At 53.9% G+C, this 142,319-nt stretch overlaps 1 protein-coding gene across 4 annotated transcripts; it reads right to left on the reverse strand.

Annotated features, from left to right (window-relative positions):
* Positions 1–19,413: 19,413 nt before the first annotated feature.
* MID2 (midline 2) lies at positions 19,414–96,712 on the reverse strand. 4 transcript variants are annotated; one of them, XM_032702217.1, is made up of 10 exons: positions 96,640–96,712; positions 77,697–78,418; positions 41,747–41,842; positions 37,654–37,761; positions 35,483–35,631; positions 34,883–35,010; positions 33,702–33,845; positions 30,016–30,177; positions 23,201–23,408; positions 19,414–22,883 (listed from the first exon to the last, which is right to left on the reverse strand). In XM_032702217.1, the coding sequence occupies exons 2-10, from the start codon at positions 78,360–78,362 to the stop codon at positions 22,481–22,483; spliced, it is 2,064 nt and encodes a 687-aa protein (XP_032558108.1). In that variant the 5' UTR covers positions 78,363–78,418; positions 96,640–96,712; the 3' UTR covers positions 19,414–22,480. The 4 variants fall into 4 exon arrangements, with proteins under 4 accessions (XP_032558108.1, XP_032558109.1, XP_032558111.1 ...); XM_032702218.1 differs by lacking the exon at positions 96,640–96,712 and adding an exon at positions 96,572–96,590; XM_032702220.1 differs by lacking the exon at positions 96,640–96,712 and adding an exon at positions 94,735–94,752.
* Between the last annotated feature and the right edge of the window lie 45,607 nt (positions 96,713–142,319).

The raw sequence follows: 142,319 nt of genomic DNA on the forward strand, positions 1-142,319 counted from the left end.
GACAACAAGAGCAAACCTCAAGGCATTTACAGGGCTGGGTGACTTCTCTGAGGGGGTTTGATCCTTTTCCAGGTAGGACCCAGTGTCCCAGCAAAAACCTTATTTCTTTCAAATGCTGTGTGTTCCCTTTCCCACTGTGTGTCCCCTTTCCCACTGCACAACAGACCAAGATAACCTGGCCCATCACATTGTATCTTCCCAGGGTAGAACCATCCAAGGGCTCCTAGAAATCACGGAATCACATGGTTTAGGCTGGAAGGGACCATCCAGTTTCATCTCCCCTGCCATGGGCAGGGACACCTTCCGTAGACCAGGCTGCTCCAAGTCCCATCCAACCTGACCTTGAACACTTTCAGGGATGTGGAAATCCTGCATAGCTGCCTCCACCCCAGGTATCCACCTGTGCTGGTACCCAGGCGATGGTGGCTGTTGGCTCTGGCCAGTGCTGGCTCCTTCCTGACGGGTGATTTACTGCCCTGGTGTTTATTGCCTGGGGAAATTATCCAGATTAATCACAGCCACTACAACAAAGATGTGTAATAAAAACCTAACTGAAATAGAAGTCGGTCAAGTGATTCATTGATGGAAATCCCTCCCCTGCTCCCAATGAAAGTGCGTGCTGTAATCTCTGTCACGTTGTTACCTTCAGTTTCCTGCCTTTAACCCAAAAAACACTGTTACTGTTTAGAGATATCTTGCAGGTTGGGAGAACTGGGAAAGGGATAATTCCTGCCAGAGAAATGGAGGGCTGGAGCACTTCTGTTCTGGAGACAGGCTGGGAGAGATGGGGTTGTTTAGCCTGGAGAAGAGAAGGCTCTGGGGAGACCTGAGAGCCCCTTGCAGTACCTAAGGGCACTCCAAGAGAGCTGGAGAGGGACTTTGGACAAGGGCCTGGAGTCACAGGACAAAGGGGAATGGTTTCCCACTGACAGAGGGCAAGGTTAGATGCAACATTGGGAAGAAATTCTTCCCTGTGTGGGTGCATCCCCTCCCTCAGCCCTCAGACCCATGGTGCTGAAAGCAGGATCCCATCCTGCAGCTGGACCCAGGGCCGGCACAGGAAAGGGAGATGGCAGCACAGCAGACCCAGAAGCTTTGATATGCAGGGTGAGAGTTGCACTTGGGTCCTTCCGAGGGTGGCAGAGCAGAAGGTCGGATCCATGGAATGCAGCCTCTGGAAGCATCTGCCTGAGGTAGGCTTAACTTGCTTCCTGAGGTGCTCCTGCAGCTTGTTTGATGGGAATTTGGAAGTACTTGTAAGTGGCCTGGTAAAGTTTGGAAGGGACTTCAAAGATCATCTAGTTCCAATCCCCCTGCCATGGGCAGGGATGCTGAGATGCCCACTGGATTTTTCTGGGCTATCCAGTAGCCTGTCCTAAGGACCCTGGAGATATTGCTGAACACACGCAGCCTTCGGAAAAACACCCACATTCCCTAAAACAGAGTTTCCCAGCCAAAGCTGAAATGTTCTTTAATTAGCCTTGAGTTTGGATAAGGCTGCTTTAAGCAGATCCTTGTTTTTGCTGAGTTATACAGGGCTCTGAATGAACAAGATTCCAAGTTTCTACCAGGAATAAGTATATGTTTGCACAGATGGGAAGGTTACCTGGCTCCCTCCATCTGCGATGGGTTATTTACCATTACCATGTTTGCACTGGAGTTGTGAAATGAAGGCATGTTTACTGAAAACCTTGGAGCAGCTGTTGTCTCGGCATCTCCCAGGAAACTGTCACTGCTGGCTTTTCTTCCTGTGGAAGTGACAGTGCAGATCAGTCTGGGGAATGAGTGTTGTGCCAAGGAGGGATTTGTGTTGTGCTGCCAGGGGAATAGCAAATTCCTCTTTGATGCATTAAGCAACGTGTAAAAATTTAATCAAAACTGCATTTATTATACATGACAGTGGGGGAAAAAACCAAGTAAGGGCTTCTGCTCCTCATTAACTGCCTTAAAAATGGCTCAAGAGGAGAGGGAAAGTGCCTTGACTTAGCAGAAAGGCTTTAAAATAAGAGTGTTGCCATTAGCTTTGCTGAGGTGGCCCAAAAACTACTTGGTGTGGGAGCACTTGAACTCCCCCCGGATAAAGTGCAGTGCCTGAGCCAGCAGCCAGGAACAACCCAAGGTGCTGTGTTGTACTGGGATCTTCATCTCCTGGGGTCTGTCTTTCCTGTGAGCAGTCACCTGTCTATGGGACCCCTGTGTGGCATTAGCTGGAGCTGGTGCTGGAGCACTAGGGGCTCCTTCTGTCTCTGTGATTGGATTCTTCCCTTGTGGATGCAGTGGATGTGACTTTGCAGGTGGTTTCTGCTCCAGGAAAGGCAGAGAGTGTCCGCACGGTGCATCAGGTGTGGGCTGATCTCTTGCCTGTGTTCCAGGACAGTGGGATTCAGGACGATGTTCCTTGGCTGGTGGCACAGAGAGCAGCACATGTGTCTGGTGTGGGTGACGCTCCAGCCCTGCCACCAGCTCCTGTGGGTCCTCTGATGGTACCCTTGCTGCTGCCAGGCCTGGGGTGTGCCTTGAGGGGGTCAGCAATAAAGCCTGTGCTGCAGTACAGAGATTCCACATGATCCTTTCATGGACTGGTTTGGATATGGAGATTCCACATGATACCATCCTGGTTTGGTTTGGTTGTACAGGGCTGCACTGGCCCTGGCTCAGCAGCAGGTCTGAGGGTGCCACAGGGTGGAGAGTCTCCAGGACCCCTGCAGCTCCTGGCCAGGAGGGCACCCAGCTGGCACCCCCTGCCATGGTCTCTCCTCTATGTCTAGTGGGCACTACTTGTCCCACTGCAGATGGGGAAGCTTCCACAGTGTTCCACTTTTTATTTTCATTTCACTTATTTTCCATTTTCCACAGCCTGTCTCAGCCATTGCTCACTACTCTGGGCACTCCTGGTCCCAAGAGGGGAGGTGGGTGGTGGTGGGGGTGTATCTGGCTGATGGGTGATCTCAGATGGATGACTGGGGTCTGCTACTGCAGCAGATGGGAGCTCTCAGCCCCCCTGGCTGGCAGTGGATGGACTTGGCTGCTCCTCTGCTCCGTTTAAGCAGAGGTTTGGTAAAGGGTCTCTGAAACTGTGGTCAGTAACTGTGAAAACAACACAAACCCAGGAAGGTAAACAACTGTTATTTCCAAGGTTACACCTGCATGGGGACACAACAGCATCCTTTACTGACGGAAGAGAAACTCAACAATGAAGAGGCTCCTGGGCTGACTCAAAGCAGGAGGAGCTGAAGTAGAATGAAGGGAAGGAGCTGGAGCCTGGTGAAGGATTAAAAACTGTGTTAAACTGCAGAGTGAATGGGAATCTTGGTGCCCAGGTGCCCTGGGTTGGGTGCTTTGGCACCAGTGTCCTGGTGCTGGTAGGAGCATGGCCCAGCACTGGGCATGTCCGTGGGAGCCACAGATCTCAGAGGAGCAGGTGGGGATGTTGCGAGGAGCACTGTGAGAATTCCAGGCTGGAGATGAGGGAGTGGAGATGCAGCTGAAGAGCTCATGCTGTGATTTATTATTTGTTCACTTGAAGCACGATGGTGCTGCCTAAAGAGCCTCTTGGAGCTGGAGGAGGGGGTAGGAGAATAAGGAATCTCTGGGAGAGGTGCTCACAGGCAAAGCCACCAGAGATGTCAGGAGTGGCTGTAAATCCCTTTTTTTCTGCTCTGCTTCCAGAGTTTGTGGGAGGAGATGGGGCAGCCGTGACACTCCTGTCCTGCATCCCAATAATGAGGGGTGACAGAGCCCTTTCATGTTATGGGAAAGTGTCCCCTCACCTTAAACAACCCCCTTTGCATTCCCTCCTCTGCCTCCTCTGTGGCTGCAGCCCTGGGGCAGGGAGAGAAAGGTTGGAGTTGTCAGTGCTGAGAAATCAGATATTCTTTGGGAAAAGGCAAGGAAGGTAAATAGAATTTTTATTTATTTTTTTTCCCCAGCAGTTAAAATTACATGGCAAAAAAAAAAAAAAAAAGAAAGAAATGAAAAGAGAAAAAAGCTGGTGGGAGGAAAATGGATCTGGAAATCGGGTCTCTCGTAGTAAGGGGGAAATTGTTTTCAGAGAGAAAATTGTTGCAAAATACTGCATGAATAGGATCTTACCCTGTCAGACAGAAAATACAGCTGAGGGAAAGGCCGGGCTGGTGACTGTGGTAATTGGTTCTGACTGTAATTTCAACAAGGCAAGAGCTGCTGGAGCAGGGCCTGGCAGAGACAGGATTCTCCTGCTTGTAAGAGGAGCTGGGTGGCATGCAGCAAGAAAACAACTTATCCCTTGAAAAACGGATTTTGGGTGAAGTGATTCACAGATCCAAGGTAAACTGAAAAGTGTAGTTGTTTAGGGGGAAGTTGAAATGTTTAATTCTAAGATTTTTTTTTAAAGAAAAAAAGCTTATTTCTCTTTCCAAATTAATGATCTGAAATGTAATGTGGGTTTGGGGGTTTTTTTACATTAAAATGAAACAACTCCCCTCAAAATGAAATAGTTCAACAAGAAAACGGTAACATTTTCATTTTGGAGCAATCCAGAGCAGTTTTATTTATTTCCTTGTTTTAATGTTGGACTGAACAACAAATGCTTTGCCCCTGCCATGGTGTGTGTATGTGGGGGTGGAGGGGTCAGCTGGGGCTGCTGCAGAATCCGGGAGCCCTTTCTGTACTGAGGGGAGAAAATGTTGCTGAAATGTTGAAAACACGTGTCAAGAACATGACGGGGTTTTTTGTCTCTGGCTGTTGCAGGCACTGCCCAGATCATTGGGTTTTCATTGGAAAATCAATAATAATTGTGTCTCCTGCAGATCCGTGGGGATGAACTGGTCATTCAAGTCATCTTGATCTAAACCCTTGGAAGCTTTGGGGAAAAGGGAAAACTCATGTAAGGTCAACAAAAATGTTAAAATGTGGTTATTTCTGCCGAGTTTTTCCTGGAGAGCTACGCTGGGACCACCATGCTTGGTCTGGGTGTCTGGTCAGAATTTGTCACTCCTGACTCTTTTGAGCCAAATCAGCTCATGGACAGGGGTGCCCAGGGAGAGCATCTGTCCAGGGTGGAAAGAGCACCGAAGTGTCTGTCTGGGGTCCTATTTTGCAACTTGTGCATCCAACCACACCTCACAGACATCTTGGATGTGGCACCTCAATCCTCGCTGGAGCACGTGGGGGGTGAGCCACACTGGGCTTTGTGTGCCTAGGTGACAGTATCTTGTCTAAAGATTGGCAAAACATGCAGCTTAAATCATTATGGGGCAGTCAGAGAATGTTCAGACCTTCACAGAAAATGTCACATGGCTCGTGGGCATGGCCCAACATGTTGGAGTTTGCCCTGGCCATGCAATGGTGCCTGCAATGGGTGTGTTAGTGAGGATCTTAGAGGACCTTTCCAGAACCCACCACTGGCCACAGACATCCAGAGTGAGAGCTGGGTATCAGAATGTAGAGATTTGATGTTGTTTGACATGATCTGGAGTGTCTTCATTGACATTCACTGTCTTTCCAGAAGCATTTGGGTCTCCCACAGAGCCCATGGAAATGGAGAGGTTATAAGGCTTCCACAATGGCATGGGACACCTGCACCCAATGTTTTCTTGGAGGTGAGGTGGCCTCTAGGGCCCCACAGGATTTATTTGGGGGTGCTGGCTCATTTAAGACTTACCACACAACCTGGTACTGGTGTCGAGCGGATGTGTTCTGGGAGTGGATTCAACATCTGCTGCTGAATGACATTTTTCAGTCGCTCTGATTTTCATCTTCCAGGTGCCAGACGTGTTCAGAGTCAGCTTAGGCTTTGCTCTGTGAGGCAGGTTTAATACCTGCACTTGCTCTGTATTTCATAAAGGGAAGCCGTTCAAGCATGAACATTCTGCCCTGCAGGGGATAATCCACCACCACAGCTTTTCCACTTGGCAATAATCCCAGCACCAGCCCTGGCTTAACAGCATCACTTCCGTTGCCCTGTCAGGCTCTCCATCACGGCACAAGCTGCTGAACACAGTGAGTGTTTCGGGTGATTTGGTAAGCTGCTGTCTCGCTGAGCACCGCTGATGTGGAGTGCTGTTGGTCACAGCGCAATCCTTCAAGGTCCGGTGGACTGAAAAAGATCAAAGAATCACAGAATAGTTTGGGTTGGAAGGGACCTTTAAAGGTCACCTCACCCAAGCCCCAAAGATACTGTGTTTGTGCTGGGAAATGTGTGATAAGACATTGCTGTTGGCCTCGAAGATGAAGGTAATGCTATAAACTGCTGGTAAATCCAGGACACGACCTGGTCTGAAGCCCAGGGCATTACTGTGCTGAGTGAGGAGCTGGTGGTGCACGAGTGGGAAGGGTTTGCGGATTTTGGCAAAGTGATGATCCTGTCTGCAATGAACAGGCATCACTACAAGGGCACTGACCTTGCTGAATCACGCAACTGTGCCCAGGCATTTCAAAAAATAACCAAAACCCAGCTAAAATTTACAAGTCTAGTAGGGATCCGTCCATTTGCACACAGAGGCACCTGCATATCCGTGAAATGATCCCAGACACAGGGCTGAGATGGAGTTATCAGGGAGCTGAAGCCTTCCCACTGTCAGTCATAGTGTTGTTTGTGCCTGACAGACTGGCTGCCCCTGAGGAATTACATCATCAGCCTCAATGCCAGGCAGTGACACGTCCCTCCCACTGCATTACCCTTCACTCTGTTTCACGGTGGATTTTGGCAAAGGAGAAGAGGGGGAACACCCTCCCATGAGCTGTGGTGGTGACAGCTGGTGCTGCCATGGTGTGGGGACACTCCTGACAAGGCTCCCAGCCACTCCCAGGACCCAGACAGACTCCGTGCCAGGAGCCAGCCCTTCCCACTGCAGTGCTCTGCCAAGGGTCCCATTGGTGACAGCAGGGTGGGACACAGGTCACCGCCATCCCATCCCACTCAGCACTGCCACCACACATTTTAGAGCTGGACAGGAGGTGAGTGTTCCTTAATACTTCGGGATTTCTCGTAGCAAGCATCTTTTTTTAACTTGTGTCAGATGTATCAAGTCCTGATCTCTTTCCCAGGCAGTGCAGGGGCTTGTAGGCTCTCCTCCAGACCTTCCTGATCATTCCTTTGAAAGGAAACAACCAACCCTTTCAGATGCTCCACAACATAATGTTTATGAAATTTATCTTCATAGTTTTTTCCTCAGAGACCCTTTTCATTGGGAGGTGTCCCCTCTGGGTCACACACAGCATTTTTTTGAGCCTGACTTCTTGGTCAGGAAAAGGCTTTTGCTTTCCCAAGGATTCTGCTGGGTCTGAAGGGGTGAATTCCCTCTCCATCCAAAGGGATTAAGTAAGAGGTGTGTCAGAGCCACAGACCAGGTGTACTGGAGACCCCAGGACTGGGAAGGATGCAGGAGAAGGGAAGCCCATCACCTCACCAAAGCTCATCACCCCAGCCTGACCCTTCCCAATGCCATGGCCACATCTCAGCCAACTCTGTCACTGGCAGCCCCTCAGGGAGCCCTGGATTAAGCTTTTCTCCCTTTTTTTTTTTTTTTAATTTAAAAATCCATCTACCTGCAGATACATGTGCAGCCTCGGTGACTCCTCGATCTGAAAAGCTGCTGAGTGGATAAGTGGTTTGAAATGGTTGATGCAGAAACTGGGTCTTGGCATTTCCAGAAGGAGGAGTTCCCGTGTCTTTTCATTTTACAAAGTGCTTGGAAATGAGTTAAAAGATCAGCTGAAATGGAAGCGAAATTGTTTGAAGTTCTCTAAATATGTGTATATGGATACAAACACAAGGGAAAAAAGGAAGAAAGGGGGAATTCTGGTTTCAACTGTTTTCTTTTTGCCTTAGGTATATTCATTTTATTTCAGCTTTTCATCTGGTTTTGTAATAAAGCTCTTACTTTTTATTTTTAACTTTCTTGAGGATGTTCCTGGCGTCAGGATACAGGGTTCTCTGCTCATCAGCAGCCAGAGGAGCAGGGAAGGAGACCAGCACAAAACCTTGAAGTGCCCTAAAGTTGGCGATGACAGAAAGAACCAGTGCTAGATACTAGGGAGGAGAGGAAATCCTTTGTGCAACCTGAGTGTATCCACACTAAAGGGTTACACAACATCCAAACTACAGGGTTACACAGCATCCAAACTACAGGGTTACACGGTAGAGGTGTGTGTATGTGGCTCATGCAGTTTCCACTGGCAGAGAGGTGTCTTCCAGCACTGATGTGATTTCCTTCGTCCCTAATTCCTTGAGCCACTAATCTGAACAGACTTTTATCATCCCCTTGCTGCCCTCCTGTGCATGCAGGGTGATAAATGATCCATGGGTGACTCTGGGTTGTTGTGTTGTTATTTACTGCGCGGTGTTAGCTCCTGGGCTGAGCTGAGCTCTCTGTGCTGCCTGCGACCACCGGGCCTGGGTTGGGCTGTTTCAGGGGTTGTTCCCTCTCTCAGGGCAGGGAACCACCACCCTGTGTTTGGGGACTGGAGGGGAACTTTATTATATGGGCAGGTAGCAGTTTCTGCTAATTTTTCAAGACTTTGTTCTATATGAGCATCTTTGGAAGCACCATAACAGTGTTCTGCAGCACTGGCAGATCTGGATCTAAGATCCCACTAAGCTTGGAATGTTATGTAGGGAAAAAAGCAGCTGCTCCTGCTCATCCTTTCCATGGCTCCTCCATGTTCCCAACACTCTGGTTTCTTTCCCTGTGCTGTGTACCATGTGGCTCATGCTTCCCTGTGCTGGGGGATGCCGTGGGAATGCCACAAGGATGTCGTGGGGATGCCTCCCCACCCTGTCAGCATCACTTCCACGTCACACTGTTGCTTGCTTAGGTCGAGCACCTTTGGTGATGGAGACGATTTAAGTCTTACATTTTATGGTGAGCTAAAGGTGGAAATGGGCCCTTTTGTTTCTTCTCCCAGAAAAAACCACTGTGGTGGTGTGTGTCTGTTTAAATCTCATTTCTTCCCCAGCAGCCAGCATGGCAAGCTGCTGAAATCTCATATCGGGTTTGGAAATGGAAAGGATAAAAACGTAATGGGGACATTTCCCTGGCTCCTCCATTTGCACTCCTGCTCTATTTACTGGCCCAATGCTGTGCTGAGCTATTTTATTACTCTCTGTTTACTTCTGCAGAATTTCATTTGAATTCCCTGCCCCTGGATGCTGTGGGTGTACTGGACATCCCTTCAACTCTCACTGCCCCTGAGAGCCCTCCTCTCCCTCACTCCGTGGGACAGGGCCGGCCTGTGCTCCTTCCTCCTCCCTGCTGCGAGGGAGACAATGGCTGATCACACATTCCAAGCGCCTCGTTCCTCTTCAGGACTCATTTTCTAGCACGGGAATGTTCCCTCTCCGGAATGGATGCTGCATACCAAACGGTGCTCCCGATGCGTTCGGTTCAAGGTCATTTCTCTCACAGCCTCGGGTTTACCTTCTCAAAATCATTCCAAAGATCCCGCTGATGACTTGGAAGGAACGAGGGATGTGCTTGGCGGCGTTATCGTGGATGTGAATCTTAATTGCAACCTGTGAGGTGGGTCTGAGCGAGGAGCGAGGGCTCCTGAACACACCCCTCGGTGTCTGTCACCGTGTACCATTAGTCCTGTGCGTACACGGAGATTAAAAAGAGAACAGTCTAATTAAAACCAGTATAAATCTGGACTTCCCAAAGTTGGACTGATTAATAATGTATCAGGCTGCAGCAACACTGAGCTGTGAATTAGCCTGGCTGTGCCTGGCCCCGGCGTGCCGCGTGCCACGGCGAGGGCTGCCAGAGCGCCGGGCTGTGAATCACGTCTGCTCGAGGTCGTCTCCAACAGACTAGAAAGGCTTAATTCCATGAGTTCAATAAATAATGTGTCTGCCTTAAACACAGCCAGTAATTCATGGCCTCTGTGTAACAGCAGCTCAAAGATCTTCATTGAAAGCTCTTTAGGAGGACGATGCTCTCATGTGCTGGGGACGGTTATGGAGTCTCTCATTTTCAAATTACTGGGTAGAACCGAGCCCCGTTTTAATCTGGTCATTAATTAGAGGGAGTAATTGTCACTCCGTGCCTCTCCAGTCTCTCTAATGTGAACAGGAGCAGTCATTTAGTGTGGTGCTGGTGGACAGACGCCCCCGGCACTCGGCTCTAATTGGGTCCCAGCCCTGGAGAGGACGGGACTGAGCGGAGCCGGAGCCTTCGGGCTGCCTCGCTCATCCCTCGGGTTGTGATGGATTGATGAATCCACCGTCTGACCCAGGGCCGGGGTGATGCAATTCCCACTAATGAGAGCTGGGGTTTGCCTGGCGTCAATTAGCGCTGCTGGGAAGGAAGAGGAGAGGGTTGGGGGGTGATGTCCTGCCTCTGCCACCCTGGGAATTGGCCCTGGAGAGCCCCTTGTGCCTACAGTGAGGTGGGAAATGGGCACATCGGTGCCGGGGAAGTGCCTGACATGTACCACACCTCTGCACTTCATCCTGCGCTTGGACCATGACAAGGGACTGTTTGGGTCCATGTAGGAGCTGTGAGGGAAGAGAAATGGAAAGGGAGATGGAGCAGAGAGAGCGTATGGCAACTCCCAGGCAAAGGGTGCCTGAGCCATGGGCATCAGGGAGAGGGCATGGGAGCAGGGAGAAGAAAAGGGAGCAGGGAGAGGGACAGGGAGCAGGAAGGAGAGAGAGGAATTTCAAGCAGGGAGTGGGTGAGGGTACAAGAGGCAATGGAGAAGAGTCCACCCCATGAAGCAACAGGATCAAGGACGCTCTGAACACCAGAGGCACCATTTGCCTTTTCTCACCCTATGTCCTGCTGGTGATTTGTCAGAGCAAGGGCTCCCTGGGTCCAGAGCCTGGGGTCCAAGCCCAGTTACCCTTCTCCAAAAGGAGACATCCGAGATGAGGCAGACAAACCCACCCCATACATTCCCGTCTCTGTCCCTACTGGTGTTTTTGTCCGTGATTCCTGTGCCTCTTTCCCCATGCTGCGGTGAGCTCTGTTGAGCTGGCAGGATTTACTTGGGATGGGGGGGGGAAGGGTGATGGAGCTCTAACAGACAACCACAAAAGGTAACTTCAGGTGTTTTTCTTCCTCAGCCAATGTTTCAGAGCTGTGGATCCCTGCACCCACATCCTCCCTGCAACAGGGAGGGGGCAGTGGGAGAGGAGGGGGGTTTTTGTTATGGGAAATGAATTTGGCAGCTGTGGTGGGGCAGATATTTATTGAATCCATTTTCACCAGTACATATAAAAATGCCTTTCATCCTGATCAGGCTGCTGTTGCCTTCCTCTCCTGCCACATGCTCCTGCTGCCACTCCTCCAGTGAGGCATCTGCTGCTTGGAGAAGTGTTTCCTTGGAGAACCCAAGTTTCCATGGGTGTCTTTGGTAGAGACAGGTGGGGGCTGATGGGGGCTGTTTTCTGGGATTTGGGGCTGCAGCTGCTGAAGGGAACAGTTTAGACAGGGACCAGCATCACCACCAGCACCCCAGAAGGTGGCTAAGAGTGAAACAGGGTCATTTGCTAGTGGAGGGGAGAGGACACTGCCTGGGCATGGGTTCTGTGGATGTGGCACTTGGGGATGTGGGTTAGTGCTGGGCTTGGCACTATGGGGGGAATGGTTGGGCTCAATGGTCCCAGAGGCCTTTACCAGCCTATACAATTCCATGTTTCTATGTGCTGCAGGTTTTGCAGGGGGAGAAGCAGGCTCAGAATTCAGGATAATCTCCACGTGCTGAAGAAAAAGCCCAAAATCAATGATAGAAAATTCAATAATAACAAGTGCAAAGCACTGCACTTCAGCAAGGGGGAAAAAAAATCAGTGCAAGGAGATGAAAGGAGGAATAATTGGCTCTGCAGTGGATTCCCTATTTAATTATTTATTTATTTACTGACAGCTTTTTATTAAAGCAGCTTCTCAGGGAAGCAGGTAGCAGGGTCAGAGGCAGGTTTGGATACATGGGGAGCCCAGAGGGAAAGCAGAGGGGCTGAAACATCCCCTGGGTGTCTCCTCCTCCTCCTGCCAGAACCCCTGACCCAGAACCTGAGAAATGAACAATTCCACAGCCCGACTATGACTACAGGCAGCCCTCACCCTCCAGCGCCAGCTCGAGCGTTTGGGATAAAACCATCTCCAGGCTGAGAGGGATCCTGGCATCATCTCAAACGGATCCCTGTCAAGGCAGAGCCAGCCTGGAGCTGCAGCACCTCATCATCCCTGAGCAGTGGAGTGACTGCAGGGCTGGGAGCTCCGGGCTGCAGGGACATGAGCACTGGAGTTAATGGATGGGGAGCGGGATTTGATGTGCTTTAGTGTCTGTTTGAAGAGTCAGGAAACACTTGGGGTTATTTAATTGAAAATAACTGTGCAAAACCCGGAATTAATTCTTATTAAACATCCACAGTGACATTTTCTTAAGTGGAAATTAAACAGGGATCGAGGTGAAGCCTTCTAAAACTATTCCTGTTGTGACCAGGAATATTTTAAGGCACCAGAGTATGTTAAATTTGAAGAAATGAGCTGATCTGGATGCACTCCAGTTGTCTGTGTGGCTGCTCAGGCAAGAAGGGGGAGCTGGAAGTAGAATCAGAGAATCATGGAATTGTTGAATGGTTTGGTTTGGAAGGGACCTTAAAAATCATTCTGTTCCAAGCCCCTGCCATGGGCAGGGACACCTTCCACTAGACCAGATTGCTCAGAGCCCCATCCAACCTGGCCTTGAACGCTCCCAGGGATGGGGTAGCCACAGCTTCTCTGGACAACCTGTGCCAATGGGAAACCCCATCTGAGCTATCGGTGTGTTTGAGGAAGGAGAAGGGAGGACTGGTGGAGGGAAGGCTGGAATGAAGAGAGGACTGGCAAGTGGGGATGGAATGTCAGGGAAAGGAGCTGAATGGGACACTTTGAAGCCCTCATCCCTGTTTGGGGATGAGCCCTGGTCACTGGAGGCAGTAAGGGCCACCTGGGAAGCAGGAGCAAGACAGAGGGAACCATCGGGAGACTTACCAGCTAAAAGGTAAAAACTTGGCTGGACATTAGCAGTTAGTTCTTGCCCATCAGGGCAGGAGAGTTCCTGTGGGAGTAATGTGGACAGAGACCTGTGTTTTATGATTATTAGGTTCCTGACAGAGGCTGCGTGACACCATGGCAGAGCTGTAAGGAGATGACTGCTGCCCACCAGCTCCATTCAGCACAGGACTCCCAGTTTCCAGGTCTGGCCATCTCCTGATCCAGTGTGCTATTCAATTAATTAAATATTCTCTCCTCCAGATTGCTGGCTGTGGGTGACACTCGCTTAATGAACAGCTGCAGGTCCCTAATCACATTGGCAATTAGGAATGTAATTAGAGCACTTGCAAATGGTTTTCATGCTGATAAAACATGACAGAATGGAGCGTTTTCACTCACTGTCAGCTGCCAGACAATCTGTTACCCATCTAATGGCAATTTAATTACAAATTCCTCCACTACCCTTGTTTCTGGTTGCTCGGCCGAGGCTTGACAGGTAGTTCCACTGTGCAGCCACCCGGCAGCACTGGGCTGGAGCTGGGCATGGAGAAGATGGATTTTGGGAAAGGAGGTCCGGGAAGTTGTTTCCTCCCACGTGGCTGCTGCTGAGCCAGGTAAGAGCCTACCTAGAGGGGCAGGAACTTGTCACACTGATGCTTCTCAAGGGGCTGAACTCAAAAAATCCCACGGGAGCTGCCTTTGGAGGAGGTCACAGCTGGTGGGGGTGTGAGCAAAGTGGGGGCAGGGCTGGAGCACGGGGTGACCCCCTGACACCTGAGATGATGCAGGTGAAAACGTGATGCTGAGGAACATCCCACTGGGACCTTTCAGAGATACCATTTAGTGAACTTGCTTGTAGGCACATCACGAGATCTGGCTCAAAAACCTTCCTAGTGGTGAAGGCTCCTAATTTCTGCTTCATTTCAAAGAGTTTTCTGATGTCTTTGTGCCATATTGAGACTTGACCCTGAACCTCTCATGCTGTGCCATGGCCCTGACTGAGAGCTGGCCAGAACCCCCCTCCTCCCTTCCCCCAGCCCCCAGGGACTCAATTTTTCCTGTGACCCCATTTTTAGATCCCAAACACCCTTTACTCACCTGAGTTTTGCTCTGAAGCACCAACCTGCTTGCTGTGAGCTGGCATACCTACAGAACAGCCCTTTTCTTCCCAGACCAACTCTGGCTGAGCTGAGCTGGCGTTGGGAGGTCACAGAGCTCCCAGGCCAGCACACAGACAGTTCCCTGAGCTCTCCATCCCATTGGATGTGACAACCCTGAGTTGTGCTCAGCCCTGGGACCACAGTGATAAACTGTCCCCCCAGCTGACCCAGCCCCATTAGTACCTTGGCACCTTCTTCAGAAAAAACAGCACCTTTTTTCCCCCTCAAAGTCTTTCTGGAAGCAGCAGCTCCTGTTTGACTGGCAGCCAGTGAAAGAGAACACCAGACCAGTGAGGACAGGAGGGGCTCATTTTAAGGTCCCCCCTTGTGTATCTCCATCTGAGGGAATGGCTGGAGCTGTGTCAGGGGAGGTTTAGGTTGAATATTAGGAAAAGGTTCTTCCCCCAGAGGGTTGTTGGGCACCGAACAGGCTGCCCAGGGCAGTGGTCATGGCCTCAAACCTGACAGAGCTCAAGAAGTGTTTGGACAACCTTCTCAGGCACATGGAGGGATTCTTGGGGTGTCCTGTGCAGGGCCAGGAGTTGGAGTGGATGATCCTTATGGGCTACTTCCAACTCAAGATGTTCATGATTCTATGATTCTAAGGGGATTAAGGCTAAACACAGCAGTGGGACAGTCACAGATACATGTAGGCTGTGTAGAGGGCATGGGGGGGGGCAGATCCCAGAGCCCATGGAACCATATGTGGTAAGATTCGTTTACATTACCTTCACCAACCAGGGGGCAAATCCCACCTGGCTCAGGAGCCTTGAGGATGTGGGTGTCCCCTACAATGATGTAAGCAGCACCTGATGTGCCCCTGTTGTCAGGGATAAAGGCTCCCATCCCATTAACCAGCCCCAAATTGCTCCAGTGCTGCCTCCCCTGGGAAGATGAGGAATGCAGTGACACAGAACAGCGTCACAACTCGACCTGTCCACCTTCCCCCTCGTCCACCTTCCCAGGCCATGCAGGGCTGTGGCCACCTCCACACTGGCCAGCTTGGACCTTTGTGGTAGTGACTGGATTGGGAAGAGCTGTGGCTGTGAGGTGGGTCAGGGTGTGTGGGTGTGCAGGGAAGGGGCTCAGGCTCTATCACGGCACGAGGATGAAGGTGCTCAGAGGATGCTGCTATTCGTGCAGTCACTGTAATAATATAACACTGTAATTTTGTCATCAACAGCACTTCCCTCTGTCTTCCAGGTGATGTGTGAATGTTAAGAGCGTGTTTAATTCATTATCAGGTGGAGCAGGATTAAAAAGCCCATTTTATAAATGAAGGCACCACTCCAGAGAAGTTATTCACATCAGGGTGACACACTGGGAACAAAACAGAGGGATTTTAATGACAAATGAAAGCCAAAGGTCTGCCAAATGGCAGCCCCATTTTGGTACATGAAAGCTCAGAGCCCAGGTATCAATTAAAACATCAGATCAGCTGAAGGTGGTGACAGTTCTTTGTGACCATCAGTGACCATGGTGGCTGAATTCATGGCTCTGACTGGCCTTGGGGAAAATCTGCAGGTCATTTCCTCATTGTTCTCAAAACCTGCAGCTGCTGTTTAACTTCACAGAGTCATAGAATCGTGGAATGGTTTCGAAGGGCCCCTTAAGGATCACCCAGTCCCAACCTCCAGTTCCAGCCAGTTCCTCCTGCTGCACTCTGCAGGCCCCTCAAACCACCTCACCCATCGCTGCTGCCCCGACAGCTCAGCATTGTTCCTGTCACTCAGGTAATTATTGAAGGGCTGTCCTGGCAGAGGCACCTCTGTGTTGGCAGCAGGATAATGATGGAGCCTCCACCACGAGGCTTCCGAGCGCAGAGCAAAGGCAGTGGCCACGTCGCTCAGATCCAAGCTCGATCCAAGCATCCAGCTGATCAAAGGCAGTGTGCCAAGCACAGCTCCTGCCAGCAAGGAGCTGTAATGAGGGTTTTCACGAGGACGGCCTCTGCACAGAGAATTCTGGTGACGGATCTCAGCCTGCTCACCTGTGTAAATAGACAGGGGTAAATTAGAGCTAGGGAGGCAGGAGAGCAAGAGCCGTGTGGAGAGAAGACTCTTGGCTCGGAGCAGTGGGAAATAGAGGGAAGGGCACATTTCTAGGCACACTTGCTGACTGGAGGCATGGAGGGCTGTGTGTGCCTTGGGGACCACAAGGGGCCCCTGCCCTGTGCAGCCCTGGGTCTGCTGTCACACACAGAATTACCCACAGGAACCTTCTCGTGCCCTCTCTCCCTGCACAGGGCTGGGACCCCCCTGTGCCAAGTGCCAAGTGGTGATGGGAGCCCTCACGCAGGTCTGGGGGCCCCAGGGTCCCCTCAACAACTCCCCCCCCCCCCTTTCTTTCTGGCTGGTGTTTACTTTTAAAACTCCTGGGAGTGCTCAGCTGCTCGCATCCTGCACTGACCCAGTTCTTGTTTGTTGCCATGGAGAACTGGACCCAATTCCATTAACAGCTCCTGACCGGCTCTGGGGCAGGGAGGATGCTGTGGTGAGGCTGGATAGGTGTTCCCAGGAGAGGGGCTAGATGAGATTTACAAGTCCCAGTGAAGGGCTAGAGTTCCTGGCTGCCTGCTTCAGGTGTGTCAGGATGGTTCCTGCTCAGGAACCATTCCTGTCACTCAGGATGGGTTCCGGCACCTCAGGATGGGCTCCTGAAGCTCAGGCTGGGTTCCTACAGCTCAGGGAAGTTCCTGCAGCTCAGGACAGTTCCTGCAGCTCAGGATGGGTTCATGAGGTTCCCCCAGCAGCCATTTTTAGTCTGAGACACAAGCACTGATGTCCTCACTACCTTACTGCCTGCATGCCTTAAATCCACAAATTCTTCAGTGAAGGCTTCTGGTCTCATTCCAGGTGTTGTCCATCACAGCCAGACCAAGAATATTCCTACAAGATATTTAATGATGCTTTGATGTGTCTAATGGTCAGGAACAGTCAGTTTTAAGGGCTGGTGCTTCAGATGAGTATTTAAAATCTCAATTAAAGTTCTATTAAGGATTAATTTGGGCCAGCTCACTCTATAACTCGTTTGCCCTGTGCGGTCTGTGAGCAGCTCAGAGTGTAATTTTCTGTTCTGTCATTTTATTAAACTATTGGGTTTTTTTTAACCTGGAGTGAAATCACCAGTTAAAGGAATTTCTATTCCTGGATGGAGGGGCTGTGGTGTGTCTTCTTGGCAAGGATTATCCCATCCCAGTGCAAGCCATTGCTGCTGCAGACAGGGACAGATGAGGCATTTTTTGATGTCACTTGCTATATAAACCCAGTAATTTCTCCTGTCTTTTCACCTTGCAGCTCCCCAGAGCAGGGGCAAAGCCCCAGGGCTTCCAGGCAGTGGGTTTTTAAACTCTGACAGTTTTATTTCCTATTTCATGAACTCCCGAGGAAATGAAAAATAAAAAGCCAAAACCAAACCCTCAGCCCCACAAAACCTGCCATTAGCCCTCCCAAGCCATGCCACATGCTGTTTTTTCCCCCCTCCTGGCTGACTTGAAGAATCCATTTCTGGTTTGATTTGCGGCATTTGTGACACTGAAGCCTCTCATGTTTAAAGCACATTCCTGGAAAGCAGCAGCAAAGCTCATTCCATCATCTCAGTACAGCCTTTCCCTTTCCATGAAGCAACCTGCCACATCAGTGATGATTTAAAATTGGCTTTCACAACAAGCGATGCTGTTTCCTAGAAACCTGAGGTTGATAGTGAAAGGCACCAGATAAAGCAGTAAGAGGGAGGGAAAAGCTCCTTCCTGGGCTCTTGCCCACACCAGCTGCTTCAGGAAAATAGGTGACGAGGGATTACATCCTTTTCACAGGGTAAAGCTTCCCCTGGTTTCCAGGGACTGTGACAGAGACCTGGACCACTCCCAGCATTCGTGAGGGCTGGAGTAGCTGGTTGTGCCTGGCACTGGATGGAGGGGAAAGTGGGAGAAGGGGGAGTCCAATGGTGGTGGTGGCTCCCAGGGGGTTTGGGCATGGCCAGAAGACATGGAGGTGACACTGCCACGTTTCTGCCCCAGCACCAACCCAGTACGGGCTGAGCCTTTGCCACCTGCTCTCCACTTGCCCAGTATCCCCCAGTCATGCCTGTACCCTCAGCTGGCACCGAGTGCTGTCCCAGTGCCCGGTGCTCCTCATCCCAATGGATGCCTTGGGCTGTGGTTTTTTCTGGAGATGGGTTTCAGGGTCGGGATAATGAAGCACAGCTATGGAAAGGAAAACGCACCCCTCCCTCCCACGACTCATTTTCCCGTTTAACACCGACAATGAAGCAATCTCTGGAGTGACAGTGGGGAGCTTCCCCTCATTCCACTGAGGTGGAGGGATGAGGGATGGGAGGGGGTGATTCCCAGCACCCTGGGACTCTGCTTTCCCACGGCGTGCCTTTTCCAGCAACTCCCAGCCTCACCAGCTCTCCAAGCACTGGGGTAACATCCATCCTGGTGATTCACAGCAACACCCACTCGCAGCCTGAGCCACCGAGGCCGGAATCCTGCCAGCAGCATGACAGGAGCAGCATCAGGCACATCCATGCACATAGGATCCCTGTCCTTCTGCCACCACAGGGTCCTGTTGTGAGAGTCGGGGTGAGTGAAAGGGGCTGGGGGATTTGGGAGCCCAAGGCTGGGGCTGAGAGAGGGCAATCCCTGTGTTCCTCCTTGCTGGCTGCCAGTCTCTGTGCATGGCAGGGGCTCTGCGGAGGGCGGGATGTCACAGCTGGTGCTCGGCCCCACCACCAGCTCAGCCCCACACTGCTGGGAAGGACAGGTCAGGCTCCATTCCTGCCCTCCCACAGCTCCAGGGCACTGGGGAGGACCTGGGCTTGAGGGCAACAGGGTCAGGCTCCATCCCTGCCCTCCCACAGCTCTGAGTCACTGGGGGGGCGAGTGGGAGCTGCGGTCCAGAAAGACCTGACTGGCACTCAAAGATGTCCAGGCCATCCAAGGCTGGGGAAAGGCAGGCTGAGGCACTTGGTGTCCCGATAAACAGGACAATGTGACATCTTCCAAGGGCTGGCAGCAGGGTGAACAATATTGATGCATACGGATGTTTTCGGATGGAGCTTTAGCAGCCTGGGTGCCCAGCCACCCCGCAGGCTCTCCAGGCTGGGCTGAGCCCAGCACAAGGAAAGCTGCTGTTGGATGGTACCACATATCCCCTCTGCTCCTGTGGATGCATGGCCACATGTGTGTCTTGGCAAGTTTGGAGAACGCCGTGATGGCCAAAGAGAAGATCCCAGGGCTGTCTGTCCCCATCTCATGACCTCCCCCCACACAGACATACCCAGTAACATATATATATTATATTATATTTTATATATATATATATATACACATTAACAAAGAAGTTGCCCAAAAACAAAAAGGGGAAAAAAAACAACAGAAAGAGCAACCCTCCCCCCAGTTAAAACCGAAGCAGGAATGTTACATGTGGAGGGAGAGGCTGAGGGGAGCCAGGAGCTCACACATCCCAAATCTGTACAACTGTGCCACCAGAAGAGGAGCTGGCAGCAGCACCCCGGACCACCCCCATGTCCTGCCCCTGAATCACATCCTGAGCAGGGCCCAGGGATGGAGCTGCTGCTCTCCAGTTCCTGGTGACACTTGGATAGGCTCTGCTTCCAGCACCGGGAGAGGACCATGTGTGTGACTGGGGAAGGCCCCCAGCCCTGGAGCTGCCTGCTTGGGGTGCAGGGCTCCTCCAGCTCCCCCCGCCACCCTCCTACCTGGCTGGGTCTGAGACGCCTGTGGGGGGTCCCTGTAATTAGTGCAATTTCATCAGGTGCAAACATCACGTTAAGGGCTCGTGGTCTCCGAGTTGAAGATGTGCTGAGTCCTCCACGAGCCCGTCCCAGTGGTGCTGGCAGGGAGCTCGACACCCAGATTGCCAGTGCCAACATCCATCTCCAGTGCTTGGCATCCATCTGAGTGACACAGTATGAGCAGCCCCAGATGGGACCAGAACATGGGGAAGCGACTTCCATGAGTTTCCCATGAAAAACAGCCAACTGAAAAGGGTGACAACCTCCCAGAATGAACCAGGGTTGTGTGCCAGGCTGTGAGGACAGCAGATGCACTCCCACTGCAACCCCACCTGTGCCCTGGAGCTGGGAGAAGCAAACAGAGCTGCTCCGTCTGCTCAGGAGGGAGGGATGTATCCCCCGCACTGGCCCTGCCAGGCACCCTTGGAAAGCAGCCTGGATCAGAGAGAAACCTCTCTTGGATCAGCAGGGCAGGCAGCAGATCCTTCCCTGAGGTGCTGCCTGCCTCCCTTTCCCAAAAACTGCAGCCTGGAGACACAGAGGGATGCCATGCTGCTCTCCAGCCTCTCATTCCCCAGTTTATACACACAACCAGGGTTGCCCTGCCCCAGGAGCAGAATCCAGCACTTGCCCTTGTTAAACTGCATATGGTTGGTGATTGCCCATCTCTCTGATTTGTTGAGGTCTCTTCCCTCGAGGGAGTCAATAGCTCCTCCCAATTTAGTGTCATCAGCAAACTTACTTAGTATTCCTTTGAGTCCTGCATCCAAGTTGTTAATTAATATGTTGAAGAGAACGAGGCCGAGGATGGAGCCCTGCAGAACCCCACTAGTGACTGATGCCAGCCTGATGTCACCTCGGTCACTGTCTTTGTGCCCTCTGTGTCTGACCCATGAGCCAGTTGCTCACCCACTGTTTAACAGTTATTCAGCTGTGGGCTGGACAGTTTGTCCAGAAGGGTCCTGGGAGAGACAGTATCAAAAGCTTTGCTTTTAGATTCCATCTACTGGCTTTCCTAGATCAACTAGGGGAGGGTCACCCTGTCATGGAAGGAAATCAGGTTTGGCAAGCAGGGGCAAACTTACCTATCAGCAAGCTCCAAAGGAAGGGAACAGCTGGCAGATCTGGGAGGTCCCAGCTCAGTGGTCCCCAGTCCCACTGAGGCACCACATCCAGAAAAGGAAAAGGGGTTTCAAATCCCATGGAGCAAAGCTCAAGCACCAGCCACCTTGGGTCACACCACAATGCCTGACCTTGTCCCCCTCCGACGTTCTGGCCACCCTCCCACTCACCGGACCCAAAGTGTGCCACAGACCCCTCCTGTGACACACGGACTGTGTGCTGGCCCAGCTCCTCCTGGCCTCTTAACTAAATCTAGAAAATGGAGCTTGGCCAGGGGACTTGATGTTTGGGGTTACTGGGTGCACTGGCAGCAGCCAAAGAGCTCCCAGTAACCAGAGTCTGGAGCCCTTGGGGCTCCAGTCCTTTGCCACAGAGTAAACAGGATGGCTTTGTGCTCCCACTGCCACAGAATCATGGAATAGTTTGGGCTGAAAGGGACCTTTAAAATTCACCCAGTCCAATCCCCTGGCATGGTGGAGAACAAACCAGGAGCCAAGATCTGGGGTCATAAATTGAGATTTGGGTCATAAAGCATAGAGATGATCTTCAGGTAGGACTCTACTATGGGCTCAGAGCAGAAAGATGAGTTTGTTTCTGCTGGGACACCAGACAGGGCACTAATGGAGCAAGGGCACCGCCGTCCAGACCCCGCGTTGGGAAGGAGCAGCTGCCAAACCTCCGTGCCAGGGGCCGAAGCTCCTCAAGGATCCAGGCCTCCTTGGCTACTGGGGAGCTCTCAAAGGAGGAGACGTGGTGGGGTGGGGATCTGTGGCTCTCCACTGTGGGACTGTAAACCCAGAAAATGCTGTGGGAACAGGCCAGCTGCAGCACGGACAGGCAGTGGGACCATCCTCAGTGCTGCCTCTGCTCTCACAGACCATTAGCCACACTACCATCACCCCCCACCACATAACCACCATCCATCCACCACGTCAGTGCTCACCAAGCCCAAGGGCTCCACGCATTATTCACCCCACCAGGGAAGCTACTGAGCCTCAGCCACATGGAAAGATCTCCCTGAAAAGCACTGCTCAGTGGCTCCAGTTCCACAGACCAGCTGCCAGCAGGCTCCAGAACCCATCCCTCCTGTCCCAACCGGTGCCTCGCAGGACACACGAGCTGTCCCCTGACCACCACGGCACCTCAGGTCAGCCCAAAACCCACCCCAGCCTTTCCAGCCCCTGAAGGAAGACGGGTGACAATCCACTCGGGAAGGGATGGGAGCCACCGTCAAGGTGCTGCTGCGGCTGCTCTCGTGCACACTGGAGCTCACCACCAGCAGTTTATTTCCAGCTGCGGTTCGAGGTTCTTCCACTTTTCCCTTAAAACAAGACGGAGCTGGTTGTGGATGGCGCTCGGTTGCTGGGGTGGCACAGTGGCTCTCCAGCACGGCTGCCAGGGGGCTCCCAGCCGGCAGCTCCGACCACTGGCACCCACCGGCACGGCCAGTGCCGCCGCGGGGCACGGGCAGGCCTGGGCAGCCTAGTGACAGGCTTTCATTCCTGACACGTATGGGGACTCCTGGGGCCGGCAGTTACACTCCTGCTGCTCGGGGTAATCAATGAAATCCGGGGCAGGCAGCCCCGAGAGGATCATCAGGGATTTGTTCCAGATGGTGAAGGTGGGACACACTGGCAGGATGAAGGAGACTTCGAAGGTGTGGAGGTGGAGGGAGTTGGCCGGGTCGTAGAAGGAGAGCGCGTTGTTGTCATAGTCCAGGAGGACGCCGAGGCGCTTCATCTGCGGGTGCACCTCCACCAGCATCTCCTTGTTGTTGTGCCGCACCACAAAGTTGTTGTTGCAGCGGGAGAAAACCCAGGAAGAGGAGTTCTTCCCAATCCACTCGTTTTTGGGGGCCGACTTGTAAGCCACGCCGATGGCGTACCTGCAGGGGAGGAGAAGCTTTGCTCAGCACCCTCCAGCCCCCAGCGCAGGACCGAGCCCAGCTCTGATGGCTGCGGCACCCCGTGCTTTCAGAGCCCACCTGCCTGTGGAAGAGGCACCCCGTGCTTTCAGAGCCCACCTGCCTGTGGAAGAGGCACCCCGTGCTTTCAGAGCCCACCTGCCTGTGGAAGCAGCACTCTGTGCTTCCGGAGCCCAGCTGCCTGTGGAAGTGGCACAGTAACAGCTCCACATGCCCAAAACACCTCTGGCAGAGGCTGGACTGGGAAAGCACCCCCCGCACACATAGGTGGTGCCTACCAGGTGGAGGATCCCACCACGACCTCCCAGTAGTGGCAGCCGCTGTCGATGAAGACGTTGCCGGCTGCCCCATAGCAGCCCGTCCCACTGAACCTCTCCGGCGTGTGGCTCTTCTTCAGGGAGCTCTCATCCTTCTCCATCTGCAGCCCATCGTTGGAGATCTTCAGCTTCTTGTGAGCCATCTTGGGGTCCAGCTTGAACGGCTGACCTGTGGGGAGGGGACACATGGATTAGGATTTGTGTTGTTAGCATCACTGTGCAGGGAGAACATGGCAGAAAAGGTCTGTCATGGGCTCTTTGGCTATCTTCCAGGAGCTACAGGTTCCCCCACCAGCTGAGAACTCTGGATTACAGATATCCAGCAGGGACAAAAGCAGCACATTCACTCACCTTCCCAGGCCAAAGAGAGGGAAGGGAGGTGAAACTTGAAAATGCAAAGATATATGAGCTCCAGAGTGAGCTTTCTGCTCCTGGGGGAGGATCCTGACTGGAGAGCAGCCAGGATGAGCAGCATTGTTGGGAAGGGCTGCATTGTCCTGTCACAGGGACCCCCAAATGAGGGGCTGGGGATGTCCAAGGTCTCCTTATTGGGCATTACTCCCTTCCAGTGTTTATTTCCCCTTCAAGTTTCCTTCTGTCCTCCACTAACGATGCAAAATGTGGCAGAAACAAGGGTGTCCCCTGGTAATGGGAATGAAGATGCCATCAGGATGGATGCACTGCGAGCCAAACCTGGGCAGGGTGTGCAGCCTGAATTCCTGAATGGATCTATACACTATTAGCAGTCATAAGAGTGACATAAGCACAGGAAAGGGACAGACCAGTAAGTGCTGGGCTAAGTGCAGCCTGGTGGCACTGAGCCCGCCCCTGAATCCCATCAGCTGTTGGCACAGACTGCTCCTCACGGTGCTCAGGCTGCAGTTACGTGTTAGAGGGCACATAGCTGGCGTCTTGTCTGCTATGCATCCGTATTTCTCTGCTGCCAAACACAATCTCATTGCTCAGAGAGCACAGTCCAGGGTGTGGAAGCATGTCTAAGGCATTGGGTCCAGCCCGTGTCCAGCAGAGCTGGATGGGAGGTGAGAGCACCAGGCTGGCAATGAGTGCCCAGCCCGAGCTTCCTCCACAATTAACAGAACTGAGGTTGATGGATTCTGCAGATCCCTGATGCTGGCTTGAAACCCAACTGCATCTCCTCTGTAACACTACCAGCACACAAAGCCAAACTGCTTGCCAAAGGACACGTGCTGGCTGTGCTGCTTGCATGGATAACCCCACGCAGCCCTGCGAGCACCTGCCCTCCCTCATGCCAGTAAGTGCCATCGCTCTGGGCACCAGCTCCCCCACACATTCCACCATCAGGCACGGGTGGGGGTCAGGAAAACACCTGTGCACACAGACATCCTCAGCATGGAGGCTCGGGGGGTTGGTGCATCACTGCCCATGGGCAGCCCTGCCTGCACTGCCCAGCCCCTGACACTCCCCCTTCCCTGCCAGGGTGGCTCTGCTCAGCCAGGCTGAGCTTTTTTTCAGGGAGTAAAGGAAACTCCACAATCCCTTTTGCTTCAATGTTTTGTTTTTTTTTTTTCTCTCCTTTCATAACTTAGGGTCATTTGATGACCAGATGTGGAAAGGAGAAGCCAGAAGGTTGTGTTTTGAGAAGCCCAAACCAAAGCCCTCCATTATGGGGTGGTTAGGGGAGGGTTACCTGGGAAGCCTCACTGCTCCCTACTCCAGCATTCTCCCATCTCTCTCTTTGTTCTTGGATCAGGACAGACTTTTGCTTCCCTGTACAGCACTGTGATTTTAGCATGGCTAAAGGAGAGTGCCCAGCCCTGAGGATATTCTGGTCCACCCTTGCTTGGCTGCAGGCAGAGCTTGTGCCTCAGTTTACCCCTCTGTAAAACATGGGAGCATCTTTGGGTGCTGAGGGCTGGTGGCTGATTCTTCCTGGCTGCTGCTGTAAAAGAAAAGCTACTCTGGGAAACAGCTGCTCCATGCATGGCACACACCCCAAGGGAGCACTGGCTGGAGCCCACAAACCCACAGGGCTGGGCGGGAACGGGGCTGAGTGTGGGGTCCCACGAGAGCTGTGGGATTGCCTACGGGGTGTCTCAGCAGGGCTGGAAACCCCACACTGGCCCTTCTGTGGCAGTCTGTGTTAGTGACACTGGTGACAATGTGTGGCTGTGGGTGGCTGTGGTAGGAGCCACCATGCCCAGGGGGGACAGTGGGGAGAGGGTGCCACCACAGCCCCTTGCTGCTGGCACCTGCAGGGAGCAGGGGGGTGACCCAGGCTGCTGCAAAGTGCAGGAGTAGCAGGCACTACATTAAATTCCACATGAAACCCAATTCCAGTGCTTTTAACATCCCGTGCTCTCGGCTTTACACATTCAGTGGTCGTTTGCTGGGTGTTTTTCCCCAAAGCCAGACCACATCTGGGTGATGTCCCAGCACTCTTGGTTCAGAGCTTCATGTGACCACCTCGTTTTTCAATGATTTCCCTCTGGAAGCCCTCAGACTATCCCCGGATTTGCAAACAAAACCCCAAGACGTTGTGAAGAAGCAAATTGAGTTCTGGTGGGTTTTTCTGCTGTGTTTTCACATGAGATGCAGTAAAGAGCACACAGGCAGCAGAGACTATTTCCATAGGGATTCACCTTCCTCAGGACAAAGCAAATGGCAGCTGCAGAAAACACCTCAAATCCTGCAAACATCTTCACCCTCATACTTTGGTACCTGAGGGGTCCCTGACCTGGCTCTGGGAACAAAGAGCTGTTTCCTCCTGCATTCTCCCATTTTTGGCAATGGACATTGAGTCCCAGAAAGGAGAAACACCCACACCACTCATGACAGGGGCCCTGAGCCAGGTCTGGGAACCTCTGCAAACAGTTGGGCAAGGCTGGGGACCCCCAGAACCCCAGGAACCCCTGCAAACAGCTGCAACATCAGTAACACGAGGCTGGAGAGCTCTCAAGTGCAACTGCAGAACGAAGCTCCTCCGTGCCATGCTCTGATACCTGATGGTAGCTCGTGTTGGTTTTCCTCAGAGCCCAAATTGCTGGATAATTGAGCTGAGAGGCCTGAAACTAAAGCTGCAAATTGGGATTGACCTGCCCCCTCCTTCCTCTGGCTGCTCTGATCTTTCTGCCGTATCTTTTCCTGGCAGTAATGCAAAGAGACAAGCTCTGAGGAAGTGAGGTATAAAAATACTTGGCTCTGTCAGCAGAGAGACACTCACAGCCCTGTTCCCGAAGGCGACCCCTCGTTAAGGTCAGTGTGAAGAACTGGAGCCCAGCCCTTGTCACTGGTTTGTGCTGGCACGTCCTGGACCGGGCGCTGCAGCCGCATCCGCAGGCGGTGTCTGTGATGGGCGGGGTGGGAGGCAGCAGCACATGGGCTGGGATAGGTCAGAGGGTGTTTCAGAGGACACGGCCAGGCGCCTGCTCCCAATCAGCCCCCTTCCCAAAATATCTCCCTGGCACTGGGAAACCACAGGCTTCACAGAGTTGTGATGATCCCGACCTCAAATCCCCAGCATGGGAGCTGCCAAAGGGAGGGGAACTCCCACTACACGAGAGGGCAGAGCAGCCCTCGCTACCTGATCCCTGCCCAAAGCCACCCTCACCGTCCCCTGTGCCCCCAGGTCACTGCACCCCTCCAAGCCCCCCAACCCTGCCTGGCAGAGAGCTGGGGGTTGCAAAGATTGCTCTTGTCATTACCGTGTATGTCCTGGGCTGGTCACTCAGATAACCTTTATCCCATAAATTCAGCTTGCTGGGATATTCCTGATAGCCTTATGCTGGTCATCCCTGCAGGGGGTTTGGGAGCTGTGGGGAAACAGCCGGCTTCAGGGCTGGACACAGCTGGCTGCACCCCTGGGGCATTTATCAGCTGGATTATCCCTCTCTTCCCTGCAGTTGGAGTGTGGCAGTGTCCAAGTGGAGCAGAGGAAATCCTGTCTGGCAGCAGGCATGTGGGAGCAAAGAGGGGGCAATCAGGAACACGGTCAAGGTCATCGGTGGTGTGTGGGGATGAAGCCAGGCAGAGGGAGGTGTGTGCTGGCCCTGCTCCCCCTGACCCTGTTGGACCCCCAGCACCCACCCCACTGCCCTGGACCCTGCAGGGCTCCTACAGCCATAGCTGTGAGCAGGGGCTCACCGGCTTGGGATGCTCCTGTCCCTGTCTATAGGGACAGCCAGGACAGGCTGCCTGCTGCTTTACATAACAGCAATGGAAATAGCTGGAATGAGATCCCCAGGAGCAGGAGACAACCTCCCACACCCAGCCAAATCCAGGGAACAGGAGCCCACCCCACTGGGGGTGAGTGCAGGGGTGACACCAGTGCTACACCAGCCCGTGCCCCACAGAACAGAAGTTCCTGTGTACCCCACTCCTCCAGCTGTGAGGGGACAGGGATGGGGCAGAGTGGGGACGGTGGACAGCTAGTGACTGCATTTGGCTCAAGACATGTGTGGGTAGAAGGGAGGGATGGATATGCACTTCACTCCCAAGGAACCATTCCTGTCCTGGCTGCAGGTGTCCACCACATTCTGCCCAGGATGCAAACCAAGCTGCAGGAACACAGGGACACACATCCTGCTCCTTAAAAACATCTGCACTAACACAATCCAGTCTCTAACAGGTACTTCAGAGCCTGCTGCTCAGGCATCAGATCCACACCCGACACCTTGGATGGGATGAGGATGGAGCCATCCTGTACTACACTGAGGTTTTGCCAAGAGATGCAGAAATCGTGAAGAGAAAAATTGCAAGGGAGAATAAGATCAGGCTGCACTGGTCAAGGCAAAGACTGTAAAAACCACCTTCCCTGCACTTTATTTATTGCCAGAGCTGGGCCTGTCCCTGCATTCTGGCACTTTTATCCACTTTTGGACACTTGCTCCTAAATATGTCCTGCTCAGGTCCAGCCTCAGCAGAGGAAGGTCCCCCTGCCATTAAACCAAACCTGTTCTCCCAAGCTCTTCTGCTCGGGAACACAGATTTAGCACCAGCACTGACAGCGCCGACGCTGCGGAAATCAATGTGTCCTGACACTGACCTTCTGGCAATGGAGGGATCTCTCCAGACATCACTTTTGGAACAGAACAGGCTGTGAAATATGCTAATGGGCCGTCTCCGTGTTGAGCTGCTGACATTTGCACCAAGGTTACAGCAGTGGGAAAGCGTGGGTGTGATGTTGTCTGGATGTTGTACACAGGAAAAGGAGAAACCCTGGTCCCAAACACAGGCAGGGTGAACGGCCAGCGGGGCATGCTGAGGATGCAGCACGGGGTGGTGGCACCATCGGACACCCCAAAGGAGACCTTGTCCCCCAAAGCTGGCCACAGGAGAAAGTATATCAATTTATATTATATCCATATATGTGGCTAAATCAAACCTTCAGGAATTCAGAAGTTTCCACAAACACAGATGGCAAAGGAATGGCAGACCAGCGGCAAGGAGGGATGTGTGCCCATCAGTGCCACACGCCTCTCCTGCCCAGAGTGGGAAGAGAAGGATCAGTCCTTGTGGAAGGGGCTTTGGCACACACAAAAACACACTCACACAGAACCTGTGCAGTGCCTCAGGTGAGGCTGCTCGAGGTTTCGAACACGCAGGAAGCTGCTGCAGACACATCCCTGCAGCAAGAGGAGCTAAAAAACAGATGAGGCTCTTATCAAACTGAGTCTCTCTCTAAGCAGAAGCCCTCAGTGCCGTGCTGGCAGCTCTGGTGACTGACACTCAGCTAAAATCCCAGAAGGCAACCCCTGTCCACCGGGAGCTGCTGCCATGGCCAACCGCCCTCGCTCCTGGCTTCCCAAGCTGCCTATTCCTCATTCCCAGAAGGAGTGCTTTTCAAAGCTGGGCAAGTGCTGAAAAACAGCAGCCACAAGAGGGATAAATTTTTAATAAACAGGCAGATTGGATTGGAGTTTGCTTCCCAGCAGCTCCCTCAGCCCCACCACCTCAATGTCATTTTATTCAGTTTAACATCGTGCAAAGAAAAGGAGGAGGTGTAGGTGACAAACCATCACAAAAGCCTTGTCCAGGTAGAAGCCATTGTTGGGAAAAGGGACAGATGGGAAAAGGGAGAGCTGTGCTCACCAGGGCTGCACAGAGACATGGGAGCACCGGAGAGATGTGGGTACAGATCAGACAGTGAATAGGAGCCTGAAGAGCCAACTTATTCCCTCCTCCAAGACCATACATTGTCCCTCCCCCTGTGGCATCCCCCCAGGCTATGGGTCAGTGGGAAAAGGTTTTCCACCACAAACCCAGAAGCTCTGTCTCTGCCAGAACCACTGGTCTCCGAGTTTGGCTTTCCCTAAACGCATTTGGCACCCCTGGGGCATTGGAAAGTGCAACTTCTGCTTTGTGTGTGGCTGCAAAGTCCCATCCACCACCATGGAGACACTTTTCAACATCCTTATGGTTCCCTAAAATCACAACTCTCTGCGAGCAAAGGCACACACAAGAACACAGTTGCTCTGGGACTCTGTGCATTAGCCTCAAAAAGCCCAGGGATGTAAAGCCACCAGAATGATGGGCCTTTATGACCTCCTAAGACCCCAGGGACGGGTGCTGACAGGAGCACAGGGCACCACACGGGGTAGCAGGAGACTATCCCAAGGCAGGGAAGGAGCAGAGGCACCGAGAGGGGCACTTCAATAATTTAAACACCCCACAGTCTCCATCCTGTGCCAGCCGCTGCAGGTTCACCGGGAGCGCTCAGCCACACCCCTGGAGCCCCAACACCCATGAAATTCTCCCCTCCCCACCTGCCATGGCCAGGTGAGTGCCCGGGCACCTACTGTTGGTCTTGAGGCGGGCGGGCTCGCTGTTCCTGCTGCCTGCCTGGTTGATGGCCTTCACCAGGAAGATGTAGCGGGTGCCGCTCTGGAGCCCGTGCACCGTGTAGTGGTTCTGCTTGATGTTCGGGACGATCATCCAGCTGTCCATGGAGTTGTAGAGACCTGCAGTGCAGGAGAGGCAGGGAGAGATTTATTGCCAGGGAAGGACAGAATACAAAGTCCCCGTGCTGCTCAGGCAGAGCTCACGACCGCACGTCCCTCGGGAGGATTTACCCCCTGCCTGGGAGTTCGGAGCGCCTGCAGGGAAATTTCCAGAGATGATAAATCCCAGCAACTCAGAATCTCTTTCATTGTCACATCAAGGCGATGTTGGTGAGGCACAGCCAGGGCTGGCGTGCTGGCATCTTGGGATGCTGCCGTGGGAAGTGATGGGGAAGAGGTGCAGAGAAAGGAGAATTCAGCCGGTGGCACCTTTCAGCCAGGGCAGATGGCAGAGGTCACTGCTGGTGCCAAGGAGGGGGTGATGCTCACCATGATCTCACCATCATCATATCTTCACCCCACTATCATCCTCTCTCATGTCTCTGCTCCCACAGGACAGTCTCTCTCCTGCTCCTGGTCCACAATGAGCAATTCCAGAAGCAGAAAGGGATGTATTTGCAATCGAATCAATGTGTTTGCACCTGAATCCTGTCCCTGCCTGGTGCTCAGTGCTCCAGGGTGGGAAGTAATAAGGCCAAGGGATGCTGATGCTTCAGCTCCCTGGGCAGACTAGTCTGCAGAGCAGTTCAAAGAAAATGAGCTCTCAGTGAAGGGATCCAGATGCCTGGAAATCATTCAGGAGCCTGAACTCTTTCTGGAAATGGGAGGGAATAAAAAATCCAAGACTCTGGAAGTGCCAAGCCTGACTGCTGCAGTGGTTTGCAGTGTTGGAGCTGCAGGGTCTGGCATGTATGGAAATGTAATGTTGTACATGAGGTGAGACAGTGCTCCAGGAAAGGGGAAAAGCCACTGAGGCTGTTCCTGCCACCAGCATGGCTGGCATAAGGATCACCTGCAGCCAGCATGAGCACCTGAGCAGCCAGTGCTGGGGACAGGGATCTGGCAGGGTCTGGGGGGAACTGGGGGGCTGGGGCAGTGAGAGCCCAGGACCCACCATGGCAGCAGTGCTTGAGCTTCCTGAACACAGCTCTGGGGCAGCTATTGCAGCACAGGGCCAGGGCTTTGAGCCAAAAGAGGACTAAGGAGGAGGCTTGGAAGCAGTAGCAGGAGGCTTACTGGAACTGGTGAGAGGTGAGGAGTGGGTTGTGAATTCACGGTGACTGGGGGAGGGTTTTCAGCACATGCAGGGCTGGGGGCAGGAGCTGGGAACACTCCACACCTCCTCTGCAATGACTTCCGTGGGGTGTTCATTTATCTCCAGTGGCTGGCTCAGCCGCAGGACAAGGGCAGGTTGCAGCCCCTGTCAGCCTGGATTTGGTTTAGAACACACATGGGAATGGCCGAGGGGCGCAGAGCAATGTGATGCGAAGTAGAAAATAAAACAGATGTGATCCTGATTGCAGCCTACACAGAGAGCTGCTCTCGTCATAGTACACAGCTTCCAGCCTGGCACTGGTGGCTGTCACCTCCCTGCAGGAAGGACCAGCTGGGGATCCTCCATGAGGAAGAACAAAGTGGCTGAGAGACGACAGCAGGAAGGATTCGGCCTCCCAAGCAGGCTTATTTCCCAAAACAACCACAAAGAGCTTGGCCTTGAAGACTGAGGGCTCCTACCCTCGCCAAAGCATAAAAAAATCCTTTTTATTGCAGCATTTGTCATCCATAAAAACGTCCGGCTCTTGCTGAGCTCTTGGCTTTGATGGGAGCATGAAGGGGATGGGTTCCACAGGCCAACTGTGTGCTCCTTGGAAAGGTATTTCCTCTCCTGGTCAGCCTCCCGGACTCCTGCTCAGTGTTCCAGTGTCTCTTCATGCATGAGTTCAGCCAGGGCTCACCCGGACCTGGCTGTGCTATTCCAAGGGACAATACGTTATTCATTTTCTCCTCGGAGATTTAACTCGTGTTTTCTTCACTCTTCCTAGCAATAGCAACCCAAGCCGGCTCAGAAGGACACTCCTGCCATGTGCCCTCAGGGCTCTGCTCCAGCCCTGCCCTTGCTGCTCCTCATCCCCACAGTTGCCACAGCTGCCCCTTCCCAACGCCTGCGTCAGACCCCCAGACGTGGGCAGGTGACTCATTCCCAAGTCCCTCAATGGATGGGAGTCCAGGCCATGTGTCCAAAGCAGCGTTTGGGGAGAGGTGGGAGCCAGATCCTTCCCCAACATGGCCCCAGGGCAAGGGCACAAGCTGCAGCGGGGAAATCCTGGTTGGAAAAGGGCAAAATCCTTCTAGCTGGGGGTGGGGAAGCACTGGGTGTTCCATCCCTAGACAGTCCTTACTTCTCAAGGAGCAAGCCCTGAGCACCCTGTCAGCCCAGCTTCTGCAGAGCTGACTCAGGGACCTTCAGATGTCCCTCCCCACTGAAACCATTCAACGACATCAGCACTGTCCCTGTCTTGCCCTCGGCTGGAAGTCCAGGGGACATGGGGCTGGTGGTCATCCAAAAGCAGAGCCAGAGAGGTGGCCGAGCTCTCCAAGCTTCCAGAGAAGGAAAAAGTGCTGGAGATAACATGCTGTAGCTGAGAATGAGAGGAGAGCCAAGCAGGGCAGATCTGGCTGCAGCAGCACCGATACCATACAGCCTCTGACTGAGAGGAAACACATCATCTTGTTTCCCAAAACAAGGGCAAAGGCTGGGCTGGGGCTGGAGAGGTGACATCCAGCTTGGAAAGCCACAAGGAACTTTCTCTGGCAGCTTCCTACACATTCCAGAGTGCACTGAGCAGCCTTCCGGAGCCGTGACACCGTGCTCCCAGGGCCAGCCTCCTCCCAGCCAGTGGGACAGACTGACTGATGGCAACCCAAAACTCCTGTTCTGAGGCACCGTGTCAGCACTTTCCTCAGCAGCAAGTGCTGGTAGGGAAAACCAGGAATAACACTTTCCCACAAGCCACGGAACATCAGCGAGATCCCTCGTTGGTCCTCAAATCCCATTCCTGTCAGGCAAATTTGCGGTGGTGTGGAAAAACAATCAGGGTATGGCAGCGATTTGCACGAAAAATGACCTGGAGACTCAGTGTTGTTACAGAGGGTTTATAAACCATGTTAATTATCAGCCAGCGCTGCCTTGCCCATACGATCCCAGATGTACGGACCTGGGAGCTGTGAGATGGATGAGACCCTTCAATGCTCCCTGTGCTTCAACAAGCCAGGGCTGATGGCACCAAATGCAGGGCAGAGCAGCTCAGGGATGGACCCCCAGCACGGGGAGGTCTCCATAACTCTGATCGCAGCCCTTGGTGGATTCTTTGCTGCTGTTTCCTCCATGAATTCCCAGTCTTTAAACCACTGAGAACCTTTTCCTTACAGAATCACAGAATGGTTTGGGCTTGGAGAAACCTTAAAGATCATCTCGTTCCAATCCCTGCCATGGGCAGGGACACCTTCCACTAGCCCAGGTTGCTCCAATCCCCATCCAACCTGGCCTTGGACACTTGCAGGGATGGGGCAGCCGCAGCTTCTCTGGGCAGCCTGGGATTCCTTCCCGAAGGGAACCGCAGCCCCCGCAGCACGTGGTGACTTACTGATGAAGTTGGCCTGGCCGGTGAAGATGGTGTACTGGAGCTCGTAGGAGCTGACGCTGAACTCGTCCTCCGAGATCCAGTGCACGGTGATGGTGTCGTGCGAGGCCGTGCAGAGCTCCTCGCGGATCGACGGCGGGTTCGGTGCTGCGGGAGGGCACAGACCACAGACTTCAGTCAGTTTGGGCTTTCCTTCTTTAAAAACCCAGGGCTTTTCTGCTCCCATAAGGACAGAGGTGGGCTCGCGGCGGGAGCAGAGTCTCTGGACACCCAGAAATCCCTCATTTTATCTGTCACTGTGCTTCAAACTAAATTAAATTTTTTAGTTTAACGAAGCATCCAGGGGTCAGAGCACAGGGGTTTTGCTGCTGCTCCTTCAGGTCTGACACCCCCACTTTAAAACAGGCTGAGAACCCACTTCCAAATCCACCTATTTCCCAGGACTGGCTGTGGAATAAGTAGTTTATCCCATAACTGATCCGGACACATGTCTGTGTTAGTCTTTCAGTGAAAGCTGATCTGCTTTGTGATAATAAAATCGGATTTGGGTGAGTGAGGATGTCCTTGCCTCCCTGGAGCTTTCATCCCCTCAGTGCTCCAGCACAGGCCAGTCCAGCAGCTGTTGGTGCTCTCAGACCCCTGAGGGCAGTGTTCAGTCTGTGCTGCAGCACCGTGGGGCCCAGAAAGGTCCTGTCCAACAGGGTTCATAATTTAGGACCAAGAGACCCTCAAAAAGGGCAGGAAAAGGGAAATGTTAAAGCGCAGAGTGCATTAGAAGCATAATAATTGGTTAATTCACTGTTCCCTCCCTGTAATCCTTATGGATCCTTATGTAATCCTTATCCCTCTCGCATCCTTATGGGCATCAGACTCCTCCCCAGGTCACAGAGACCATAATTTTTGAGCTTTCTGGACTTTTCTATGGATCCTGCAGGAGCAGCAGAGTGAAATGGGAGGATGGGGACACGTCACTGTCTTGGGGACAGCACAGCCCCTGCTCTGCCACAGCTGACCCGGCTCTTTTTACAGGTTAAGTCTTAAAATGCGTCTGCCAGCCCCTAGAGGGGTGTAGGGGAAGGCACTAAGGGGAAGATGTGGGGCACAGGGGCAGGGGCTGAGGGGAAGACGTGGGGTTGCAGGGAGGACACGGGGTGCAGCGGAGGGGAATGTGCCCGTGCACTCACCCGTTAGATAATCCAGCCCCTCCAGCAGCTTCTTCTCTCTGGAAAAATCTAAAGCAAAGTTTTCAAAGGCATCATTAAAATTGATATCTGGTATCAGAACTTGCGAGGATGCAGTTGCCATGGCGACCCTGGAAGGAAAGAAGGGACCATCAGTACACGCCAGGGTGCACGTGTTTCCCAAAGCCTGGCCGTGGCGGGGGGGGCAGAGGAGTGCAGGCAGCCTCACTGTGATGTTCCTGCTGTCAGGAAACCAGCTTGCACCTACAAACCACTGCCCAGGGGAGCAGCCTAGCCTGGGAGAGTAGGGGGGCTTCATCCTTGGGGATCCCAGCTTTGACTGGCCCCCGGGCGTCCTGTGGATTGGCATTCCCACCACTTTCCCACCCCCGTATTCCACAGTGTTGTTCCACAGTGTTGTTAGGACCAGCCATGCAACACCTGTTCCTGTGAGGGATGGGAACCTGACCTCGGGATTTATTTGAGGGCAGCACGGTGGGAGGCTCCAGGGGGGATTGGGAATCTCTGAGGACAAAGTCATCTCTGGGCAGGAACCTGCGACTAGGGGACAACTGCAGCATCAGAGTCCTGAGCCCAGCTCACCTCTCAGCCACGTTCCTGGCAGTCTGCAGGAACCGTGCGTGGTCGTTCTCCTTCAGGATGTGCTCGGCCTGGTTGATGAGGACCGTGGAGCGCTCAAGGCACTGCCGGCAGTTGGCAACCTGCTGAGCCAGCTTCCGCAGCTTCATCACCTGCCAGAGGAGCAGAGGGAGCTCAGCAGCTTGAAAAGCAGAGGGAGCCCCATCCTGAGCCAGGGCCTGCTCATGGGGAGCGAGAAGCGTTGAAATGGCACAGGAATGTCCCAGTGGCTCTGGGGAGCTGTCTTTCAAGCTTTTTAAACTCTCCCATGTTTTTGGCTGGGGGTCCTGGGAAAGCTGCGTCCCCTTCTGACCTGGAAATTGCTGCTCAGGCGCTGGAAGCAAGGGGGGACCCTGCCCAGCCCCACCACAGACAGCACAGGGAGGGTACAGAGGTATCTGCAATGCTGCACACCTGCACCTTTCCATCCCTGGCCTCTTTTCACTGGCACAGATGCTTATTCCAGTTCCCAGGTAACTTTGGAAGCCAAACCCAGTATGGCCAGTACCAGTGTCCCCACACCCATCTCCCACTGGTGCAGTGCTGGGTTGGCAGCTCCTCAGCGCTGCCTCTGCGGAGAGTTTGGGCACTAATCCATGCCACTCACCTCTGCCCAGGTGTCAATTGTAGGAAAACAACAATTTGGAGCTTCCAGCTCCTCCCAAGCATGGCTTGAACTGGACAGCACAGCCTGGAGCCATCAGGGAAGAGAGTGGGAAGTGCAAGCAGACAGACAGATGGACCGGCAGACGGCACTGTTACATAAAATATGTTCCCTGGAGTGCTTGGGGTAGAAGCAGGATTTCAAAGCTCCCACTGATGCCAGGGTGTCCCAGAGTCATGCTGGTGGCTCTCCTGTGTACGCCTGCAGCGGAACCTGCTCCCAGTCTACACCTGGGAAACATCTGTATTTGGGGCTTGGCTGTGGGCATTGCGGTGGGACCCCAATGCACACCCAAACTCAGTGAGAACAACAAAGGGCTCAGGAGGTTCCCAGGGGCACCACCCAGAGCTACAGCCCAGCCCTCCAGCCTCTCCCTGTCGCATGTGTGGAGCCCAAGGGTTGCTGTGGCTGGAGAAGGGGCCCTTCAGAGGCAGGGTAGCACTTTTCTGGGACAAACATCCTTGTTCCGGCTCCTAAAGATAAGCACAACACAGCAGAGTAGGAGTGAGGTGGAGAAGTGGGTATGGCCTGTAGGGGAGATCAAGACCACCAAAGACACCTGAAGTCTCTGACCCGTTTCCAGAAAGGTCTGGAAAAATGGACTGCACATGAGAAGTAACTTGCACAGAAAGGGAGAAACTTCTCCCCAGGGGGGGAAAACTTATCTATAAAAAGGCCCCCACATGAAGCCCAGGCAGTGCCCCCTGACCCTGGACACCCTGTTGCTGGAACCAGGACTGGTGATCTCTCTTTCTTCCTCTCTCTCCGTCTTTAATCCATCTCCCTCTCTCTCTTCCTGTTCACCCTACCCCTTTATCCAAAACCCAGTGCTTATACTGGGAGATGAGGAACTAATCTATATAAATTTCCATGCCAAGTAAATTACTTGTAATTTACTAACAAAACTCTGTAAGCTTTTGCTGACCCTCTGACTTCTGCCAGTCCTTTCGACCATGAGCATCTACAAATCTTGAGTGCTGCCTTTCCCTTTGGGGTGGGACATCACACACAAAGAAACCACTGCAAAACACCTGGAACCGCTGGATGAAGGCTCCAAACACCCCTACAAAGAGAAAGGTGAGAAGCAGCTCCCCCCTCAGCTGTGCTGCAGTGCAGACTGTGCAGCCTCTGCTTTCTTTGCAGCGCTGGACTCCGGTCCTTCAGTATTAATTCCACATTATTCTGTTAGGACCGTGGTAGTTAAAAGCCCTGAGGAAGCTGTCTAGAGTGATCCAAGCCTCTGCACCAACTTGTCACGCTAACCCACAAACCGTTCCTCCTCCAGCCACATCCAGCACATGCCTTGTCCTTGGCGGAGGAGCCCTGGGGCAGCAGCAGTGAGGGACACTCAGATTTTGGACAGCAAGAAGATGAACCTGAGTGCACTGATGGCTGCCCAAAGCAAATCCTTCATGGCTGTGGCCCCTCTGCCCGTGGCTGGACCAGGGACACATGAGCCACCCCCCCTCACCTTTGTCTCCTTGATCTTGACAGCGATGACCTGCTTGCGCTGGCGGATGATCTCCATCAGCTCATCACACTCCTCCATCAGCTTGGCCTCATGCATGGCTGTGTTCACCTGGCCAGGAACAGCAACACACGGGTGTTAGGAGGGACACACAACATACAGGTGTTGGGGGGAGCACACACAATCCTATAGATGTTGGAGGACACACACAACATACAGGTGTTGGGGGGACACACAACATAAAGGTGTTGGGGGGACACACAACATACAGGTGCTGGGGCGACACACAACATACAGGTGTTGGGGGGACACACAACATACAGGTACTGGGGTGACACACAACACACCCTCATGGCTGTGTTCACCATGGTGTACACATACAGTGTGTGGGGGTGCAGGCAAAGCTTCCAGTCCTCTGCCTCCAGGAAGACCAGTATCCCTGGGGTGGTGGACAGGACAGGACAAGACAGGACAGGGGAGTGCACTTTATGGAAGGGGAATTGAGCCCTATCAATTAAGCACGCTAGAGGATGGAAATCAGTTTTCCTTATTTCTTACTCCCAAATCCCTGTGAAACACAGAGCAGTCCAAAGGCAGCCCTGAGTGCACCACATTTTTGCTACAGGATCTTTTTTTAAACCTGGCCAGCAGATTATGCAACACCGGAGTGGGAGACAGCTGATGGTCTGCAAAGAGAGCTCCACGGAGGAAAAACAGCGTAAAATTTTCCCAATCTGCTGCACGTAGCAGGAGGGGGGGGAATCAGCTCCAGGGTTTGGAGCCTGCAGAGAGCTGCTGTGGCAGTGCTGCTGTGCAGCCTGGCCGTGGAGAGCTGGCAGCACCCAAGTCCCTTGAGGCCATGTGTCCATGGAGATGGCTGTCACCCCAGCTTCCCAGGAGCACAAACTCTTGACTCCCACTCTCATTCAGGTGCTGGTTCACATGAAGGTAAGGGAAGATGAAGCAAGGCCTGTGCACGGCAAAGGGAGGGAAGGAGATGTTGGGCCAAAGGATAGGAGGGGAGGTTGGAGCACCTCAGGTCGGCCTTAGGTCCATCCCCCTAACCAGCTGCTGACCAACAGTGGTCCCAGGGCTCAGGCCTGGAGCACTCCCCCTCCAGGATGGCTACAGGACAACATAAATCTGTACCCATCCATAGCAAAAATGTGAAAATCTGCCCAGGGCAAGAAATCTGCCCTCAGGCATGCTCATGCTCTGGGAGGCTGAAGGCAGGTGAAGTCACAGAGGCCACACAGTCCCTTTCCCAGTTGCCTTCTGCCCAAAAAGGAGCATTTTTAAGGCCAGAGTCCTCCCAAAGGGCCAGCAGAGCATGGTGGGTGTACTGCAGACCAGCACTGCTCTGCTGGCAAATCCCTGGCTCAAGCACATCTGGACACTGGCCAAACCACTCTGTAGGGATGAATCAGTTCCCAGGTAAATGCTGGACTTGGGATGAAGACTTGGCAAGTGCTATGGGTATAGGAGCACTGGGCATGGGGGAGGCTTTTAGGTGTAAGAAAGGAGAGAAAAAATACTTCATTCTTCTCAGTCCTGAGGGGGAATGTGCTAGGGACAACACAGCCCTGGAATAAACTCAGCCCTGGGAAGAGCTCATCCCGCAGCTCATGGGGATGAGGAATAGCATCTCCGCCCACAGTATGACTCAGGCACAGGAAAACCTCCTCTTTCGTGCCTTGGTAGCTCAGGGATGGAGCAGAGAACCCCATCCCACCTCCAAAACCCTTGAGAGTTTTTTGGCCATGTAGCAACTGTGCTCTGGAGACACCACGAGCTCACACTGAGGTCAGCCCTGCAGCTGCCGTGGCACAGAGGCCACCGCCCCATGGTGCATGTGCAGCATCTCCTGCTGCCCCCCACAATGGGGACATCACGGTGGTACCATCTCTATTTTACAAACTCAGCTTCCCCACGAGATTGTTACCTGCCCTCCTTGGTCCACGTTTCCATCACTGTCACGGGACTTGGCCCTTTCACCCTCTCTCAGTGCAGCGCCCCAGGCACCAGAGTCACTTCGACAGGCAGCACGGGCTCAGTGGCCTGGGGACACTTGCAGTGCCCTTGTGAACCCCTGTCCCTCAGGGTGTTGGTGGCACCATTCCCTGGCCGTACCATGGGACTTACACTGAACGTGGCCGATGGGTAGAGTATGTCGGGATCGCGTGTGCCACGTCTACAAATAGCTCGAAAGCAAAATTCCCTGGAATCAGACTGACAGGGAAAACAGGGAGGCAGAGATATTTTCTGCTTCACACTTTACTGTGCTCTCTGTGAAGGTGCCTCCAAGGGCCCGGCTGTGCATTCAGCATGGCTGAGAAATGTTGTTTGAACTGTTATTTTAAGCAGAGCGTCTGACAAAGCTGAAAACTCCCAAACTCTGCCGAAAATGACAGCTTAGAGGTCTGAGACTCCCTGGATCAGACAGAAACACCAAATGGATTTCAGTTTATCATAGGTCAGGTCATCAGGATATTGGAGCTGGATTCAAAGGAGGAGGTTTGGAAGGACATCCAGCCTTGCTCCATCCCTAGTGGGTTCTCAGAGCTAAAGTGTGGGCCATTAGAGCAGCAAGGGCTGGTGACTGTCACCAGAGTTCTGCAAGGACATCCTGGCTCCTTCTCTCCCTGCCAGCCAGCCATTTGCTGTCTGTTTTCCCAGACTCACTCCAAGCCCTCTGAGCCCTGGGGAAGAGGGAGCCCAGGAGAGACAGCTCTGACAAAGCCATTCCTACTGCAGAGTGATGCATGGGCAGAGAGAAACAGGACAGTGTGAGTGACACGGAGTATCAGTGCAGAAGGCCAGCAGTGCTGCAGAGCCAAGTGGGACTTTTCTGCTCCTTATTTTGGCTGGAAGTTCAGAGCATCTCAGCCCTCTCCTCCTCCTCCTCCTCGCACACTGTGACAGTGGCTGCCAGCTGCTGGCGGCACACTCGGCCTTGCTGGCACTCACAGAAAGGGCTTCTACTCTCATTTCCTCTTGCCAGATCATCAGGACATTATTGAGGGAGCAAAGAACAAAGCGCTGACGCTGCCTGTAGGAACCACGGGGGTTTGGAAGCACCTTCCCAGCACCAGAGCTCCAGCTGCTCCGAGATGCAGGTGGTGAAGGACAAGCTGCAGCTCCATGGACAAATCCATTCCAGGTGCTTTGCTGAGGGCAAGCAGTTCCAGCCAGCACATGCAGCATCCCTCATCCTGCTGCAGCATGTCCACATCCATCCACAGCCTTGCATCCTGCCGCAGCATCCCCACGTTCCACCAAAGCATCCTTGCATCCTGTCATAGCATCCCACTGCAGCATCCCTGCATACTGCCACAGCATCCCTGCATCCCACCACAGCATTCCAACATGCTGCTGCAGAATCCCCACATCCTACCAGAGCATCCCACTGGCTGCTGGGCCCACGGGGTGGCTAAGGGGAGGTGTGGGGAAGGCCGGGGTGCCCAAGGATGAAGCAAAGAACTGTTGTGTTCACTCAGGCACCGGCAAATTCCCCCTGAATCCATAGCAGTAATCCCGGCAGCAGCCTAGGATTTTATCCTATGGGAAGGTGGTGGTTCAAGGAACAGCTGCATGCTCGGTGTCACCCAGTTGATGAGCCCTGCTGGCAGGATTAGTGTCACCCAGGCTATTGATGAGCCCTGTTTCCATGCTCGGTGTCATGAGTTCATGAGCCCTGTTACAGGCTCGGTGTCACCCAGCTGAGCCTGGTTTCCATGCTCAGTTTCACCCAGGCTTCCACCAAAAACACCTGCTGCCCCCAGTACAGAGAAGATGGCAGGTCCTCCTGCGTGGAGCCAGCCCAGCAGCCCATGTCTCTTCCCAGTGGCTCCCAGTCATGCCATGCTCCTTCAGACCCTATAGACCCTGGGAACGATCCTTGCATCTTCAATTGTTTGGGACTAAACTCCCCCAATCAATTCAGCTCCTCTGAGACCTCAGCAGTGCTTCCCCCCACACTCATCTCTGTTTCCAGGGTAGTCCCTAGGAAAGGACTCTGGGGTGATCCATGCATCCCATCCCTAGAGCAGCGAGATGCCCCGGGCACCTCCCCCAGCCCCCATTGGCCCTCACCCACCTCCACTTGCTGGCAGATCTGTATCAGCTTGGCCATCTGGTTTTCCAGTTCGCTGTTGCGTTTAACCAGGTTGGTGAGATTCGTCTCCAGGGTTTGCTGCAGGTCCAGAAATGGGAGAAAAAGAGGAAAAACATAGAGATTAGCAAAGCTGGAGTGTCCCCAGTCCCCTGCCAGCAACCAAGACCCTCCATCACCCACCACTGCCTGAGGGAGCAACACTGGAATAACTTTGGGAAAAGGCTCTGGGGCTCCTCGGCAGCTCCTGCCCTCTCTGGTGGGTTGGGCCATGGGGGAGCCACTGAACTCAGCTCTGTGGTGTCACCATCTTGTGGGGACAGTGTGGGGTGTTTGCTCTCTGGAGAGAAAATTTTGGCTTATTTCATCATCAGTTTTGTCCTGCACAGGGTGAGGGAGACAAACAAGAGCCTGATGAGCCACGGGAGAGAGACATCTGGTCTACCAACCACCTCAACCAGAGCACTGTGGGCACAGGCCAGGAGAGTGGAGCTGCCCAGCACTGTCCTCTCAGTCCCCAGCCATGCTGCCCTTTGCTTGCTGGAGCAGATCTCAACCAGCAGATCATGGTCAGCAGATCTCAGCCAGTGTATCCTGGCCAGTGGATCACAACCAGTGGATCTCAGCCAGTGGACCACGGTAAGCAGATCTCGGCCAGCAGATCCCCACCAGTAGATCTCATCCAGTGGATCTGGGCCAGCAGATTACGGGCAGTGGATCACGGCCAGCAGATCTCTGCCAGCAGATCACAACCCCAGCAGCACAGGGATCCCCGGGGCCTGCTCTGGTGCCCGCAGGCTGCAATACTCCGGGAGCAGAAGGGGATCCAGCAGAGCACAGAGAAAGAGCCCATTTAAGGGGACATTGATATCCGTGGCCATGTGGGGGACGCACGGTTTGTGGGTGTCAATTCCAGGGACACGGCATTGCCGGTTCCACGTGTTCCACTAACAGGAATGTTTTATAACAGAGCGCTCGCTACCTGTTGCAGTGCTTGTTGGGAAATGATATCCTATTAATATTTTAAACTCCAGGGCTGGAAGAAGATCCCTGAGGTGGTTCATTCATCCTCGGGTAGGAACTGCAGTCCAAGGCTTTGATCCAACTCCAGCAGACCCATAAACACAGCCCCCCTCTGTACACAGGGGTAATTGGGGGCTACTGAGCCAGGAGAACTTGAATCACAGGCACAGAGCACAGGCAGAGCACTCATTCCTGAAAAACCACTGGCTCCTAAAATACTCCAAGCTCGTTTGCAACCCTGCAAATTGCCAGGCAAGGGCGGGTGAGGCAGAACACAGGAACAGGCTGGAGAAATGGAATAAAACCCAAGGAGCTTTCGTTATGCAGGAAGGATTCGCAGAGCAGGGCTGTATGGATAATGGAAAAACCAGCTGCTCCCACCCTCCCCTCCTCACAGCCCAATATCATAACATCATTTCACTACAGCACTGAACATTTCACTTGCTAATTACTTCCCTCGTCACCACTTTGGCTGCGCTGAGGTCCCAGCTTTGAACTCGCACCAACCTGCTTTAATGTTCCAGGGTGTGATGGAAGGGGGGGGGGCTGAGGGTACAGCTTTGAAGCACACGAGCCCAAACCCCATTTGCAGCTTCCCGAGTTTTCTAGGGGATGGCATCACTCCTCCCATCCATAAACACACACAAATCCTGTGCCTAAGCACCGATCCCTTCATCACACGTCCGCTGTGGTGATGCTGAGGCAGTCAGTGGTGCTTTACTGGTGTCAGCAATGGTTGCACAGCCCCTTGTGCTGCTCCTCCAGCTCCTCACTGCTCCCCCACAGCCCCTTGCTGCTCCCCAGCCCTTCTCCACACCCACAGACCCTCACTGCCAACCCCTCTATATTCTAGGAAAACACAGATGGAATGTTTCCATCTGTTCGATGTGCTGAAACAAATAAAATGGGCTTGAAGCCTGGATCACACCAGCTGGTTATTTTGTAGGTGTATATAAATTACAGCAATTACAGGGGTTGGGCTTTAATTGCTTTATAAAACACTCGTCATTTCCCCAAACCTCCACCTTCTGGCCTGAAATAGGTGATTTCTCTACAACTGGGGAGAGAAGTGAGAAAAATTGACAAAAAGGGGAGCACCACCATGCCTTTGAGCAGGAGTCACTGTTGCTCCATGGGGCCAAGGGGCCGAGTCACCCAGGGACAATGGGACCAGAGAGGGGATTGCCCAGACACAGGCACTGTGGGACAGACACCCATCCCGAGTGTCAAAGATCTGCAGGATCAAACCCTCCTGGAGCTCCAACAGAGCAGCTCAGCAGCTGCACTCCTTTACCTGCCAGTGACCAGATGCACAGTAAATCCATTCACACCCAGCCAGAGGAGTGGAATCACACAGCACAGACCTGCAAGCACCAACACCCATATTTGTTCCGCAATGGGCATGATGGGCAACAACTCCGTTTTCCTTTTTCTCCAAATACCCAACAAGCAGTTGGACTAAACACAGATTTCTCTGTTTGAAGAAGGCATTAAGGCTGGGGGCTCAAGACAGCTTCAGGAACCATAAATACATGGTGTTCTCCTGGTCCCTGTGCTTTGTCAAACATGATCTTGCCTGCACCTGGCCAGAGCTGCATTCCATGGCTGGTCACCAGCCCATCCACCAGTCTGGAAACGCATCCACCAGCACTGGGAAACACTATCAGCCTTGTGGCTTTAACCACCTGGGAGACAGAGCAGAGCAGGCTCTGAGCCCCAGGCAGGGGGGCAGGGACAGGGTCTCTATATGTCACACAGACCCATCCTATGAGGGTGTCTGAGTGCCCAGGGGTTCAGGCCATGGGAGTCTCAGGTCTCCTCCACCAGCAGGAATCCCTGGGTGCAGGACAGGGGTACCTGGAGCTCCATGGAGCTAGAGAAGCCCTACGGATGGGAGTTGAGGGGCTGTGGGTGGCTGATGGTCAGTGCTGCTGTCCCTCAGCAGTGCTCTGAGGGGTGAGGGGCTCAGCCTGACATGGCAGCATGGAGGGTTTCCTTTGGCTCCACCTTATCACAGACAGATTTCCACATGTATCTTCACGGAAAGACAGCCAAAACTGGAGAGTGTTACTTCCAAGGCTTTTCTCATTGCCCCTATTCATCTATAATCACTTCCAGTAATGGAGGTAGATCCTTGCCCTGATCCCCCTGCACACTATAAACACAAATCACATGTGCATCCACAAACCCACGAGCAGGCACACTTGCACCAAGTCAAACCCCCTCCAGAATGCCCTCCACGTGCCAAAGTGGCAGGAAAACTGGTCCCCAGATGCCACCACCATTCACCAGCCTCACCTGGATGGGGCAGGGGACAGGCACCTGCAGTGGCTGGCTGGGATTGCTGCCAGGCTGAGGATGCACAGTTAGACCCTTCAGGCTGAAGATGTGCTGCCAGGTCCTGGCACAGGGCAGGATTGCTGCTGGGTGTCCTCTGACCCATTTGGAGCAGCACAAGGAAGCCAAATGTCACCAGGACATTGCCCAGGGCATCTGGAGTCTGCCACAGAGCTCCTAACGGAGCTGCTCTTATTTCAAAACCACAAAGTTGTTGGTTGCATCCTGTAGCTGCAATGACACTGGAGCCCTGGGAACCTCCACCCATGTCCCTGTTCCTGGTCAAAATGCTGCTTTGCACTAAACTCCCACCCCAGGCACTTGCTGGCTCTGTGGGGATGAGGGCACTGATGTGGTTCATTTCAGAAATGTTGGGGTGGCTTTCCTGGGAAGCAGCAGCAGGACAGGGTGAGATGCAGGTAGCTCCCACCAGGGTCAGTCCAGCCCCATCTGCTCTGAAGGGATTTTGGAGCAGGACAGTGATGGCAGGGTTGGTACAGCATCATCCCCTCCACTGACAGCTGCCTCCATGCTAACACATCACAGAATCCTAGAATGGTTTGGGTTTGAAGGGACCTTAAAGCTCATCTCATCCAACCCCTGCTGTGGGCAGGGACACCTTCCACTAGACCACGTTGCTCCAAGCCCCATCCAACCTGGCCTGGAACACTTCCAGGGAAATCCTGGGCGTTGGCAGCAATGCACAGCCCCGACCAGGCTCCTCTCCATGGTGGCACCACACAGATGAGGCTCTTCTCAGAGGCCCCCCAGCAGGTCCAGAGCCTGGCAATGCTCCTGTGCCACCAGATGCTCCCACTCCCACATCCTCTTCCCACAGGCTGGACAGAGGGCTGAACGTGGCACTAGCCACGACCAACCCTGGCACATCCCTCTAAAGTGATTCAAACTGAAAGAGGGGAAATTTAGGTTAGATATATGGAAGAAATTCTTGGCTGTGAGGGTGGGGAGGCCCTGGCACAGGTTGCCCAGAGAAGCTGTGGCTGCCCTATCCCTGAAAGCATTCAAGGTCAGGCTGGACGGGGCTTGGAGCAACCTGGGATAGTGGAAGGTGTCCCTGCCCATGGCAGGGGGTTGGAACAACATGAGCTTTAAGGTTTCTTCCAACACAAACCATTCTGTGATTCCACAATTCTATGTTTAGAATCAATTCCCAGCACCAAGAAAAAATCTTCGGGGAAAAATATGCAAAGCCAGTCAGCTGCTGGGCTTTGCTAAGGAGAATGTCCCCAGACAATGGGACAAGTGACAGAGAGACAGGACTGAGCTGCCATGTGTGACAGTAATGCATTTTAAGTCGCTTTGGAGCCAAACAGGCTGAGTAAGAGCTGAAATCTCTGCCAGTGTTCGGGGCTGCTATCGCCCCACTGGCAGAGCTGACCTAGAAACCGAGCAGCTCACAGTGGCACAGGACTGGTGGTGACTCTGATGGTGCTGAAGAGTCCAGAGCCAGAGCCTGAGCCAAGCAAAAGGGTGCTGGCAGTGACCCCTCAGCATGGAGGGGATGGGGAGTGAGGGGATGCACTCGATCAACACACAATGATGTACCTGAGGGTGCAGTGACATCCCCCCGTGTCTCCCACTCAGTCAGAGCAATTGAGAGCTTCTCCAAATCTGTTCATTAGGTTTAATCCCTGATGATGTGTCAGGTTGAAATCCTGGCTGGCTCTTTCTATGCTCACCTTTGCTTGGGAAACAGATCTGGAGGGAAGTTCCCCGGGGGAGTGGGGCTGGGGATGTAGGTGACATGGGGACGGGTGTGCCACAGCCAGGGCTCCCGGCTGTCACCTGTGCCACCCTGGCAAACGGCGCTATAGCAATGTCCCCAGCGCTCAGCCTGGGGTCCTGGGCATCCCCAGCCTGTCCCCTTCACCCCACGCACAGCAAGCACAGGGTTATCTCAGCCTGGCAAGACCTGGGGCTGGATCCTGCTCTCAGTGCGGCAAATCCACCGTTTCAGCGGCCATGCTTCAATTTGTAACGAGATGAAAGAAAAGAAGGAACCGTCAGGAACCTGGAGGAGCAGCTGGGCTGGGCTGAGCAGGGATGGGGGCAGAGGCAGGTGGGTGGGATCCGTGCTCCTCCAAGCAGCATTCCAGGGCGGGCTGCATCAGCACTTACTGTGTCTAGTGTCTCCTTGGGAATTTAAATTGAGGAGAGAAACATAAAAGCAGAAAACCCCGAGTAAACAGGGTGAGCTGACTGTGTGATTTGCAGCTCTTGCATGTGCCGCTGCCTAATCAGCACATCCTGGATTTGTGTCTTGTCGGTTCTTCTGGAGCATCTTCTCTTGGGCTGAGCCAACCAGCATTGCCTGAACCCTCCCGGTTTTGGGGAGCAAACCCCTTGTCTATCCCACCACATGGGCTAAGAGCACTGTCTGCAGTGCATAAGGTCTGTCATGCAGCCCCCTTATGCCAGCTGCGTGTCACTCATACCCCCACTCCCCTGGGACACCCCATTCCCAGCAGCTCCAGCACTTAATTACTGGATGATCCCCAAACCAGCCTGATGAGCAGAGGAAACTGGGCAGAAATCTGCTGAGCCTGTACCAGAGCAGGTGTGTCCCTGTGGTGGGCACGGGGCTGCAGGGACCTGGGGATAGTGACCCCGAAGTGTCACTGCTGCAGACACTGCTCCTGCTTCCCAGCCTGCTGCCCCTATCCCCTGCCCTGCAGTGGAGGGGGAGTCAAAGGCAGACCCCAGTGTGGTCCACATGTCCCAGGTCCCACCTCGTACCTTCACCAGGAGCCATCACATGCTCTGGGTGCCTCATTGACACAAGCCATTGACTGGATGTGACGTGAGGGGACCCAAGTGCATGTACACACAGACACCAAAGCCACAGGACAACTGCAGAGCACCAGCAGCAAATTGCTTTGTTAGGGCAGGAGATCTGATGCCAGAGCCACGGAGTTAATGATGCAGATGTGATGGCAGGAGCCAGTCCTTCCCTTGGATACACCAAGGGACCAGAGGAAGCAAGAGAAGTGGCCAGGGCCTCTTCCCGAGCTCTGCTCAGGTGTTCTGCTGCCCTGTCCCTAGTCCATGGCACTAACGGCACCTCAGTGGTGCGGGACTGCTGGGTCAGGGAGTGGGAAAGCTACCCTCACAGCAATGAGAACAGTTTGTTTATCCTCCTCAGGAAATTCCTCTCCTCCCGCCGCTTGGACAGGCTCTGGATTTGGGCAGGATGGGAGGGAGTATGGGAACAGTACTGGCACCGCTCGCAAGGAGAGTTACACAGAGGTGGTTCATCACCACTGAGGCACCACCACGCAGCAGCTCTGCCAGGGTCCCGCTCCTCCCGTTGCTGGTGACAGTTCTTGTCCACTAAAGAGGACAGCACGAGGGTCCAGTTGCACAGACACGTCTGTCTGAAGCTCAGCACATTCCTGGAGCTCAGCCCTCTGGACAGGGCACAGGGCCAGAGCTCTGCACTGTCACTGCCACCAGGTCCAGGACCATCCCCAGCATCACTCATCCCTCTGGAAAGGGCACATGGCCAGAGCTCTGCACAGCCATGCTGCTACCAGGTCTGGGATCATTCCCAGTACCCCCCCATCCCTGTGGCACAACCTCACACACCACAGAGACACAACCGGAGCACATCCTCAACCACAGGGGAGACCTCAGCTTCTCCTGACACAAACACAGAGCTCCTGCCTTCCTCAGGTACATCTTAACTAAAGAAGCGACAGGGACAGAAATGGCTGCAGGTAAAACTCACTGCCTGCCGACGGGAGCAACCCAGGGTCCCACTCACCTCCTCCTGATGCCTCACTTTTCAGCCTCTGGTCCGCAGGAATGTGACCAAATGCTCCTGCTCCTACAGACAACCTGAGGATCGGGGTGGGGAGTGCTGCTAATTCTCCTGTAAATCAAAGCTGTCCTGCACAGTTCCAAGGGGGAAAAAAATCACATGAACTAGTTTAATGCTGTCATTTCTCCAAAGCCGCTGATTAGTTGCAGACCCAGTCTGAGCATTGTTTTGGCAAGGTTTGTGTCTGGCTGCCTGATGCAGCTCCAGGGTGCACGTTCCCTGTTTGCTTCTGTCCCTGCACTACTTAACAGCAACAAGGGCTTTGCTTCCGAAAACATCCCCTCAGGCAAAACCCTGTAAGAGCCCAAACACCTGCAAGTCCTTGGCATGGGCCGTCCTCCTCACCGCAGGGAGAAGAGGAATGGCTGGCAGTGGTGGAGAACCTCTGCTGCTGGAGCTCGGCCACGCAAGTGTGTCTCCCACGGAACGAGCTGTTCCCTGGCAAGCCACACTGGGCTGTTTTCCTGGATAAGATGAGAAAAAGGACAGGAACAAGGGAGTTGACACCCTCCCTGTTACAGGGTGACCAGAACCTTCTCCTACATCACCACAAGAGTGCGGGTCTGTCAGTGAGTCAGCACGAGGGAGAAGCCCGTCAAAGTACAGAACATTTCTGCAGCTTCTGGGCTTGTCCTGGGAGCTGGAGGAGAAAACCAGGAGCTGCCCAAAGGCAAGTTCAGCTTCCACACTTCACCAAATACACAACCAGCAGAGGCTGGTTCCCTTCATTCCTGTGAAAGGGCACACCACAGCTGCATTTGGATGGTGTCTCTCCTGCATCCTTCATTGCCAACCAAGATATCTTGGCATAGATCCTGACACCCACCTCCAGGCCATGGAGAGACATGACATGTGGCAGCTCACCCTCTGGACCCCAACTCCTCTGGCTGTCAGAAGGCACACATGAGGCACATGGCTGTGGGAGCACCACAGCATCCCTTCCCAGCCCCACGGGTGGGATAACTCCTGCCACGTGGCAGCGGGTCTCACAGGACATCCAACAGCCTGAGGAGGACATTTTTATGCCACCTGCTTCCACAGCCAGCTCTGCACTACCTGCTGCCTCAGTGGGTACAACAGGCAGAGGGTGCCAGCAGCATTCAGCTACCCAAGGCATCTGTTTGCATCTGGGCTGGTCCCCCCCCATTCCCCCAACACCAGAACCAGTGAATCCCAGAACGGTTTGGTTTGGGAGGGACCTTAAAGCTCATTCAGCTCCACCCCTTGCCATGGGAGGGTCTACTAGACCAGGTTGCTCCAAGCCCCACCCACCCTGGCCTTGAACACTTCCAGGGATGGGGCAGCCACAGCTTCTCTGGGCATCAAAGTGGTTCACCATGGCAGAAATGCGTATGGCTGATTTAGGCCATTCACTCATTACATCCTTTAATCTTCCCAAAGCAATTCTTCTCCTCTTGGATATTATCCTGGTTTTCTGTAACATCACAGCAGTGTTGAAAATTGTTTAAATATTTTATTAAATTCGTCCTGACTGTGACAAGCCAGTTTTCATTCCTGAAGTCATCTAAGCATGATCCGCTTGTCTGAGCTGTCCTAGTTAAACACTCCGAGATTTTACTCCCCAGTTCAGGCCATGTGTTTTTCAGCTTAAAAGAATGTGATTTTCAGACATCTTATTAAATGTGCTACATTTGGTATTAAAAATTCCCAAACTACGGTGAGGCCTGAGGTTATTTGCAGATTTTCTACTATTTTTATTTATTCCTTTAGAAAGACAGAGCGGAAGGAAAAGATTTCCGCTGCTCCAAGCAATGCCTTTTCCAGGAATTTTCCTCTGGTGAGTAATCCCCAGTTCCTTCCAAACCAGGAGGTCTAGAGGGGTAATTTCCTGATGGGGTGGAAGGGCTGGGGAAAAACGTCCCCACCCTCCCACCTCTGAGCCCTCCATGGGATGGGTGATGGTGAGTGAAAGGAGTTGGTGCTGGAAGCAACCCCAGAGCCTCCTGGCCACTCTGGTCCCCCCATGCTGGCCCTAAAAATCCCCAGGGCTCATCTTGAGAGAAACCCTGGAAGCAGCTCTGTTGTCCTCATGGGAGCCAAGCATCACTGGCATCCCTGCTTCCCTGAGAAATCCCTTCTGTTGGAAAAGTAAGCAATAATAATGATCCTGTTTTATTCTGCCACAGTGATGAAACCATAAAAATTGAGGACAGAGAACAAAAAAAAAGAAAGAAGACAGTGCAAATGTCCACCTGCTTCTTCAGTCTCAGCCTTCCAGCCTTCCGTCCTCTTGGGTTTCCGTGTCTCCTGTACTGCAAAAGGGACTCAGTCATTGCCCTTTTGGGTCATTGTGGCCTCTCTGATGACACCCAAAGCCCTCTCTGCATGGAAGGATTGCTCTGTGGAAGCTGCAAGGGAACAAGCTCCTTCCACCTCTTGGGGATCCTCCTGCAGGTCCTGTATCAGAGCTGGAGGATCTGAGTGCTGGCAGCAGTGCAGATTCTTCCCCAAATCCTCAGTGTCCTAAAGACACCAGGTGAATGAATCCTCACTGCACACCCTGCCAGATCTGGGGGCTGCAAGACCCTCGTGGGTAGATGGCTCACACGGTCCCACGCCCAGAGAGCTCCCCCAGCAACCCCCACGGGAAAGAGGCCCAGCTGAGCCCCGGGGCAAGGTCAGGCAGGAGTCACCCACAGCCCTAGGAAGGCAGAGATTCCAAAGGATGAGCACAACTCACAGCCTCAAATGCAGAGCAACAATCTCAGACACGGGGAAGGATTAGAAACAGAACAGACTAAGCGCCTGGAGGAGCTGTGGGAAGGCAGAGGGATAACCAGAGGACAAAACAACAACAACACAGCTCGAGGAGAGATCAGACCATGAGGAAACATCCTGAGAGCTCCCCTGTTTCACAGCTGAGGATGGACCATCAGGCACGAGGCAGCACCACGGCTTTGAAGCCTAAGTGAACAAAATCCTTTCAAAGTATAAAAGATAGATAATGCTTCATTCCATAAATATGTATACCCTTGTGAAAGAGCTGACTAGTGGAAGGAAGATGCCTCTTTTGAAGGAGTCCTATGAATACACAGTAGGTAAAGAACACCATAAAAGTTATCCTCCACAGAGGGAAAGGGAAAAGGAAGGGGAAGGGAAGGAGATGACACCAACTCCAGTAAGCACAAGTCTCCACGGGCTCACTAATGACACTGCAATCATGTTAACTGCTCTTGCTGCAGGTAACTGTCTGGCTGTGAAGAGCCCTTTGGAATACTCCTATAGGTGTGTGAGAATCTCAGACAGAGATGGGATTTCCAGGGAAAAAAGCCTGACACATACTGATCTGAGGCACATGGGTACGTCAGAATAGCAGAAGAATCACTGTCACCAACAATTGCTAAAGGCAGAAGAGGACAAACTGAAAGAGCATCAACAAACACTTCTTCCATTAGAGTTTCCCAACCCTTTACTCCTCACCCTCTCAGGCTGCCCAAGTGATTCAAAACTAGGAAAGCTCCATTAGGCAAAACCTCGTGATGTGTGACGCGTCCCCAGGAGCCACAGGACCATCCTGTGAGCACCAGGGACACCTGACTCAGGGCATGGCTTGGATTCCACAGGATCCAACAGCCTTTCCGAGCAGCAATACCACCTCAGGAGCACAAACACCCATCTGAGGCTGCTAATCTAGGATGTGTCACGTCATTTACGCAAATTCCCGTTTGCACTTATTAAACAGCCAAGTGTCTGTGGCAGAAACGAAGAGATGGAATTCAAAGGGAACACACTGAACAAGGAGTTTAGTGCTAGAGAGAAACTCATGGAAGATTCATACATTCCCAAGGAACATCTGGTTCCATTCAACATCGAAAAAGCCGCTTTGTGATTTTCACCAGATAACAGGTGTATCAAAGATTCACTAATCACTTCATTCGATTCCTATCTCACCTCCCAAACCAAATTAGCAAAATTCAAGCAAAAAGTAAGGAAGAATCCCAGGGAAGGTACCTGTTCCCCCCCTCCTTGCTGCCTGAGCTGTACATCAGGATTGAGATCCGGTTGCTCCCAAACTGAATGGGAAACACAAAAAGTGGCTGCAAAGCAGAATTCATGCCTGAACACCAGGGAGAAATGGTTTGAATTACAAACACAAAATTAGCTAGAGAGTGAAGCTAAAGCTCCTGCATCTCAAATTATGGCAGGAAATGCATGGAATTCTGCAGAGATCAGTCAGACCTGGCACCAGAGGTCAGGAACAAGTGATGGGGTGATACCAAGCCAAGGGGAGCCTGACTCATGCTGTGAGCAGGACACAACATTCAATTTACTGAGCCAAAGCACTGTAGATATATATAATATATAATATAGAATATATAGAATATATATCTAAAATATTAATTGTCAATAAATGCATAAATTGTATCTGCAAATGGCTCGGCCTCCAGCCCACTTGTTTGTCCCAGCCCAGGGGTTTATTTGGTGTCTCATGCTCCTCAGTGCTTCTACTGCTTCTATTACCACCTCACTGCTACCTGCCACAGCACTGGCACCCACCTCCTGTCTCCATGGATTATTTCTGCCAGTTCCTCCATCTGGGAGCTGCAAACAGGCAGAGCTTGAAATCAGACAATCTGTGCTGGAAGGGCTCAGAGCTGGAGGCAGATGAGGTGTGAGGACTGAGGAGGAGGAAGAGATTGCACTGGGTGACAATGACCAAAGATAGGGAGAGCTTGGCCTACGGGAAGAGCTCAGTGAAAAACCCAGAGGGAAGGAAACCTCCCTGCCTGCACCCATCTCCGGGACTGTGACACCCATCTTGGGCTGTGACACCCATGTTCAGGGCTGTGACACCCATCTTTGGGGCTGCAATAACCATCTCCAGGTCTGTGATACCCATCCCACCTCTGTGGTGCATCAGAACCACCTGCCCAAGGGAGCCCCCTCTGAGCTCCCTCCCGGCAGGGCACAGGGCAGGTGAGTCATTGCCAACACTCCTGAAATATTCACTCCCACTGCCCCCCCTTTTTCATACCCTTCCACCCTCACACCCCCCGTCAGGGCCTCGTGCTGCAGAGGGGGCACCAAGCTGCCTGCCAACGACTGATAAGGGAATACAGAGCCCACACTCCGGTGCCTTCCCTCTCCCGGCGTACCCTGAAAACTCAGCTTCCAGCTCCGAGGATCAAACAAGCAGATCAAACACTCCAGCAGCTGGGTTTTAATTCCCTGTTGATCCAACTCCTGTGCACACTCAGGAGCCTTTTTTATTCCTTCCCCCATCTCTGCAGAAGCAGCTGGAGGAGCTGGAGCCACGGGACGCTGCACTGAGGCAGGAACAGCAGGTGGGAGAATGTCAGGAATCACAGACATCTCTTTACCTGTTCCATATTGAAGGATTTCTCTCAGTTTAAAACTTTTTCCAGGAGCTGGATGGGAGGGCAGCATGGATGGGCTGGCCCCAGGGTACAGGGTACATGGGAGTAAGCAGGGACCCTCACCAGAATCAGTCACTTGTATCCATCTTCCCTGTCCCCCTGTGGACATATTGGGCAGCAGGAGGTGGGTGGATGGTCTTTTCCCACAGCCTGGCTGTTGCAGCCATCAGCTCCTGGGCCAGCTGCTCATGGGAGAACAAGAAAACCTTGTTAGTGGGCAATGCTGCAGGATAAAAGACGGAAAAGCTCCCTTAAAGCCAACTTCTCTACACTTCAGCTACTTTTTTCCTCAAATTTTAAGTATTTAAGCTCTTGGCAGAGGAAGAAGAAGAGGCAGAAGACCAGAGAAGCTTCTGCAGATGCCAGAGCAAAGATCTACTTGCCTTATTTTTGGGGGCACGATCTTCCAAGGGTTCCCTTCCTTCCGAGGGAGAGCCTGACAGACAGGAGGCTCCCAAAATGGGGAAGATTTCCCAGAGAAACATCCCTAGGAAAGATGCACCACTTGGTGGCATCACTCTCAAAAGCCTGGGCACGTGGGGACATTTTGCTAATGAGGATCACAGCGATTAGGAACATCAAATTATCTTCCGAAGCACACAACAAACAATGCTAATGGTGGGATAATGTCAGGCAGAATCACACTGGATTGGAGCAGCGCTAATAGCACATGTTAAGCAGACATATAATTAGCACTGTGGCGTCTCAATAACATTAATAAAAGGCTGCTAATTAGGCTGATATAAATAGCGAGATTAATTGCCACAAAACGTCAGGGTTTGAAAGGCAGCCCCAAATCTCGCACTTTTTGTCAGCACTTGGGCACCAGGGGCAATAAGAGACAGCACCCAGCACCGATGGCATCCAGTGGCTCCTGGTGGCACCCGGTGGCACATGGCAGCAGCCAGCAGCTCCTGGTGGCACCCAGCAGCACCCGACCCTGATGCAGGGAGCTGTTGTGGGGCAGGCAGCAGTGGCAGGAAGGCACAGCCCAGCACTGAGTGATATGAAGCCCTCTCGATCCAGAAGATGCCTGAACACCAAGGACAGCTGGGATGATCCTGGAGAGTGTCCCCACACAGCCCTGGCAGCCTTGTTTGCTCTGGATTGACAACAGAACAGCCTGTCTGCAGGAAATAACAGCTACTTTCCCTCAATACCCTGAAGACAGATGAGAGCAGCGTTGGAAACCATTGAGGAAAACGTTCCTCCATCGGGGCTTTGCTATGTTCCTGCTCATGGGAGCAAGAAGTGCCTCCAAGGCTGGTTTAGAAACAAACATCCCAGTGCTGGCAAAGGCAAGACAGGGATGAATTGGGACAATTAAGCCCAATGTGCCCCTTGAGAGACCTCCTCTCTCCTGCCACAGGGCTGCTGCACTTGGCAAGGGGCTGGCGAGGAGCAGCACCAGGGACAGGCCAGAGGGCGACACCACAACCAGGGTCTCCCGTCCTCACCTCTCCTGGCAGGAGAACAAATTCGGATGGAAAAACTAGGAGGAGCTGGGCAGAAGGGGTGGGTCCTTTCCAACTCGGATATTCTGTGATCCTATGAAGCGTAAAGCCCACGGAGGCTGCTGCTGCCTGAATAACCTCCTCCTCCCAAACTCCTGCTTCCTGTGGGATGTGCCTGCGCTGAACCAACTTTTCCACCTTCCCAGCAGCAGCGTGTGAGAGCCGCCGGGGGCACGTTCACCTCCGCGCTCAGCTGGGCCATCCCACGCTTCTCGGGGAACCTGCCCTGAGTTTCTCCCTGGTCTGGCTCTGAGCCACACCGAGGCGAGAGGGAGATGCTTGGCTGGGCGAGCTCTGAGGGTGCTCCGGGCTCCCTGCTCCAGCACCTGGCTGCGGGGGCAGCAGGCAAGATCATGGGAACGCTGAAAGCCAAGCGCAGGGCGCGCTCCCGGCTCCCGCCCAGCCGGCCCAGCCATGCCCGTGCTGGCAGGTCACGGCGCGAGGGAGGACACAAACCCTCGGGTTTCTCTTGGAAGCACAATCAATGCGCCAACAACTGCCTGGGATGGGGCTTATTTTGGCTGATTTGTTGCTTATGTAAAGCCACGGTGAGACTGTTCAAACCAGCGCTGGAGACGTTGAGATAGATGCACACGGTACAAACTCAGCCTCGGGGTGAATGCGCTGACGCTGGAGAAGGCTTTAACTCCTTGTGCAGACACAAGCAGAGAGTCCCAATCCTTCTGCCTTTTTTCCCCTTTGTTGTTTTGCTGCTGGAAAAGCAAACAAAATGCCTAAACAGTCCAAAAAGTCACCAAAATCATCACCAAGCAACGGCACAAACGGCATTTTTGGAGTTTCTACTGTGGCCAGAGCCTTGGTGCTGCCTGGGGACCCCCTTTGCCCCTGGAACACGTGGGGTGATACAGGGGACTTTCCAGAGATGTGGAAGGGACAATGCACTTCCAAAGCCTTTGTATCCCAGAGTCCCACAACTGGCGCTGTGGCTGCTGCAGAGAAATCCTGGGCAAGCAAAGCCAACACACTTCCCTTGGCACAGCCAGGGCACCACTGGTGACTTCGACGGGTCAAGCCCCACAGCAGCACAGGGGTCTGAGCCCACAGCCTCCTCCAGCACATCCCAGCATGCTCCCAGGCTGCCCCAGCACAGCACCAACTTATCCAGCAGATCTCAGGCACCGGCCCATGGATTACACAAGCACCAGAGTCTTACGGGAACAGGCACGAGAGAAAATGCCTGAACAGGTTTTCCCTCCTGGAGCAAACATCCCTGCCCTCTGCGGCTGCCCTGGGGCCAGAGACACAGTGTGGAGCTGGCAGGTGCCCCAAAGTGCCTGAAGGCAGCGGGTTTGGGCAGTGAAGAGGGAGCCCATGTGCCCAGCAAGGCCTTCAGCCAGCCCTGCTGCCCTCCTCATCCCCTCAAACTCACGACCCTGTGCCAGCTGGAGTTGTGGAGCATCCCGGGAGCTCCCTACCCTGTGCTGTGCCGCTGGACGGGCACTGCCCAAGCCTCCCTGCAGACCACCTTGAGAAGTAAGGCCAGGAATCAACCCAAGGCAGGCTTTTCCAAAAGTTACAACATCTGGGAAGCGCAGAGGGGAGGGACTGTTGGAGCCTTCACGCCGAGCGCAGGGTAAGTGCTCATGCCAAAACCTGCTCCAGCTGCTTCAAACTTGGCTAAAGCTGCACCCAGTGAAGTGCAAAGCTCCCATCAGCCCTTTTTCGCTCCTCAAGAAAAAAACCCATCCATTCCTGGTATAAGGAAAAATTCTCTTCTCTCCTCTGCACTAGGAAGGAAAGCCTTAAATTTCTAGTTATTTCCCCAGAAAACTCAAAGGCTTGGTGGGCTCAGTCAGGGTTGAAGTTTGGGGGAAGGGTGAGCTGTTCTGGAAAAAACCCAAATGTACCAAAGTGACAAGCTGCTGTGAGGCCTTGGAGCATTCCCAGGGACTTCTTGTGAGCCACCCCAGAGCCCTCACCCCAAATACAGCAGCCCCACCCTGTGCCACTCCAGTACTACCCCAGTGCCACCGCCATCCTCCCCAGCCACTCTCAGCTTGCCCTTTTCTCCTTTCCAAAAAACCCCCAAACAACCCCAGGAATCCAAAAGCCCACAAAGAGTCACACAGAAGTGTTTAGGTTGGAAAAGCCCTCTAAGACCATTGAGCCCAGTCATTCCCTCAAGCACTGCCAAGGCCACTAAGCCATGTCCCCAAGTGCCACATCCACACAGCTGTTAAATCCCCACAGGGATGGGTACTCCACCCTGGGCAAAGCCCTTTTACACTAGAAAATGTCACCCTGAAGAGCTGGGATTTGGTGAAGTTACTGGCGACACCATGGACTAAAGGGACATGGCACAACTGGCCTGACAGCACTCACTGCTGCAGCCCCAGGGCATGTGGAGAGGGCAAATGCCTCTGTACTGGTGGCAAATGCCTCCTGCCCAACGTGCAGCCAGAGCAGAGCTGCAGGGCTACAATCCAGAGCTTTCCATAACTCTTCCGAAGCTCCATGACACAGAGAAGCATTAACTGAGGGGCAGGTGAGAGTCCAGAACAACCACAGAGCAAATTCTGGGCTTGGACCCGCAGCTGGGCTGACAGAACCTGGTAATGCAACAAACAGACCTTAAACTCCTCAATAAAAGCACATGGAAGCATCCCACAGCTACGTGCAGCTTTGGGAAGCACGAACCCCGGTCGGGTTCAGCCCCCTCTCTGCCTGCCAGCCCCTCACAGCCTGTGTCTGAGGGCTGAAATTGGATTAAGCCTCGTGTTCTCTCACCCACCCCACCCTGTACCCCAGCCCCTGCACTCAATCACCTGCAGCCCAGCGTCCCCTGGACTGTGAGGTTTACAGAAAACCATGAGATTTACAGAAAACCAGTGTTGGTGTTCTCTGCTTCTGGCCTTCTGAGTCACTAAAGGGCACAAAGCTGGTATTTAAGACCAAACTGAGCTCCTACAGTCCCAGGATTCCTGTGCCTGCTGAATTAAGGATAACAGATGCCCTGAAATGCGGGGAGCAGAGCGTGATCCAGCTGGTGGTGAACCCCCCACCAACTGCAGATTATGCCCAGTGCTGGTTTGGGTAACAGATACATTTCATGATGCCTGGCACCCCCGTTCTAGCACTATGGGCATGGCACCCACCAAAAAAGCCCAGCTGAGCCTGGACACTGCTGAAAACCCTGCACTGATCACAACCAGAGCAGCGTTTCAGGCACAGCTTCCCCCCTGAACACCTGGGGAGCCCCAAGGTGGGGCACACTCCGAATCTGCTGGGGCCAACTGCCAGCAGCCACAGTAATGGGGAGGGACCCTGCAGGGAGCAGATCTCTGCATTGTCACCAGTGGGAAAGGCCCTGGGATAAGGGAGCGTGGCCAACAGCTCTGCTCTTCCATTCACCTCCATCCCTGATCCAACACCAGTCACCCCATGCTGCACACCTTCCCTGCCTTATCTCCCAGCCAGGTATGATGCTCTCCAGCACCTGCTCCAGAGGGTTTCCCTTCAGTCCAGGCTTACCTTGACAAAATATGATTCTAAAATTGGCCTCTGAGTGCTCAGCAAAGCTCTGCCATCAGCACAGCCCTCACCTGCACACCTGCCAAAGCCCCTTGCAGGCAGCAGGTTCTTCACTGCCTGTCGCAGTCCGCAGTGCTGGGCTGGGTGAGCTCATCGCTTCCTTTTGAGCTCACCCCCCAAATCCAGCTGGATACTTCCAAGGCACAGGGAAGCAGAAAGGAAACGGATTTGCTCTATGGCCCAACTGGTAAAGGGGAGCCTGAAGCATCGTGGGCCACCCACAGACCCTCAGGCTGGCTGTCGAGGGGCAGTGTGGGCACCACTCCCTCCTTACACGTGCAGACCTTCTCCCCACGCACGAGGCTTCCCAGTGTGGACCGAGAGCATCCAGCTGCTTCCCTGAACGACACCGGGGCCAAACTGGAGTGGGCATTGCTGGGGTGCAGCAGCAAGGTGAGGCTCTCGAGGGGTGAGCAGCAGCCCCCAGGCAGACCCTGCCCCACAGCCCCCTGCCCGGCATCTCGCCTGCCCAGTGCAGGCATCAGTTCTGTCCTGGTGAGTCAGAGCCCGAGGGAGTCATGAGGCTGGCTGGAAAATCCCAAGAGTTCCAGAAAATAAACAAACACCTCGTGGGTTCACTTTGTTTGCCTCCTGCTTTTTTTTTTTTTTTTTTCCATGCTTTCGGAGTGAATTTGAGTCAGCGTTTGAGCTTCTCTCCAAAGTCTCAGCATAACACACATACCAGCTCTGGGATGTTTGATTTGATGTGACAGCTGAGGCTCTCACATCCCCTCTCCTCCCAAAGCAGGGGCTTCCCAACCCTCCCTGATAACTGGGATGGCACTTAAACCAGTGGCACCCTTCACCCCAGCTGCAGTCCCACTGGGACCTGGCTTGGTGGGCAGCTGATTGGCATCACCAGCACAGGGAGTGACTCAAGGCACTTCCATGGAGCATCCCGGATCCTGGGGTTCTGGGATGACTCCCAAAGCCAATGGGCAGGGAGAGACCATCTGGGAAGCCTGAAGAGTCCTGCAGCACCTCCCAGAGAAGTTCAGCAACACCTCAGGAGGACTATGCACATGAAAGGTACAACAGGAGTTCCCACATCCAGGAAAATCACAGCCGCACCTCTTCACACCCTTTGCCACTGCAGCAGGAGCTTGGCTGCATCAGGCAAGGCACCCAGGAGGCTTTCTGCAGCAGATCCTGAGTTCTTATGTAAGGCTGGCACAGGAGTCCTGCTCCCTGCCCCTTCCTCTGCCCACTCCTGATCACTCCCAGGCCCTTCCCTGCCTGTTCTCTCTGCCCACTCTCAGCCCCTTCCCTCTCCTTGCTCCCGGCCCCTTTCTTGCCTGCTTCCTGCCCTCTCCCAGCCCAATCCCCCTGCCCGCTCCTGGCCCCATCCCGCTCCAGCAGCCCCTTTCCTGCACATCCACCCATGGGTCAAAAGACTCTTTCAACACTGAGCAGTGTCAAGGCACAAGAATTACCTTCCCACACTGATCCTCCTGGCAGACCCCCACCCCGAGGGTCACTCACTGAACCTTGATCTAATTTGCTTTTCTTCCCTTTATTCCCCCCCTCAGTCCCCTCATCTTTCTTTAGAGCCAATCTTTGCCAACAGGAACTTTTTGTTCCCTCTGACGCCATGGATTTATGTGCTGGCAGGGCTGCTGTGAGCACACAGCTTCCGTGAGAGGCCTCAGCCTGGGCTCTGGAACAGTCCCATTAGCATTTCATTTCTATTTTCCGATCACAGTGTTTTACAACAGTTAAAAGGCAGATTTTGAGCACCAAATAACTTGCTGCTGATATTAGCAGAGGTGTAAGGGATGCCTTCACTTACCTAAGGTTACACAAAGCTCAGCTGTGTAACTTGAAAGTCCTCAGCAACTTGAAAGATAGACTCCCTGGCTGGGCATGACTCGGATTTAAATTATTCCAAAGCCGTCACGTTTATTACTCTCTATTCTCCTTAATTTTCCCCACTCTCCCTGTGCCTCAACCCAGCAGTGAATGGAGCTCAGTGCCGAGGCCGCCTCTCTGGAAGGACCCCCCAGGCACCCACAGTGTTCACAGTGTTCCACTCTGCTTGCACCAATTTTTGATGAAAGGGTGTGAAACCTCCCAGCTCAGCCTCTGCCACCCAACCTGGGGGCAGGTGAGGCTGGAGAATGCCCCCTCCTACCTTCCTGATGCCATGGAATGGGGGGAAGATAAGGGGAAGGGTTTGGTTCCCACATCAGCTTCCAACTCTCTTTCCCAAGGCTCTGGTCCTGTATAAAAGGAGCTTTGTTTGTGCTGCTGTATTAGCATCATGGAATGGTTTGGGTTGGAGGGGACCTTAAAGACCACCCAGTTCCAACCCCCTGCCATGGGCAGGGACATCTTCCGCTAGACCAGGTTGCTCCAAGCCACATCCAACCTGGCCTTGGACACTTCCAGGGAACTGTTCAGTTCCTTTGTGGAAACACTGTGAGCAGGGCCACAGCAGCAGAGCTGGTTCCAACGATAATTTACAAGTCAATCTTTTCCAACAATGTGCTTGAGGGTAGCACCTCGCCAGGGGCTGCCACTACCCACAGGCTGGGGGAGCTCCAGGACTCATTCCAGGGAAGAAACATGGAAAGCAGCAAGAGAGAGCAGGAAGGTGGCAGGAACAGGCTCCAATGTGCCAAGATGGGACATTTCATAGAATCATGGAATTGTTAAGGTTGGAAAAGACCTTTAAGATAATCAAGTCCAACCACCACCATGTTCACCACCAAACCATGTCTCCAAGTGCCATATCCACACATTTTTGGAACACCTCCAGCGATGGTGACTACACCATTGCCCTGGGCAGCCTGTGCCAGTGCTTTCTGTGACAAAATATTCCCTAATATCAAACCTAAACCTCCCCAGAGCAACTTGAGGCCATTTCCTCTCATCCTGTTGCTTGTTAACTGGGAGAAGAGGTCCCATCTGGGTCTCCTTTTCTGAACAACCCCAGTTATTTGTGCCTCTTGCTAAGAGGGGTTTCAGCTAGAGCATCTCTGTCATCCCAGGAGGGATTTGGTGGAGGACAGGAATGCTTGGCATTGGTGTGTCCTCACGTGGAATGTGAACCTTCCCCTGATGTCAGTGTGGGCCGGTGATGGTGCTGGGTTGACAGCTGGACTTGGTTATCTTTAAAGGTCTCCTCCAACCTTAACAAGTCTATGATTCCATGATTCTAGGACTAATTCAGGGTATCAAACCCTGCCCTCAGTTTTGACCCACCTCGTGCCCCCTCAGAGCAGAGCCACCACCCAGGAGTCGCTCATGTATCACATTAATTAATCCTGAGTGGAATACAAAATAACTCAGCATCGGTCTGAGGCACAACCTCCATCCTGCACGGCCTCTGACCAGAACTCAGATACAAAACAAGAGAGAATCAAAGAAAAAAAAAAAAAAGAAAAAAAAAAAGGAAGAGAAAAAAGGAGAAAATGGATTAAACTCCAGAGTTCAGCCAGTGGCATGTTTAATTGCTAATGTGGCTTTGGGATTATTCTTTTTTAAGACTTTTCTACCAGCCCAGTTGGTGTCATCCTCTAATACCCAGCAAGCAGAAAAGAGATTGCAGGAGACGCGTTGTGCTCTCATTGCGCTTTTTGCTAATAAATAAATAAATAGATAAATAAATAAATAAATAAATACAGATCAAAGAAGCAAAAAAAAAACCCTTCTAGTAGCTTTTCCCCCCCCCTCTGTTTCCCAACTGGTCCCAAACATATTTCCTGCTGGGACTGACAAGGAACACTGTGAAATTCAAAATCGCAGCTTTAAGAATCGAGCGGCATCAGACGAAATGGAAGGGCTGGGTTTGACACGAGGGATGATGCAGAAGAGGCTGAGTGAATGCTGTCCTGGGCAGAGTCACAGGCTTCCCAAGGCAGGGGCATTGCATGAGGGCAAAGGGGGCTCCTGCTGAGGATGAAGCCCTTGATTCCCTGCGACCTGTCCCAGGGCTGTGCCACCCTCCTCTCAGTCCTAAACTCTAATATGGATTTTTTCCCAGTGGCCACACCACCACCTCTGTGGGCTGGTGGGAAGGGAAACAAGGCATTTCCCTCCCATTTCACCAGGAATACCACAAAAACAAACCCATGGCAATAATTTCTCTTCTTCCAGGGGGTAACAACCACGCTACACCTGAGGTAGGTTGTGGGGTTCAGAGATGGCGATGAGGTGAAGGAGGAATAAGGATGCCCAAACAGTGAGTCCTGGCAGTGCTTGCCACCCCAAAACCGCCGGCACAGCCCAGCAGAGCCATGGGGACATGTGCTACTGGGAATGCTGTGGGGTGGGCTTCCCCTGAGGGGGCAGACCCTCTGTGAGCAGCGTGGGAGATGTGCCCAAGGAAAGCCAAAACGAGGTGAAGACCAAGCAGTAAATAACCAGCGCTTTGTCTGCAGCGGAAGCATCGGCCAACGGACCGACAGCGGATTCCTCTCCACGCAGCGCTCCCATCCCAAGCAACTGGCACTCGTTTGCATCAGCCAGCCCAGCACTGCCCAGGAGCATGCTCTTATGGGAAAGGAGAGGGTATCCCTATGGGAAAACCTCTGACCCCTTGGGTGGACAAGCCGGCACATGGTTTGTCCTCACACTCACAGCTGGGGCCGGGCAAAATGCTGGGCAGGACGAGCCTTCAGCCTCGGGTACAGCACCTGTAGCACAGCTTTGCTGTCAAAATCCTCAAAATTCACCCTTTCTTCTCATGACTTATAAGATTAAAGCAAAACCCCAGCACTCTTCCAGCACTGATGGAATAGCACCAGCCCCCTCAGACCCCGTGGCATTGCAAAGGGACCCACAGCAGCTGTGGATCTCCCCTGCCTCTGACACAGTGCTCAGAGCTGGCATTCCAACAGCACAGAAAGCCCGAGAGCATCCCAGGAGCAGTTTGTCACTGGGATGGCACCAAAGTGGGGCCTCACCGAGTGCCACAGCACCGTGATGCCACGTGGGAGCCGTGATGTGGATACACAGATGCTGTGGGAGCAGGCAGAGCCTGACCTTGCCAGGTGAACAGATGTGGCATCCCATCTTGGAGGAAGCAGATGTGCTGCTACATGGCCCCTGGAGATGGACTGAGTTCCCAGGATTCACACTTTGCCTGTGTCCTGCCACTTCCAGAGCCTCCTGAAGTGGAGGGAGTGTCTGAAGACAGCAGGTGCTGCAATGCCTTGGTTTTGTCAGTAGATCGATGCTTCCTGAGGGACTGGGGAAGAGCCCAGCCATGCAGGAGGGGGAATCTGGCACAAGCAAACTCCAGCTGATGCCAGCAGCATCCTCACCTGTACGGGAGGGGACAGGGCACTCACCCTTCCTTCTCCCAGCAGGAGCATCAGCCCTTTCGGAGACAGCAAGTCACCACTTCCCCAGGCATGTAAAACCTCACAGAAGGACCAAAAGGCCCATGAAACACCTGCCAAGTGTTGGCTGACTTTGTGAGAGCTGCTGGGGGGTGGCTGAGTGCCCACCCCATCCAGCCTACACTGCCCTCTCACTGGCTTCAGACACATGTGATTCAGCCTCCATTTATAGGTTGGACTTGAGATACGGGAGATGGAGTGAAAGATGCACCAAGAGAAGGCGGCAAGACTCTCCCTCTACTTAATGAATGATAAATTACCTGAACTCAATTAACATCTGCCCTGGAAGAGCAGATGGAGCATGGCCAAGGGTGGGGACACATCCACCTCCACCCATGTGTTCTGGGGCAGGTGGAACACCTCCAGTATGGCCACTGCTCTCCAGAGACAGTGAGGCAGAACGCGACCCCAAAGGTCCCTGCACCCAGTGAGCAAATGAAGCCCCTCTTTGCCTTCCTGCACAATACTGTGCTCTCTTTGATGTGACAACAAATGACCCAAAGAGGTGGAAAGGATCTTGCCCTCAATCCTGCCTCTGGGGTGCCAACTCCTACACGCTTCACCTCTTGAAAGCTGAACGGCAAGACCTTAAAACAAGAGGCTGACAGTAAATCATTAACAGCACATAAACTTTGGTTGGAAAACTGACAACTCCACTTGAAAACAAGGCAGAGAAAAATCAATAGCTCTTTCCTCCACCAACTGAGCTCTGAAACCTGGAGCTGGCCGTGCCCTCCTCTCAGTCATCCTCTGCCTCTCTGAGGCCAAGTGCACGGAGTGCGGGTTTAATGATGGGAAACTGAGGCAGAGCAACCAAGAATCTGCCACAGGCGAGCTGGGAGCAGGAGGTGAATTCTCAAGAGCTGTTTGGGGGGCTGCAGCCCAAAGCAGAGCTGGAGGAAGACAGCCTGTCCAGCCAGCATGAGAGGGACCACGTGTCCCGGGAGCCAGCTCATGGCAGTGACAAGGACAGCATCCACACCTGCTGTCTCAAGAAATCAATTTAATTGATCTTGGCAAAGATTAAAGTCTTTCTCAGACAGAGCCAACAGAGAGAGAACTCCCAGGAAAGACAGAATCTCTTGCAACTTTCTCAGCAGGTCTTGGTCTCACTGAGGGATGTCCCAGCAGCATCAGCAAAGCCTGGGAAGAGGCCATGGCCCAAGGTGCAAGTTCCAGCTGCCAAGCCAGCGGTGCTAAGGAGTCAGGAGAGATAAATCTCTTTCCTGGAAGCAGAGAGGATGCAGATCTCAGCAACTCCCTGCTGCTGCACCCCTCTCTCCAACCCTGCCACTGGAGGACAACACCCTGTAGTCCCCATGTCGGTGTCCGACGGCGTCTGGGAGGAGAAAGCAATTAAAGCCACAATGTGTGTCCCACCTCCACCCCTCCAATGCATAAATAACCTGCTCTGTCCCCACCTGGCACATTCCAAACAAAACTGGTAAGTTCACGTTTCAAACAGCATTCCTAATACACATTCCCCCTCGCTCCCAGCTCCTTTCTCCACAACAGCCTCTCTGAGCATCCTTCCATTTTCCAGCCTGCTTGGCTTCCTGCTGGATCTGAGTGTCAGGAGTCTCTGCTAACAAAGGCATTGCTGTTGGAAGCCAGGTGTGGCTGAAGAGAAATTTGGATTCTCCTGGCTTTAACTTAGTGATTAGTCTCCTAAAACATCAACGTTCCTGACCTGCCACAGGCTCATAGCTTACCAAGACCTTCACGTGGCTTTACGCCTGCAGAAGCTGTCAGGGAATATCCCGCTTTCAACTTCTGCACCCAATAAACACACAAACCTCCATCCAGTTAATAAAAAAGACTTCCACGGACAACTCATCCAGGAAAAACACCATTTTAAGTAGTATGGAAGTATTCAGGGTGAGTTACTTTGAGATGAACCTTTAAAAACACACTTCAGAAAGAGATTTGGGTTTCATCAGCCGCCACCCTGCAGCCCCATTACCCCTGAACCACTTGGAAACCTCTCCTCCTCCACAGTACTGGGAGAGCTTCAGGCAGGACACAGCTCCTTCCTTGGGAGGCCAAAGAGGGGACTTGTTTTTTTGGTGGTTTCCATTACAGGATGGATTTTTATGGATCGCTCCGCCACAAGCACCAGACTCCAGCCAGGACATGGAGCTGCAGCAAGCACATCCACCAGGCTCTCTCATCTCCCAGCCTTTAGTTTCCAATCATCCTCATCATAAAAATAAACAAACGAAGCCAAAGAGCTCATGATGAAAGACAACCCGTGCGTGTTTTTTTTTTTGGATGCCGGATGTCTGGTTCCCAAAAGTCCTTTGGAGAAACAAGGGAGGAATCTGGATTTATTGTTTTGGCACATCCCACATGGCACACACCTTTTTGCACGCTATTTGCTGAGCTTATCCCATAAATCAGAGATGCCCATAAGAGCACAAAGGGGGTTCAGCCAGCTCACAAGGATTTGGCTGCAGGTTGTGATGATTTTGAACACTAAAATGCCCAAATCCCAGCTCCTGGTAAGCAAATGTGCTTGGAAAAGTTGGAGCGCTCAGATGGGGCCACACTCAGAGGAGATAGCAGGGTGCAGGGCAAGGCAGGGGATGCAGATTTATCCAATAACTTTCTAAGGAGGAAAAGGGGTTTCCTGCTGGGAGCATCCCACCATGTTCCCTGGCCACTGTGGCCACTTGCACTTATTCTGGCCATGGGGCAGGAGCCCGTCCTGCCCTCAGCTGCCCAGGTCTCTCCATCCTCAAGCACATTTGGTGAATCACCACATGCACAGGGCTGGCAAGGTCAGAGCCATGGGGAGTTCATGCCACTGGTGGTGCTTGATATCCCCTCCTAAGAACACTGCTGGGCATGTTCCATCAAAGCTAAACATGCTCCCAAAGTAACCAAATAAAGGCAACAGGCAGGACCACGAAACGCCTAATCCACACCATACAGAGGGAGATGACTGGAAATATCCCTGCTCCTCACATCTGAGACTCCATTTGCTCCAGGCAGTAGAGCCAAGGATGTTGATCTATGCCCCAAAATGGTCACCCGGCTTCCACTTTAAACACCTGAGGGCAGCCCTAATCCTGCTGTGCATGGCCAGAGCCCATTGCAGGGGACTGGCAGGTCAGGGGGATTGAGGATTGACTGCCTTGTTAGCGCTGCCACCCAGCCCAGCTGCACAGCCCATGGTGGCCCTTCCACCTCCTGACATGATGCTCTACGTCACACATCAGAGTTACAGATGCCGTATGCACACACTGCACATTGTACAGCAACACAGTGTCATGACATCCTGTAAGGACAGCGCTCTCCAGCTGCTCCAGATGTGCCCTCCTACGGACCACCCAGCTAAGAGCTCAGAAACAACATCAGAGGTGCAAGAACTTGTTCATCGGGAAGCCAGCTCAGGAGATTTTGGGGACACACCTCTGCTTTCCTCACCACAGACCTACCTGCTTGTCGATAAAGATCAAACCCAGGTGGGCTGATCTGCCACAGCTCACAGAATCCTTTGGGATGGAAAAGACCTTTAAGGTCAAATGAAAGGTCACAGCTCTGATGGGGAGTGGACTCTGGCAGCTCCACGGGACACGCCCAGCTCCACGGGACATGCCCAGCTCCACAGAGGCCCACGAGCACCTTTCAGCAAGGGAATGGTTTCCCTGGAGACCCCGAAAGCCCAAAGCAGGAGGCAGGACACTCCAGGGACCAGCCAGGAGCTGGGACACTCCCTGAGTAAGGTAACCCCCCGCTCCTCAAGGTCCTGAGATCCATCTCCACACCCAACACAGGAGGATTTATCAGCAGAACTGCTGCTATTGCACACTGATGTCTATAAAAGGGCACATCAAACTACACCGATTGGATATTCAAAGCTGGTTGTTTTTTTTTTAAAAAAGCACATCAGCTGTCAAGGTAAAATCACTTAATTACACTTGTCAGGTGTTTCAGTGGCTAATGTGATAATAATAGCAATATTCAGCACTGCAGAGCAGGGCTTCGAGCCTGCTGAGAAATTCATCTGACGCTCAATTGCACGTAGCCGACTCTCCAAATTCCTAAAGCTACTGAACGTTGCTGGGACCCATTTTCCACGGACGCACGCGCCGGGAATGGCTGAAGGGAGCCTGAGGAGAGCCAGCACCATCCCCAGCGCTCAGCCAGAGGCATCAGCTGAGCTCTGCTCATTCCCTCTCCTGAATATTCATCGTGCCCAAACACAATATATCCTGAATATTAAACAACAGCTACTCAGGGCAGGAATATCAATCCTTCGGCAAAGCCCTCGGTTGTTTTGGGAGCGGAGGGCTGTGGGTGCCAGGCAGGGGGAGAGGGAAAGCACTGCTCCTTCTCCATCTCCTAGGGAGGTGAGTGCTGGGTGAGAGGGCTGGTGGCCTCACAGCAGCCACCCTGCAATCCAGGAGCCGCAAGGGCACACAGCCCCACGCTGAGGGCACACAGCCCCTGTGCCACGCAGGCAGGAGCACAGTGGGCAGCACAACCCCTCCACTCAACCCCACATCCCAGTGATGGTCCTGGGGCAGCAGTGCTGCCCAGCCTCCAAGCAGGGCTGTGCACTCTGAAACTGCTGGCTAAGCACTTTTCTTAAAGAGAAACTGGTCTTTGTTTCCCTCAAATGAGGGTGATCACAGGGCAGCACCTTCCAGCACAAGCACCCTGAGACCCCTCACCCCATCCCATCGAGCTCTGCCCACCACAGTCTGGCTTCAGGCAGGGCTTGTCACTGACATACCTGAAGTGCCAGGAGTAGAAAGAGGGAAAAGAAATCCAAATAAACTAGAAAATGCAGTGGCTGTGAGCTCTCCAGAAACACAGCCGATGGACAGAGGAGGATGGAGACTCGCACCCATCTCAGCCCCTCAGTGCAAGAGGGTCACGTGAAAGGGATGCATTTCTGCTCAATAACCTGCAGCTGTGGGAGGGAGGAGCAGACAGGTAGCCAGACCCTTCTGCAGAAACACAAGGTCACGTTTTGGGATACAAGTGTTGCAAGGGAAACACACCTACATGTTCAGAAATGGAAAATTCCGAGTAAAAGCTCTGAAAAATAAGGAAAAAAAAAGGGGGATAAAAGGGCATAGGTAGCATGAGCTTGCTGGAAGCAGGAGCCTGCAGAGGAGCTGAGGATAAACAGTCTTAAAGAGTGTCCTGCCTTTGGGCAAAGGGTGGATCTGCAAGGAGCAAACCAAGCTTACAGGAACATCAGGAGCAGAAAATGTATCTGAGGACCCCAAAAAGCAGCTCCCCAGGGATGGACCACCAGGCACAGCTGAGGTGGTAGAGCATCACCTCCCACACAGGGAACGCACCACTGCTGGGACTTCCCGTGGGACCTGCAGTCCCACTAATCCTTTTCATTATTATTTTTTAAGCTTACTTTAAAACGCGGAAGTGAAAGAACTGAAGCTCAGCTCACACCCTTCAAACAACCACAAACCAGAAGGCTTGAAAAGAACACGGCTTGCAGTGGTTTCAGGAAGCACAAGTTCCCGTTCTGGGAAGGAAACAGTGTGCACAGGGGTACGTTCTCCCTCAGAATTTGTATTGCAAAGAAACCACGGAGAGAAGAACAAGGATTGAATGGAAATTCAGAAACTGCAAAAGATAACACAGAACTGAGGCATCCAGAGAGATGTTACAAAGAAAACTAACATAAAAGTGTCTATATTGTTAACAAGTCTGTTAACAGAGGGGGAAAAAACATAATCTGTGAAATCATGTGCCAAGGGACGAGTGGAGCAAAGATTAAGGTTGATGGGAACATAAACTGGCTTGAAAAACTCCGGGGCGATGGCAGAAGGACCAGCATGGACATGTCACAGCCCATGGACAGATTCCTCTCCAGAGGGTTAATGGCACCTTCCTTGGTGTCTTCATCTTCCCAGAACAAGTCAACCCTTCAAGCCCCATAGCCCCATCAGCCTCATCTGCCCTTCTCATCTTGCACCCCACTATCTTCACACTCACAGATCTGATAAGAACCACACATTTTGGTTTATCGAGCCCAAAAAGGGTGGAATTCATGCGCATACTTAACCATCACCTTCATCACTTCCTACTGATTGAGGCTGATGCAACGGGTGAACAGACTGATACCAGCCACTTTCTGAAATTAGGGCATTTGGAGGGGAGACTTTGATCAAAGAAGATGACACCTGTTATTTAAAAATAATCTCATCTGCCAACCATCTTCCTCCCTCCACAGACCTCGGACTCCAGTCCTGGCTTGCCCAGGACACAAAGCTGAAGATTAATCTTCCAGCCTCATCCCAAACACAGCATCACTGAGTGATTTTCACACAGCTTTATGCTTTCATTTTCCATCTCAAGCTGCTCTTGAGATAGCAACATTGAAATCATCTTGGATGTGAGTGTAGGTTTGGAAAAAAGCGAGAGATTAATCTAACCAACACTGTTTTGCAGCTCTGCTATCTCAATCCCCATAACAGCTTAGCTTAATAAGAAAAAAAAAATCCAAACCCTCCCCAAAAAGCAGACTTCTGAGAAGAAAAAAAAAAAAATCAAAGATCCTAGCCCTCAGTGCTGATTCCTGGTCCCTGTGACCTCCAAATGATCAATATTTAAGCAGGATGCATCAAGGATGAGGCAGGAGGATTTTCTGGGTCTTCTGGGTGCTCTGGCACTGAGAAGGAGGCAACAGGGATGAGAACCCTGTGTTGGGGACCCTGGTGTGTGGCACAGGTCCCTCTGCTCAGGGAAGTCACTAGATGACAAACTTGTCCCAAGATAACACTAAAAACACCCGGTGTTGTGGGGGAGCTTGAACCATGGCTGAGCTGGGCAGGACAAAGCCCCACTGCCCACACGGCTGGGGCTGCAGCACCCATGGAGACCACATATCCTCTTCCAGCATCCCCACAGCAGTGGGGGGTTCCAACCCCCCCCCACACACCTGGAGCAAGCCTCAGCTGGGCCTGCACCCCTTCCTCCAAGGGGTCTGGAAGTGAAGCAGCAAAAGCACGTCTATCTGGTTCAGCGCTCAGGGGCTGACAGCTCCGGCACCACCAAAGCTCTGTTCCTGCTGGGAACAGCCCCCATCTGCTGTGTGGGAGTCTCAGCAGTCACAACTGCAGCCCTCGTCCCCAGCTGACTCTTCTTGGTGTGGAGGAATACAGACACAGGCACTGAAATTCCTCTGAGCCCCATGGCAGTGCAGTAAATTATAAATCAAGCAGCAATCCGTGACTCACCCAGCGCTAGTGGGAACATGCTCGCAGCTCCCAGGTGAACAAGTCCCACGTGGCAGCACGATGGAGAGTTTTTTCTCAATTTTCTACCCCACCACTCTCCTAAAAGCCTTGGAATCACTACCAGCTCTCTGCACAATTTGTCAGCTCGGGGAGGTTTCGTTAATCCTGGTCCCATTCTCACAGCCCCGTGGGAGGCAGCGCTGCTCCGGTAGGTAACAGAGGACGGGATTTCTGCCTGGCTCATGGCTCTTTTTCCAGAAGAGGGGGGATGTAAGTGTTACAAGACACAGCTTTTCTCTTTCTTTTGCATGTTTCCAGCCTGTCAATCTACAGAAGCCTCAGCAACAGCAGAGGAAAAGCCTCCTCAGAGCTGGCCCTTTCTCTGGTTCCTCAAAGGGAGCAGAGCTCACAGAGAAGCCACGGACAGCAGACAATAATTAAGGCAAAATCCTTTCTTCCAACACTCCTTCCAGCACAAATCACGGATGGAAGAGCCAGCTGGAGCTCTGCAGAGACCCCTTCTTGCTGTATCCCTCTGTGTAACCCCGTGCTGGTCCCGGCACAGCAGTGGCACTGCGGTGCAGGCAGGACTCCGGCAGGCACTGAAGAGAGGGTGGCAATTACGAGTTTCAAGCAATCTGAATTTATAATTGGCTGAGATTCCACTCAGCAGATAACACACTGCCGTCCTGGGCACTTGCTGTATCTAGGTCAGGCCATTAGTTTTGCTCTTAATCTACACACAGTTTTAATTTCATCTTTAATGTCGAATTCCAGCCAGCGAGCTGAGCCAGCGCATGACTTTGTCACTGATTGCATTCAACATCTCGACCCCTCCTGAACCCACAGAGAGGGAAAACAAGCACCAACATCCTGATGTACTTGGACCACTCCCAGCCAAGCTCATGCAGTCGGAGCACGGGCGCTGCCTGTTGGACTGGGAAAACAGAGAATCATGGAATGGTTTGGGGTGGAAGGGACCTCAAAGACCATCTGTTCACCCCCCTGCCATGGGCAGGGACATCTTCCACTAGACCAGGCTGCTCCAAGCCCTGCTCAATCTGGCCTTGAACACTTCTAGGGATGGGACAGCCACAGCTTTTCTGCGCAACACGTGCCAGTGTTTTAGCACCCACACCATAGAAAACTTTTGGGCCATTGCCACCAAGGAGCCAGCCTGGTCCATGCTGCCAGTGGATGCTTCACCCACCACACAAAGTGCTGCACAGGACAGCAGGACAGGCAGTGCACAGCTGAGCAAGGACACGCAGAGCAGAGCACACTCCAAGTGACACACCCAGGTGGCACCTCAGACCTCCGAGAGCTCACAGTGGGGGGTTCGGGGCAGGAACTGACCTCGAGGGTGGGCTGCAGGAGGACAGGAGATACAAGGATGCCTTCAAACATGCCATGTTAACTCAGGCCCACTTTCTGAGGACATCCTCATGCCCCTCACCTCATCCTCACATCACTTATGGGGTGCCACACCTGCCCTCACCTGCAGGACACTACCAGCAGTATTTCATCCCCCATTATCTCCTCAGCTCTCCAAGCATGTCAGCACAGCACTGGGAAAGAGCCACTCCATTACAGATACTTTCCTACCCCAAGAGCTGTTGTTCCCTTCCCTCACTGTCTCTGCAGCTGATAACCCTTGACATGAACCTTCCCAGCAGAACAGAATGCTGCTGCATCTATCCCAGGCATCCCAGCTTCAGAAAGCTCCCGGACACGCTCCAGTGCTCCGACCTCTGCCCCATCCTGCCCAGCATCCACGTGGTCCCTGCTTAAATCCGGAAAACTGCTCACCCTGGCCAGAACCTTTACAGCATGAACAAGTGGGGTTCAGGATGCACAAAATAAACCCATCACACGTGTTAAAGGGATTAAAGACGGTTCCTACAATATGTGGAGGTGTATAATACAGTATAGATGGATCATTGCAGAGCATCCACAGAGAAGTCAGGCTGCTGGCACACTCTAGAGACTTTGGATGACAAACCAGCTTTGAGGGAAGGGGAGCACTAGGAGGAGGTTTCTGGTCTATACACAACAGTCCAGTTTCAGGTACTCAGCTCTTCTAAAGAAAGAGAAAAAATTCCCCACCAAAGATTTCTGTGGAAAGCACAATCCTTCTGACAACAGGAAGTTACTCACTTCAAAAACCCAATTTTCCATCAAAAAAAATCCAACTTGAAAGGCGTTTCCAGCTCACTCGAGCTGCAGGATCAAAGCCAGGGATTAAGTGCATCTGCTCACTGCTGGCTGCCCGAGTGTGTCATGGAGCTCTGGGAGCAGACACGGAGCTCACCGACAACATCCTGTGGAGGGCCAGAGCCCTGCCGTGGGCACAGGACACAAGGCAGGCCTGCAGGGGCAGCAGCATCCTACCAGCACCTTTTTAAGGGTTACAGCTACTTCAGGTACTTGCAAGGATTTTGAGCGCTGCTAGGGAGCGTGTGGTGGCCAGAGCTGTGGACTGAGCCCGTGCAAGGAAACGGCACAAGATGATGAAGCAAACATTGGCTCTGCTGCTAAAGCCCAGCATTGATGCCAAGCCATTCCTGTAGCGGAGGTAGAGCATTAGGAAAAGAGACACACAAAACCAGCCCAACCAGTGCACAGCTAGAGACAGGGATGTGCTAGAGGATGAGCCAGAGGAAGGACACACCGGGGTCCCCCCTAGGTAGTTGTGGCCACCCTCACCCCTGCTCCCCATCCAGCTCCAGCCCTGCAGTGAGTGGGGAGCTGGGCAGGACGAACAGCACAGGAAGAATGTTTGCAGCAGAGGAGAGCTTCCCTCCACAGCCAAAATCACTTCAGACTGTTATTTAAAAGGAAAAAAAAAAATGGTGTTCTGGCAACCTGCAAAGCTTCCTCAGATGGATTTGCGTGGCTGGCATGGATCAGATCAGGGAGGAATATTCCAAGGTTTTAATTTCCCTGCCCAGGTTTTATTGTGTGCAAACATACATGGTCATTGCTTTCGAAGGTTTCCAATTTGCAAACATCTCCTCATGGGAAAAGAATGTCCTGCACTATGGATGGGGCTGCTGGCACGGCTCCATGCACTGAGGAAGCTTAGGTGAGACATGATGTGATGGGAGATGGGCACATCAGGGGCTGCAGGCAAATCCCAGCCTCCCCCTAGACCCCATTTGGCAGCACTGACCCAAAGCCAAACCTCGTGGCCGGAACACAGGGAAGAAAAAAACAACATCCAGGACATCCCACCGCCCATTCCTCATGCTGTCATGGGCGTTTAGTCACAGCACTGGACACCTTGCAGCAGGTTTGGGAGAGTTCAGAGAGGGACAGGTGGGAAACCAGCCCAGGATACTGGACATCTAGGAAGATTTCTTTCCAGGCATCAGTCTGTTTAAGAACAAGGAAGAAAAAAAATAATCTGGTCTGCACAAAAAAACCTCAAGTCTTCTGCGTTTTTGCTGGAGCAACAGAAGTATTCCTTCTGCCCTCAAAAATCCATGAGAGCAGAGAGAGGGGTTTTGTTCTGAACATGAACAGGACAAAGAGTCAAGAAAAGCACTTTTGGGTCAGAACAAGCATGGTAGATGAAGGGAGAAAAGACTAAGGAAGGAGCAGCTGGGAAAGGCATGAGCAGGGTTCTAATGGGAAGATCACTGCTGCCACAGCCTCACCAGCACGACCTCAGATGGGACCTGTTGTAGTTTTTTTCATAGTAAAAAAAAAAAAAAAAGGGTTTAAAAGCGTGGGTTTGTTTTTTTTTTGTTGTTGTTGTTGTTTTTTGTTGTTGTTTTTTTTTTTTTTTTTGCAGGCTCATGCAGATTGCACAGGGGACAGAGAGGGATTTCAAACTTTATATAGGGCAAACATCATCCATGCAGGTTCACATCACATTCACTGCAACCACAGCCCCCGCATAAAGATTGAGCTTCAAAGTGCTCTGGAGGGATCCTGGGAAGTTTGTTAGCTCCCTCCTGAAGACCAGCAGAACAGTAACTCAGTTCAGATCAATATGTGTGATCCATGAGTGAAAGGGCTGGAGAGGCACCACCCACTTCTGCCACTGCAGCCCGGGGGGGATTAGGATAGAAAAGGTGGGCTGTCCTAGAGAAAAAGCTCCCACTGCTGGAAACACTCCAGTGGAAGCGAGACCCCAGACAATGGGACCATGGGGAGATCTTCAGAAGCCTTCAAATCCTTGTCAGCCTTCAGCCACCTTATCCTCTCTGGGCAAGGTCCTTCTGGGAGACACAGAAGTGTTCAGGCCAGCCCCCTCAGGGATGGCATCTGCAAGGAGCCAAAGTGCTGAGATCCCATAGGAGGGTGGAGGACAGAAGGGGAGTTTGAGGCACTTGGGAAGCTCTGAAACTGCCTCATTGGATCACAGAAGGATCTGGGTTGGCAGTGACATTCAGAGACCATCCAATCCACACCCCTGCCATGGGCAGGGTCACCTTCTACTAGCCCAGGTTGCTCCAAGCCCCATCTAACCTGGCCTTGGACACTTCCAGGGATGGGGCAGCCACAGCTTCTCTGGGCAACCTGTGCCAGGGCCTCCCCACTCTCCCAGGGAAGAATTTTTCCCTAATCTCTGATCTAACCCTGCCCCCTGCCAGTGTGAAGCCATTCCCCTGTCACTCCATGCCCTTGTCCAAAGTCCCTCTCCAGCTCTCTTGAAGCCCCTTTAGGTACTGCAAGAGGCTCTAAGATCTCTCTGGGGCCTTCTCATCTCCAGACTGAACAATCCCACCTGTCTCAGCCTTTCTTCCTAGCAGAGAGGTCTGCTAGGCCTTTGGACCATTTCTGTGGCCTCCTACAGACCTGCTCCAACAGGTCCATGTGCTCCTTGTGCTGGGGGCCCCAAAACTGGACCCAGTGCTCCAGGGGATCCCACCAGAGCAAAAGGGGAGAACCTCCTCCCTCCACACTGCTGGGGATGCACTCAGGACACAGTTGGATTTCCAGGCTGTGAGTACACATTGCCAGGTCATGCCCAGTTCTTCACCTACCAGCATCCCCAAATCCTTCTCCACAGGGCTGCTTCCAACCCATTCATCCCCCAGGCTCAGAGCTTGAGCCTTCCCTCTCACAGTGGAAAAGCTCTGAGCAAGCCGGCTCAAGGGGGACACAAAAGCATTCCCGGAGCACTTCCTAGGGCTCAGTGGTCCTCAGGCACAGGGTGAGCCTGCAGGGGAGGATTTATGGACAGTGGGAGGTTTCCATGTGCTGCAGCCCGTGTACTGGGAGACTGCGGAGCAGCTTTCCCAAAGGAAATGGCCACAGTCCAACCTGTCCTGCTCCCATCCTCCAAGAGAGCTGAGCAGGCACGGCCTGAGGGTTACGGCATCAGGGGATGGTGCCACAGGTCTCCCAGGACACTCTGCCATCCCAGCTCTCCCACAGGACAAGGTAAAGCAACACTGACAGCTAGAAGCCCAATGGCATTTGGGTCCAACACCCAGACTCGGCACACACACGCCAGCAGGAGAAAATAAAACAGCAAACACTTTGCCCTAATGGCAAGACCAAGACCCAGCTCAGCCTCCTGGTACCACGGTACCAGAGGAGCCCAGCAGTTGCATCCCACAGATCCTTCAGGAGCTGTTTGGCTTAAATATGAGGTGCTGCTTGGGGCACCTGGAACCAGACCCTGCTCTGAGCACGGGCAGACACAGCTCCTGTGGACGACTGCGCTGCCACGGCCACGCCAGCTCCTTACCTTCAGCTTCTCGAAGCGATCGCTGAGCGATGCCACTTGGTGGTCCCGGTGGCGGCCCACCAGTTTACATAAGGCACAGATGAGCTGGTCATCAGCGACACAGTACATGTTCACCTTCTCGTTCTCGTGCTCCAGGCACGTGAGTCCACGGAAGTGCGCGTCGGGCACCGGCTCCACCAGCCGGTGGCTGGTGAAGGGCTTCTTGTTGGGGTGGGTGGCCCGCAGGCAGCGGTCACAGTAGGACACCTCGCAGGTGATGCAGGTCTTGACAGCGTCCCGGGGCGGATCCTGCTCGCAGAACTGGCAGGAGATCCTCTCGCTGGCCACGGACATGGTAGGGCTGTTGCGGTAGGTCCTCTCGCGGCGGCTCTCGCTGGGGGAGTTGGGGCCGCTCAGGGAGGCCTTCTGGAAGCGGTCGATGATGTTCTGCAGGGTCACATTTCTCTTGAGGCCCTCCAGGCCCCGGTGGTTGAGGGAGATGACATAGCGGCAGGTGGGGCACTGGAAGGCGGTGATGGGTTCAATGGACTCGCTGGAGGAGCAGCTGGACACCAGGATGCGGTGGGCACAGCTGAAGCAGAGGCTGTGGGCACAGGGCAGCAGGAGGGGATCCTCAAATAACTCCAGGCAGATTGGGCAGGTCAATTCTGACTCCAGTGTTTCCATCTTTAGTTAACACGATCCTGATTCAGCATGAAAAACCAGGGAAGGTGGTCGGGAACCTGAGAGGGAGGAGAGCAGAGACATGAGACAGCAGCGACAGCGACTCTCCTGGGCAGCTCCTCTCCTCCAGCAACAGGCACCCAGGCAGGTCAAACACGTCACCCCTGCAACACCCTAACACTCTTTACACCCCAATACTGTCATTACAGCCCAGCCAGGCCCCTGCAAGTGCACCAGTGTGGCTGAAGCCTCTCACTGAGGTATCTCACCCCACCATCCCCCTGAACCAAACCACCACTGTGGAGCAGTGGGACAAGAGCCGTAGGGAGGAATGGGAAACGTGCAGCAGCAGCTGCCCTGACACCTTCAAGCAGAGCCAGGGAAGGACCTGGACCACAAGGCTGGAGACAAAACAAGGAGAAACCACACGATTTCATGTTTGTGTTGCTGAGCGCTGCTGAGGACTGGGGTGGGGCCGTGCTGGCATTCCATGCAGAAGGGCTGCACTGTACAGCAGGGGTAAGCCTCCTCTGAACATCCCCTCCAGCAGCCCCAGGCCTGCCTGCTTCTGGTGAGGGGGAAAAGGTGAATCATGTCCTGGAAACTCTGAGCAGAGCACGTCGGGAGCTCTTAACACCCCATCCCGCTCCCTGCTTTTCCCGGCCATTGCTTTTTGGAGCAGGGTGGGTAGGGCAGAGCAGCGAAATTATAGTCGGCAAACTTCCACCACTGGCTGTCCTCCACTGCACTCCACAACAGCCAGGGATGCCCAAATCAACTGCAGCTGGAGGCAAACAAGCTGTATTTTTAGCTCCCTTCCCTTGCATGAGCTGGAAAAGAGCTCCCAGCAGGCGACAACCTGCTGCTCCCAGCTCCGGTTTGCAGAGCACCAGGAGCTGCACCTCGAGCACTGCCCAGCCTCTGCTGCTGTCCCAGCATGCTCCCAAATGCCTGTCACATAGTGACATGGAACTGGATCCAGTCTCTCCTTTCTTACCCTCCACCCAGTGCACACGTGGTGCCTCCTGGTCTTCTCGACCCAGGCAAGGCAGGCTCCGAGCAATACCCACTGTGATGTCCCTTGTCACAGACACAGGGAAAGTCTCATTCTGTTAAAGCCATAGGGACCCCTCACCCTGGCACTGCTGCAGGGACCAATCCTGTGAGAAGGAACACAGTGGCCAGCCCAGCCCTGTTTCCACCCCAGGAACAGTTTGGTGGGGTAAATGGGCTCTGCTTGGGGAGAAGAGGAAAAGCTCTTCCCTGGGCAGGGAGTGAGGCCCTGGCACAAGTTGCCCTGAGAAGCTGTGGCTGCCCCATGCCTAGGAGTGTTCAAGGCCAGGTTGGATGGGGCTTGGAGCAACTCAGTCCAGTGGAAGGTGTCCCCGCTCATGGCAGGGGGTGGACTGCATGAGCTTTAAGGTCTTCTTTCCAACACAAACCAATCTGGGATTCTATGAAAAAGGGCTGTTGGGGGGGATGAACCAGCAGCAGGAGATGGTTTGGCTGCTGGAAGCCCCAGGCTGCTGTCAGGACCTGCAAATGGCAAATTGCACAGGTGCCTCACTGAAACCTGCCCACCCCCATCCCTTCCATCACTCCCGCCCCATCACACTATCTCTTCCCAACTGCCTGAAATGGGATTTGCAAGTGCCTGAAGGAGACCTTGAGCTCCTCCCTGAACCAGCTCAAGGGGTTTATAAAATTAAATCCACTGGGTATTTCAGTATGTTCATGCTGCAGCAGCTTCTGCTGCCCAAACACAGCCTCACACCCACATGCATCCACACTTTCCTTAAAATTGTTTATTTTTTCCTCAAGAGAGACAGTGGAAAAGTAGCTGTGTCCAAACAAGGAGAGGAGCACAAGGGCTCCCCGACAGCTTCCTCTCCGCAGCCCCCAGAGTGTTTCTCAAGCCTCAGAGCCTTCCACAGCCATGGGAAAGTGGCAGGGAGGAAACGTTCCTGGACCTCTGCCCGGCTGCTCGCACTATGCTGTGGTTATCCCCGGATCTGCTGGGCTCCCCCATGCCCCAGGCCTGGCAGGACAAGGGAGGGCCCCAGTGTCCAGCCACAACACTCCCATCGCCAGCACTGTGGCACCTCCTGGCACTGCCCTTGGGCACTGGAGCTGTAACACCTCCCACACTGGTCCCTTGATGCTCTGGACACAGCGGCTGCCTCACCCTAAGAGCCCAACACCCTGCTCCACACATGATCCCAGCTCGGGGGGCACAGCCCCTCTCACCTCCCCACGTGATCCATGGATTCCCTCCGGCCAGCAAACACAAAGGGGAAAAAGAAAGAAGGACAAGAGCCTGACCAAGACTGGGAAAAGAATTTAAAAATCAGAATTGGTGTGAGAGCCACCCATTGCTGGGCCAGTCCCACGGAGCAACATCTCACGCTCCCGCAAGCTCCCACATCCAACATCCAGCTTCGCATCCAGCTCCGCTGCCATCCGAGGCAAAACGACACAAAAAGTTTAAACAGCCTTTGTCTTAGTTACCAAGTTTTTACATTAATCTTGTCTTCCTTGCTGGGACAACAACTTTTACCTCCGACATATCCAAGAGGAGCCTCAGACCCCAGGCTGGGACAGCAGCAGGTGCAGGAGCCCACTCAGAAGTGCAGGAGCAGGCACAGGAGCCTGCCTGGAGGCAGTATGGGAGCAGGCACAGGAGCCTGCCTGGAGGCAGTATGGGAGCAGGCACAGGAGCCTGCCTGGAGGTGCAGGAGCCCTGCTGGAGGTGCAGGAGCCCCCTTGGAGGAGGCACCTGCTCCGAGGTGCTGCACCTGGTGAAGCAGCCGCGCTGCCGTCAGAGCCTTTCATGCCTCTCACTTTGATGTTCTCTTTGATGTCCAGGATTGACGCAGCGCAAGGAATAGCTGATTAGATCAAAATCTGTTTTCTTTAGAGTCATTAACTCCCTAAATATAAAAGTCATAAAATATTAACACTGCTTACAGACAGCCCCGTGTCACTTGTGCCCCGAGGGTCAGCGGCCCTGGCCAAGCCGGGCTGTGACAACAACGAGCAGCAGCAGCAGGTTAACAACACAGTAACATAAAAGCAAACACTTTTTTTGTGTTGATCTGAGCTTTGCCTAAAACTCAAGAGAAAGAGAGAAAATAATAATAACACATAAAAATTACAATTAAAAAAAATCAATGACTAACAAGACAGAAGAGATGGGGGAAGGCAGCGAATCCCAGAGTGAGCAAAGCTGTGGGTGCTGCAGAGCCAGGGCAGAGCCAGTGCCAGGTCCTCTGGGATACAGGGGCCTGTGCTTTTACTTCCAGCCCAGATGCATTACAAAACCCACATGCCAACACAGAGCAGCAGGAGCCTGGTGAGCCTCAGGGGTTCCCAGGATACCCTTTGCAAGTTACACCAAAGGTTGTTGGATACAAAGGTTCCCCCATCGCTTCTCCCAAAGTATTTTCACAAGATCAAAGCCAAACGTGCTTCATCACTGCCTGAAGCTCAGAGGCTCATCAGGAGCGAGGCAGAGGTTTGGCACCAAGGGAAAAAGGGAGGAGAGATATGGAAGGAGAGGAGATGCCACTCACATCACCTGATCCATACCTGGCAGGGACATCCCAGTGTACGTCACTTGAGGGCATGGGCAGCCAGTCCAAAATTCATACTTTCCCCTCCAGCACCATCCAGCACCCATTTTTACCCATGTTTTTTTACAAGTCCACTCAAAATTCCCTGTGGTTTCCCCCAGCACCAACCCTGGGCAGAGCTTGGCCAGCCTTCAGAGCCCCATGCTGGGATAACTGGACCTGTTCTGACAAATGCTAATTCTGCAGGTCAGTATTTTCCACATCACGTGTGATTATTTATTTATTTTCTCTCTTCTCCCCTTTTTTTCCCTCCTCCCTCTTTTTTTTTCTTCCCCTCCCCCCCAAAAGCTCCAGCCCAGATTGCTCAGCCCCTTCCAAGAATGAGGCTTTAGAAGAGCTATGCTGCTCCACCCGTGCATTAAGGAAAAAAATAATAAAATATGGCAACCCTTTCCTTAATTGGCTCAGCAACAGCAGGATACAAAATCTGGGCAGCAGTTGTCTCTGTGCTTTTTGTTGTCCTCGGGAAAATTAGCTCAAAATTGGATCACTGTTGAAGGGAGGATAGAACACCCCGTCCAGCAGCCACATCCCGTTCCCAAAGAGCCCAGGCTGCCCAGCACAGCTCTCACAGCAGCAGGGATCCACTCCCTCATTTGAGGCCCCCCCTCAGCTCCCCTGTCCCTGCCAGCATCAGCCTTCCCAACCAACTGCCCTGAATCTCCCCTCGGGATGGGCCTGTCTCAGGAGGAACAGGGTCCTGCAAGGGAACACAGCTCCCCAACCGTGTAATTAGCAACAGCTTCCGACCTAGCAAAGGCACCCCAGGGAGAGGGGAGGCTGTCAGGCTCCTCCAGCCAATTCAGATCGAGTCTTACCTAATTCTTCTGTGCTTGATTTGCAACAGCTGTGCATATTTAACACCAAATTTTAAGCTCAGAGCCGCAACCAGCACAGAGCATCCCTTGGCCCCTGCTCCTCCCTCCCAACGCACCTGAACACACTGAACAGAACTTGGCCTTTCCTCCCATCACTTCTGCCTTCACACTTTCCTTAATAACTTCACGAATTTGTCTGAGGCTTTCTGAAAATCCCAATGATCCATCTCCCAGCTGCTGTCCTCAATTATCTTATTGCCATACCAGAAAAAGAAGAACCCCCATCCCCATTAAACTGGATTTCCCTTATAAAAGCCAGTGTTGCTGTCCCTAATCCATCATACTGGAGCAGCATTTCCACACCAGCTTTAATTATTTTCTCAGCCAATTTGCTTGTTGCTAAAGCAAAGCTGCTCCATAATTCCCACTGCTCTCCCTGCACCTCTTAAATGAAGGACAGAGCCGAGAGGCTGCATTCCCATGCAGCAGTTCCCTTTAATGAGAGATTTGCTGGCAGTTTGGCTGCTTCATCCTTAAACCCCTCATGAAGAGCCACCAGAGTCCACCAGGCACTGGCCATTTGTGCTCTTTAATTCCTCCATTTGCACAGCACCTTATTCCCTCTGAGAATTTCACCTTCATCGCTGCCTTCATTGATGGGATGAGACCATTTTGTTCCATCACAACATCCCCTTTCTCCTGAATGTCTCCTGTCATGCTCCAGGGTTGGGAAGGGCCCCCAGCATACTACTGGATGCCCTGATCACCTCTGCCCTCGCTGCTTGCACGACTAGTTTTGGATGGGGTTTTCCTCCCCCTCATCCCCCAGAAGAATTACTCCCAATGTGTGAACTCCACATAAGCCTCAGTTACCCACGTGCCTGCATGGACCTAAGCTGGGATGCTCCAGTCCAGCACAAGCCCCCAGTCAGCACTCTCCTTCCTGTGGCAGCAGCTCCCTACATCCCTGCTCCCATCCATCTCGGGGTGCCCCTCCAGCCTCTCTGGTTTGGGGTGCTGCATTTCCCACCCCTGCTTCTCTCCCTCTCCTTCCCGATAACATCTCCCTGTTCGTGGAGCAGCTCCAGAGCCCCCACCACCCATCCCCCCAGGGATTTTGGTGGTTTACACACACACCAGCAGCCCTCACCCCAGCATGTTCTCCCCAGCACCCCAAATACTCTGCCCCCGCCCAGCCTGTGCTACTGTCCATCCCCTTCTGCCAGCACTGCGGCCCAACACTTCCCATTGGTTCAAACAGCTGATAACCTACTCACAGCTGGCAGAAATCCATCATCCACTGCTTCTGGCAAACCTTCCCCCCTGCATCTGCTTCCGACACGGAATGAAGAGCCCTGTTCCCGTGGGCTGGGATGTGGGGAGGCTCTGGGTAACCGGAGTGGTTTTTTGGCCCAGTGTTAAATATCAGCTGCTGACATTGCACTCATCAATCCCAATGGGACTCTAGCACAGGATGAGGCACAAACGAGTTGTTGTTTGAGTGGGTGGTGACTGCACAAGGACACAAGCCATGCTCCCTGTTCTCCCGTGCTGGTGCCAGCCTTCCAGCATGTTATCAGGATTTCATGGAGATCTTGACCAGGGAGCAGCAGGAGCTCCAAGAGCTTGTCTTGGGTTACCTGCACGGGACAAGGATGCTCTGGCCAAAGCCCACGAGGTCTCCACCTCATCCACCTCCGCGATGTCAGAGAGGCAAGCACCAAACGAAGCTCCTCTGTTTGACCTCCAGTGACATCCTAGTACATGTAATGGAAGACTTTACCTCTTTCCTACAAGTGAGGTGCCAGCTCCTGGAATGCTCTCACAGCACCTCAGCACAGCACGTGTCCACTAAAGGCTCCCCAGGGATTTGGAGCCCATGAGCTGCAAGGTGGATCAGGGAGGGATTCCCTGCAGTTTGCTCCCCAGCTCCCACAGCCACTCGGCAGGAATCACACCATGCAGAATCCTCAGAAACGGCAGTGGTCTGGAGACAGGCAGCAATGCTGCATGTCGCCCTCGGGGACATTATGGGGCAACTCCCACTGACACAGTGTGGAAACCTTCCCCAGCAACCTCCCTTGGTGGCCTGGGAGTCAAAAGGACACAAAAGGGACAGGGCATCTCTCCAGCCCCTCTGACTCAGCAGGCCCCTGGAGCACAGTGCAGTTGCTTCCAGTTCCTGGGGAACACCACAGCTCCCCGGGTCCCCTGCACTCCATAATCCATGAAAACTGGTGCTGCAGCAGCCAGGCTCAGCCTCTGGCAGGTCACAGCCCCTCAGAGCTCTCCTCCCCATGCACTGCATGTGTCCATCCATCCATCCCATTCCTCCTGCAATGCCAAAACACACAGCCCTTGCCTCTCCACCAGCAGCTGCCACCACAGCTCAGGGGCTGAAACCCCAGCTGAAGCCGGGGGGTCACAGCGATGCCAAGGGTTGGGGGGGTCACAGCAGTGCCTGAGCCAGGGACATGCAGGCACGTGGCTTTGAGGGCTGCTGCAATGGCAGGGGGAGCAGCCCCACCTTCCCAAGACCATCACAGATGTGAGTGAGCCCCTTCCAGCCTGGCCCTTGAGAAAAGCAGCTGGGGACTGGGCACACCACCAAACTGGCAGGTCCAGTGCTCCCGTGGCCCTGGCAGCCCTGCCATCCTCCTGCCACCCCCCTGCAAATACTCCCCTTCCTGCCACAGCACTCCACTGCTCCAGTTCTCGCCATCCCCCCCCTCCCTCCCCTCCCTTACCTCTCCTGCAGCTCTGTGCTCTCCTGCCACCCTGTTGTCCTGGCCTCTCCAGCCGATGCTGTACAGCAAGAGAGCAGACCCAGCACTCGTGTCAGCACCAGCAGCTCCCAAAAACAGCCCTGCTCCCAGCTGGCTCCTGCCAGACCACACATGGCAGCAGCCTTTTGATCCGAGCCTTTCTCCGGGCGCACCCTGCGGCTCCACGTCCTTCCCCTCTTCCTCAGCCACTGCCTGCAATGCAGCTCCAGCCTGGCCTTGTCCCCACCACAGCCAGCAGCTCCTGGCCTGGCAAGAATGAGGGAGGGCATGGCTGCAGCAGCAGCTGGTGCTCTGGAACAATAACCTTTGGGCTCCAGAACAAGGCAAGGCTGTTATCCCCCAGATGGATGCTGCAGAGATCATCCAGCCCCGCACTGAGAACCCCCAGTCCCGCACTGAGGATCGTTTTGTTAAGGAGGAGCATATTCCAAGGGCAAACCCCTCTGTCTCTCCAGAGGCTGGAGCAGTAGCAGCCTGCTCCAGCATTCACAGCCCCAGCGCTGTATTAGGCACCGGAATCCTTTGGGGTCTGCACCCCACAAGCCACTGGGGTGGCTCTCCACTCCTGCACTTTCTGCAGGACACCAAGTCCCAACATGGGACGCTGGTGCTACTCATCCATGGGGGAGCAGGGTTCAAAGAAGTGCAGACATGACCATAGTGAAAGCAAGGCTGGGCTCACGGCAAAGCCCACCATGGGAAAGAGCCAGAAGACACAGACACACATCTGGGAAGGTATTGGTGCTGCTGCCATGCAAGCATGACACAGTGAAGGGCTAGTGCATCCCAGCAAGGAGCCAGCCCCTCGCCAGTGCTCCCCAGGCACCCTCGTGCTGTGCAAAAGTCGAAGATCTACTGTGAGGGATGTTTTCTGAGGGACAGAATAATAACAGATCCTCAACCAAAGCAGAGGGGTTCCCCCTGCATGGCACGGTCCCATCCCGGCAAAGACACAAAGCCTGAGAGGGGCAGCCTGTGCCACCACCGTGCTTTGCCCCTTTGCACCTCCTGACCTGTGCAGGGAAGGAAAAACACTGAACAGGGCCATGGGAGCAAGAACGGCTCCAGAAGGGCTGGGAGCAGCTGCCTGAACCCAGGGCTCTGTCACGTCCCGACTGGCTCGGGGCTGCCGTGTGTCCTGACAGAGCTCGGAGGAGCGTGTGTGCCCCAGCCCTGCAGCCCACAACACACGCTGCCAGCGACACCGTTTCCGTCCCCTTTTGCTGCTCAGCGCTGCAGCAGGAAAAGAGGCAATTCCAACCTCCTGGCAGATCTCGGCCTCTGCCGCGGATGGCAGCAACAAGGCTGTGACAGTCAGCCCAGAGCCTTACTGCTGCCCCGACCCAGCGACCCCTCCAACCTCCCCACCCCGAAACGACAGAGCGGCTCCGCTTCCAACAGATACCACAGAGCCGGGAAATCCAAAGGCCATTGTGCTGCTCTGTGCAAGGTTAAATATATCTGCACAGCTCCTTGGGCTGCATTCCTGGGAGGTGGAAAGGATAAACAAGGCTTCCTGCAGGAAATGGAGACAATGGGGGGATAATTAGTGCTAATCCCCAGTGCAGAAACAATGCAGGTAGCAGATATTTTGGACTTTCACACCCACCCCCTCGCCATGCTCAGAAAGAGGTGCCCTGACTGGTGCAGCTTGACTCCCAGACTGGTGTAACTGGGCTCCCTGGCCAGATAAAAGAGACTAATGATATAAAATGAGGGAAGCTGCTGCAGCTGAGGGATCAGCCTGGGGCTTCACCACTCCAGGCTTACCCTGGCAAGAGGCTGGCATACAAGGACACATTTTGGAGTCACGTTTTTCCCAGAGCCAGAAGCTCCTGTCTCAAGCTGAGGGCTGTGGGCACCCACACACCGAGGGTCCCAAAGCAGGTTTGGGGACAGAGCTTGCACAGTGCCCCAGCCATGCTTTGCATCCAGCATGGCACAGCCAACAATGCCAACAGCATTTCAGAGCAACCACGAGCAAACTGCAAGGAGAGCTCCCACGTCACTGCAGCGAAGGGACCCCCACACCACCCTTGACAGCCGGCCAGAGGATGCCAGGGATCCGCTGCTCCTACATTTACTTCCTCTTCATTCCAGAGAGGGCCCGACCAGGGCTTGTTTTCAAATCACAGCAATTTTTAATCCTTTTTCCTACCCTGGCCCCTTGGGAGTGCTCCGTAAGCCAGCCAGATTTCCCAGTCCTCCTCCTGGTGCTTCCGAATGACAGACGAACCTCGTGCTCCCCGGACATTTTTCCAGCACATTACACAGGTCATTTAAAGCCTTTCAAGACAAAAAGCTCCCTGGCTCTGAAGTGACTCACAACCATTAGCATCGCTTTGGAGAGGGCTCTCTGCCCTCACCACTGCAGCACAGGAGCACTTTTGCCCTTTATCTCTAAATAAAATACATTTATAAACAAAAAAGCACCAATTCCCCTGGCTCAGAGCCACTGCCTGTCCCCACGTCCCACCCCCTGCTCAGAATGTCACAGACACCCACAGCAGTGTCCCTGACACTTTGAGGCACATCCAACAGCAATGCCACACTCCCCATCCTCTGGGATCAGCCCTAGGCTCACTCCCTAACTACCCAGGAGATGTTGCCTGAGCCAAGGACACCAGCACGGCCGTGCCGCTTCTTGACACAGCTTTCCACAGCTCATGCCAGGCTGGGGATTAAGCACCGAGCTCAAGGCAGGTCTGGAGCACACACAGTGGGGAGAAACACTCAGCTCACCCTGTCACCCCCTGGATCAGCCTGCAGAGAAGGACCAGGGAAGAAAACCCTGAACCCAGCACAGGCTGCATCCCAGAGCGTGCCAAACCACTTCAGCACCCCCATACCAGTTCCTGGAGGATTCAGACCACAGCAGTTGCCTCCATCACCCCTGTTCCCTGGCCAGCATGGCTCCACCAAGCTGCATCACTCCAAAGTCCTGCTCCCTTCTCCAAGGGGCAGCCGAGATAATGTTGGGGGCACGCAGGGGCTGCAGATCTGCCTGCCATCCCTCTCAGCTCTGCTCAGATGCAATTCAGGAGATGAAGCAGGTAACTACAAAGGTAATTTCCTCCTGTCGTCCCTGCTCCCTCCCCATGGGCTGCCAGAGGGAGGCAGAGGCTTCTGGTGACAAGAGGCATGACACAGACAATACCTGCTCTCGTACTCCAACGAGTTCTTTAATGATCTGAAAGGAACCCAAAACACTCCCAATTTTGCATTTGTCACAATTACAGACAACGCCAGAGCCTCGCAGGGGCTGGGGTTTGTCACACAGAGGTGCCTTCGCCCCCGAGAGCATCTGACACTCCTGATTCCCCATGGGAAGCTGCTGTGGCTCCACAGGCAGCCAGCAAAGCTCACAGCTGCTGAGGAATGACAAATGGACACAAATTCCTGGGATGCTGGAGGGAGCACAGCACTCTGCAGGGTCACTCTGGGACTGACCACGATGCTGGCCAGAGACTTGGGAAAGTATTGGCAGGAGCAAAAGAGTTTAAAAAATAATATTACATGTAATATATAAATCAGCCTGCCATGCTGATGGTCTCCCTCATCTAAAGGCTGAAGCCCTGAGCAGTTTTCCAAGCCCCCTCTCCTGCCCCCTGCCACCCCCACATGCAGCAAGGACACCAGGCCAGCATCAGAGATGGATCCTGTCCATGACCAAGGGGCTGTGAGGAGTCCTCAGACCTGTGGCACCTCCCTCAGTGACACACATCACCCTGCAACTGATGGGTGACTCAGCAGAGCATCCCAGTCACTTCCCAACACACAGGGCCATAACACAGTGATGACTATTCATGAGTTGGAGCTGCTAAAGGACTCAGATAAAAGGGATGGGAAAAGGCTGAAGATTTAATGCCAGAAAACCACAAATGTGTCACGCATGGAGATAGGGGACACAGAGATGACAGCACAAGCACCCACACAACCCCCAGAAGTTGGGTTCATCCTTTTGCAGCATAGCAGAGCCATGGACCAGCCTGATGTCATTCCCAGAAATTCAGTTTTGCACTATCCACCAGTTCTCACAGATGGCACAAGGCAGCCCAAATGCTGGGAGAACAGGAGACCAAGAAGGATCAGGTCTGGATTCAGGGGCCAAGAAAAATCACAGAGGATAAAAACAAGGAGCCTGTTGCTTGGAGAGGCCAGCCCTCATTATGGAGAAACACGAGAATTCCCAGGAGGAAAGGAAACCTGAGAGGCAAAGCACAGAGAAGCAGGGATCCCAGAGAACTTCAGTCACGTCCTCTGGGTGCCCACCGGCCTCAGGGCCATCTCCCACCACTGGTCACGAAGGAGAAGGAACAAAACAAGGAAGAGGATTCTGGCAGGATTGCTCCTCACAGAGTTGTACAGCTCAGCACTCACCACCCTCCTGCCAGACAAACCCTGTCCCGTTCTCCTTCCTACAGGCACACAAATACTTCCAGCACAAGGGAGCAGAGCTGGAGCCACTGCAGCCAGGGAAAACATCCAAGCAAAAAAAACCCTGAGAACACATTTCTGGGAGGGGAAAACAGCAAAGCAGGCAGAGAGGCACCAGTGGAGAGCACAAGGCCGGGCCCCAGTGGAGTTTCTGAGCCGGTTGGGATCCTCGCTCGGTGCTCCAGCCCCTGCACACACCGTTCGGCTCCAGGAACTGCCGGCAGTGCTACAGCACAGAGAGGGGGGAGAATCCCTGGCAACACGGAGCAGGAGCCTGCGTGTTCCAGCCGGGGCTGGGGAGACGCTGACGTGCACACAGGATGCTCCCGGGACGTGCATTCAGAGCAGCTCCCACGGCGCCCCAGCGCCGGCTTCAAGCATCGGCTGCTTAAGATAAACAAAATGCCATTATGTGGCCTGAGCCAATGTATTTCTGCAGCAATCCAGAGCTCTGGGATTCCTGCTGCACCTGGGGAGCATGGGCACTGCGCTGGCCCACCACGCTCCCAGGTGAGAATCCAGTAAGCCACAGAAATGCCGAGGTCTGCAGGGAGCTCTGGGAATGGAGACTGACTCACCTGGGGTCACCTGGAGTCAGCTGCCCAGGACTGTGACCCACTGGGTTCTGAATACCTCCACAGATGGAGACTCCACAGCCTCTCTGGGCAGCGTGTCATCAGTCTCAGAGTTAAAACCACCACATTTTCTCCCATGAGATTTCAGCAAGATGCAAGGAATTAAGAACAGGAGGTGCAGACACCTCATCCAAAGCCACAATAACAGGGCTGTGACCACCAGCAGCCCTGGCTGCCCTTGAGCACTGGCTCAAGGTCAGGTTCCATCAGGATAAATCATCTTCTGTAGGACTTCCAAAGCCTGGATCCACGTCTGTTCCCTTGCATGGGAAACAGGCCCAGCACCAGGGCTCTGGAGCACTTACAGGAGGAATGTGAAGCTCCTGTGCCTGTCCTTTCCCCCCCTGTACCTGTTCTTTCCCCCTTGCATGGGAACCTGCAGACCCCTGCCACCCTCACGTGCCTCCTTCCCCCTCTCCCAAACCACCTGCTAACAGCCAGCGCTGGAGAGAAACTGCTGATCAAAGGCCAGAGAGCAGCTCCCACACACCCTGGAGCCTTGGACACCCTAGTGGGCAAAACAAATCCTGGGACAGGGGCACAGTACCCCATGCAGCACGAGCACCACAGCCACCAGTGCCACTGTCATGGTGTCACACTGGGGCTCAGCATCACAACGACAGCATGGGGGGCAGTTTGAGCCAGCACAGTATCCAGCCAAAACCCCAGCCTGCTCCTTAACGATGTGTTGAGCCAGGTCAGCTTGGCTCAAAGCCCCGAATTCCTCCCTCCCAGGAAGCCCAGCGGGCAGCAAACCAGAGCAGCTGCCCAGAGCCCCATGCCTGGAGCTCAAACACTGGTGCTGCCACTCCAGCCCACCCGTGCTCCAGGTTCCTGAGCACCCTTTAGATGGCCTTTCCCTGCCTCACTGCATTCAGCCCTGTAACACAGCCAGATTTGTGGGGTTCTTTGAGGATCATCCATGAAATGCATTTAAGCCTCTCTGTGTCTCTTTGAAACTGCAAAAAGCTAATTTATTCCTCAATATCCCTGCTGTGCTGTCAGAGGATGCTGCAGGCTGCACCTCAGAGGGTTGACACGTCCCCACCTCCCCTGTACCCCCACAGAACTTCCCCAGCTCACACTGACTGCACTGGGCCTGAACCCTGCTCCAGCCAGGCCTCTGCCTCCTGCCTGAAGGTAATTTTTTCCTCTTCGGTCAACCAACTCAAAATTGGGTTTGTGCATCAAAGTGAAATTTAATTTCTAGGCCATTACCCCAACGTAGTCTAGTTCCTGTGTCTGCAAAACGAGGAATAAACAAACAGACTGAGCAATTCATTTCCCTCTTAGACACAAATTTCAGTTATAAACAAGAGTAATGACGTTCTGCAGAGGCATGGAGCCCATTTCATTTCAGGATCCCACAGAAAGCGGGCAAAGCTGTGGGACCCCCAACACAGCTGGCACACAGTCCTGGTACATGTGCTCCTGCATGGCTGCAACACACATCCCTGGGATCTGCCCTCAGAGTCTCATTGATGCAGCAAGTTCCCATTTATTTCTCACGCTGGCTTTTTACAAGCCTCTGCGTTTTCCTCTTCCCCCTCAAGATGACAGTCCAGACACTGAGATCTACAAAATACACAGTTTTGAGACCTGAGAGCTTACAGCATCCAACTGCAATGCCCATAAAAAAAATCCCAGAAAAATCAAAAACTCCAGCTCCCCAAAAAGACAAACAAAAAGCCCACACAACTCCCCCCCCCTCCATTTCCCTTCAGTCTCTCCAGTGAGTGTAAAAAAACTCAGCAGCACTTTAACCCACATGGTGACAGCAGTGTCCCCATCCATTCACAGGCTGCTCTGGCACATTCCAACCAGACCCCATCCACACCCTCTTCCTGTCCAAGGGCGGAAATCCCAAGGGAAATGCCCAAAAGGAAGCGAACCAGCTGCCACCACCCAGTCAGGAAGACCTGGTAGCCACATAGGGCTCCTACAGCAGCTCCTCACCGGGACCTCCCAGCCAGAACAGCTTCAATAATAAACAGTTTCCATTGGGAATCACCCTCCACAAGCCGTTTCTACTTCAATTTAACAGACAGGGACAAGAGGTTTACCTCAGGAAAAGGTTTTTCACCTGGAGGGTGGCAGAGCACTGGAACAGGCTCCCCAGGGAAGTGGTCACAGCACCAAGCCTGTCTGAGTTCAAGAAATGTTTGGACAATGCTCTCAGGCACAGGGTGGGATTTTCGGGGTGTCCTGTGCAGGGTTGGACTTGATGATCCTGATGAGTCCCTTCCAACTCAGCACATTCTATGATTCGGTGAGAGGGATGACAGCTTGAGCAAGGACTCCAAAGGCAAGAGGGGAGCAGGAGACAGAGTGACAGAGGGATGCCTCCTGCACCCAGGGAACATCAGGTTTGTTTGCTCAGGGAGGAAACCAAGCCCATGGTGACATGGGGACCAGTGAGCTGCACAGAGGCCAACCAGCACCAGGGCTGAGACTGCACAGAGAAGAGATGAAAAGTGGTTCAGTCTGACCTCCCACCAGCCCTGGCTGCACCAGCTTTTTGTCACCAAGCTCCATCCTCACACTGCAGTGGTCCTGAGGGCCAGCAACCTGCTCCTCTCCCTGCTCCTGGTGGGCCTTGCTGGGGGCTGCTTTCCCCCCAGCAGTGAGCCGGGAGCCCCAGCTAAGCTAGGGCAAAGTTGTCCCCATCCTGGCCACTGCCTGGCCACAGGGCCTGGCCACAGGGCAGGGCCAGAGTGGAGGCGGTGACGGAGCCCAGCACTGCCAGAGAGCACAATTGGCTGTTTCCTGAGAAAGGGCAGCATGTCCAGAGGCACAAAAGGGGCCATTCTGCTGCCGGCCACGCTCCGGGGGCCAGGGGCTGGGACCAGATGCCAAAGCTGCCACGCAGGGCCCTACCCCTGGCACCCCAAAAGCCAGGGCTGCAGCATGCCTAGCTCTGCCCCATGTCCTCCCAAGCCACACGCTCAGGGCTCAGTACTGTCCCCCTCCCTACACTCGTGGGTAAGGCAGGTCCAGGGCTGCTGGCACAAAGATCCAACCCAATGTTTCCAGCACTGTGCAAGAACATGGGCAGGCGCCCAGGATCCAAGGGGTGAGACGCTCTCCCCACGCTGACAGAGCCCCTCGCCCTCACACAGCACAAGGCGCCTTTCAGCGCCACACAGACACCCCATTCTCCCACTGCTGACCTTCTTGCCCTGACATTTTTGGGATCCAGGCTCCACAGCAGCAAGCGAGGGCGCTGGAAGCAAGCAGCCTGAGGCCAATCATCGGCGTCCCCACTAATCGGAGGGGCCGACAGAGCTGCTCGTTTGCACAAGATGACAGTACAGCTAGGAACTCATTAGGCTCCAACACACACTTGTTTTCCAGGGGAAGAACATCAAAAACAAGGAAAAGCAGCCACAGAGGCTCCAGCCTCCCCAAGGCTTTCACTCCACAGGAGGGAGCTCAGGGAAGCAGCCATAGACCCTCCTCTCGCCCCAAGCAGGGGAGCACCAGCCTTGGAGGGATTCTGAGCAGGCAAAGGTGGGTTTGTTATGGAAGGGGGGGTTTGTTATCAGCAGCAGCAACTCCCTCCAGAGGTACAAAATAATCACAGTGCTCATCAGCTTTGCTTAATGAACCGGCTGTGCAGCCTGCAGAGAGAGTTCTGGTTCCAGCATCTCTGATGGGACAGCTGAGAGCCACAGTCTCACCAATGACCAGCCTCTGGGATGCGCTGACTCCCCCAAGCCAGGGTCTGACCCAAGCAATAACAGGCTCAAACCCCCTTCCCCACTACAGCGGCCCCAACCAACAGCTCAGAAACCCACAGAGAGCCCAGGGGAAAACCTCAGTGAGGGTTTGGAAACATCTCTCCATCCCTAGAGGGGATGAGCAGGAGACAATATAACCCCAGTTTTAAAAATAAGTCATTTATCAATCTTGTGCAGTCCCAGGGCCGATCCCCCCCCCGCTCACAAACACGGACATGCACACACACCAACACACACTGCGGGCACACCCCAGAGCCGTGCCTGTGCCGCGGAGGCCAGCACGGCTTGCCCGGAGCACGCTCTGCAAGGCAGGGATTTATCACCCACTGCAGCTCCATTTCTTCTCCAAAGCAGCATTTCCAAAGCAGGATGGATGCGGGCTGTGCACACGCACGGCCTCCCTGCCGCCGTGGAAGGCTCTGCAGGACCCGGCTCCGATCGCAGCCGACACACCCAGGGCTCTGTAACCACCTGCCTGAACTGAAGCAGCTGCTGCTGCCACCGGCGTGAATTCTTCCTTCCTCCTCGTACTCCTATCCCACTCACTGTCTATTTCCAGGAGCATCCTCAAGGAACACCCCCTCGGCGCACTTTCCAGCACCACTGCCGGGGCCAGCCCCTCGCCCTCCGTGCCGTGGCCGGTGGTGCTACCCTTCGGTCAGGGGCACGAGCCAAGCGAGGAGCCTCGAGTCTGCTCCTCGCCGGCAAAATGCAGCAGTGACAACCTCAGCACAGAGCCCACGGCACCCGCGGGAGCCGGAGTGAGCTCCGACACGGAGCGAGGGTTGCTGCTGCCGGAGCGGGGGGTGCGGGCGGAAGGGGCACTGCTGACCACATCGGGAGGGTCAAGGAGCAGCTCGAGCCCGCGCTCAACGCCCCCCCGAAGGCAGGCTGACGGGTCGGTGGCACCTCCCGGCTTTGCCAGCGGCTGCCCGGCGATGTCCCCCTGCCACCCGGGAGCCGGCAGTGCCCCGTGCTCCGGCGGGCAGCGCTGTGCCAGTTCCCGCCCGGCTGCGGCGGCTCCTCCGGCAGAGCCGGTCTCCTTGAAGCCGCCTTCCGACAACAAAGGCTCAGCCGAGGTTTCGGGCTGGCTGAGGAGGCCTGGGAGAGAGCCAGGAAGGGCAGGAGCCATTAACGCCGGCGTGTCCGGACTTGAGGGAATGACGGAGCAATCAGAGCCGTTTGCCCTCTCCAGAAACTCCGCAGCCCGCTGGGCAGAGCGGCCCTTCGCCGCGCTCCAGCCCTTGCCAGCTGTGCTCTAGCCCTCGCCAGCTGTGCACATCGGGGCAATAAACCTGCGGTCGGGATGTTTTTTTGAGGCAAAACACAAAAATAATGCGCGAGGACGAGGAAATTCCGTTCTCGCGTGTCACTCAGGCACGTTCTCCAGCAGCTCCACAGATCCCCGGCGCCAGCAAACAGGCTCCGCTGCCAGCCGAGCAGCGACACCCCAAAGCGCGGGCAGTACCCCGGGAATGTCCCCCGGTGCATCGGGAGGCTGCGCTATCAGACCCGCACTTGTGCCGTGTCTCCCCGCCGCGGCTCGCGAAGCGCCAGTCCGGGAGCCCGGCACCATTTAACTTCCATGGCCCCGGAGTTTATCAGATTCCAGCCGCGCTGGGGCGAGGATCGGGGCAGCACCGGCTCCGCACCGGCTCTGCGGCAGCGGCGGGAGCCCGGCACCGCAGACCGCCGGGATCGAAGTGCGGGTTGGGAGGCGAGAATGATGCGACACGCTCCTCCGGGAAAAACGGGGTGAGGGGGAACGGCGAGGGCGCAGGATCCCCTAAACCCGCGGGCAGGAGCCGGTATTCGGGGGCCGGCGAGTTAGTGCCCGCTCCGCCCGGTAACACATCGCCGCTTCCCAGCGGGACGGCTCCCGGCGAACCGAGGGACCGGGAAGGCCGCGGGCAGCCCTGCTGCCCCCGCCGAGCGGGGACAGGCTCCCCGGGTCTCCCCGCCGAGCGGCGGGAGGTGCCGGGGCGGGCCGGCAGGCGCAACCGGGAGAGCCGAGCGGGAGCGGGGGGAGCCGCCACGGGCACCGGCTCCCGGGAAGGGCGGGAACCCCCCGACCCCGGCACTTGCTGTAAACCCGCGGGAAGGGCCGCGCCGGGGCCCCGTCGCCCGGCTCTGTGCCCCCTCCCGCCCCGGTGCCGGTACCTACCGGCGGGCCGCGGGAGCCTCCCTGCCCCCGGGCTCGGTGCCCCCTCCCGCCCCGGTGCCGGTACCTACCGGCGGGCCGCGGGAGCCTCCCCGCCACTGCCCGGGCATCTTGGAGGCGCGGGGACACGGCGGCGGCGGCGGCGGCGCGCGCGGGGCGGGGCGGGGCCGCGCGCTCCCGGTGACCCCGCCCCTCCCGCTCCGCCCCGCCCGGCCCCGCCCCGCCGCAGGTGAGGCCGCGGCGCCGCCGGCAGCGGGGTCCTGCAGGGTCCTAGAGCCCGCCCGCCCCGGGGCTGCGGCGGCACAGGCGTGTGATGCCGTGCGGTGGGAGGGCACCGCGCGTGTGTCCCCGCGGGATGGTGGGCAGTGCGTGTCCTCATGGGATGGAGGGCACTGTGTGCACTGTGTGCGTCTCTATGGGGTGGAGGACAGGGTGTGTCCCCATGGGATGGAGGGCACTGTGTGCGTCTCTATGGGGTGGAGGACAGGGTGTGTCCCCATGGGATGGAGGACAGTGTGTGTCCTCATGGGATGGAGGGCACTGTATGTCTCTATGGGGTGGAGGACAGTGTGTGTCCCCATGGGATGGAGGGCACTGTATGTCTCTATGGGGTGGAGGACAGTGTGTGTCCCCATGGGATGGAGGACAGTGTGTGTCCCCATGGGATGGAGGGCGCTGTGTCCCCCTGTGGGATTGAGGGCGGTGTGTGTCCCTATGGGATGGAGGGCACTGTGTGTCTCTATGGGACTGAGGGCGCTGTGTGTCCTTATGGGATCAAGGGCACTGTGTGTTCCCATGAGATAGAGGGCAGCGTGTGTCCCTATGGGATGGAGGGCAATGTGTGTCCCCAGGGAGAGTACTGTGTGTCCTTATGGGATGATGGGCAGCACATGTCTCTATGGGATGGAGGGCAGTCTGTGTCCCTATGGGATAGAGGGCAGCGTATACCTCTATGGGATGGAGGGCACTGTGTGTTCCCATGGGAGGGTAGATGCATATGTGTTCCTATGGGATTGAGGGCAGCGTGTGTCCCTATGTTTATGACGAGGCTCAGTTCCTTGGCAGTGTGTCTTTCAACACATTTATTTTTTTCAAAATGAATAATGCATCAAATGAGGGTTTTCACCACTTGGTTTGGCGTCACGGAGGGACGTCCTGGTGTTCTCTGTACAGCAAACTGGCTCTGGGTGAGGTTGGATTGTTAGGTGTGAAGTGCACATATACGTGTATCCACGGCAATAACATCAAAGGGAAGCATGGGAGGGGGAACCCAGAACTGTAATTTATTCCTTGGTAACATGGGGACGTGCTGCACGGGTTATTTATATTTGAAGGCTGCCCTGAGTGCTAAATGAGCCATCTTTTTAAAATAAACATGAGGGAAAATACATCCAGGCTCCTGGTGCGTTTTAAGGTGAGGCCGGGTGAGCTGCTGGCAGGTGCTGGAGGAGGCGCAGACGCCTCCTCTCTGCCATTAACACCATCATCACTGCACAGACACACACACACACAAGCACTGTGTTTGTCCAGGCAGACACCGAGCACGTGGCAGCTGTCCCACTGTGGCTCTCCAGTGGGACAGGATAGATGCATGGCTGCCAAGCAGCTCAGGCCACCACCACCACGGCCAGCCTTTTTCTCACCTGGTTCACTACACAGAGGGATCACAAATGCTTGTTCCCAGGAAGGTCTGACAGTAGGGGAGTTAATATGCACCACGTCGCTTGCATTAAACCCCATCTCTGCTTTCTGGTAGCAAAAGCACAGCCCAGGCAGCTGAGGCCAAATCACAGAGCTCAGAGCTGTCCTGGGACCAGCCCTTGTCTCTGCATCTGCAGAGGGATGTGAGGTGAGTGACCAGCCAGACCAGAGCCCAACACAGCCCCATCCTCTGTCCCTTGGATGGGCAGGAAAATGAAGCCACTTTTCCAAATTCAGAGCCACATCTGGTAGCCAGGTGGGTTCAGGCTTTGAGCGCAGCTGGAGTGGGTGGCTGGGCACCAGCACAGAGGTGCAGCCCACAGACATGGCACATCATGAGACCATTAACAACGAGCAGATGGTTGGAGGTCACAGCAAAGCCCCACTACCAAGGATTTGTGGGTGACAGTCCTACTGCCTGGGCGCAGATACCAGCAGCAGCTCAGCCTGAGCTCAGAGAGCCTCAGCCTTCCTCCCACAGCAGCCCAGGTGGTGGCACCACACAGCAGTGGCCAGCTCCATAGCATGACCATGTCCCACCAGCTCCCAGCTCCAGTGACAGCCCCACTGCACAGGGTGGGCAGGGCTGGGGCGCTCGGGGTCCTGGAGCAGCTGCTGGGGTGATGCAGCAGAGATCAGCCTCACTGTCTCCTCTGCCCTCTGGGAACCAGCTCGTGGGGCTGGAGCAGCTGTTGGGATGATGCAGCAGAGATTGGCCCTGGTGCCTCCTCTGCCCTCTGGGATCTGGTTGCTGCTGGCACAAGCTCAGCACAAGCTGAGGGACTATGGTGGATGTGCACAGCTGTGGCTCCAGCTGTTGAACAGACCCAATGCCAAGGTCTACAGTGGGCTGGGATGCACCAGACCATAGCTCAGAGACGAAAAATATTTAAGTCTCTCAAACAATTTTCCTCATGGATCACCACAGACGCCAGCCCTGCTCGCAGCCTGATGAGTGCCAGGATTAGCTGGGCTCCTGCGTTAACCGCCGGAGGTGTCAGAGGTGACCTTGGGCAAATATTTACAATTACTGCGGTGCCGTGTCTGTGCATGTGCTCAAAACACAGAGGGGATTGGGTTCAGATGGCACTTTAATGAGCAGCAGGACAGTGGGAGGGTAGGGCTTCTCATGCTGATGTGTTGAGCACTCCAGCGTGGGGAGATCATCTGTGTCTGCCCACAAAGGCATGTTGGAGTGGCGAGTGCTCAGCAGCCCTTCCAGGACCTGTGCACTTTGAATAAAGACCATCTTGGTTTCTGCATCACACGGCTGTGAGCGTGTTGCTGGGACTCTGGGAATTGCAGTTTTCCTGCCCAAGGCTGGTCTGTGCTCACATCCACATCACACGGACAGCAATGGAAACACTCGAGTTGTGCCGCGTGCTTGGGATGCAAACTGAATAAATAACATGAGGTTATAAAGCAGGATTCCCCCTCGAAAATTTGTTCTTCCAGTGGAAAACACAGAGGAGGAAAAAATCCTTTTAAGTTCTTCAGCCCTCTTCCCACTCCTTATAAAATGCAGGAGTGGAGATGAGCAGGGATGGATGAATGAATTCCCCCAGAATAATCTCTCCTCGATTCCTTTCTACATTTTGATGACTTCATTCCTCCAGCTCTCATTAGCACCTCCTTTATCCCCAGTTCTTCTCCAAAGGCATTCTGCTCTTGCTCCCTGCTGCTGCACAGGGAGGGGCAGAGCAGGGATGGAAGCAGATGCTGTGCACCACCTCATGTTGAGGCCTGGAATTTCAGAGCCTGATCCCAGCTCCAGCCCTCTCCCATGGTGAGGGAGGCGAAGACCTCACCTGCCCCAGAACTCTCCCTGCTGGATAAGCAACCACTTGTCCGACACCTCATCCTCACACAAGGAATCAGTGGCATTGTCCCACCCTTCGTTAAGGCTCCACGGTCCAACACATCCCTGCTGAAACCCCCGCAGCCAGATGAGCTGCCTCACAGGCTCTGAGGGCTGATTTCCAGAGAGGAAGGTCTGTTCTCTGAAGTGCACCCCTTCTCTGCACTCAAACCAACCCTGGATGCCTCTTGATCCAGCCCAGCTCTGTCAAAGGGGGTCACAGGATTTTCTGCCACCCTGTTTGTGAGCAATCTCATGCTCTGCCTCCTTTCTGGGGTCCCCAGGAGGGAAACTCTCACCTGGGTAAGGAGGCAGGGGTTTGACAGGTGAGAACTATCCACCCAGGCTTTCAGCCATCCCCTACACATCTCTGTACTACCAATGCTGTTTGCACTCCCCTAAGCCAGATCTCAGCCAGCAGATTAGCTCACAAAGTCCTGTTGGACCAGCAAAAAGGATCCTGAGCCCCTTAGGTCAGGCATGCAGAGGGATCACACGCTGCTTGTGCTTTTCCCTGGCATTCTTTGGCTGTGGGTCCCAGCTCTCACTTATTAAAGTTGGAAAAATTGTGTGTGATGCTTTGCAGAGCCCACGGGTCATTTTTGAGCTCCAGAGGAACAACACATCTGTAATTCTGCATTCAGCAGAACATCCCACACTCAAAGCCAGCTGTGGTGGCCTGAGCTGCGCCTGCACCAGTCCCTGGATGGGAAAGATGTCCCAGCCCACCCAGCCTTGCACCCAAGGGCACTGTTTTGACCCCCAAATAATCAATTCAGTAGGAAATAAACCAAGTAGGAAGTACAAATATTACTCCCAAGGTCACACACTGCAGAACACGACACTGCACTCGGTGGGGGATGCACTGCAAGAAGCAGGGCAGCACTGCTGGAATGTTCCCCATGAACTTTGTTTCAGGCTGCTGGAACTGCTGTGTGGAGCATCCAGGGGGAATGCTGGTTCTCAAGGCACAGAGATTTCTGAAGACACACATCCAAAGCTGCATATGAGAATGCTCCCTTGGACATACACATCCCTGAGCTGGCACAAAGGGAAAGGGAGGCTACACCACACCTGCATTCCCCAGCTCCCAGCCAAGGACGGCTCAGGTAGGGACTGAGCCGACTTTGGGGATGCTGCAGGTAACCTCTGTGCCGTGCAGAAGAGAAACCAGCTCTCAGCAGCCAAACCAGCCTTCTCCAAGCCCAGTCTGCCACTGGCATCACCAGACCTGCCCTGACTCACCATGGTACAGGGAGAATGCCCCCTTCCCAACTCATGGCTCACACACACTCAGAGCAGCCCTTCCATGTTTATGTGAGTCTTCCACTTTCTCTGAGCCTCACACATCAACAGGTAACAGGTAGTCCACTGTTACAGCTTTTTCACCCCAGCATTAGGTTACCTTAGCAATTAAACAAAGCAAACATGCACTTAGTAAGACTTAGGTCAGGCTTATAACCCGAAAAAAAGCTATATGCTGACTCCAGAGCACTCAAAATTTCCTCAACAACCATCATCTGCGCTCCAAGGACATCAAAGACTTTCCAAAAAGCAAAGGTGTGCTTCCCCAGCTTATATATTCCCCCCACCCCCTCGCCTGCAGCACCCAGCAAGTGGTTCCTCCTCCCCATTCACACCTCATCATCTAGAAGGTGAGAGAGAAAATGAGTGCTGAGCTTGAGGGAATTTAAGTAGAGACAAAGGACAGCAGATCCTCTGTTGGGATTCACAGTAGCACCTCTGGGCAGGAGCAGGTCCCGGGCAGGGAACTGGGGAGACAGGGCTGAGGTTTGTCAGGGCAGAATCCCTGTTTTGTCTGGGCATACCATACCTGTGTGTGGGTCACATGGGGCTGTCCTGAGCCTGCTGCCCACCTGCAGAAAATAACCTGCATTCCTAAACAGCACTTTGTTATGGAGACTTTGTTATTGAGGCAGAGGAGAGAGCAAAAGGCACGTTGAGGTCATTTACTAAATTAGGTTGTGAAATTAGAGGCTGTGTGGACTCGGCCATCACCGTGGGCTGGTGTGGGTTGGCTGCCCATAGTGTCTCCCTGAAGGAGGTGCAGGCAGAGCCGCCGCCAAGGTGCAGGTGTGGGGATGAACGAGACTGCAGCAGGCAAAGCCCAGATGTTTATCTGGGCAGTGGGAATGGTGAAGCCCAGATGTTTATCTAGGCACTGGGAGCAGGCAGGCCTCCTGGGAGGCAGCCAACCTTAGGAATAGGCACTGCGTCTGTCTCGTGGCTGAAACCCGGGGAGAGAGCTGGACACAGTCCTGGGAGGGGAGTTGGTCCCTCTCCAGCAGGGAGAGAGGCCAACAGCTTTTAGGCAGATCAGAGAGTGGAGCTGGCATTGCAGCCCCGCTGTGGCAAGCCAGTCAGATGAGACCGGGGCAGGCCATGGCAGAATATAACAAAATGCAAATCAGAGCGAGAGAAGCTCATCTCAAAAATAATGTGATGTGCTGCTGTTCAGCAAGAGGGGGGTGGAGAGGCATTGATGCCAAAAGAGCTGGGAGCACAGCAGGGGAGGCTGCAGCAGGAGGTGCCAAGGACAATGACGGATGTGGCTGAGCCTGGAGGGAGAAGACCCTCCCTGTGACTATTGTTGCCACCTCATTAGAGGGTGTTACCCCTCAAGTCCCCGTGCCAGGTGCTAGTGAAGCCCCCCTGAACTCCAGCCCCTTCCTGCCAGCTGCCTGACCCCCCAGTGTTAGGGTGTCCTGCCCCCTTCCCAGCCAGCTGTGTGGCTCCCCAGCGCCAGGAGAGAAAATCCCTGTGGAACAGGCACCTGGCACAGCAGGTCCAACGGGATGCACTGCCTGCTGTTCCGCTCCTCCCTCAGCACGGCGTGGGGCTCCAGAGCAGAGCTGCATGAGCTGGCTCCAAATTAAAGTGATGCTCAGGCTTAATGGAAAATGAAAGTCTGGATGAGGATGAGGATGAAGCCATACACAGGTGCACACACATACACTGACTGTCTTGCCCCCCTCCCTTGCTGACCATGGCAGCAACCCCAGTGCTGGTAGGCACCCACTGCTGTGCCCTGCAGGGAATGGGCTTCTTAGAAGCTCATTTTTAAATAGTCAATTTGAGTTAATTAAGCACAAGCGTCTGGAGGAGCTCAGAAACTCACTGGTCACCGGTGGCTACTTTTCCTGGCACCTTGCAGTGCCAGAGACTCTTCAGATGATGGGACAAGGCTCTGACAGGAAGCTCTAGAGCAGTCGTATTTAGTGGTAAATCACATGATGCAAGACAATAAGTAAATTGTTAAAGAGAAGTGAAATAATTGTTGACCGACACCATGCTTATAAAATGGATTTTGTCCCCATTTCCTTTTAAGCATTACTCCAAGCCTGGCCAGTAACATTCCCAGATACACAGTCAATGTAGTGCTGAGAGGAGATTCAAACTAGCTCTGGCTAAGTCCAGGTTTCTGTCCAGGCTCCCTGGGGTCTGTCTCCTAGGGAGAAGCATCCCCTTGAGTAATGCTGAGCCTCAGTCTGGGTGGAGGAATCCCCCTTATCTCCACCTCCATGCCAGGACAGAGCAGGACCCCCTCAGCAGAGTGAACCCAATGGGGCTCTTCCTCATCTTCTTCTCCTCCCACTGAAGCTGGACCTTGTTTCAGTTCCATTTCTCCCTTCCCTTGCTGTTGTCCCGTGCCTGTTATCACAGTATTTCTCCTGCAGCTTTGATCATTCATGCTTTATTGCTGAGTTTTGTCTTTTCATTCCATTGCCAGGTACAGTGCAACTTCCCACACTCATGGCTTCTCTGGTGGCATCTGTGGTTGGGCTGTAGGACCAGAGGTGGAGGTCACAGAGGAGGAGAAGGAGGAGGATACCAGGGAGGCGTGAAGGATACCTGTGCTGCTGAAACCCCTTCTGGGCTGCTATGACACTGTCAGGATTTGCACATCCTCTGGATCACATGTCATAAGAAATGCTTGTTCCAGATGCCTTTAGCATCCAGTTTTGCAGAAACCTCAGAGGGCCTTGGATACCTTGGCTGAGTTTGGGGTTGATGTGCTGAACCAGATCTCTTGCCTCATGCCCAGCTCAAAGGGCTGCTACCACCCTGGGCATGGGGAGAGGAACTGGGAGGCAGTGCCAGCACTGTGCTCTAGTGCTGGAGCTGCTGCTGGGGCTGGTGAAGCAGAGGGGCACCCTACATGAGAGCTAAAACTATGCAGAGAGGTCGAAAAGCTGTCATGAGACTCCAAAATCTTATCTGCTCCCCATAGCAGAGGCCATGGTGACCCCAGTCCAGCCCATGAAGACCTGCATGGTGAACTGAAGCTGAATGGGAAAAGTTTCTTTCACTTAACACAAGTCTGACAGGAGAACAGAGCTGGGAGTCTCACCCAATCGTTCTCACAATGCACTCAGCTCATTAAGAGGGTGATTAACTACTCAAGCCATTTACAGAGGGGTGTAGTGGGATCTCCACCATCAGATCTGAACACCCACCCTCCAGCTCTCACTCTGTTCCCAGTGAGATGGGACCCAAAGCTGAGCTGATCCATGTGATAAGCAGCCCAGTCATCCTGGCTGCCCCCACGCCCTCGGGATTGTCCATTCAGCTGACAAGGCAAAACAAAAATATTTTTAACTTGGATGGAGATAAAAGGTAAAAACTTCACATCTAAGAGCTCTGAAGTGTTGCTACGGAGGTGGTTTATCTTCTTGTTTTCCTGAGAGGCTCATGCTAGACCAGCCCACTGTGCAGCTATCCAAGGATCTCTGTGTCCAGCCAGCACTGAATTCCTGCAGAGTGTCAGGTCTGACACTTATTTTTTAATTTTTAAAGCTCCGGTTCCTGAGCAATGGGAGGATTTTCGTAGCTCACCTTTGACTTAAAGTCAGGCAAGTTCCTTGCCTATCCAGTGGCTCGCAAACAAACACAAAGAGAACGTGGGTATAAGGTTTGAAGGAGATCTGATGCTTGTCTGGTGAAAGTAGTATTCCCATCACTGTCCCCTCACACTGTTCCCATCCCAGCATTTGTGGAGCTGCTTTGCTACTGTTGGAAAAGTTGTTCTCACTCTCGCACAGCTCAGTATTGTAATTACAGCTCTCAGGGAGCTGGTAAAAGTGCTGCTTCATAGGCACATCCATCCTGATGGCTTCTGCCTCACTGCCAAGGATAAACTGCCACAAGTCAGGGCTATGAGGACTTTTGGAGAGCCCTTCTGCTTCGTGTGTTTCACTCTGTCAGCGAAGGAGCCCTCTGAAACACCCATCAGCCAGCTGAGAGTTGTGTTTGGGGAGCACATGGTTCAGCAGAGTGAGGGAAAAATCTATTCCAATTAATTTTCGTACTGGGCAGAAGGCATCCCCTCCAGCAGGCAGCCACCCTGGCAGCAGCAGCTGGATCACAGGTGTTGCAGTGTACTGGGTGGGTTTTTGCAACTTTATATCCACTCACAAAGGTTTATAGGTTTGAAAAAGTATTTCCCCCAGCTCAGGAGGGAGAGGGAGCTGGCTCACTGCACGGGGTACTGCTTTCCCAGGTGGGACGTTGCTGTTGCAAGGGGTCAGTGCCTTGTGGGTCAAGCAGAGCTCAGCACCTCCCCAGGCATTCTGTGGGGAGGCAGGAATGTGGGACCCCCTTATGTCCCCAGGGTGCTGCTGGGGGGGCTTCAGTGGTCAGGGGAGCTCCAGGGCTGCCTGTAGCCTTTGCAGAACATTGTCACACAGTACCACATGCCCCCACGTCTTGCCTGTCCTGATGGGAGGCAGCAGCACAACCCAGAGGAGTCCTGAGGGACTGGGTGTGCCCTGAGCCCCGGCACAGATCACAGGATGGGAAACAGAGACACAGAGGGACACCAAGGCGATAGAGCTGAGCTGATGTGTGCTTTGTCCTCAGCCTTCATCCCGTGTGTAGGGAGAGAGAAGGGGAGAGATACAGCCCAGTGCTGAGGACAGCAGGGATGGAGCAGAGGAACCCTCAAGCCCCTTCCTGCATGGTGGGCATTTGCAAGGTGTGTACATGTGACAGAGCAGGCCTGGCTGAAGGTGGCATCACCTCTCTCCACATCACTGGTGGGATCTGCACCAGCAGAAACCTCCCCAAAGGCAGCAGGGATGCACGTGGATGCCCGCAGAGCAACACTGCACAGCCCCGGGTGCTGCCTGCCCCAAGATCAGCCCTGGCTGAGTTCCCACCTGGTGCTTCTGTTATCTCTGGCTGGGATCAGATGATGCCAAGCCCTCTTTTGGGTGAGAGGAGGCTCTCCTGGCCCTGCCCCACAGCAGAAGCCGGGCTGGGAATCAGCCAGGGGGAGGGTGGAGGTGTAGCACAACAGGACAGCTCCCTGCCAGCCCCTCATCATGGCACTGGGGGCTGTGGTGCACACCAAGCCTGCTCCAGCTGGGCAGGACTGCTGCCACCAGAATCACCTGGCTGTCCCTGCTCTGGCTCTGGCTCTCCCTGTCTGCAGAGCACAGGTTCTCTTTACCTGTTCTTCCAAGAACTGGAACTTGCCAGAGGCCTCATAGGGCACAGAACGACCCCACACTCCCCCAGCCAGGACATGACAGCCCCACACTGCTGCCAGGAGTGATGAGGGGCCAGGGATTGTCCTTCCCACTTACTCTTTCTGGTGGCCACAGACAGATTTGAGTCCTTCCAAATTTAGTCCTTCCCTTCGTGGTGGATTTTCCAAAAATCGTTCATCAAAACTTCTGCAGATAATTATGAGTTTGTTGCTCATTTATTAGCACCAGGCTGTAATTACTCAGTATCTGGATGATTTGCTGCACAGATCATGTGGTGCTGAGTAGGTCAGATGAGTACAAGGCTCAAATTAGGATTTTAAAGTGTGTTTTCCCAGGAAAGTCTGCAATACAACCCTAAATGCTGCTGTATTGTCAACAGTGTATCTGTGGGAAGGCAGAGGCAGACAAGGGGAATATGAGATAAACATGGGCAGGGTCATGGAGTCACAGAGTATTTTGAGTTGGAAGGGACCCACAAGGATCATTGAGGCCAGGTCTTAAGAGAATAACCCTTAACAGATAATTTTGCTCCGTTTTGTCCAGCTGTAGCAATGTGGGCACAGGGACTTTTCTCCGTGTTTTCCAGGTGTGTGATGTGACGAGTCCCCATGCATGGCTGTGACAGTTTCCCATCCCCAGCTGGTGCCTTTCTGTGGCATTTCACTGTTCATTGGCTGGATGCAGCACTTGGCCATGGCTCTGCCTCTATGGCCCTGTGGTGACACTGTTTTCAGCCATGGTTCTGTTTACCATCCCTGGGACCAGTCCTGCAGCCAAAGCTTCTGGCCCTGGGGTCATGGTTCTGCTGTTGGGGTGTGCAGGCCATGCTCCCTGTTTTTAGGGGGAGAAGGATACCATGGTGCTGGCACTACCCAGGACACAGGGAGCAGATCCCTTTGACAACAGCTGCCCTTCACAGCTCTGTTTGGCACTAAGGTTGCCATAAAGAGCCTGTCCTGCTGCCCCACACAGCAGAGGCAGAGCAGGAGCCAGCGTTCCAGCTCAGATGGGAACACTGAGGCCCCAGGAACTGTCAGGGCTTTTAGGATCTCACATGCATATGGCAGGTGACCCTCAGCTGATGCTCCTGGCAGGCACTGTTTTGTGTCCCCCATGTGTTGCTCACGGCCGGTACCGATGGGGGCAGAGCCCCGGCAGCCCTGGGCAGGACATTCCATGTCAGAGCTCCACAGGACCATGCCTCATCATGGGGGTGGGAAATGCCACCTGCTTGGCATGCCCAAGAGGATGCTGTTGGTTTCCTGGAGTCCCTCTGCGTGGTTTTTGCTGGTCTGTCTGGGTTTGGCAGCTCAATCTGTCCCAGCACAGGAGCAATAAAGGGGCTTCCTCACACTCAGCGAATCACCTGCTGAATCCAGGGAGTTCTGGACTGCCTTTGAAGCACCAGTTCATCACTTTTTTTCCACACCCAGTGGGGGAGTTGGACGTCCCACATATACCAGACCAAAGGTGGTTTGAGGGGAACCCAGGTGGGATCACAGCCTGAATCTGTGTGGAGCAAACCAGGCTGAGCTCCAGCACCTCCCAGCTCCGAAACTGGCCTCAGCCTGCAACCCACGGGAGTTTCACTCCTGGAAACCACCCTCACGGCTGTCCACAGCCACCCCAGCACCTCCAATCCCCAGCAGAGTCTGGTCCCTCCATGGTGAGTCCTGTGCTTACCCTCCCCTCCCAACACCCCACTCGGGATGTGCATGGGAAATGTGGGGCTCAGAGAGCCTCAAGCAGCCCCACACCACGAACAATGGTGGCTACACTTTGCCTCCAGATGAGCAGGTGTTGGACGTGACCTCCTGACAGGGCACAGGGAGTGATGCCAGGGGATTGAGAGCAAACCATACATCCCAGTGGAGAGTTTACTCCAGTGTCTGTGCCTCCATCAGAGCTCATCACCCTGCTCTCCACAGAATCCTCCTCCTGCTCCTGCTCCCCTCTGGGCAGAGGATGCTCTACAGTCTCTTTTCAAGAGGCAGCACTCGTGGACATGCATAGTTCCTTCACACTTCTGCAGGTGCCTGGGCAGGAGATGTGGTCCTGTTTGGATGACTTGCCTTGAGCAGTTAAAATCCTTTGGCCAAAATCCTCAACCCCTCAAAATGCTGGAGCACTGCTGTGAGATCCCCTGAGGAGACCCAGCGTGGGCAGGAACACAGAGTGATGCCTCAAGACCAGCCATGGGCAGCAGGAACCTGTGTGCTCGACAGCTCAGAGCAATCAACTCAGCAGCTTGGAAAGGGGACCAGGAGAGCAGACCACCTACCACAGCTTCTCTGCCTGTGGATAACCAGGAATGTTGCCACTCCTCACTCCTGTGCTCACACTGTAGGTCACACTGTAGGTCACCACTGGATGTGCAGGGTGGAGGGGTCCCTGCTGTTGGGTACTTCTCAAAAACACAGTGAGAAAAATGATGCAAAGACCTCTTTGGAACTACCTTTTGGAATTACCAGAAATACATGGGAAGATTATATCCTTCCCCATGGCAGCTACATGGGAGACACTCATTCTGGTTCCATCCTGATGGCATTTTGGTTCCATCTTGATGATTCCCACAGGGACAAGAGCCCTGCACATGGCCTGCACAGTCTGGAGCAGCACAGCAAGGCCAGGGATGTCCCAAAAACATCTGTGGGAATTTTATTGCTACTTAGAAATGAGCAAAGCCAGACCAACACCAAAGGTGCTGAAACACTCACCCATGGGAGGCTTTGGGCTCCTCTGGGGTGAAATATGAGGCACTAATCACCACTGGCTCTTTCTGTGCCAGTTTTGTGAAGCCCCTGTACCTGGCAAACTGTGGGCATCTCCTGCCAGTACCACCAGCCACCCAGCGTGGGATCTCAGCTTCATGAGGGGACAAGACAGACCTAGTGTGACAAAGAAACTGCAACCAGTCTATTTTCTCTCTTTTTCATTTTTGGATACGTCTTTTATTTGTTATTGTTATTCCTGTTTCCCAGTGCCTGCTGCCTTGGAGAGGGAAACACACTCCAACACTCCTCCGGGCATGTTTCACAGGGCTGGGGCATTTTGCTTTCAGATTTCCATCCAGATTTCTGGTTTTAGACAAGAACCAACAGGCTGCACAAGAACCAACAAGCTGCATGTCTGGGCCTGGCTGGTAGTGCCCAAAATGAGCATCCACAGGCTTTTACTCCTTACTCCCAGAGTTTAAACACACTGTCCTGGAGCTGGGTGCTGGAAGCAACATGACCTCCTGCCCTGAGGTGGGACACAGGGTCCATGCCACCACACAGATGATGAAGGGGTGGGCCACTTGCTTGCTAATGAACTAACCTGGGGTGCAGTGAGTGCTTTGGGACCCACATGCCTGCTCAGTGTGCCAGACGCTGCCCCGCTGGTACTCACAGATCAGTTCCGTACCCTCATCCCATGGGAGCGGTGTGGGACTGTTGGGCCAGCCCTGTACCCATGTCCCATGGTAATAAAAGGCTCTAAGCTGCTCTCTGCAAGTTTTCAAACAGCTTTTGATCAAAACGCTCTTTTAGGCAAACGCACCCTTCCAAGGGAGTGGAGAAGGGGCATAAAATCATCCCTCTGGCAATTTGGAGAACTGTCGGTGGCATCACACACCCCCCACAAACCCTTGCAAGGGGAAGACAAGAGCAGGACCCGGCTCATGTCTTTGTGTTAACTCAAGTGTGCTGGGATGACAAAGACCCCCGGGTTAAACATCACCCACGGGGAGCAGGGGCACGGCCCCCATGGCCGGTGTCGGCTGATGACACGGAGCACAGATCTCAGTCTGACTGACTGCACCACTAACCACAGGCAGGCAGGTAAGTCAGTGTTAACACCATTAAAAAGAGAAAGTGTTGACTCGCCCCAGTGCAGAGCTGGGGAAAAGATGGGTCAGAGATGAGGGCCTGTGTGGCCCCGGAGGGGTCCCGGCTGTGTCCTGCTGTCCTGCAGTGTCTGTCAGTTCTCAAGTGCCAAAATACAGATGTGTCTGGGTTGACAACTCAGCCAAAGACAGGAAGCTGTCAAGAAGTGAAGTGGGAGGATTGCCAGCTCGACTGGTCGCCTCAGGGAATCTTCCATTAGCGGCTTTAAAAGACACGTGTCGATGGTTCTTTCCCCGTCTCTCTATTTTTCTCTCCTTTCTTTGGAAAGAACTGAAACATTCCTGGGTGAAAATCCCTGCAAAGAACCTTTTCTGCTCCACAGCTTTAAAGCTGATCTGTCTGTACAAATTTCTCCCTGCATCACACACGGAGCCTAACCTAAATTTTCATAGAACTGTATTTATGGTTCCTAATTAAGGGAAGAGCCATTGCAGAGAAGAAGAAAATGCAAACTCAGGTCAGTGGAAGTTGGTGTCCTGGGGCTGTGTGTGGTGGGTGGATCCACCAGACATGGATGGCTGGGGTGAAACACTCAGAAACCCTTTGTGCCATGGGCTGGGGGAAACCCAACGTTTCCAGACCTGAAATGCAAATATTTAGGAATTACCAGCACCATTCTGGCTCTGCAAACTCAAGGCTTTGGGGTTTGAGAAGTTAATTTGAGGCAGTTTTTGTATGAAGCTCCAGGACACAGTCTGTGTCCCCAGCACTAATCCAGGGCCATTGGGTGCCTGGTGCAGGAGACGCCAAGTGCTTTCCATGCTTCCTGTCCAAACGGGGCTTTAAGGATAAAAAGATCTAATGCCTGGAGAAAAACCTGGCTGAATCCCTGTGGGGCAAGGAAAGGTGACCATCCCAAAGCCACCTCCACTCCATCAGGCTCAGGGTGAGCTGTGGAGGTTGCAGGGATGCAGTGGGACTGAACCCCTGCTCCAACAGGAGCAGCACTGGCTGCATCCCAACAGGAAGAGATGGTCCCACAAAGCAAAACCAAACAGGTTTTGTCCACACTGATTTGATATCTAAACTCAAATTGGTGAGTTTAGATATCAAATCAGTGTGGACAAAACCTGTTTGAGGCTCCTGGCTCCCCCTGAACTGTCACACACCTGGTATGCAGGAGGCTCCTCAGTGACCCCAAAGGAGTGGACATAGAGCTGCCACTGCCAACTGCTTTCCAGTTCCGTTTTTTTCTGGAAGAAATTGCTCTCTGATCCCCAGTCAGCAAACCACTGGAGCTGGGAACTGCTCTGCCCCTGCTAACACGGTTGCTGCTCCTGTGTTTCCCTCCTTGAGCTGCCCTCCCTTCTTGCTGTGTGTGTCCTGGGATAACTCCCCTTTCTATAATATATTTAGTTTTATTTCTTGCTGTTGTGCAAACTCTTTGATGTCTGCAGTATGGTAGAGGGTAAATAATAATACTGTGGGGCTTCCTGGCACCAACATCACCTTGTGTATCCCGTGCACAGTGAGCCAGGTGACTCAGCCTGGTCCCACCTCACTGCTTCAGTGTCCTGCTCCTCCCAGCACAGGGCAGCAGCTGCCTTCCTTCTACCCCATGGTACAGTGGAAACAGGGAGCCTGAGGAGCCCAGAGTAGAGGTAGGAGCAGGACTGAGGCACACAACATCCCCCTAACCTGTGTTTCAGCCACAATCCTGACTCTTGCTGTTGGAGCTGGACGTGCTGATCCTGTCCGAAGGCACATGGGGCACTCCTGCACTCCTGATGGATGCACAGGAGGTGAGCATGGCAGGGCACACTCAGAGAACAGCCCATTATCTGGTGGCAGGAGGTTTGGATGACACTTTTAGCAAATCCTGTTTCTTCCCAACACCACAATTCTGCCACTGTAAACCAGTGATGATGTTTATGTACCTTTTCAACCTCCTCATCCACGGGGATGGGAGCATGAGGAGGCAGCTTTCCCCAGCCCCTCAGTAATGCTGGCAATCTTTCTCCTTTACAACTCCTGTCAGCTTGCCCATTCCCTGTCTGGATTCCCAAACAATGCCTCACAGGCACTAACTCCAGCCATTGTCTACTTCTCTTATGAATATCCCAGGATATTTCCAGTGAGGTCAACTTTTCCCCCCCCACATATCTTTCCAGTGGATATGACAGGTTTGCAGCTGGCAGCTCTGCATGACTACCTCCAGCTTCAGCCCCTCACTAATTTTCAGTGGTTTCACTGGGTGAGTTTGGTCAGGGGATGTGTTTGCTCTCCAGGCATCAGAAAGATGTGCTCGTTTGGATGGTCTGCGCAGGGTGCAGGATGAGGTAGATTGGGATGCTGCTGTCATTACCCCCAGCACCCCTCCTGGACACTGAGCAGGGCAGGGCACATGCAGCCCCCAGCCCACGGAGCCCAGGCTGGGTGAGCCAGGGTCTGAGACCACTGGTGAGTGGCAGGCAGAGAACCTGGTGTGAGAAACCCCTGGGCTGCAGAGCTCAGGAGTGTCCTGCAGAGCACCTTGAGTGGCAGAGAGGACAGGTGCTGCAGGAGTAGGTTCTGAGACTTCCCAGATCCAGGGCAGAGCTGCTAGAAGATGGGGCACAGAGCCCCCAGGGCCGCAGTGCCATCAGGAGAGAGGTGTCAGCCCCCAGCCACGGCCCTGAGAGTGGCCAGGGGGATGCACAGTTTTATCAGGCCACTGCACCATCATTCCAGTGGTGGAAGGAATAGGGTACAGTGCTGTTGGAACCTGCCCCTGGGCTGTGGGTGGGACGGGCAGCCTTCCATGGATTCCCTGTGCTTCTCAAATGAATGTTGGCCTGGGTTCCTACCCTCTTTTCCCTGCTCAGATGCCCATGATAGCACTCCATGTGTCCAATCCTTAGTGTCAGGAGAGTGATCAGGCTTCCCATACTTCTGGGTGGGATGGGGTACAGTGCCCAGTATCAGTGAAAGCCTTGAGTACCAGGGCTCTGCCAGTCCTGGCATGTTCTATGCGTGGCACGAGGATCAGAGACCTCTGCGCTCCTCAGTCCATGTTACCTGCTCCAGGGCACAAGGAAAACACCCGAGCAGACTTGTTCCAGCTCACATTGTTGCAGTGCACGGGAAGAAACACCCAAGATGGCCTCAAAGCTGTGAAGGCAGCAGGCACAGCCTCACACCATGCTGGGAGCAGCACGAGAGCAACGGTGCTGACCAGTAACCCTGGGAAAGGGGTCCCCCAGAGACCACCAGTGCCCACCATCCTCCCACACAGTGTGGAGCATGCTGCAGAGACCTGTGGGGTGTGGTGTCCCCTTCCCATGTGGCAGGGCACATACGGATCTGTCCCAGCAGGCAGGGCCAGCACAGGCTGCTGGCAGGGCAAGGTCAGCCTTGGTGACCAAGTGCTGCCAGGAGAAGGTTCCCATAGTCCCTTCGCTCCTGGCTGACAATGGGATTTAACACACCCTTGCCAGCATCACAACACCACTGCTGGTGTGACACAACCTATCTGCCCACTGCAGTCTGCCAGGGCTGGTGCTCCTGGGGGCAGAGAGCTCCTCAAAGCAATGCCTCCGGCTTTTGGAGCACAAGCAATGGAAAGACCTTGGGGGGTGGGTAAAGGCAGGCAGGTACCAGTGAGGGCAGGTGGATCAGCAGTGTTCCTGCCCCTCAGCCCCAGCACAGAGCTGTGATCCTGTGTCAGCAGGATTCAGCTTGTGCTGATGCCGTTTCATCCCAGTGCATCCCTAATTCCAGACTGTGTGTATCTGTGGACAGTGAGTGAGTTGGGTTTTTAATGAATGTGAAACTCTGGCTCTTGCTGCAGTGCTTTGCCAGGGACTGTGTTATTTCATGTATCTGGGTCAAGCTTATTCCTTCTTCAGTAGTATATTCCAGGGAGCTCGAAGTGCTGCCCTTCCCCACCATCCAGCTCTGCTTCACTGCCATCTCCTTCCAGGATGATTCTTTGGGCCAAAACTCTCAGTGGAGCAGTTCTTTACCAAACAGGAGCTCACAATGGGAATTTCTCCCAGCCCAGCTGGGCTCAAACCTTGAGCCAAAGGCAAAAGCAATTCAGCAGAGGCTGAACACGTCCATGAATTCTGTGGTATGTCAGGCTCTGCCATGGCTGCTTTGTCCCAACAGGAAGATGCTACTGAGGAATCAACAGTTCTTAGTTCACCTCCAAGGTCTTAGCCAGACTCGAACTCCATGCAAGGAGGGATCAACATCCCCTCTTGGGGCACTGTGAGGTGGGGGACCCCCGGCATGGGCAGCCAGGGAGCCCTGCTGAGCTCAGCCTGCGTGTGGGAGTGGTGGGAGGTTGGGATGTGAAACCCCCCTCATCAACATGCTGCTCCTTTCACCGACTCACGCAGCTTGTTCTGAGGGAGCTAAAAATAGAGCAGTGAGTGGCTTTTCATAGCACCAAGAAATTAAATGAAAACGTTGGGCTTTGTTTCCATTGAAAAGGATTTTCACATGTTCTTGTGGCTATGTCGAAAACTACAGATAATGATTGGGCTTCAATGGATGGGTTTAACCCTCAGGGAAGGTGTGTGGGGCAGGCAGGGCAGGTGGAGCAGCTGGGACAGTTGGCTCAAGCCCTCATGGCCAAGTGTCTTGGCCTGGCTGTTTTGGAATTCGTGCCCATGAGTCACTCACAGCAGTATTTTGGGTAACCCTTGGCTGCAGGGGACTCCTTATCAAACAACATAAAAACAGTGCCAGGACCTCACACGGTGCAGAGATGGATGCTCAGGAGGGATTCAGATGTGGGTGCTGTGACACTGGCCTCCAAGGCTGCCCCAGGTCCATCTGGCAATGGTTGGGATTCAAAGTCATGTTGCTGACAAGTGCCTTGGGAATGGTGACGGTCATGTTGCACATTTTCTTCTGTTCTTTTAAAAATCCCTCACCCTGTACATGCTGAAACTGTAGCCGGCACCTTTGATTGGACTAGCCAGGGAGCTGGGAAAAAACCCTCCTAGGTATCATAGTATCACAATGTGGGTTGGGTTGGACAGACCTTAAAGCCCATCTTATTCCACCCTCTGCCGAGGACAGGGACACTTTCCATAGACCTGATTGCTCCAAGCCCCATCCAACCTGGCCTTGAACACTTCCAGGGATGGGGCAGCCACAGCTTCTCTGGTAGGTAGATGTCCCTACATCCCCAGCTTGCTCGCTGATCTTCTCTGGAACACTTGTAAAAGCAGGTTTCCCCACTTAAGAAAGCCACCCTGGCTTGTCATTTGGGGTGACAGCAGGCACGCAGCTCCTCAGCCATTTGTCACACTCTCGGTGACACCTTCCTGGTGTGAGAAATCCCAAAGGAAAGCTCTGCAGGAAGGATGGGATGCTGCTGCTCTGCCCCTCACTGTGCTGGAGTCTTGGTCGGAAATCGTGGTGCAGGAACCGTGCCAGGCAGTGACCTGAGACCCTGTGGTGGCACAGGGGCCACCGTCACAGCCAGTGCTGCACATCACCCGCAGCAGTGCTGAGGCAGCAAGATGCGCTCGGAATAATTGAGAATAATGAAGGAATTTCTGCAAATCAAAGCTCTTTCGCTGACAACCTGCAGACAAGAGTCCCTACCTGAATTCATCAAACGAATCACGGGCCCAGACGTGCTTCCTCAGCTCTGATCCTCTTATTGAACCAGTTCAAAACTGGTTCAGAGAGATTTCCCTCTCTCAAACAGGGGAACAAAGGTGTGCCTCCTGCTTGGAGGGTGGCTTTCCAGGGCATGATCAGTGCCTGTCTCACTGTGCTGAGACTGACACATCCCTCTGCTCCTGTGGATCCCTCTCTGCAGCTTCTTCTCAGAGCACCAATGCTCTGTCACACAGCTTGGGCTCACGTGGACCCTCTCCCTCACACCCTTGTGGGGTTGCTGTTTCTCTCCCACGTCTGACGTGTTCTGCTCTCCAGGAACTTCTCAGCCCAAGTGACAGCGCTGGGTGCCGTGATGAGCAGGTCTGTTACAAATTTACAGCTCACATCTCAGTCAGGGAATGACAGGCAGGATGTCCTAACCTGGCCTCTGGATTCCCCCAGCTGCCGAGTTCTGTAAGCTCTGAAAGATGACTTGGCCAATAAAGCTGAAAGGTGAGAGAGAATCACAGGTAGCTGGGTGTGAAAGAGAAATATCATAGGAGTGATAGGATCATGGGATAGAATCCTAGAATAGGAGGGGCTCAGCATGGCTGCTGGAGGGCAGAGGCTGCTCTTCCTTGACCTGCTTGAAACACCAATTCTTCCCTGACCTTCTGGAGCCCCTCTGTGTTTCAGTGGCCATTGCAGAATGATGGTCCCAGCAGCAAGACCTGGCTGGGCTCTCCCAGGCTTTCCAGATTCCCTCACCTGAAAGTGCCAGTGGACCCCCAATAATCCCAAAGCAACTGATGAAAGGCCAGTGGAGCACCAAACCAGACCCTCCTCCCCATTGCTGTGGGGGGAGACCTTGGTATTTTTACTTAGCCTGCGCCAGTGCCAGATGTTCTTGTCCAGGCCCTGGCCCTGGAGCAGCCCCCCTGTTCCTCTCAGTTCCTGTCTGCTAATGGTTGCTGAATTTGTCTAACAGTCCTCACTGACCTCTGCCAAAGCATCTCAGCCTGCAGCAAACACTGTTCCTGCCCTGGATCCCCAACTTGCTCTGACAATGAACCTTCTTCCCACTCCTCAGCATCTCCACTGCCCTGGTCCTGGGTACCCGAGTCAGTTTTATTTAGAAGATATCCCTGGAGGTGGGTGCCAGGCAGGCCCAGACCAGGATGAACTGCTGCGTTCCCCAATATCAGTGAGCCCTCCAGGATGCTGCGTGACGTGGGTTATTGACATGACAGAGCTGGTCAATGCAACTGCCACACCACAGCACAGATTTAAATGTTGAAAAGCCTCAGGGGACTTGGGAAAAGAGTAAAAAAAGAAAGAAGAACATGCATACAAAATAATTCTCTAATTTTCACTTCATCCCCAGCCCCGGGCAGCTCTGTTCTGCACCATGAACTAATAGCTTGACATTTTTCAGCTAAAGTTAAAACAGTCTGGAGCCAGAGCAGCATCAGAAACGTGTCTGAAGCAATGTGTGCCCAGCTCCTCGTCTCCTCCACCTCCGTTGGCTATAAAACATCTCCAGTCTCCTGCTCTGCTCTGCCAGACGCTGGTCCCAGATGTGTGTGTGGGGCTCTGTGTGTGCTCCCTGCCCAGGGGCTCCACACTGGCACAGGCAGATCCTCCCCGTGTTATTGGCCCTGACATCTGCCCACGGCCACAGTGACCTGGGACATGTGCCACCGTTTGACTCGGCTCTGAGGCACAGACCAAGCCAGAGGCCACGCTGAGTCACGCTTGGGATGTGGCTCTGGGAACCAGGCACAACCAGGCTCCAAAAATCTCTGTGGGGCAGGTGGTACCCAAAACCCCTTGCCATCCCTGCACCTGTGGGGAAATAGAATCATGGAATCGTGGAATGATATGGGCTGGAAGGGACCTTAGAGCCCACCTCATTCCACCCCCTGTCTCTGGCAGGGCCACTATCCCAGGTGGCTCCAAGACCTGTCCAACCTGACCTGGAACACTTCCAGGGATGGGGTAAACACAGCTTCTCTTGGCAACCTGTACCAAGGCCTCCCCACTCTCCCAGGGAAGAATTTCTTGCATGCATCTAATCTAAATTTCCCCTCTTTCAGTTTTGGCACAGCATTTCCTTCCTTGGGGGTGACAGAGGCACTGCCAATCTGTGAGCAACTTCCTGCACCTGGGGATCCTACTGTGTATGTACGAGGGGACTGGGCATGACGAGGCGTCCTGAGCCACAGAAAATGGCAGGGAGCCTTCCAGAGGCATCACCAGCTGGTTCCCAGCCTGGGTTCCCCCAGTGATTCCAATTTCCTACAAGTAAAAGCAAGAAGCCGACTGGACCTCAGGGACTGTATCCCGTGACAGCAGCAGCTCGACTGGGTATGGCTGCCTGGGCTCAGCCAAGCATACTCTGAGTCACTCCAGAGATCACCCTACGGTCATCTCGGATCTCTGGGAATAAAATCCTTGTGGGTTCTGGCTGCTGAGCCAACATCCACAGACAGCATGAGCAAACACGCGCTCTGGCAATCCTGTGCGCTGAACTTTGCCATCACACCTCGGCCCCCGCACTCACGGGGCTGGGTGTCTGTCCTGCAGCTCTACCCAGCTTCACACACTCACCTGAGGGTCCCTGTTACTTCCTGTGCCAGGATCAGGGTGGGCAGGTTGGGTTTAGGGTCTCTCAAGCATTGAATTGCACTGTCCGTGTGTGGTGAGGGCTGCGATCACATCTGCCTTGGGACAGCCGAGAGGAGCAAAATTTCCCCTGGGATTTCATAGTGGGGAGAGTGAGGAATAGGTCAGCTCATAGTCAGACCTGGGTAATGGAGAGTGTGGTTGAACTGTGAGCTCAACATGCCACCCTTTGCTCCAGCCCAGCCAGATCAGTGTGTCTGCAGGCAGGTGAGGTGTGACAAAAACTGCAGCAGAGCTGAACAAATTGCAGCCAGAGCCCAGACCCCATCATCCAGTGGTGGTGGGCAACAGCACAGGTCATCAGAGAGCACTGGGAAAGCTGGGAGGACTCTGAGGGTCCTCCAGGTCGTGTCAGCCCTCCTTGCAGGGAGCTGTCAACACCTCACAGGGCGAGCGAGGCACCATTAACACCAGTATGAAGCTGCTCATTACAGCCAGGGTTTAACTAGCTGAGAAAATTCTCATCCTGCTAATTAAAGGAGCCAAGCACAAGCCCCTCCACAGCTGACACGTTCATTAATCACTGGAAAACATGGAGATTAGGAGCAATCCAATGCCTTTGTGGGCATCAGATGTATCGAAATAGTTGCACATGCTGTCAGTGCTCCTGGGCAGGATTCATCTCTCTCCAAGGCACTCACAGTGTTGGGGTTCATGGGACACTTGGCAATCCCAGACACACCAGGAGGGAACTTGGTCCCTGGAACAGGGTCTTGGAGCCTCTGACAGGTGCCCCCAGTGCCAGTGCTGTATCCCAGTGTCCCCATAACCAGTGTAGGCAGTGGGAACCGAGCACAACCTCCAAATCTGCTCTTGTGGTTGTCCAAGAACAACTGCATAGAAACAGATTGTCGAGATGTGCACATCCATGCTGTGCCTGACTCTTCCTTGCCCAGATGGGGAGCAGAGCTGTGAGTCCAACCCTCCCCTCAGCCCAGTGTCAGGAGAAAGGAGCCCAGGGCAGAGGTGATGCTGCAGCAGGGACTGCAATGGGGCTGCAGGTGATGGTTCTCGGGGCTCTCCACCACTCAGTGCTAACCAGAAGGGTTTTTTCCAGCAGGCAGATGTTCAGTGACAGCCCCACATCCCTGTGACATGCGCTGGAGGCAGTGACACCTTCGACACCGACTCCAGCAGTGGATGAACCTCATGGATGTTCAGTGCTAAATGACCCATGGATAACTGGCTGCTTCCACCTCTCCTGGTGCGGGGTGTGGAATCAGGGCTGAGAAGCTGGAGGCTGAAAAGGCCATTCCTGCAGCATTCCCAGTTAAGCCAGTTCAAGGTACTGGCTGTGCAAATGCTTCTCAGGAAGCACCAGCCAAAAGACATTTTCTGTGGCTGAATCTTCAGATTGCACCATATACACACTGTGATAAATCTTCGAATTCTTTCTTGTTTAGATGTTATCAGAATAGTTAAAAGGGTGTTGTGATTTTACAGGCAGGGAGAAAGAAATTCCATGTTTGTTTGATACAAGGACCTGGAGGTTGTTAATAAAATCTCCAGAAATTTTTGAATTAAAAAAATGGTAAAACCTTCCCACGTCGCAGCAGTGCCAGGGTCCCACCTGCCCTGCATTCAGCTGCTTGCAGAGACACCTCATCTTGATGACCATTTCACCCCAGAGCTCCTTCATCATTACAATCAGGAAAGGACTGCTTTAATTAAGTCTAGGTCACATCTGTCCCATCCACCACTAGCAATAAAAAGGCTCCTCCTGCCCCTTGTCCCCTACTCCAGCAGGTTTGCTGCTTCCCTGGCCAATGTCTTCATCACATGAGCACCATAAGCACCATCTGCTCCGGTCCCCAACAGCATCCCAGCACTCACCCCATCATCACCCCAGAATCCACCCCATCATCACCCCAACACTCACCCCATCATCACCTGACCGCCCACCCCTTTATCACCCCAGCACCCACCCCACAGCACATCTCCCAAAGGGATCAGAGAAAACCCATTTTCAGAAAAAGCTCCAAAAGCAGTACCATGAGGGAGACATGGATCAATGGCAGCATCTCCCGTGGCATTCCCACAGGGTGCTCCACCGTTCCTGAGGACCCTCTTGCTGGTGTTGGACACAACTCCCTCAGCATTAACTCCCGATTTTTTTTCACAGCTCATGTACCTCTGGGTGAAAGGGGCAGAGGAGAGAAAAACAGGAAGAGAAGTTTACGGTTTTTAATTTTTTCCCCCAAACTTTGCCCGTTCTGGGCATATGGCCAGAAAGCAATAAAAATCTGTTCTGTTTAGAAACAGCTTAGAAACATATAAATAACAGCAGTTTGGGGTGGCGAGAGCTGCAAATATGGGGAGTTGGAAGTTCTTGAGTTTATTAACATCCGAAGGGGATAATGAGAGCTTTATGACATCTAATTGAATTAAACACTCCAATTCGGGGATGCAAAATTTGCCGTCATGAGCCATAATTATACACCTTCCTGGCGCTGTTGTTGTTTCTCTACAAGCTAAAAAAATATGAGGAAGCGGGGTTTTAATTGATGTAATAAACGGATTTGTGCCTGTTGCTCAATGATTTGTGGGTCTGGGGAGGGGAGCTGTGACCAGTGAGCTGGGGGGGGTGGATGGGTGAACACAACCCTCGCCTGGGCCTGCTTGGGGCAGGGGGTGCAGGAAGAAAAGGGGGTTTCCCGACACCTGCATCCCCTGCCTCCTCAGGGCAGTGGCAAAGCTGCCTTTAAGGCTCAGCCCAGACTGGCTGTGTCACCTCTCCAGTGCTAACTGAAAGAAGACCTAATTTTTTAGCTGGACCCGGGAAAAAGTCCTCATTAGCAGGTTGCGAATGTGTCAAGTCCTTGGAAGCCCTCGCTGGGGCAGCCCCAGGAGAGGGGAGAATATATGAATATTTGCAAGGAGGAGGATGGGGGAGGCAATGCCACCAGGGATGAGAGACTCAGCCATTTGTTCCCAAAGGAGATCTCCCACTACTCTGAAAAACATAGAGCTGAGCTGGCATATGGCGCTGGGAACCGGAGCGAGATCCCGCCGAGCAGGAATGCTGCTGCAGGGGAAGGATGCAGGAGGAGGAGGAACCTGAGAGAGGAGGGTTCCCCTCCGTGGAGGAATGCCAGAAGCCTGGCATAAACTCCTGGATCTCTCCTGGGGGAGAAGAAAGCAAACACCCTCTTGTCTGCTTCAGTCTCTCTTGTCTGCTTCAGTGGCACATGCAAGAGCAGCTGCTCCCTCAGCAACGTCTTCCAAAAGCTTCTGGGAGTAGAGGGGACACCTGAAACTCCCTTCTGAGGCAGAACCTGCAGAGAAGAAGGGAGGTCTAATGCCCTGCATTGCATCTCCCACAGGTCACAGCTTCTGCAGCCCCGAGTACAGACACAGCACTAAGGCACAGATGTGATCCACGGGAAGCAGCAGCTAATGCAGAGCAGTGGGACAGACACAGGCAATCCTGGGGAATAACATACAAAGCAACAGTAGAGTCATCCTTTCTGGAAGCTGACAGCATCTGGAAATAGGCAGAGATTGGTGAGATACAGGGAAAGCAAGCAGTGGAGGGAATCCCAGCGGCAGGGACGGTACTGGTCCCACTCCTTGTGTGGAGCAGCTGCTTCTGTGACAGTGACCTTCTCTGTGGAGCATGTCAATGAGGACAGTGGCCCCACAGCTGGCACACCAGCTTATTCACAGCTTATTACTGAAAGAAGGGCTCAAGCTTTTCCCACAGAATCAGTCCTTGCTGCAGAAGTTTGCAGCACCAACATGAAACACAGTGCAGCTCGGGTGAAGTGCAGGTCCCGTGGGTGGGCATGGCCTGGCATGGGGGCTATCATGGGCTGGGACAGTGAAAAGCAGGGGAAAAGACAAGTCAAGAACCAGAGAGGGTTTGAGGAATAGGAAGGGTTCTGAATCTGCTGAGCAGTCTGCACGGAAGATCAAACCTCTGCCAGTGCCAGTACTACCAGAACAGAGCAGACCCACTGCAATTAAAAACATTTTCTCCTCTGTCCAGGTTTTTCATTTCAATCCAGGTTCTTTGGAAGTAAACACACATCAAAGGCGAAAACCAGGAGCACTGGTCTTGGCTCTGCTGCTCGCCCACGCTGGGTTTGTTTTCCTGTGCGCTGGTCCCTGGCACAGCGAGATGGAGCGATGTGGAGCTGCCGTGTCAGACTGACCATCCCACACATCCCTGCTGTGAGCCAGGGGCAGGGAACCTCGGGAACAGCTCCCACTGTACAGGGAGCCTGCTGGGAATGCTGTGCCTGTCTCCAGGTTACATATCCTTGGTTTAGCAGAACACTCAGTATTAATGAACTGGGGTGAGAGTCCAAAAACCAGTCGTCTTCACCTTGATCCTGGAGTGATTCTCCTCCCTTAGGATATGGGAGAGCTGACTCCTTGTTTGCCACGGCTCAGCAGCTGCCTTGCAGCATAATGCCAGTCCTCAAACAAAAAGATTTGAGTTTAATTCTAGTGTTTGGTTTCTGATTACGTTTCTGGTGACTCCTTTTAGATCATCAGCCTGGTAACACCTCCCTTTTCAAGGCAGATCCATTCTTCACACCTAACCCACTCACTGAATTCTCTGAAGAAATACAAACATTGGAACATGTCAGAAATTCCACAGCTCTGCGGGTGGGAAGGGGGTTCCCTGGGTCCCCAGTCTGGCCACCCTCTTGGAGCAGAGGGTTCCCAGGATCCCCAGCCTGGTCACCCTCTTGGAGCAGGATGGTTGGCAGCTCTCGGTCAGGGCTGGTGGAGACACCTCATGTCTGGGTGACAAACCCGACCACCCCATACCCAGCTGGGCAGACACTTTGCTCAGGTAACAAATGGCTGGCTTTTGTTTGGCTGCTTGAGGTGGGTAGTTGTGCCACCCTGGGGACTCATTGGGCCAGCTCAGGGCAGGTTGGGTTCTAGGAGGGAGGGAGCAATGTTTGCCACTCTCCCTCAAACTTTCCCCAGCCCTAACCAAGTCTTTGGAGCCAGAAAAGCTGATGGAAAATTAGACCTCACATGGAGTATTTCAGGCCATAAAATATAACCAAATTTAAATTAATCCAGCACGCCATCAGAGCCACTCAGATGGTGTGCGGGTGACTGGTGAATGGCGCCAGCCACAGGCAATCAGGGGAAGAATGCTGCTGTTAACAGATGGCAGGCACTTAAATTTCCCCCCATTTCCAGAATGGATGTCTAAAAACTCAAACAGCAACACTCCAGGCTACAAATAATACCTCAGGGTACAAACCCCAGGGTATAAATCATAGAATCACAGACTGGTTTGGGTTGGAAGGGACTTAAATGCTCATCTTGTTCCTACCATGAGCAGGGACACCTTCCACTAGACCAGGTTGCTTCAAGCCCTGTCCAAGCTGGCCTTGGACACTTGCAGGGATGAGGCAGCCAACTTCAAATACCCCAGGACACAAACCCCAGTGTGCCAAAGGTTGCTGGCTGTGCCCATCAGCCATCAGCCAAGGGCTGCTCTGCAGCCTGGATCCAGAGCCTCCCATCCCTTCCCACGTTCCCACTGCGTTCCCACACCGTCTGAAGGACATGCTGGATGTCAGCCGGGCTGGAAAGCACTGGGGTGACTGTGCTGGCCTCCAGCCCATGCCCCTGTCCCTCCCAGCACAGTTTGCAACAGCCCTCCCACGGCTCCAGGGACAGTTTGAGGAGTTTGTTCTTCTGTCCCCGATCCTTTGTGACCCGTTGCAGGGGCCAAGCATTGTGAACCAGAGCAGGGACAAATCCAGCTGAGAAATAACCCAAAAAAAAAAAAAAAAGACAAGAAAGAGGAGTTATTTTTTAGCTCTCTGATTTCTCAGTTGGGTTCGTTCTGTACTGCCTTGGTTCAAGGACAGGGAGGAGATGGTACTGTGAGCACAGCTCACTCTGGGCTGACCCTGTCCTCCCCTGTCCTGGGCCATTTGCAGCTCGGAGCCCAGAACTGGGAGCTGCCCAAAGGCTGGAGCTGGGCCAGCCTCCAGCACAGTTCCTGAGCAAAGGGTCACCTCCATCCCTGTTTGTAGGGAGAGGCAGCTGTGAAGGGACTCAGTTACCCAGGCAGTTCATGGCTGCCTGTCCTAGGCATCTGTAACCTCTTCTTACCCCATCACCCGGCAGTCAATCCTGGCATGGGAGCTGCAAGCAAATGTGCTGTGTGCTTCTGAGTAGAGACAATTTTGGCATTGACAAGTACGTCATGGCCTCAGAAGAGATGCCTGCTCCTTGCTCCCAAAAAGGTGATGGGATGTGTGAGTGTTAGGGCAGTGATTTATCCACTGAGGTCACCAGCTGTGATGTTCAGTGGGAGCAGAGGTTTGCTGAGGACTTGTGGTGTGTTTTAACCCACAAGAGGCCAATGTGGGGCTTCCTCTTTGCTCTGTCCCCTCTGCTTCTGCCTTCACTTGGCATTGAAGTGGCTCATTGCTCACTGAAACTGGAGGGAAGATGCCAGGGGCATGTTGGCAGCTGAGCCTGGCAGCAGGGGCTGTGCTGCACAGCATCCTCACCATTCCCACCAGCATCCCCAACCTTCCCATCCCAGCAAGTTTCCCAAACCTTTATTTTCTCAGTGCAGGTGGCTCTGATGACAGTGATTGGCTTTGAGAGAGCAGCAGGAGAGAGAGACCATTTGTTCTGCTGGCACCCTGCTGTTGCTGCACCAGGAGCAGAGCACAGCCCCAGGGCAGCTGTTTGCACCCTGAGCTGCCCACATCACTGCCTGGGCACCAGAGGCACCAGTGACACCAGTGTCTCTTGCACCACATCACTGCCTGGGCACCAGAGGCACCAGTGACACCAGTGTCTCTTGCACCAGCGTGTCCTGCACCAGTGTCTCCCTGGGCTGTCACCCCCGACAGCACAGTGGGTTGAGCCACCCGGCTCAACCTCTGAATAAAAGGTCTTACAGACCTTTGTGAGAGAATGTGGTGCTACTGGGGGCCAAAGATGCTCTTTTCATGTGTCAGCCCCTCCCCAGACTTGGCAGAACCTTTCTCCCTGTGCTAAGGTCGCATGGGCTGCTTGCTCCTTCCTCCCAGGCAGGATTTCTGGGAGCCCCATGTGCAGCTCCCGTGTTCCAGAGGATGGGTTTCCAGGGAGTCCTGCAGTCCCTGAACAGGGGATTAGTGCTCCTCCAGCTGAGGGGGCCTCTGCCCATGGGGCTTCAATGAGGAGAGATAACTGGGAGGTGAGCCTGGCAGTGTGAGTGCAGGCAAAGGGAAATGCCAGAGGATGCAGCCTGGAAGTGATGACGCACATGGTCAGCACAGTGACAAACTGCAGCCAAGCCCCAGCACATCAATCCTGCCTAGTGTGTCTGTGCTTTCACAGACTGAGGTAAGTCCTTCTGACAAGCCCATCCTACTGCCATCGGCTTTTAAGCCTCTCCCAACCCCTCAGCCTCTTGCCATGTACAGGCATGTGCATCCCAGCTCTGGAGCAAAGGCAGGAGCACCTGGATGCTCTTGCAGAGAGTGGAGCTGCACCCACACCACTGGCCAGCCCTGCTCTTCCCCAGCTCCCCACCCTGCTGTCCACCTACTCTGTTTCTATTGATATTTCAAACCTCAGCAGCCTGAAATCCCCCCGAAAAGGCCTCTTTCCCTCCAGCTCACTGATGGAGCACTTGGGCAGCACCAAGGCAAGGACAGGGTCCTGTGGTGTCCCCTTACAATGTCCCCCCCCGCCGTACAATCCCCTTTGGGCTCACAGGCAAGCTCTACCAGCCAGGAAGGGTCTCATGGATTTGGTCTTTGGCACACTGGTGGCATTGGGAGGGTGGCACTGGGCTGGAAGCACAGCTCTGAGAACATGGATGGGAGCTGCTGGAGCTGGTGGGAGCCCTGTTCTCCCACACCCCAGTGGCAGGGGACAGGTCCCTTGGTGAGCTCCCTGAGTGCCTCGGGGCCAGCAGCTCCACGCAGCGGGAGGGCTCTCTGCAGTACCAATGCAGGTAGGTCTGCACCATCCCCTTTAAGGGCCTGGTGGGGAGCACTTTTCCCACTCCTCCCCAGCCTTTCAGAGGTGGAAGGACCTGTGTTTGTCCTTTTAGTGTTGCTTGAGCAGCAGAGATGATGTTGTTGCACATTCACAAGATGCTGGTTCCCAAGGCAGGGACATGGAGAACAGCATGGCCCCAGACATGACCCCAGTGCTGCCATGCTATTTATCCACACTGTCCCAAGCATATCCTAGGTCGCTTCTCTGGCCCAAGGGCTCTGTTGCCCTGGGTACACGGGGAATCTGGACCCCTATGGGTGCACTGCCCTTCACCTCCCACCTCTCACTGACAGGAACGTGCAGCAAACCAGGGCGCCAGAGGATCTGGGCTAGAAAATCAGCTGCACTGATTTATTTATTAACCCAGATCTACGAAAGAAGGAAAAGAAGCTGCAAAAGCAGGAGAAGCTGCAAAATCCTGCCCTTCCTCCATACTTCTCTCTGGGGAAGCTCAAATGTTGAAGCAAACTCCAAGTCCTTGGTTCAGGCCACTGGTTTCCCCTCAAGCAACGTCACTGACAGCGATCAATCTCCTGCCTGTCCCCTCTCTGCACCCCTGGGGTGTGCAGCTCTGTCCCAAACCAGGCTGGGGGGAATTTGGGTTGAATCTGACTGGACAAAGCAGAAAGGTAAGTTCTAATTCCAGCATCTCTTGGCACTGGGTCCTTACAAGGCCAACGCAGGTATCTCACTGCTACTAAGGGAAAGGTGGCCCCGCATGCTTCAGAAGTGGAGCTTTGCAGAATTCTGGGCTTTACAATGCTTGGGGCTCATGTAGTTGCACAGAGCTGAAGGATGGTGTTGCTGGCAGCTGTGGCCCTGCCCTTGCCCCGTCCCTGGGCTTGCTGGGTCTTCCTGAGCCCTTTGGGGCTCACTCTGTGAGCTGCTGCTACCAGAGGCAGGCACTCACTCTGTGGGCAAACACCTTTTCCTCTTTGTGCCCGTCCCTTGATGGCAGCATTTTGCACTTAAACCTCAAAGGAGGAGATATAATCCCATCATTCATAGAGCAACTCTTGTTATTTGAAGAACTGTGAGAATGTAATTTATTTCCTTCTCAAAGACCGTTGTTCTACAGAAATTACATGCGTGACAGGGCATCAGGAGGAACAAGGACGCCAGAGGCCAAATCTGGGGGAAATGGCGGGTTCAGAAATACTAAATGATTTTTCAGAAGAGAGGATTACTGCTGCAATCTGCGTAGCGCAGGGGAACAAAATGTTTAAAAGAATCCAAAAAATGCATTCAGCGCCGGCACTGCCTACTGCATCTTGGCAAAAGCAGCAGGGAAAGGGAGACCTAATCCAAGAGTCCCTTTGGCAATGACCCATCAATCGCTTCCCCTGCAGCACTGGGGTGGACAGGGGCTGGAGGATGGCAGGGGTGAACATGGTGGGATTTGGGGGACCCTCTGCCATGGCAGCAGCCTGCCGGTGAGCCCTGAGCTCCACCTCAGCCCTCGCATCGCTCCGTCGGTTGGGAGTGGCTGTGGCTGCGGCGGATCCCATGGAGTGAACAGGCTCCCCAGCAGAACGGCAGGCTGCGAGGGGCTAATGCCACACACGTGTTCCCTCTTTTGTACGCTCAAATACAGACAGCCGGAGGGAACATCAAACGCCCACTTACAGCAAGCGCTTTTGATGTTTTAAGCTAATCCCTTCCAACGGGGGCTGGAGAGGGGAAAGCAGCGCAGCAGCGCTGGAGTGCCGGCAGACCAGCCCCCTCCCTCCCCTCAGGAAAAGCTTGGGTGTGAAACTCAGGCTTGCACGGAGGTACAGAAGGTTTCCTTCAGCCCTGGGAACGCATCAGCACATCGCCTCTCCACGTCCACAGGACAAGATCACGAGCAAAAAGCCAGGATGGGGAAGGGGCTTTCCGGGGATGGGGCTGGGGCCAGGAAGCTGAAGCCCCCGTGGCCACCCCAGTATGTCCCAGGATGCTGCCAGCACAAACACGCCAGCTCAGGGACAGCCCTGAGTGATCAGCTCCTGGTTCCCTGTGAGCTCCTCTCGCTCTTCATGAGGGCTCTGTCACCAGGAGGGACAGGTGCTGTGCCTGTGGATGACAAATCCCTGTCTGAGGAGGATTAGGGACGGTCAGTGCTATCTCCTGCTGCAGGAGGCTGCGCATTTTCCCAAAAACAGTCAGACACACACCTCCAACTTTAGAACAAATGGCAGCCAGGGTAATTTTGTAGCTCTGAAGAATCTCCTGTGACTGAGCTCTGCAGAGAGAAAATTCCAGAGGGACCTGGGGCCGTGGCTTGTCCTGAGAGCTGCCACGGACCCCCAGGCATGGGCAACTGGGCTGCATCTGGTAGGCAGGATGATCCTCTCCCATGGGCAAGGACTGGGAGAACAACCAGAATTTTGTGACTGAGGAGCCCCAAACTGCCCAGGACTGGTCTCTTCAGTGCTCACCACAGGGAATAATCCATGTGAGTCCTTTTAAATCAGAAATTCCACATAAACAGGGCTCTTCCACAGTATTTCCAGCCTTTGGCTGGATGAGAAATAACAAGAACAAAGACTTTTGGGGGAAAAAGAAGCCGAAAGGCACAGAGGTGGCTACTGTAGGGACATGGCGATTCCAGCTGGATTCACAGCTTGGAGGGAAGGGCCAGTCTGGGGCAGAGGTGGGGGCCATGAACTAGCCATCAGCTAGTCAGGGACTGTCACCTCTGACTCGCCAAGGTGCAGCCACGGTGCCAATGCAAACACTGCTCATGCTGCAAACACCGCTCATGCTACAAACCCCACCCTCAGAGCTCACCTTGCCTGGATCATCCGCAGTTGGAAAATCCGGGCTCAAGCCTCCGGAATCAGCTGCTTTTGGCTGACAGTCGATGTTCCCTGAAGGCACTTTAGCTCCCACTGGTTGTTAAATGCTGTTTCTCTGAGCCCTTTTGGGGAGGCTGGAGGGAGCAGCTCTGCTTCAAGCTCTGTCACACACTGAATCAGTGTGACTACACCTGGACAGGTACTGGGAGGTGACTCATCCCTTTGGAGAAAAGAGACCTTTGGACTGTCCAGAGATGACATGAGTTTCCAAGCCCATAAGCCCTGCACCATAATACCTAAAGCTAAACACACCTGTAATCTTCAGATCCCGGGATTTTTCCATCACAAACTGTCCAGGACTTCAAAGTCTGTGTAGACTCTCATGCTCTCTGTCAGAGGAGCTGTCAGTGGAAATCGCTGAAGAGAAGGATGATGAAGGATGGATGATGAAGGATGAAGGGATGAAGATGAAGGATTCTGTGGAATCTTTTGGTCAAGAGCCAGGAAAGCTGAGCTGCCACCAGGGAAGGCCTGGGAATGGAGGATTTAAACTGGAGATGCTGAGAGGGAACAGGAAGGGCCCTTGGTCTGGGGGGGGGATGCAGCGAGAGCTCAGTGTGCCTCTGGAAAGCCTGGAGGGAGACATGCCATGGCAACAAATGAGCAAGGAAACCAGGATGCCTTTGGGGGAAAATCCCAGCTTGCCATAATGATAGGGCTGATGTGGGAAAGTTGGCTGGGATTAGAGAAACTGCAAATTTCCGGTGGAAGGTGACAGCAGGGACTGCAGCTTCCCTGCACAGATCTGACTGTGTCATGTCGGGGCAGACAGGTGGAGAGAGGTGCAGAGACAACATTCTTGACACAAATGATGATTCTTGAAAAAAATTGCCTAAATTCCCCAAGAAAAGCTGCTGCTCTAGACCTGGTTTTGGATGTGCCAGTGGGGGAACTGCTCTGTACAAGGGACCAGGGTACAACTGGTTTTAACACTGCAGAGGGAGAGCGCAGACAAAGAAATCCAATGCGATCAATTTAAAGAAACAAAACTATGTAAAAATGAGATGAGTTATTGAAAAAATGAAAGAAAGCATCAAAGAGAGGAAAAGCATGAAAAGGAAGAGGTGTTGGAACTGGTAGGGCCAGTGTGGTGGCTCAGGGGTGACAGGCTGGGGATGCTGAGGCCACAGCAGGGAAGATGGGTGACTCCTTTGTGCTGGTCTTTGCTGTCACAGGTGCTGGGTGGAGAACACCCACCCATGCCCTGCCACAGCAGGAGGGCTGGCAGGGAGAAAGAGCTGGCTGCTCCCTGCACATCCCCATCCACAGGGACCTGGGGAGGACTGTCTCTTCACCACCACATTCACACCAAACCCTGGGCTGGGGATCTCCTACCAGGGCAGAGCCTGCAGTGAGACATTTGTTTCTTCCTTGGGAGGAATCCAGAGTGTATATTTCATGTATTTTGATGTGAAATGCTGTTTTAAACCAAAATAATCCTTCCAGAAAATTTGAGGCAGGATATTTCGTTCCTCTTGAACTGCTGTCATGAAAGCTTAGGAAAAGCAGCACCACCTGTGGCACAGACCTGGCCAGCACAGGGCCCCCTCAGTGGGGTGCTGCAGCTCACCCAAGTGCCTGGGGACTGTGGGGGGGATCTCAGAGGAGGTGGGGGACAGTGTGGGGGCCCTACCATGGCCCCTATGTCCCGCGAGCCACCAACAGTCACCGACAGCATTGTTTACGAGAAAATTAAGAAGAGCAGCAGCCTTGTCCCTACACCATAATGGCTTTTCCTAACGCCAAAATAATAATAAAAAAAAAGCTATTTCATGCTGTAATTACAAGTCATAAAAAGCGCTGTGCTGACAGATATACAGCACCCCAGTACCTGCCTCTGACAGCCCGTCCCCAGCAACACTAATCACTGTAACAATCCCACAGTAACTCGGGATCAGGGTCTCCCTGCCAGCCCTCACTCTGCATCTGTCCCTGCTGCAGCCCTGTTCAACCTGGCCTTGAACACTTGCAGGTTCAAGTGGGGCAGCCACAGCTTGTCTGGGCAACCTGTGACAGTGCCTCACCACTCTCACAGGGAAGAATTTCTTCTTGTGAGAAGATTATTCCCGTCTGGCAGTGATGCCTTGAGCTGGGGTGTTGGGGTGCTGGGCTCACAGGGCTTCTGCTGGCTGTTGGTGACCCGGGGCATCTCTGGAGCCCTGTCCTCGAGGGAGTACTGGGAAATACGCTCTGGGACAAGAGGGAAGTCCACAATGCGTCCTGGCTTCCCCCTGCAAGGACCCAGCTCGCCTCTCTGGCAGTGTGTGCCGGCAGGTCTCACCGACACGGGCGCACACCACCCCAGGGGAGGTGACATGCTGACAGCCCCAGTCTGTCACCTGCAGTCCCACAGCTTTTTCTGTCTGGGCTCCCTGTTCACTGGAGTGCGGGGACAAGCGGGTCCCCAAGGAGCTGCTCTGCCTCCCACCGCCAGCCCTCCTCTGCGCTCCTGCCCGCGCCCGCCTCGCCGCCACCTCCCTCCCGCATCTGCATATCATGCATATTCATGACAGATGTAGATAATTAATTATTCATGTACGCAGTCATTGAACTTGCAATTAATCTGGAACTTGCAGTTCTTCTTCCATCTCCCCCACCCCGCGAGGAGCCACGGGTGGCTCTGGCTGCCGGAGGATGTGGGGCTTCCCGGCTGCTGAGGGCTGCAGCCCACGAGAGAGAAACCAGCCCATCTCACCCCTTCGCTGACCCACTTCTCACACATCCACGATTTTTGCAGGAAGGAGCATGAGAAGAACCGCAAGCCACCCTTCTCGCTTCAGGGAGCCCATGGTTCCCTGTGGGAGCACAGAAATAGAGCAGCAAAATGCCCAGTGCTGCAGATGCAGGAGCTTTGCCTTCAAGCAGGGCTGACCTCAGGCCAAAGCTGCCCCCGCCTCCCACCAGCCCCCATGGGGGTACAGGCAGGTGCAGGGCAAAGGTGAGGGCAAGGGTGAGGGCTCCCACCAGCAGAGAGGACAGTGCTTCGGTTTTCTGGGTGCTGTAGCTCCTCCAGAAGCCTCACCACCCAGCAATTGGCTCCTCCTCCGGGATGCCGAGGGGATGGAGCACTCCCAGGGAGCCCCCTCCTCGCTCCTGGGGCTCCCAGCCTGCTGCCAGCTCGAAGCTGCTCCCCACAGCATCGCTCCACAGCTCCCACCGCTCCTACAGACTCTCTCTCATTGCCACGTGCCAATGGTGTGTCAGGAGCCTCTGCTTCAAACCACATCCAGCCTGACAGCCTACCCTGGAAAAGCAGCTTCAAACAGCCAGAGACTGACAGAATCAGAGCAGGGATGGGACAGGGTGGCAGGGAAGGGGGAAAAGTGGACACAGGGCTGTGAAGGTCCCAAAATGCAGGGCAGGACTACACTGCCAGTGCCCCGAGACCAGGGAGCCCAGTCTGGCTGCACCTGCAGGTACATCCCCCTTGCACCATGCACAGCAGTCATCCCTGGCCATGCACAGCAGCATCCCCAGTCATGCACGGCACTTGTTCCTCACCACATGTGGCCCCACAGCCCTCACAGCCCTCACTGGCACACTGGGGTGTCACTCCCAGAGTCCCAAACCTCCCTTTTCACACCGGCCCCCTGTCAGGGTGGCACAAGTGATCCCTAGGTGACTGTGACCCTTTGAGCCATCTCTTGGGTTGTTTTATTAATAGGGTCCAACAAAAAATGTGGGTCATGTTGGTCTGTTCTGGCCAGAAATTAACACCATCAAAACACCATCAAAAGTGTTCGTTAAAACTCTCTCCAGTAAATCCCCCAGTGTGTTTGGGGGATTCTGGGCAGGAATTGAGCCCTTCACGGCCATCACAGTTGACCAGAGCATCCACTGGATAAGTGGCAGATGCCTTGAAAACACTGGCAAAGCAATCCCGAGTGTTTATTTGCCTAAAAAACCTTCCCAACAGCTTTCCCACCCTCCCCCAGCCCTTTTGTACTGTCGGGGATATCCCCCTCTACTATTCTTCACTACACAATTGGGTTTTGAAACTCATCTCCTTGTTTAAAGCAGAAGAAAACATCTGTCAGGGATGCAATTTGTGGACTGAAGTTTGGGTGGAGTTCGGCTGAAAGGGGTAAGGTTTTGGAAGTGCTTTTTGGGGAGCCCAGGCACAACCCAGCGTCCCCCAGCTCCCTGCACTGGTGGTGATGGATCCACTGTCCTGGGGCAGTGCCTGTTCCCTCTCCAGTTCCCCTCAGCCACTGCCCACTCCCGTGCTGGTTCTCGCTCTCATCAGTGCCCATCTGCTCTGCGCCACAGGTGATGAGAGCTGGTGGTTTTTCAAGGCAATAAAGTTGTTTTCTTCCTGTCACTCACTTAAAATCACCCAGGGAGCTGGTAGGTTTTATATCAGCACATATGCAGGAGACCTTCCTGGTTCTGCGGGAAGAACAACTCCAAACACATCACAGCTCCCGGCGCCGCGGCTCAGGGCACTGCTCTCCTGCTGCACTCCATCTTTTAGCTCTAATTATCCCATCAGTGTTTGCTGCTGCTGGATAAAGACACTCGTAGCAAACCCGGCATGTTTGGAATGGCAGAGCTGGTTTGCAGAGCCCCCGGGGCAGCTGAGCCGGACACGCTCATCCCTCTGCCCAGTGGCACGCGCTTGTCCCTGGCACTGGGCATGGTTTGTCACAGCACAAATCACTCATACCTGGGAGGGGTGTGTGTGGGGGGGGTGTGTATACAAACCCCTCCCTGATTCCAGTGCTGGCTGGTGAATAAGACACCAGTACCATCCACAAGGTGCCCAGTCACTCCCAAGGGAGGGCTGCTCCCCGTTTTCCTCCTGGGATAGGGATGGAGACATACCTCAGATCCCAAGGAAGAGTTGGGGGTTTACCTGCAAACACCTGGCAGGACTGGGACAGCTTGAGGGTACCGGGCTGCAGAGGGAAGTTTGAGCAGCCAATTTAATGGCATTTTGGTGATGACAACCCCCCATCCTTCCCTCCTAGTGCTTTTGTCCTGAAGCCAGCAGAAGGTAACTGGGGCTGTGCTGGGATCCAGGGCTGTGGGGAAGAGATCACGACCTGGTTTGCTGTGGGAGAAGCAAATAGTGGGGGACACAGCACCTTCCTCAGCCCCCTTTGCATGTCCTTCATGGAGCCCCATGCCTCCTACAGGGCTGAGAGGGGTTTGGTTACTCCACAGCCTTCAAGCAGCAATGGACACAGGCACAGCAGCACAGGAGGGTGAACAACCAACATCCTGGTGAACTCCACAGTCCTGAGGCAGTGACATCCCTACCTTTTGAAAACCCGGATGGGGGGCCCTGGGGCCACACCTGCAGTGGAAAATCTGATCTGAGGGTGTGTTCTGCAATAGCTGTGCTGAAGCCCTGGCTGTAAGCAGCTTCCTCTGGCATCCACCATAATGGTCTTTTCTGCTGGCACTGCTGCATCCATTCTGCACAGCTGCAATCGTGTTGCTGTGGGCTGCTCTGCTGAGTTGTTGTCAAGACATGAATGCAAATAAATCCACTCTAAGAGAGAGGAGGCTGAGGAGAAGGAGGTTCAGGGCTGGGGTTTCTTCCTCCTGATTGTGGGAACGTGAACATCTGGCTCCCGCTGCAGCACCCACTGCTCTGAGCTGCTCCACATTGTCCCTTGTCTTGTGCAGGTCTGCTAATAGAGCTCAGAGAATCATCCTGGGCCAACACGTTGCACTATTTGCCACTGTTTGCCAGTGCCTTGGACTCCTGTTCATGCAGGCTCTGTCAATGTTGACCCACGGGTCTGTGGATGTGAGGTAAATCCCTGGGAATCCTCTGTAAATACCAGCAAGGCACTACAAGCAAATGGCACAGGGATCAGGGATGAGGCTGCTCCCAGGAGCTGGAAAGACAGCCTGTGGCCTGATCTGGGCACAGCCTTAGGGCTGGGGGATGGCAGGGCCTGGGGTCCCACCACAGGGCAGGAAGAGCCCACCCTGGGCAGCTGCACATGGGCAGTGCTGCAGCCATGTCGACATTACCATCCTGATGTTGGCATCCTGACATGGTCCTCCAGCTCTTACAACACTGGAAAGAAATTTGAAAGTGGCATTTTCAGGGATTTACTGTCCCACACAAGTGCCCAGGCTCTTTGCAAACAGTGTGGGTCCACCACACGCCCTCACCCAAACTGCTCCCAGCAGGAATCAGTGCACTGTAGAGTGGGGTATCACATTGATTGATGCCTTGGCTACAAGTCCTGAAGCGCAAACAGGTCCCTCTGTGGGCCACTGGGTTTCCTCCTTGTCCATCCTCACCAGCTGGTGTGGGGGGAGGACACAACCCTCACTGACTGAGGCTGCCACCAGTGCCCAAAATGTCCCAGTCCCACTCCACCAGACCAGAGCAAGATGCTCTCAGAGCCAAAGCAAGCTTGGTTTGCAGAGTAGTAATGCTTCTCTGGTGGATGTTTAGACACCTCCCAGCTTACTGTGGCTTAGAAATGAATATTTATTATTAATTCTATTCCTTCTCTGGTAAATCACAGGATAAATCACTGCCACTTGGTGATAAAGCATCCAGGAGCCAATCTTTAGCCTTGCCTGAGATTTATGCCCCTTTAAAAACAAAGATCCTGACAAAGAGACAGATTTCCTGGCACAGAGCAACTCTGTTTAATTAGAGAGATGATTCATGTTTTCAATCACAGTTTATACCAGGCCCTTTACAGTCAGCAGTAAAGCAGGAGACTGCAGGTCTGCCAGGCCCTCGAAAACAGCCCATCTGGGTTCCCTGCGGTGCAGGCACCGGCACAGTGGCTCTACAGGGATGGGGTTGCCATACCGAGGGGCTCAGCTGGACCCCAGCACCTGCAGACCTTCACCAGAGCTGCCTGTAACCCCTTCCCAGTGGATCTGAACCGTGCGAGAGACAGACCCCCCCCCCCCCATTGCCTCAGGGACGGGGTCACCTCCAGCAAAGAATTCTCTCCCTTCCCCACTCCAGCCAATTCAGCCCTGGGCTGGTCCCTGGTGGGAGCTTTGCTCTCCAGGTCCCGTGAGGAGGTTCTCAGCCTCCCTGCAGGCAGCAGCACGGGGCTGTGCCATGGGCCACCGCTGTCCCATGGTGGCCATGTGGCTTGCTGATGTGGCTCGCAGGTGGAGGCTGGTTCCCACTTTGTTTTCCCCACTGGGATCAGCATCAGGGACACCCTGGGATGGGAGGGCTGGGCAGACTGGTCTGAGCATCCCCAGGCTGGGCAGATGCTGCTGCAGAAGCTCCACTGAGCTCCCACAGCCGTGGGAATCTTTGCAGTGGTGCTGGGGGTCTCGGGGAGGCCAGCACTAGAGAGCAAAGCTTTGGCCCTAAGTCTGCTCTGAAGTGGGAAAAGGTTCTTGCCAGGCAGGGAGCAAACACATGGTGAGGCAATGTCATGCTGAGCTGGTCCCTGGAAACAGGGACACTGCTACAGAGCAGAGCCTGTCCCTGGGATGTGGTGCTTGGATCTGGGTCCAGCACCATGGGACCAGCCACGACGGAGGCCCAACTCAGCATTTCCCTGTTTTTCTCCTGCCTGGCTTGGCTGGAGGAGTGAGAGCCAGCCTGGTGAGGAGGTTAAGTGAGGTACCAGTCCTGCACAGGGCCACCATCCTCACACAGGGCCACCAGCTCCACACAGGGCCACCAGCCACACATCCAGCCAGGACTGTCTAGACAGTCCCAGGAGCCGGTGTCTGCCTTGCTCTCTGCACCTCTGCCAGCACAGCCCAGGCATTAACTCAGAAATGAAACAGACGTGGCCAAGGCCCATAAAATTAATTAGCTCTCACTTTAAATTAAGCATCTCAAATGGGTGTTTCATGGAGATTTAATTAAAAGCCTGAAAGTTACACTGTGAGGAACGGCTGGAGCCCAGCCGCAGGATGGGGTTGGGGCACAGGGCTGGGAGCTGGCACCGTGTCCTGGTTGTGCTGAGGGATCCGACAGGCAGCACAAGCTGATGTCTCCCTTCTGGCACCAACATCTCCTTCCTCCTAAGCCTGTCCTTGAGGAACATCTGTCCCCAGAGTGGAGCACAGCTGGGGCATACAGGTCTGCAGGAGGGACACCCGGGTGGCACTCTACCGACAGCGAGGGACTGCTCTGAGGCAGAGGGGATTGGGAGTCTGTCCCCATGCTTGTGCATGGCCCTGGACACCCTCCTCAGCACCAGAGGATGTGGGAGAGCCAGGAGGAATCCCAGACTGAGGGCATGCCCAGAGCATGCACCAGCATAACCGGGGGCAAGAGGGACCAGGCTGGGTCTCCTCAACCTGTTATGTGTCAGGTCCATGGGCATCACCTGAGGTCCCTCAGGTGGGATACACCTGATGCTGGGTGTGCCTCGGTTATGCACCAGCAATTAATGGGCAAAACAGTCTGTGCTGAACAAACATTGGCCAAGGGCAGTCCTCACTCAGCAAGATGTCTGCAGTCACCTCATGTCCCTGTCCTTGTGCTCTGCCAGCAGGTCCCCTCCAGTTCAGCCTCAGCAGGGCTCCACGTGGCCACAGGAACATCCCAGATGGCAACAGCCAATGCTCATGGTGCTGGCACACTGCTGAAGCTTGATGCTTAATGGAGAGGAAGCACTGGAGAAGGAAAAGCTGGTTATTCCCACCTCTGAAGAGCCCTGAGGACGCTTGGCAGTGTATTTGAGAAACACCCCCTTCCAATCCCAGAGCTGAATTCTGCCCTTCTCCATCGCTCCTGTCTCTGGACCCTCAGAGAGTTCAGGATGGGGTGCTAGGAGCCCACATGAACACAGTGCAGAAAAATCACCTTCATTTTCCAGCCAGGTACTGCAAGGGCAGCTCTGAAACATGGGAGCAGAGGTGTGGGGACAGGGTCCTTACTGTGGGCAACAGCACTGCTGGGTCCAGACCAAACCCCAGAATAGCCATAGCCCTGGTTCCAGTCTGGGTCTGGGGACTGCATCCTCCCCTGGAAACAATCATCCCTCTATGAGACAGCCCCATTCCGTGCTGTCCCTGATGCCCACGCTCCCAAGCAGCCTCACAAGGGCAGGGTCCTGCCAATGGCTGCACAGCCCAGCTCAGCCAAGGTTTGTCCTTTACTTGGTGTCAAGTTGTGATCTGAGGTCCCTCATTGTTTAAATTGAGGCCCTGCAAGACGTCAAGTACAAGCCAGGCTGCTAAAGGCAGGCAGGGCTATTTTTACCCCAGGGAGAAAACAGGGAGCAGGCAGGATGTCCTTACAGGGACAGGGACTGGGACCAGGGCTGTCCTTACAGGGACAAAGGCTGTCCTTCCCTGCTCATGCTGAGCACCAGCAGCTCACACATCTCCCAAAGCAGTGCTCAAGGAAAGGAGCTTTTTGGGGTAAGGAAGGACTTTTCCAGCCTTCCAAGGTGCCTACCATGGGGGGGATCACCTTGGCCAACCCCCCTGTGCTACTCAGGCCAGCCTGGCAGCACAGCAGTGAGGGAGGCTGTTACACAGCAGTCCAAATGGAAAGGGCTGAGCACGAGCTTTAGCACGTGCTGCTGACACCAGATCCACCCCTCCAAGGCCTCCCAGCGCCCTCAGCTTCTAAGGGGCTCCCCTCTGTTCCCTGGGGTTTGGTTCCTCAGATGAAACCCCAGACTGGGTGACGAGCTGGGGGCTGGGGGGGAGAGGCTCCTTTGAAGTCAGCCTGGGGACTCCGTCAGAGAACAACCAACCCAAGGCTTTCCTGTGTTACAGAAACTGGATGCTTAAGATCCCACTTTTAACATTTCTCCCAGGAGAGCCCTGATGCTGGAGCTGTGCTGTTTCTTGACATTCTGTTTTCTGAAGAGGAGCTTGAATTTGAATAATGAGGCTTTGACAGGAGAGCATCCTGCCTTGCCTTCTTGCTTCGTGCTGAGACTATTCCTCTCCCCAGGGAGACCCAGCCTGGCTGCCAGAGAGCAAGAGAGGCCATGCTCAGGAACAGAAGCCCAATCAGTCGGGGTGTGGGTGCTCCCCCCTTCGTGCACCTCCCGGTGCCATGGAGGGATCCCAGCACCTCTTACTCATAAAGGCCACACACATAAGACAGGCCCAAAGGGCGTCATTACATGTGCATGTCTCACCATTATGTAATGGCTAATTTACCTTAATTACATTAAACTTATAACAAACTTTTATCTCATTCCTAAGCTATTTATGCTGCTTATTCTTTTGCTCTGCCCCAGCTTTCTGATGAGCAATTCCCAGCTGTTGAATAGTGGCCTGTCACGGCACAGCCTGTTGCTGCCTGGCTTACCTCGCCCTGGAATTTGTTATCCCCATACTGCTACTAATGTTGCCAATCCCGCCAGGTGTCCCAGTTACCTCCTCAGCCTTTTGGGGTATTTGTGAAGCCCACACAGCCACAGCCAGGTTGGACTCTGCCGGCTCTCCCACCCACCACCTTCCTGCAGTCACTCGTGCATCCGCTTCCCACACCAGCTGTTACAGGTGACATTCTCCCCAGCTTTCTCTACTCCCCTCAGACTCACATTCCATTCATGAGAGCCCATTAATTCCTATCTGAGGCTTAGGGACATCCCCAGAGGAACAGCACTATAGCACCTCCCTGAGCCCAAGCAGGATCAGAAATCCAGGTGGGAACAAGAAGCTCTTTGCAAAACTCCAGTGGCTCACAGAGCTTCGTCCTCTCTGGTTTCCTCCCCACCATTTCCCTGAGGCTGGCTTCCTGATCTCAAGAACCTGGCAACAAGTGGCCCTGCTGCCAGCAGGACCAACCGTGCCACACTGCCCTGGATCCTCCTCATCCTTGCTGTCCTCAGCTCCAGTTGCCCTGTGTGCTTTCCTGACCCTTCTCAGTTGTGAGAGCATCTCATCACTCCAGAACCATCTCTGGGACATTTCAATGGATGCAAAGATCATCCTCTCATCCAAAGCCCTCTGGGTTTTGCCTTCTCTGCAACTGAACCAGCAGCAACCTGCATCCACTGGAAGTGTTTCCATGGGAGCTCTGTGTTCTTCTGGGTTCCTTCAGCCAAGAAGCTGGGACCTGATTTTGTCTTTGCCAAGTTCAGAAGTGCCAGACTGGTGTGAAACATCTGGGATAAGGTCAGGATGTCATGGTCATGCCTGTGCAAGGGCACCCTCCTGTTCAAGGGGCATCTTTAAGATCAGAAGCTGTTTGCTACAGAATCTGCTGGGATACTTTAATTCCTTGGGGCTGCTCTCCCCATGGTGTTTGCACGAGCGGCCAACACAGGGACAGCAGCCAGTGTGCTTTCATTAAGTCTACAATAATTAGGATCAAAGGCTCAAAAGAGGCTTCGTGGGCCAAACAGCATCAGGGCAGTGCTCGATAATGGTTGGACTCTGTGACCTCAGAGGTCTTTGCCAACCTAAATCATGATTCTGTGATTCTGTCCCTTGCACTGCAGTACCTGTACACCTCAGGCGGGTGCTGAGCCCCTGCCCCTGGGGCAGCATCCAGCACTGCTGGGCCGTGCAGCAGGACCTGTGCCATCCCCGCCTGACCCGGCAGGCAGATTTCACCAGGCTCCATAAGGACACCCTGGCACCAGAACACCCCCTCCGCCTGCCCCCGGGGAGCACATCCCCTTCTCCGCTCCCCACATGCTGCCCAAATCCCTGCTCCGCCCGGCGCAGCCCGGCCCCGCTCCCCTCTCCCGGCGGCGCTGGTGGCAGCGCTGGGGACCTGCTGCCATCCAGTGGCTGCTGCCGCGGGGATGGAAACTCGGATCCGCGCTGCCCCGGGACGGAGCGCACGTGTGTGTGCCAGTGTCTGCACACAAAGGAGCGCGTCTGTGTCCCTGCCCACGCGTGCTCTCGGTGCGCCCGTGAGCAGGGACTGGTCCAGTGCGAGTCGCCAAGGCAGCCGGCGTGCACGCAAGGGCGAGCGTGTGCGTGTGCATGCCACCTGCACGTCTGGGAGGAGCAGTTGAGGGGGACAGCAGGAGCAGGTCGCTTTGCACGGGCACTCTTGTGCGGTCTGCCCTGTCCCCTCTGCGTGGCTCAGCGTCACACACTCGGTGTCACGTCCAGCGTGCACAAGCAGGCAGCAGGGCTGGCTCTGGAGGAAGATGGGACCACTGCTCTGAGCAGCAGAGCCAGCAGCAGGACAGGACAGCCAGGACCCAGAGCTGGCCTGGCTCTGCTCAGAACCCTCCCCTGACAGCCAGGACCTATCCCAGAGCTCAGCATCCTCCCCTGGCAGCCAGAATCCATCCTGGAGCTCCACATCCTCCCTGTCAGCCTTATCCTTTGGGTCTGACCGTTCCTGGGCCACCATGGCGTGAGTCTCTCAAGTCTGCAGAACCTTGGGGATGTTCAGACTGTGGCTGTGACTTTTCTGGCCATGACACTATGCTATGACAAGAAGGATGGGAGAACTAGCCCTGCTCCAACTGCCATGAGCTGTGCTCCTGCTCTCAAGCACATAGCTCCTCTGGTGCTGAGACGTCTTTGCTCCCTCTCCAGGCTCCATGTAACTGATGGTGGTGAATGGTGTTTGTTAGGAGCCTTTTCTATCTGACATCATGCATCTGCCACCCAGATGCAGACAAGGAGATTAGGAAGAAGGTCTCAGCTCAGCATTCCCCTTGGACATGGGAGTGCTCCAAGTGCCCTGCTCCACACAGCCCTCCCTGATCTTCCCTGGAAGCTGCCAGTGGGCCTAGTGGCTTCCATCACCATGACGTCCTGCCCCAGCAGCAGCACAAGGCACAGGGGCCCATCATGCACCTGCCACCCCAGCTGGGTGTTATGGGACACAGCTCATCTCAC

This window comes from Chiroxiphia lanceolata, chromosome 14 (assembly GCF_009829145.1).
Source record: "Chiroxiphia lanceolata isolate bChiLan1 chromosome 14, bChiLan1.pri, whole genome shotgun sequence".
NCBI lineage: Eukaryota > Metazoa > Chordata > Aves > Passeriformes > Pipridae > Chiroxiphia > Chiroxiphia lanceolata.

What these genes read in the sequence shown, in the direction of transcription:
- MID2 (XM_032702217.1), bottom strand. Translation starts at nt 78,362, where the DNA reads ATGGAAACACTGGAGTCAGAATTGACCTGCCCAATCTGCCTGGAGTTA. An exon ending in ATCGCTTCGAGAAGCTGAAG is followed by an intron (nt 41,843 to 77,696) that starts GTAAGGAGCTGG and finishes CTGGACCTGCAG; the next exon opens with CAAACCCTGGAGACGAATCT. An exon ending in AGATCTGCCAGCAAGTGGAG is followed by an intron (nt 37,762 to 41,746) that starts GTGGGTGAGGGC and finishes GTTCCTGGCCAG; the next exon opens with GTGAACACAGCCATGCATGA.